Here is a 102,171-nt window from a genome sequence, read left to right as displayed (position 1 = left end):
TTTCAAGGCCACAAGTTACAAAGGAAACTGATCTTCTGTGGCCATGTCATTGACCTGATGTTCTCTACTGCAATCTGGAAGTATCACATCATCATAATGTTTTAAAAGCTTTGGGTTTTATTTTGCAAAAAGCTTGTACGCATTTTACGTGGTTAAAAAGAAAAATGGTTTTGTATCTTGTCTGAAAAAATTATCATAAAAGTGCCAGTAGAGTCTAACCAGAAAAAGACAAATGTAAATTACAGGATGTGTAACACCACCATTACATTTTGGTCTCATAGGAAGGCGGTAAAACACAAGAGGATATTTAAAAACTATCAAGATGAAGAAAAAGTCAACAACTATAGTTGTCTTACACCCTGCATCCAAATCAGTCAACAAAGCTTGTAACATCTCGGGTCTTTTTCTTTCCTGTCAGTCCCACCCCTAGTGCCTTCGACCAGGCTTTCATTTTTCTCACCTAGTTTATGCAACTGTATCTTAATTTATGCACCCGCAACCAATATTTTCCCTTCGATCCAGCCTCCACTCCATTTCTATACATATCATAAAACATAAATCTAATCCTATCACCTTCCTGCTTAAATATTCCACCTTCTCATTTTGTTGCATCTTCTCCCACTCACAACTGTGCAACCACCACACCATCACCTTTCTTCAGACCAAATATCAACTCCTAAGCTGACCATGGTAGGTTCTCCAAGATCTGATTCAAGCCTAACTTTCTACCTTTCTGTCCTCATCTCTTGCCTTCTCTTGCATGCACACACATACACACACACACAAACAGACAAACCCTCATCACACACCAGCCTTTCTACATAACTTATCATTTACAGAATAGATACTATTATCTCTACCTTCCCATAATACCAGCTCCTCAACCTGACTGCCTATCTCTTACTTGATTACACATTGATAAGATTGCTTCCAAATATATTGCCCATTTTGCAACCAAAAACACTTCATAGATACCATGTAAAGCAAGTCAAAGGCAGACTGAAGTGCAATTCAAAATTGTAAAATATAGGGACTTCCCTGGTGATACAGTGGGTGGGAATTCAACTGCCAGTGGGGGAAAGGGGATGCAATCCCTGGTCCAGGGGGATCCCACAAGTCGTGGAGCACCTATGCCCAAGTGCCACAACTACTGAGCAAGGCTTTAGAGCTGGCAAGCCTCAACTACTGAGCCCACAGTCCACAACTATTGAGCCTGTGTGCTGCAACTACTGAAGCCTGTATGCCTATAGCCTGTGCTCTACAAGGGAAACCACAGCAATGAGAAGCCCACGTGCTGAAACCGAGACCTAGCAGAGCCAAAAATAAACAAATAAATACATGTTCTCTAAAAGGAATTTTTTTTTCAATGTAAAATATAAAATAAAATTACAGTGTCATTACTGAAAAGGGTTGATTACAGATTATTTACAAATGATATTGTTGTTTTGAATTTTAGAACTGAGATATCCTATAGAAACTACTTTAACAATCCTTTTTGCAGATAGAGAATAAAACTTCAGGTTTCTAAGAATTAGTGATTTTAACAGGCAAATAATAGAAATATAATTCACCAAATTATCATTCTGAAAAAATCAATCTTTCAGTGCTGAGGCAATTCAGATACAATCTACAAATTTTAAACTTGACTAACTATAATAAATATCTTGATTAATTGTGCACTTAATTTTGGAGGAAAGATCTGGTACATTTAAAATAATTTTAAAGTGATTTATTTCTTATATCTGTTGTTTGTTTAAGGTTAGACTATAATACTTATCCTAACTGAAAAAAATCTCTATTTTAATTGATATTCAGTTACTGTATAAGTGACTTATGTGTCATCTAATCCTATCTCCTCCATAATTTACTGACCTAAACAAACTGTTTATAAACAAAACTGTTTATTTAGCTTCTATTTCCAGTATTTGGAAATTTGCACTTGTTCAACTAAGTGCTTCCAGGCTCATGCATGCATCTGTCTGTCCTTAGATGGGGTGACTTATTTCTGCTCCAGGTAGCTTGCTCAAATGCAGCTCAGGCAGTCTTCCAAGAGACAGAGCAGAAGCATGCAAGACATCTTGAGGCCCAGCACTTGATATCTTGGGACTAGCACTACAATTTCAATGAATTCTACTGACTAAAACAAAAAGTCACATATAAACCCAGAATCAAGGAGCTAGTAAAGAGTTCATACCTCCACCTTTTGTTGAGAGGAGCTGCGGACACACGGTCAAGTGCATAACTGTAAGACACAGTTAATTGTTGCTACAAGCTTTAGAATATATTAGGTACACCTATACAGTGTGTGACTAATGACAGTTACGTCTGTAAATATTTTGCATTTTAGATTAGAAAGTTAGGCCTTTATTTAGATGGCCAATGTTGACACTGATAATCAATAAATGATCTATAATAAGAATAGGAAAGAGTTTTATTACAACCAAACTAAGGATTATAGCTCAGTAGGCACAGATTCAAGAAGAACTTAAACAATGTTCTGATGGGCTACAAAATGGGGAAAGTCTATATAGGCAAAAACAGCAAAATTATATAAATTATTTGTCCAGAATTAGGATTGGAGCTGGCAGGAAGTATGGATGCTTAATAAACAAGGATTGGTTGGGGTCTGAAGTGGTTGCATAGTTACAAGGGGAGACTTGTGACCATAATGTTGCAGCTGGTAGGTGGTAGCAGATACTGTTTTGAAAACAACTGGTGGTGTCCTAGAGTTTGACAGAGCACAGAAAACTCAAATTCTTAAAGATGCAGGAATGTGTTTGAAACCACATCCACAACGGCCATTCAGCTCCATTTTGATTGTCTGAATCAGTTAATCCATTTCGATTTTTAAACACTCTCATTTAATGGTGAAAGCAGATGTACACTGCATGTTTGACATAACAGAGAAGTTCTAGTTAGCATAAAGACAAATCATATAAAAGCCGGAATGACGTCTGCATAACTTAATATTTGAAAATTTCTTCCATCACTAATGAGGAACCACTGAAGATTTTAGTTCAGGACAGTGACAGGTCCAGGGTTGAGCTATAACTTTTGTCTCCATTTAAAGATATTCCCAGTGGCCTTCCCAGGTGGAACAGTGGTAAAGAATCTGCCTGCCGAGGCAAGAGATGCAGGAGATGCTAGTTCAATCCCTGGGTTGGGAAAATCCCTGAAAAAGGGAATGACACCCCACTCCAGTATTCTTGCCTAAAGAATCCTATGGACAGAGGAACCTGATGGGCTACAGTCCATGGGGTCGCAGAGTTGGACAAAACTGAAGCAGCTAGGCACACCAATCAACTGCAGTGAACCGAACTGAACTGAATCTCATGGTCATTTTAGCTATACTATGGTTGTACAGGGCTTCCCAGGTGGCACAGTGGTAAAGAATTTGCCTGCCACTGCAGGAGACATGAGATGCAGGTTTCATCCCTGGGTTGGGAAGATCTCTTGGAGGAGGGCGTGGCAATACACGCCAATATTTTTGCCTGAGAATCACATGGACAGAGGAGCCTGGAGGGCTATAGTCCATGTGTTCACAAAGAGTCGGACACAACTGAGTGACTGAACACAAAGCAACAAAATTTTTCCCATGCCACATAGAATAACCAGGAGTGTTTTTTGACCTTATCTGGGCCCTATTTGCTTACCTGGAATGACATTCTGTACAGAACACACTGTAACCTAGTAAGATCCTGCTCGGGTGTCTACTGATGACCTCATTTTAGAAAATTTCCCCACTACCCACAGGAAATGTGCAGTTGGCCATAAATGCTATTGTGCTATTCCAAGCAACAGCATTGCCGCACAGTGGTTCTTCATATGAATGCTTCCAGGAACGAAAACGGTTTTCATCTTATTCCTTATCACAAGGTGAAGTACCTGGCACAAGTCAGTCAGTCAGTCAGTCAGTTCAGTCGCTCAGTCGAATCCGACTCTTTGTGACCCCATGAACCACAGCACACCAGGCCTCCCTGTCCATCACCAACTCCTGGAGTCGACCCATGTCCATTGTGTCAGTGATGCCATCCAGCCATCTCATCCTCTGTCGTCCCCTTCTCCTCCCGCCCTCAATCTTTCCCAGCATCAGGGTCTTTTCCAATGAGTCAACTCTTTGCATGAGGTGGCCAAAGTACTGGAGTTTCAGCTTCAGCATCAGTCCTTCCAATGAACACCCAGGACTGAACTCCTTTAGGATGGACTGGTTGGATCTCCTTGCAGTCCAAGGGACTCTCAAGAGTCTTCTCCAACACCACAGTTCAAAAGCATCAATTTTTTGGTGATCGGATTTCTTCACAGTCCATACCTGACCACTGGAAAAACCATAGCCTTGACTAGACGGACCTTTGCTGACAAAGTAATGTCTCTGCTTTTTAATACGCTATCTAGGTTGGTCATAACTTTCCTTCCAAGGAGCAAGTGTCTTTTAATTTCATGGCTGCAGTCACCATCTGCAGTGATTTTGGAGACCCCAAAAATAAAGTCTGACACTGTTTCCATTGTCTCCCCATCTATTTCCCATGAAGTGATGGGACCAGATGCCATGATCTTAGTTTTCTGAATGTTGAGTTTTAAGTCAACTTTTTCACTCTCCTCTTTCACTTTCATCAAGAGGCTTTTTAGTTCCTCTTCATTTTCGGCCATAAGGGTGGTGTCATCTGCATATCTGAGGTTATTGATATTTCTCCCGGCAATCTTGATTCCAGCTTGTGCTTCATCCAGCCCAGCGTTTCTCATGATGTACTCTGCATATAAGTTAAATAAGCAAGGTGACAATATACAGCCCTGACGTACTCCTTTTCCTATTGGGAACCAGTCTGTCGGTCCAAGTCCAGTTCTAACTGTTGCTTCCTGACCTGCATATAGGTTTCTCAAGAGGTGGGTCAGGTGGTCTGGTATTCCCATCTCTTTCAGAATTTTCCACAGTTTATTGTGATCCACACAGTCAAAGGCTTTGGCATAGTCAATAAAGCAGAAATAGATGTTTTTCTGGAACTCTCTTGCTTTTTTGATGATCCAGTGGATGTGGGCAATTTGATCTCTGGTTCCTCTGCCTTTTCTAAAACCAGCTTGAACATCTGGAAGTTCACAGTTCACGTATTGCTGAAGCCTGGCTTGGAGAATTTTGAGCATTACTCTACTAGCATGGCAGATGAGTGCAATTACGCGGTAGTTTGAGCATTCTTTGGGATTGCCTTTCTTTGGGTTTGGAATGAAAACTGACCTTTTCCAGTCCTGTGGCCACTACTGAGTTTTCCAAATTTGCTGGCATATTGAGTGCAGCACTTTCACAGCATCATCTTTCAGGATTTGAAATAGCTCAACTGGAATTCCATCACCTCCACTAGCTTTGTTCCTAGTGATGATTTCTAAGGCCCACCTGACTTCACATTCCAGGCTGTCTGGCTCTAGGTGAGTGATCAAACCATCATGATTACCTGTGTTGTGAAGATCTTTTTTGTACAGTTCTTCTGTGTATTCTTGCAACCTCTTCTTAATATCTTCTTCTGTTAGGTCCATACCATTTCTGTCCTTTATCGAACCCATCTTTGCATAAAATGTTCCCTTGGTACCTCTAATTTTCTTGAAGAGATCTCTAGTCTTTCCCATTCTGTTGTTTTCCTCTATTTCTTTGCATGGATCGCTGAGGAAGGCTTTCTTATCTCTGCTTGCTATTCTTTGGAATTCTGCATTCAAACGGGAGTATCTTTCCTTTTCTCCTTTGCTTTTCGCTTCTCTCCTTTTCACAGCTATTTGTAAGGCCTCCTCAGACAACCATTTTGCCTTTTTGCATTTCTTTTCCATGGGGATGATCTTGATCCCTGTCTCCTGTACAATGTCATGAATCTCAGTCCATAGTTGATCTGGCACTCTGTCTATAAGATCTAGTCCCTTAAATCTATTTCTCACTTCCACTGTAGAGTTATAAGGGATTTTATTTAGTTCATACCTGAATGGTCTAGTGGTTTTCCCTACTTTCTTCAATTTCAGTCTGAATTTGGCAATAAGGAATTCATGATTTGAGCCACAGTTAGTTCCTGGTCTTGTTTTTGCTGACTGTATAGAGCTTCTCCATCTTTGGCTGCAAAGAATATAATCAATGTGATTTCGATGTTGACCATCTGGTGATGTCCATGTGTAGAGTCTTCTCTTGTGTTGTTGGAAAAGGGTATTTGCTATGACCAGTGCGTTCTCTTGACAAAACTCTATTAGCACAAGTAAGGAATCCCACAAATGTCTGTGGAATCAACAGGAGAGCCAATTGCCCCCGGGGAACAACTTATAGATATGGAAGCCTATACTTTGGCCAAAGAACTGACTCATTGGAAAAGACCTTGACGCTGGGAAAGATTGAAGGCAGGAGGAGAAGGGGACGACAGAGGATGAGATGGTTGGATGTCATCACCGACTGGATGGACATGAGTTTGGGTAAACTCCGGGAGTTGGTGATGGACAGCGAGGCCTGGCATGCTGCAGTCCATGGGATCCCTAAGAGTCGGACACGACTGAGGGACTGAAATGACTGAACTGAACTGAAAGCCTATACATCTGTAAGAACAAGATGCTGTGAAATCGCCTTCAGTCAGCCACTATGGAAAACAGTGTGGAGATTCCTTAAAAAACTGGAAATAGAACTGCCATATGACCCAGCAATCCCACTTTTGGGCATACACACTGAGGAAACCAGATCTGAAAGAGACACGTGCACCCCAATGTTCATTGCAGCACTGTTTATAATAGCCAGGACATGGAAGCAACCTAGATGCCCATCAGCAGATGAATGGATAAGGAAGCTGTGGTACATATACACCATGGAATATTACTCAGCTGTCAAAAAGAATTCATTTGAATCAGTCCTAATGAGATGGATGAAACTGGAGCCCATTATACAGAGTGAAGTAAGCCAGAAAGATAAAGAACATTACAGCATACTAACACATATATATGGAATTTAGAAAGATGGTAATGATAACCCTATATGCAAAACAGAAAAAGAGACACAGAAATACAGAACAGACTTTTGAACTCTGTGGGAGAATGTGAGGGTGGGATGTTTGAAAAGAACAGCATGTATACTATCTATGGTGAAACAGATCACCAGCCCAGGTGGGATGCATGAGACAAGTGCTCGGGCCTGGTGCACTGGGAAGACCCAGAGGAGTCGGGTGAAGAGGGAGGTGGGAGGGGGGATCGGGATGGGGAATAAGTGTAAATCTATGGCTGATTCATATCAATGTATGACAAAACCCACTGAAATGTTGTGAAGTAATTAGCCTCCAACTAATAAAAAAATTAAAAAAAAAAAAAAAAAGGAAGTCAATCGCCCACAGTGCAAAAACCATACAGAAAAGCCACACGGAAAAGACCTATTCTTTCCCCAGACACCTAACGGCCCGCGAGATGTCTCGCTTTACGGCAAGTCCCAAGCGTTCGCCATAGATGTCGTAAAAGGGAAGGACGCCCTCTAGCGAGAATCTCCGGCTTCCGGCTTCACGACGCCGTCCGGGCGGGAAAGGGCTCTCCGTCGGTTGGAGAGGGGGGTTTCGCTCCGCCCCTTCGGGCCGGGCTTCCGCCAACCCGGGAGGCGTGTTCCGGGCTCTCGGCCCTGCGCTGGGCGCCGGTAACGACCCCGCTCCCCTTCGCCGGTGCCATGGAGGTGCCGGGGGAGGCGGAAGTCGAGAATGAGGACGGCGACAGCACCTGCGGGGATTTGTGCTTCATGGACAAAGGCCTGCGGAGGTAAAGGGCGCTCCCGCCGCCGGGAGCGGCCCGCGCAGCCCCGGGCGGGGGTCGTGGGCCTCGGGCGGCCTCGGGGGAGAGCGGAGGTGCGGAGGGGCTTCTCCGAGGCCGCGCCCGAAGGCGTCTGGCTTCTCCCGCCGCTCCGCGCCACAGCCGCTCTGCTGAGGGGCCAGGCTCGTGTCCAGCGGGCCGCCCGCCCTCCGCTCCCGGGACTGCCCGCGTCCCTGCCAGCCTTTGCGGGTCCTTTCTTCACCGCTGCTGTTCGTTTGCTCGCTCTGTCTTTCTGGTCCTCTCGGGTTCTCTCCTCTCTGCCCCTTCCCTGTGACAGAAAGTGGCAGCGGAGTGTCTCTGGCAGCTGTGAAGTAAGACTTGGCTGCTCTTCATTGGTTTTGCCTCGGTTCTCTTTGCCCCCATTCTGATTTGTCCTTTGCAGAGCGCTGTGATACGTGTATTGTTCACGCTTTTTGAAAATGCTAACCCTATTTAGTTTACCGTTTCCTTGTTTCATGCAGCCCAGACGTGTGCACGATGGTAGGCTCTTGGTTTGCGTTGCTAATTGGCCCCTGTGCTTTTTTTCATTCTCACCCCTCTCCCCTTCTCCATTTGACACCCTGTAATTAGCCTCACTAAAGCCCCAGGCAGGCAGTTCTGTGCCACTGTGGGTTGTCTTTGCCTTTCCCAAACGTGGTTTCTTTGTTGCCTGCGCTCTGTGCGCACCCTGCTGATAATTAAAATAGCTTGTTCTGGATCTCGATCTAAAATTTGCCAGAAAATTTCACGAAGGTGTTTTTTCCAAAGGACTATTTATATTTAATAATAGCTGCCACGTTGAATGCCATCTATGTGTGTGACTGTATTATCATCAATCCTCAGAATTGTGCAAGGTAGTAATGTTACAGGGGACATACCTGAGACTCAGAAGATCTTTATAACTTTCCCAACTTCATGCAGCTGGTGGACTAAGTTTGAATTCAAAATCATTTCTGTCTAATTTCACGGTCTGCTTTTAAGACAGATAACTATACTAAGATATCTGCACAAATTATCTTCCAGAAACAATGTTTCAGAAAATAAATGGCTGTCATTAATAGCATGTGTTACTAGCATCCGGTCTGGTACTAAATAATAGCTCATCCTGAATCTCCTGCATTGCAGGCAGATTCTTTACCGTCTGAACTACCAGGGAATACTCAGTAAATGACAGAAGCTAGATAATTGGAAAATATTAGAAATAGCCACATTCAGAGAGTGCTATATGAAATTTAGAAACACATAATCTTTTTCTGCCAGGGGTTCTTACGAGCTTCAGTATGAAGAGTAAAGCATAAACTGATCTTACAATGTATTCAAACTTTATGTGTTTCAATTTTAAATTTGAGATTCTTAATACTAATTTGGAAGCAAACCTGAATTCCTTGTTTTCCGTTTTTACTCTTTGACTGCTAACTCATTTTCCCGCTGTGAGATTTCCTCCAGCTTTACTGTGGCTTCTACAAAACATGGAAGAGATGCCCCTGATTTTGTGTGTCCCAGTTCCAGCATCTCTGAATTATGTGCACTGTAGCTTATATTCCTGGAACTCCTATCTTCAGAAGAGACTCTAGTTAAAAATGGCAGCAATTCAGAGAATGAAAAGATGAGTTCTGTCTAGAGGAGATGCGGTCCAAATTTCAGCAAGGGAGGACAGGGACTTTTTCACTACGAATGGCTATAGCTAGTGATTTATTTTGAAATCAGCTACATTCTGGGTTAAACAGACATTGCAGACAGTGATGAGAGTAAGATTGTAAACTCAAGTGTCAGATCCATATTTATTCTGGCTCAATTAGGTAATTTGCACAAGAACTTGGACAAGTTACCTACTTTCTATAAATTGTATCCTTAAATACCTACTGCTTGGAGTTGTGAGGATTAAATGAGCAGGGGGAAACAGGTTTAGAGAGACTAATTCATTTACTCAAATAACATAGCAAAAAAAGTGCAGATTTGAACTTTTATAAATATTGCTTTTGCTTTATACTGATGACTGCATATAAAACCTAGAAATGCCCAGCATCCCTTTCCTTTCTTGATAGAGTTACTTATCTATATAAATAGTACCAAATACTGGCTGGTTGTAGGAAACATTGCACCTTATGAGACATTTCAAAGCTACCATAAGTAGGAAAAATTTTATTATAGAATGAATAGAGTACCTGCATATTATCTACATGCTCTTTGGTTAATTTTAGTTTTTTAGTCATGAGTTTTAAGTCCATTTTTTACTTGTTTTTAATATTATATATTTTCATTTGTAGCATATCAGAGTTATCTTTAGATTCAGCTCTTCATGCCATCAATCTGCATTGCAATAACATCTCAAAGATCACATCCATTGATCACATTTGGAATTTACAACATCTAGATCTGTCATCTAATCAAATAAGTCAAATTGAAGGACTAAACACTCTGACAAAACTATGCACTTTAAATTTGTCCTGTAATTTGATCACAAGAATAGAAGGTTTGTAAGTGCTTTTCATGTATTACTTTGTGTAAGGAAGATGATAAATATTCATAAATTTTTAAGTCATTATATAAAAAGTTTTTTCTAAAAACGTTACCAATTTTTTAAAAAATTATTTTGCAAAGTACCAGTAAAACTGATTTCATTGTTATCAGACTGTAGATTTGCTTCAAAGCAATCTGAAATAGTATTGTAATATTATATAATCCTAATTAGTTGATTATTTGAATCTTATAATGACTTTATTTTAGGTCTTGAAGCACTGAGTAATCTGACTAGACTGAATTTATCTTACAACCACATAAATGATCTTAGTGGTAAGTAGATGAGTTTCTGTTTTCTATAAGGCTGAACAATGACCACATGTAATGAGTGATATAGCTCTGCATGTTGTAGAACTGAATAATAAAATAATTTTTGACTTAAAATCTCATCTAGAGAGTGTTTCTCAGTCATATTTTTTTTGCTGGAGCTGAAGCTATAGATGAATAAAAAACCAGGAATAAAAACTAGAGTAATGAGTTACAGAAAAAAATCTGGTTTAAAAGGACATACTTTGGGAGGGATGTACTTTTAATCTTAAAGAATTGATGAGTTATCTGTTACCAGTATATAGAGAGGAACAGTTCCAATAGAACTTTTCACAGTGATGAGAACGCTCTGTGTGTGTGCTGTCAGGTATGGCAGCTAATAGACAGGTGTGCCTTTGAGTTCCCAAAATGTGGCTAGTACACTGAGGAACTGAATTTGTAATTTTAGTTAATTTTAATTAAATTTTTATTTCAATTTAAAAAGCCACATGTGGCTAGCACTACCATGCTCAATGTAACATAGGTGCGTAGCATTCCAAAGGCTATAGCAAATTGACTGTCAAACAAAGGGGTTTTTCTTTTTGACATTTCCATGTCTTAAGAACACTAAAAACTGTTAATCTTTTTTAAATGACTTACAGTGATACACTAACAGAGTGAGCACAGTTTTATGATGATTCTTAAAATAATCTGTCAGAACCAGGGAAATTCTGTAATTATCTTCATGCTGCTGCTTGTCTGTTGGTCAATCAGTCTCATCCAGCTCTTTGCAAACCCAGTCCACGCCAGCCTCCTCTGTAGGTGGGACTCTCCAGGCAAGAACACTGGAGTGGGTTGCCATTCCCTCCTCCAGGGGATCTTCCTGACCCAGGGATCAAACCTCCGTTTCTTGCATCTCAAGTATTGGCAGGTGGATTCTTTACCACAGAGCTATCTGGGAAGCCCCTAATTGTCTTCATAATCCTTATCAATACTGTATTTGAAGCAGTCTTATTTCATTTGTTTGCTTTTCTCCCCTGCTAGGAAAATACTATCCTATGCCAAGAATTTAGTACACAAAAAATAAAATACAGTGACCTAGTCCCTACCCTTAAGCAAAGCAGCAAAAATATTTTAATTTGTAAAAACATTTTTTCCCCCAAAATGTGAAAGTATTAGAATTGAGTATTAACCATAGCTCTGTCTCTGCTGTGTGATATTGGGCAAAGTACATTGTTCTTTGGATGCAGCTTCCTTAACTTAAAAATGTGAATCTTGGATAAGATAGTTTTACTCAACAAATATTTATTTAAGTTTCTTGTCATAGGGCTTACATTATAGTGGGGAAATAAATAAATGAGATCATGTCAGCCCCCTAAAAAAAATAAGCAAAAGATTTAAACAGACTCTTCTCCAGAGGATATCAAAATGACAAGCACCAAAAAAATAGTTTTGCATCCTTAGTAATTAAGGAAATACAAATTAAAATCACAGTGAGATCCATTTTATACCTCTAGACTAGATATAGTTTAAAAAACTTAACAATACAAAATGTCGGTGAGATAGATTAAAGCTTGCATGCATTACTAGTAGAATTCAAAATGGTAAAACTAGTTCAGAAAATAGTTTGAAGGTAAGCATATAATCATGCGTTTCTACTCCTAGGTGTTTACTCAGCAGAAATGAAAACATGTCTAATCAAAGACTTGTATATGAATGGTAAAATGATTATATTTCTATTTTAAATTATCATGTTTATATGGTTATTCATAATCTCCAAAACTAGAAAACACCGACATGTCTATCACCTGGTAAATGGGTAAACAAATTGTGTTACATCCACAGGATGGATTATTACTTGGCAATAAAAAGGAATGAACTATTGGGTCTTCCCTGGCAGTCCAGTGGTTAAGACTCCATGTTTCCAGTGCAGGGGGTGTGGGTTGGAGCCCTGATGAGGGATCTAAAATCCCACATGTATAGCCCCCCCCCAAAAAAAAAAGAGTGAACTATTGATATATGCAGCAACATAGGTAAATCTAGAAATACTAAGTAAGTTATGCTAAGTGAGGACTTCCTGGTAGCTCAGTTGGTAAAGAATCCGCCTGCAATGCAGGAGACCCCGGTTCAATTCCTGGGTCGGGAAGATCTCCTGGAGACAGGGTACGCTACCCACTCTAGTGTTCTTGGGCTTCCGTGGTGACTCAGCTGGAGAAGAATCCACCTGCGGTGAGGGAGACTTGGATTGGCTTAAAACTCAACATTCAAAAAATGAAGATCATGGCATCTGGTCCCATCATTTCATGGCAAATAGATGGGGAAACAGTGATGGACTTTATTTTCTTGGGCTCCAGAATCACTGCAGCCATGAAATTAAAAGATGCTCTTTGGAAGAAAAGCTATGATCAACCTAGACAGCATATTAGAAAGCAGAGATGTTACTTTGCCAACAAAGTTCCATCCAGTCAAAGCTGTGGTTTTTCTAGTAGTCATGTGTGGATGTGAGAGTTAGACCATAAAGAAAGCTGAGTGCCAAAGAATTGATGCCTTTGATCTGTGCTGTTGGAGAAGACTCTTGAGAATCCCTTGGACAGCATGGATATCAAACCAGTCAATCTTAAGTCAGTCCTGAATACTCATTGGAAGGATTGATGCTGAAGCTGAAACTCCAATACTTTGGCCACCTGATGCAAAGAACAGACTCATTGGAAAAGACCCTGATGCTGGGAAAGATTGAAGACAGGAGAAGGGGATGACAGAGGATGAGATGGTTGGATGGCATCACCAACTCGATGAGTTTGAGTAAGCTCCTGGAGTTGGTGATGAACAGGAAAGCTGCAGTCCATGGGGTTGCAAAGAGTTGGACACAATGAGGGACTGAAATGAACTCAAGCTAATTGAAGGGAGCAAATCACAGAAGATTATATTGTATGATCCTATGTGTGTGATATCGGGAGAAGGCGATGGCACCCCACTCCAGTACTCTTGCCTGGAAAATCCCATGGACGGAGGAACCTGGTGGGCTGTAGTCCATGGGGTGGTGAAGAGTCAGACACGACTGAGCGACTTCACTTTCACTTTCACTTTTCACTTTCATGCATTGGTGAAGGAAATGGCAACCCACACGAGTGTTCTTACCTGGAGAATCCCAGGGACCTCGGAGCCTGGTGGACTGCCATCTATGGTATTGCACAGAATCAGACACGACCGAAGCGACTTAGCAGCAGCATGTGTATGATATTCTGACAGAGGCAGAAATGAGATAGTTACCAGGTATTGAAGACAAGAAAAGATTGATTTACATAGGGACACAGTGATTTGAGTGATGAAAATGTTCATCTCCATTGTAAGGTAACATAACCATATATGTTTGTTAAAGCACATCAAATTCTATGTATATATTTTCTATGCAGAAAATATATAATTTTGTTGTTGTTCAGTCGCTCAGTTGTATCCAACTCTTTGTGACCCTATGGACTGCAGCACACCAGGCTTCCCCGTCCTTCATCATCTCCCAGAGCTTGCTCAAACTCATGTCCATCGAGTCAGTGATGCCATCCAACCATCTCATTCTCTGTCATCCCCTTCTCCTCCTGCCCTCAATCTTTCTCAGCATCAGGGTCTTTACTATTGAGTTGGCTCTTCACATCAGGTGGCCATAGTATTGGAGCTTCAGCTTCAACATCGTTTCATCCAATGAATGTTAAAGGCTGGTTTCCTATAGGATTGACTAATTTTATCTGTCTGCAGTCCAAAGGAAAGTATAATATGCAGAACTATAAGTTCTGATAGATAATTCTTCGAATGATATGTTTAAAAGCACTTCAGTAGGTAATGACAGTTTATATTATTAAGCACATGCAGAGACACCAAGGTGTGATCAAGCTTGACAGGATAAGGAACAGGAAAAAGGCTGCTGCAGTGTAGCGTAGCAAATGGTGGATTAATGTACTAAGAAAAGAGTTGGGAAAGAGGCGAAATCATATCACATGCAGCTTCATAAGCCGGGTGAGAAATTGACATGTTATTCTCAGAACAATAGGAAGCCATTGAAAGGCTTTAAATCAGTAAGTGCTTAATCCATCTGCTTAAAGAATCACTCTGGCTACTGAGTGGGTGAAGAAGAATGAACTTTAGTAGGACAGGAGTGAAAGGCCAGTGACCAGTTAGAAAGCTCTTTGAGTGGTCTGGGTGTGAGATGACGGGACCTTGGACTAGTATGGAAATAGTATAGAGAAGTAAATAATAGGTTTTGCATGTGAAGTTCATAGAATTTGTTGATAGATTAAGATGAGGAAGTGAAGGGAAAAGGAATCAAAAGGTATTTTAAGAGTTTTCTTTGTAATGATGAGTGGAAGATGGTGCTATTTCCTGACATGGCAAAGATTGGAGCAGGGATAAGAATTGTGGATTCTCAAATTTGAGACGCTCATGAGGTATATATATGTGTGTATGTGTGTGTGTGCACACAAACATGTGTGCAGGGGTAAGAGTTAAGGATTCTGTCTTAAATTTGAGAACCTCATCGGGGGTGTGTGTGTGTGTGTGATCTGCGGTTTGGGGGTAAGGCATCACGGTGGGTGTTGTAGATTCGGCACTTCAGTGGTCTTCGTTGTCATGACTCTGGGAGATACTGAGAGTCTGTGGCTAGAGAAGGAGGACCAGAAATGAGCCCCTAGGGGCACTTTAAAATTGAAACATAAACAGGATGTGAAGTTGCAACTTAAGAGAAAGAATAGGTAACAGGGAACTGGAACTCGGAAATGTGATGGTAAATTAAGAAGAAATGTTGAGTACACATGAGAATACATGACAGGAAATCTGATCTTGTAGTGAGTGGTCAAAGAAGACTTCTGAGGGTGTGACAGATGAACAGAAGTTAGTGATAAAGCCTATGAAGAAAATAAAAGAGGCAGCTCTGTAAAAAAGATAAGTAGAAGTTAGCAAGAAACAAAGATCATTGAGGAGAAAAGAGTATTCCAGTCAGGTTGAAGAAATGGAAGAAAAGAAAGGTGAGTCCTCTTACATTATTATCAATAGTGTTAGTATACTACTGTAATGGGCTTCCAGAATCCCCTGCAATGCAGGAGATCTGGGTTCGATCCCTGGGCCGGGACGATCCCCTGGAGGAGGGCATGGCAGCCCACTCCAGGATTCTTGCCTGGAGAATCCCATGGACAGAGGGGCCTGGCGGGCTACAGTCCCTGGAGTCACAAAGAGTTGGACATGACTGAGCAGTTAAGCACAGTACTATATTGTGTACTTATCCTTTTATTATCATGTTAGGGCAGTTTTTATATTAATTTTTATATTTTTTCTTCCTATTTGTGTTAATGTTTTCAAACAACTAGAAGTTTGTGTCATTATGAATGGAGAGTACTAAGCCAGGCAAAATTTGAACACTAAGACCTTCAGTGGAGCAGAGTAGAGAGGTCTTTTTGAAAGAATGGCCCTTCCAAAAGAAGGGAAGCTAGGGCCTGCCGCCGCAGGTGATTCTCCTCTCGTTGAGGGGTGCTCCTGGAGGTGTTTCACTGCCTCACACTTCCGGGTTAAGCCGTGCTCAGCGCACTCCGTTTTGAGTAGAACTCTGACCCCTGTGTGCTGCAGCTGCGGCTGAAGTCAGGCTGGCCAGGGGCTGTGCCGGCACCAGGAGCCTCTACTGCGAACCTGGTTTATGACGTCACCTTGCTCTAGATGAGCTTATGTGAGAACTAAATCAAAGGGATGCTGTTGGTGTTTGTTTTATACTCAACCCAATAAAATTGGAGTATTAGCTTATGTCTGATCATTTAAAAAGATGTGTTGGTTGAGAACTTGGAAGCCATTGCCTTATTCTTATTCTCATAAAAGTGCATGGGCCTGGGGAGGCCCATTTTTTGGTTGGAAGAGAACCAGAGCCTAGGTACCCCAGGCTCTGGCCTCAAGAGATGCCAAACCCTCGTTTCTTCAAAACAACAGCTCACTTTGCTGATAGCCTGTTCACTAGATAGCTCTTTGCAGCAGAGTCTTATTAATGCAGCTCCTTTGCCTCTTGAAACAGAACGAATATGAAAGTTATTTTTAATGAGTTGTTAGAAAAATGACTGCTGTGACATCACAAGAGCATTGTTCATATTGCAGGTTTGATGCCTCTTCATGGAATTAAACATAAACTTAGATATATTGACCTGCATAGTAACTGTATCGATAGCATCCATCACCTACTTCAGTGTACAGTAGGATTACACTTCTTGACCAATCTTATTTTGGAAAAAAATGGAGAGGATAATCCTGTCTGTCATTTACCAGGTATGAATGATTCACTTAATACTTTTTATAACAATGATATTAAAAGGTTCTTTATTTTCTGCAACTGCTGTTTATGACCTCCTTTAATTTGTCTTAAACTTTGCAGCTTAATATTTTTGGAAGAATATAATTACAAATAAATTATTTTAAGACTAAATTACTGTTAAAAGAGGGATACAGACTGAACAGATAAGTAATTGTATTTAGACAGTTTTATATTTAATAAATGATGCTTCAAAATTAAATTGTGTTTATGATATATTCATATAATACTAAGCAACCATACAAAAAAAGAATATAGAATTTCTATAGCTATTGATAAGTAGTTATCTCCAAGATATACCACTGTTAAGAGAAAGAAAAGCAAGCAGGTTGCAAAGCAGTGTGTATAATAGGCTACTATTTGTGTGCAAAGGATAACTGTGTGTTTGCTGAGTATACATATAAAATAGCTAGAAGGATTCACAAAAAAACTGATAATAATAATTAGCTTCAGTATTTGGTGGGTAGGGATCAGGAAATGTGAAAAGGGCAGCTGAAAATCAGGAAATGTTAGAAAAACTTTTTGCTGTCTTCTGAATTTTACAACATGTGAATGTCTTAAATTATTAATAAGTAAATGATTTTTTAAAGAAGAAAGCTTAAACTTAATATGATGTATAGAAGATGCTACTGAAATGCCATTTGATCTTATTCAAAATCATTGAGATCTGTGAAGATAAAGTGGACCAGACTGCCATTTCTAGAACTCATTTTATCTCAAATTGCTTAACCTAACAATAGGATTCAAATGTAGAATATGAACATACATTCTTAAGATCTTTTTGGATAGAAGTTGGCTGAAGAGGCTCTAGTCTCATTAATATGCAGTTATAAGAAGGCTTTTCCCAGAATGGAAACCTGCTTTCATAGTTTTACTTTCAGAAGAATATGTTAGGTTTGAGATCACCTGTTTTCCTAAGCCCACAGAATAATAGAATCTCCCTGAAAATCAGAACAGATTTCTGTTTGGGAGGGAAACCCTTTTCTTAGAAGAAAACCTTATCCCTAAGACAATTTATTTTCCTTTACTAACCCACAAGCTGGATTTATTTTTTCTAATAATCTCATCTCAAAAGCCTCTAGTTCCAATAGTTTGAACCCTTGTTTTTCACTTTCTTTCCTAGACGAGGTATTTCTCTGAACACAGTTGCTCACTCCCCAGAGTTATTTATTACTGAAATTACTTTTCTTTCCTTAAAATTTCTAATGTTAATTTGCTAGACTTCTTTCTTTTGGAGTTTTATCCAACCACTTTACTTGCAGTTGAGCAAAATTAATTAAAGCATTTTTGTTAGCCTAAAAACCAAATTTATGTTCATTTGCCAGATTTCTCCTATTTAGTTGTACTTAAGGAAGATGATCATATTTTTAAATACTCAGTAGATTGCCTGTTTTAATCCTAGTTATATGTAGTGTAAGAGAAGAAAGCAGAAATGTTTAAGCTGGTTAATACTTATAGCCTCACTAGCAAAATTTTGATCTCTGATTGTTATTCTTATCATCCTGATTTACATCTGTACTAGTTGTATTACGGATAGGCAAGGGGTATGTTTGGCCTCCTGTCTAGAGTACATTGCTACTGGTTTCATGCATATTTATACCTTTAAGGCAGTTTTATGAACAATGCAGAAATGATACTAACTTTCTGATTTCATCAGGAGGATTGTTTGGGAGGGATTTGGGCATAGAGTTTTGTTTGTTCTGTATTTAATGATTGCACACTGGAGAAGAATTGAGTAGTTTTTTGTTAGTTTATTAGTTGCATTCCAGGACTTATTTTATCATTCAGGTGATATATGTGGTAGCTGATAAGTTTACTTTATTCTAGGCGTAATTAACCTTTTTTTTATGCTTGAGTTTTCATTTGAATGATTTGTTTCCAAGGATACAGAGCAGTTATGCTCCAGACTTTGCCGCAGCTCAGAATCCTAGATTGTAAGAACATATTTGGTGAGCCAATAAACATGGCAGAAATAAACTCATCACACCTACAGTGCTTTGAAGGTCTTTTGGATAATTTAGTTTCTTCTGATTCTCCCCTAAACATAAGTGAAGATGAGGTATAGTACTGTTATGTTTTTCTAATGTAAAAGATGTTTTCAGATTCTAATAAATGTAAGTGTAAAGGGTTCTGGTTTGTCTCGTGTCCCAGATCACTGATGGGATGCCAGTGGCGCCCCCCATCGATGAGGCAGCGCCTTTGGATCAGTTTGCAAGCACACCAACAGATACCGGTTTGACATCGCTCATGTCTGTGTGTCCCTCTTCCGAGCCAGAGAAAGTCAATCATGAAAATGATCTTCAGAATGAGATGAAACTGCAGAAATTAGATGACCAAATTTTACAGCTTCTCAGTGAAGTAAGTAGTTTTCCTGCTTTTCTAAGCAGTGTGTTTGTTGAAGAAAAAAATTAAGAAAATGGGCAATAAAATTGCATACAAGCTGACCAACCAGAAACAATCTGTATTTATTGCATTGGTGTGTATGTTTATTTTTTTTTCTTTAAAATAGGATTCTGTTGTAGTAGTGGTGGTAACACAGTTTTTTCACTCATTTTCCTCAATGATCTTCTTCAAATCGTATGTAATTTCATTGGGTGTTCTGCTGTACTTCACATTAGTTCCACCCACCTACCTTTGGATTCAGTGCTTACTAACACAGAGATGTATGAGCAACTTTTGGCCTCTACTTTCTCTTCAGTTGTTTTTATAGTCAAAACCACTTCTAGAACTTACACCTAAGTGGCAAGTTAAAATTCCTGCTTCAGTTCCTGGGAGCGGGTAATAGAAAATGCTTATGGAATGATTATAGTTCACTGGTTTGTAATAGTTCTGAACTATTATCTTTAACACTAGCAATGCTTAATAAACATGAGACCTACCTTAAGTGAGTATGTGCATAAGACTGTAAGGATCCCATGTGCCAGAAATCCCTGGAGGTTTCAGCCTGGGCCACAGAGGTAGGTCAGAGGAGAGCCAGGACGGGAGTGCTGGCAGGTGCGTTCTTTGGCGTCACTGATAACACCCCACTGAGCTGGTAGGGCCTTCGTCTCCTCAGAGCTCGTCCTCCATCCTTTCTAATGGCCGCCTCTTCTGCCCGTGTCAGAGCTTAGATTTAAGCTTAATATCCTCATTCGAAGTGAACTTTCAGCTTCTCTTAGGCCATCCTCATTTCATTCTCATGACAATTCAGTCAAGGAGATAAGGATTAATATGTTGTTATTGTAAAATAGAATAGAAACTCAGTTTATTTGAGTCCTTTATTTTAGCGAGGCAGAGTTGAACTTCAAACTCAAATGTCCTAAAACCCACTCTGGTATCCTTCCCACAGTCATGCGTCTCAGTGGTCATTCTTCCTACTTTATGAGTGAGAATAGGAGTCTAGCCTGTGGGGGACGGTGGGGCAGCGGGGGAGAGGATGATTTGCTGCTACACATGTAAAAATGTTTGAGAGAAGGGCCTCTTGTGCAGTGCTGTGCTGTGCTAAGTTGGCTAATAACGTCCGGCTCTTTGTGACCCCATGGACTGTCGCCTGCCACGCTCCTCTGTCCATGGGGATTCTCTAGGCAGTAATTCTGGAGTGGGTTCCCATGCCCTCCAGGGGATCTTCTCAACCCAGGGATTGCGCCCAGGTCTCCTGCCTTGCAGGTGGATTCTTGACTATCTGAGCCACCAGGGAAGCCGAAAAATACTAGAGTGGGTAGCCTACCCCTTCTTCAGGGCAACTTCCCGATCCAGGAATCAAACCCAGATCTCCTGCATTGCATGTGGATTCTTTACCAGCTAAGCTGCCAGGGGAGCCCTTCTTTTTCACTACCTTAGTATAAAGGGTAAACATGCAATTTGAATTTCAGTTGATATATACACTTAAATTATAAGTAAAGTCATAAAGTTACTGAAAATGTGCTATAATACAGTTATTCTTTCTAATTATTGTACTTTAATCATTATACTAATTGTGAGAATTCTTTCTGTGAAAGACTTGTCTTTAGGTTTTCATTTTTCAACACCATTTTATTATGAATGTTTTAAAACTTAGAGCAATATAAGAGACTTTCTTAGTGAATACCAGTATATCCACCAATTAGATTCCACTATCAACATTTTACTGTATTTATTTCATCATATGTCTATCCATTTATCAAACTATTATTCTATGACACATTTCAAAGTGAATTGCACATGTCAGTATTCTTCCCTCTATTTAAGCTTCTGTATCTTTATAGAGTTCAGTGTTTTTTTTTAAAGTATTTACATTTACTTTTTTTTTTTTTACTTCTGATGTAAAATAGAGACATTTGTATTCTCTGAATTGGCCCTACAATTCTCTGAATTGCCTGTTAATGCAAAGAGTATAATCAGTCTGATTTTGGTGTTGATCGTTGGTGATTCCTTATGTAGCGGCATCTCTTGTGTTGTTGGAAAAGGGTGTGTGTTCCGACCGGTGTGTTCTCCTGACGGAACTCCTATTAGCCTCGCCCTGCTTCGTTCTGTACTCCAGGGGCAAACTGTGTGTCACTCCAGGGATCTCTTGGCTTCTTGCTTTTCATTCCAATCCCCTGTGATGACAAGGACATCTTTTCTTGGTATTAGTTCTTGAAGGTCTTGTAGGTCTTCATAGAACAGATTAACTTCAGCTTCTTCAGCATTAGTGGTTGGGGCATAGACCTGGATTATTATAATGTTGAATGTTTTGCCCTGGAAGTGAACCGAGATCATTCTCTTGTTTTTGAGATTGCACCCAAGTACAGCATTTTGGACTCTTGTTGACTATGAGGACTACTCCATTTCTTCTAAGGAATTCTTGCCCATTCCCTTCCATTTTAGTCCCTAATTCCTAAGATGTCGAGGTTCACTCTTGCCGTCTCTTGTTGACTACGTCCAACTTAGCTTAGACCTAACATGGACCTAACATTCCAGGTTCCTACGAAGATACCGTTCTTTACAGCATCAGACTTTACTTTCACCCCCAGACACATCCATGACTGAGTGTCATTTCCCCTTGGCCCAGCCGCCTCATTCTTTCTGGAGCTGTTAGTAATTGCCCTCCACTCTTGCCTGTAGCATATTGGACACCTTCCGCCTTGGAGGGGCTCATCATCCAGTGTCATGTCTTTTTGCCTTTTCACAGTGCTTCATGGGATTCTTGTGTCAAGAAAACTGGAGTGGTTTGCCCTTCCCTCCTCCAGTGGAGCACACTTGTCAGAACTCTTCCCAGTGGCTCGTTCAGCTTGGGTGGCCCTGCGTGGCCCAGGGCTTCCTTGAGTTACACCACGCTCTTTGCCATGACAGGGATGTGGTCCAGGAAGGGAACTGAACAGCAGCAGTGACAACGCGTGTTTCCCAGACGTACGTGGAGATAAACATCACTGTCTTAGAATGTCCTCTCACGCTGCTTCTCACAGGCAGTCCTCTCTTGCATTCCACCCCCATCCCCACCGCACAATCACTTTTCTCCTCTTTTTTACCATAGGTTATCTAATACTTCTTCCAGAACCTAATGTAAATGTAATTATACAGTATATAACACTTTTGTGTAAGGCCTCTTTCACTCAGCATAACCTTGAAATCAGTCTGTTATTACGTGTATCAGTGGTTTTTATTGCTATATAGTATTCCGTTGTATGAGTATTCTAAAGTTTATTTTTCCATTATCTCTATTGATATGCCACTGGACTCCTTCAGGGTTTGTGAATAAAACTGAACAATACAGTGCAAGTCGTGTTGTGAACTTGTGTCTCCATTTCTCTTCAGTAAATAGCCTAGAACCAGACTTTAGATTACAGGGTAGGTGTTTATTTAGGTAAATAAGAAGCAGCACGTGCTTTCCCACGGTGACTGTTCCATCCTACACCCACCAGCAGTGTATGATTGACCGTTCAGTGGTTCCACATACTCAGCAGGCTTCCCGTCAGCTCTGATCTTATTTTATCCATTCTGCTGAGTGTACACTGGTATTAGTTGTAATTTTAACTGGCATTTCACTGATGAATGGTGATGTTAAACACTTTTTCATGTGCTTACTGAATTTTTTGTGAAGTGTTCAAAAATCTTGCCCATATTTTTATTGAGTTGTTAGTCTATTACTGGGTTATAAGAATCTATTTTGCATCTTGAATACTAATGTTTTGTCAGATACATTTTATCCCAATCTGTGAATTGTATGTTCATTTCCTTAATGGTCTTTTGATAAGCAGCAATTTTAATTTTACTGATTTTTTTGGGGTCTATTTGTGCATTCATCTGTTTCCTGGCATTCTCTCAACATTTGCTTTTTTATATTTTAAAGCTCTGTTACTAAGCACATACACATTTATGGCTACTTTTTCTTCCTAATGAACTGACCCCTTTTATCATTCTGAAATGTACATTTATGTCTTTCCTCAGTTTTGGAATTTTTGGACATCATTGCTTCAAATATTTTCCTGTCCCATTCTCTTCCTCTTCTTTCAAATTTCATTTAGGCCTTTTGATGTATCCCACAGTCCCCTGTGGCTCTGTACATTTTATTAATATTTTCCTCTGTGTTCTTCATATTGAATAATTTCACTGAACTATCTTCAAGTTTACATATTCTTTTATCATCTCATTCTCTGTAGTGTGGCCAGTCAGTTTTTACTTCAGACATTGTATTTTTTTAGTTGTAAAATTTCCACTTTTTAAATAATTTTTACTTTTCTGCTGAATTTTCTTTTCATTCATGATAAGCATTTTTTATATCATTGAACATAGTTATGATCAATATTGTAAAGTTCTTCTCTGCTTATTTTAACATTTAGGTCTCTGTTGATTGCCATTTCTCCTGAGAATAGGTCATATTTTCCTGGTTCTTCCTATTGTGAGTAGTTTTGGATTTTGTCCTGGACAGAGTGAATGTCATTTTGTGGAGACTTAAGATGCTGCTGTAGGCCTCCAAAGAGTGTTAATAATTTTGTTATAGCAAGCATTTAATTTGCTTTGATTTAACTGCTGCTCTTTTGAATCCTTTACTGAACTTCCTACAGTCTACTCCATACTCTCTAATTCTTCAGACTGTAAAGTTTGTGGTTTTTCCACTTGAATTGTAAGACTCCCTACATAGTGCCAATTGTGATATATTCTTAGGCTAAAAACCATAAGGCAGAAACAATTAATTCTGGTCATTTTTTCAAGAGTCAGCTCTTCTTTAGAATAAGCCTGCTCTTGTTCACTTTCCAGGATCTCTAAGTAGTTTTTGTTTCATTTGTATTTCTGCCCTGGTTTGTAACTGTGATCTTGAGAGAATCAAATTTCATAGGATCATACTTGTCCATACTAGAAGCTGAATCTCTTGTCTTTAATTGCAAACATACCTAGTTTATAAACCCTTAAACTTATAAAAAGTTTTAAAGTTTTAGAAAACGTCAAATTATATTCTTTTATACCAAAATGAACTTTTAAAACACTTTGTTGTTTTTTTTTTTTATTCTAGACTTCTAATTCTATAATAGATAATATTCCTGAGAAAGATCCCAGACCAAAAAGAGACACAGATGTAACTTCTGAAAGTGACTATGGAAACAGAAAAGAATGTAGTAAGAAAACTTCTCGAAGATCAAAAATCCCCTATTATTCCAAAACTATTCAGACTATTAAACACCACAGTAAAAACAACAGTACTTTTATAAGGTACTTCTTTTAGTTCTAGAAATTCAGATAAGACACACAGACGTTTATACTCCCGATTCCTTCCTTAAAGCTGCCTCGTGGTCTTATTTCTTTTTACTTTCCTAATGTCAAACATTTGACTTTTCAGTCTTGCCAGCTCAGGTTTGGTCAGTATATTCATATAAATGTATATAAAAGGATCTCTTTATGCTAGATTGTCATTACCTAAGTTGTAAAAACTGTAAGTGTCATACATTTCTTTGGGTTATTAACTGTGTTTTTTATTCGCAGTTGTAATCGTAAAATGAAACCACCTTTCCTTAAAGAATTATATATAAGTTCATCTTTGCCAAACAATAGTACATTAGAAGACTCAGAAAACCAGAAGACTGAAATAATGAAAGTAAACAACGATGGCTCAGAAGGTGCCACTTACCGGGTATGATTCAAGAGATGAAGAGAAATTGAATATGAATAATCTTAGTTTTAAATACAAGTTAGTCCCACAAAAACAATGCGTGTGTTTTTGAGCACAAAATATTTTATTGAGGGGATGAAGTTGGTTATTTTCCCCGTCCTGATTTCCAGATTTTGCATAATGTCACTATTTTTATAATTTTTAAAGGAATGGAAATTACACATTTTAGATCAGATTTTAATGAGATCATTTTGTCATATGCTTCAGAAGGAGAAAATAGGTCTAAATTTTCAAATTCTTCCTAAAACAGTGATTCCTAACTTAGGAGTCTTAGAGTCTTTTAAGTATCTAAGGAAATCTATAAGTCTTCTCAGAGACACTTTCTTAGAGAAACTCATAAAGTATTTTGAGTAATATTTTGAAAATAATTTCAGGGTTTTCATGGACTCTTTTGAAACCCAATTTTGGACCCATGGTTTCCAGATTGAGAGTCATTTAGGAATTTTTAGTACACATTGATTTATTTTATAATTTTTACTTTCCCTTATTTTACTTGTGAACAGCTGGTTATACTTTCGTTGTAAAGTACACTTTACTTCCAATATTATGCTATTGGTTTTTTCCTCTTGTTCTCGGTTATAAAGGCCTTAGTATTTAGAAAACAGTAATAGTCATTATGACAGTAATAATAGCAGTTAACGTTTATTGAAGGCTTCCCAGGTGGTGCTAGTGGGAAAGAACCTGCCTGCAAGTACAGATGTAACATACGCTGGTTCCATCCCTAGGTTGGGAAGATCCCCTGGAGGAGGGCATGGCAACCCACTCCAGTATTTCTTGCCTGGAGAATCCCAAGGACAGAGGAGCCTGGCAGGTTATTGTCCATAGGGTCACAAAGAGTCAGACACGACTGAAGTAACTTAGCACACATTCACACATTTTTTGAGTGGTTATTTTATGCCAGGCACTATTCTGCATGCTTTACTTCCATCTTTTGTTTAATTCTCATGATAGCCCTTTGAGTTAGATACTTTTACTCCCATATTATAAATGAGAAAATTGAGGCAGTGAGAGGCTACGTAACTTTTCTGAGTTCACATAACAAATATATTGGTGTATTTTTTAGGCACTTGTTGAGGAACTAGATGAAGAGAGAGAGAAGAGATGGAAAGCTGAACAAACTGAAAAGAAGCTTATGGATTATATTGATGAACTGCATAAACATGCAGATGAAAAAAAAGATATTCATAGCCAGGCTCTTCTTGCTACAGACAGGTAAGGGAAAAGTCTGTACACCTAAGGTTATCTCGTAGGACAAAAAAGTGTTGAACTTGAAACTGGAAATGCCTTCAACTAGCTGCAGTATGATCGAAAACTGCATGTGGTTTTAGTTTGAATTGAGCTAGTTTTGTTTAAAGACTTCGGGCTTTATGAGCTTTTTATATAAACAAAGGATTCAGGATATTAATTTGAGCCCTCAAGGTGGGAGATGTCAGATAGATAAAGTATTACAAGTGAAAAACAGGAAAAGCATAGAGCAGGGATTGGCAGACTTGTTCTGTAAGTGACAGGTCTTGGCATACTTTTTCTGTAGATTTTCTGGGTCATGATCAGTCTCTGTCTGCTATTCTCCACAGTGGACTTTGGTTTCAGATAACCCACGTTTCTTAATTCTAATGTTTTTATTCAGTCTTATTTCATTTCCCATTTTATCCTTCTTTTTCTATATTGTATTAGGTAATACAGGAATGTCTTATTCTAATATGTGAGAATACCACACAGTTTTTCTGAAATGACAATAACTTTTTTCTTCGGTTTCCTGTAGGCAATTATTTCTAAAGTTATGCTTTTTCTCAAAAGGTTAAAGATTTTGTCCATGGAGTTCCTTTTGATTTTTATCTCTTCTTACCCTTGAACAAGCACCGGATTTCTAGACTTGGTATTTGCCAACAAATAGACATTAGGAAGTTGCTCTTGGTTCCATTTCCTACCTACGGATACAGTAGATAATTCCTTTTCTACAGTCTTCATTGATTAGTAAGTTTGTGTACATGGGCCCCAGCCCAATTCCCAGATTCTGTTTATACATATAACTAGTAAAGTTTTGTGGTCCTGATGTGGTATTTTCTAGCAGATTCTCTCATTCTTTGTACCTGTGGAATATAAGGAAAATTTCAATACGCACCATGTGTTCTATGAAAACCTCTGTAATTAGGCAAACTATGATTCTTTATGCTATTACTAGACAATCCACCACTTACCCATCAATTTCTTACCTTATATGTTTTGGAAGTTGCTATTCCTGATAGAATAAGATGCTGGACAAATGTAACAACAGAATGGGTGAGTAACAGTCCTATAACCACTTAGAAGAAACAGCACTTTTATTTGCAGGAGGTGCATAGGTAGCCAGCAGTTTAATGATAGATATATACAGACTGTGTGACTTGATGAGTCACAATCAGACAATGAAAGAGAGGGATTTATCTTCCTTTTTCATTTAGTTTCCTTTGCTTAGTACTGAAATTCCTCCCAGATTTTGGCATTGTGTTTCTCTTGTTTAGAGTCATTTGTAGGTGCAGCTTTGTTTTACTCCGCTTTGTAAGTATTATCTGGTGGAATATTAAAGGAAGCTGTGTCTGGGATTTCGAGCCAGGTCCTATTTTAATTGGAAAGTTTTGGACATGCCTCATCTTTATCCTCCTTCAACCTCTCTGTTGTTGTGTCATGTTTCCGATGTTACATATTCATCGTTTTCTTGCAAACTTAGCTTCAGTTTGTACTGATTCATCTATCCCCCAAAATGGGTTTTGGAGATTAGACCCTCACCAGTCTTCCTATTCCCTTATGTGACTTGGTAGGGACTCTGTATTCCTCATACCTATACAGGGTCTGACATCTAGGTACCAATCTATGAGTACAATATTATCTCAAAAGCTGAATCTTCTCTATTGTTTTGAGTCCCTAAGTTTTATCTGACTCTTTGTGACCCCATGGACTATAGCCCATCAGGCTTCTATATCCATGAGATTTCCCATGCAAGCATACTGGAGTGGGTTGCGATTTCCTTCTCCAGGGAATCTTCCCAACCCAAGGATCAAATTCACGTCTCCTGCATTGGCAGGAGGGTTCTTCACCACTGAGCCACCTGAGAAGCCAAATCTTTGATCTCTACTGTGCTTTTAATGGCAAGCCACTTCAGTATTCTTGCCTTGAGAACCCCATGAACAGTAGGAAAAGGCAAAAAGATAGCACACTGAAAGATGAACTCCCCAGGTCGGTAGGTGCCCAATATGCTGCTGGAGATCAGTGGAGAAATAACTCCAGAAAGAATGAAGGGATGGAGCCAAAGTGAAAACAGTGCCCAGTTGTGGATGTGACTGGTGATAGAACTTAAGTCCAGTGCTGTAAAGAGCAATATTGCATAGGAACCTGGAATGTTAGGTCCATGAATCAGGGCAAATTGGAAGTGGTCAAACAGGAGATGGCAAGAGTGAACATTGACATTTTAAGAATCAGTGAACTAAAATGGACTGGAATGGGCAAATTTATTCAAATGACCCTTATGTCTACTACTGTGGGCAAGAATCCCTTAGAAGAAATGTAGTAGCCCTCATAGTCAACAAAAGACTCTGAGATGCAGTATTAGGTGCAATCTCAAGAATGACAGAATGATCTCTGTTCATTTCCAAGGCAAACCATTCAATATCACAGTAACCCAAGTCTGCCCCAACCAGTAATACTAAAGAAGCTAAAGCTGAACGGTTTTATGAAGACCTATAAAACCTAGAACTAACATGCGAAGAAGATGTCCTTTTCATCGTAGGGGACTGGAATGCAAAAGTAGTAAGGCAAGAAACACCTGGAATAACATGCAAATTTGGCCTTGGAGTACAAAATGAAGCAGGGCAAAGGCTAACAAAGTTTTGCCAAGAGAACTCACTGGTCACAGCAAATACCCACGTCCAACAATGCAAGAGAAGACTCTACACGTAGACATCACCAGATGGTCAACACTGAAATCAGATTGATTATATTATTTGAAGCCAAAGATGGAGAAGCTCTATACAGTCAGCAAAATCAAGGCAGGGAGCTGACTGTGGCTCAGATCATGAACTCCTTATTGTCAAAATCAGGCTTAAATTGAAGAAAGTAGGGAAAATCACTAGACCATTTAGGTATGACCTAAATCAAATCTCTTATGATTTTACAGTGAAAGTGGCAAATAGATTCAAGGGATTAGATCTGATAGAGTGCCTGATGAACTATGGATGGAGGTTCATGACATTGTACAGGAGGCAGTGATCAAGTCCATCCCCAAGAAAAAGTAATGCAAAAAAGGAAAATGGTCATCTGAGAAGGTCTTACAAATAGCTGAAAAAGAAGAGAAGCTAAAAGAAAAGGAGGAAAGGAAAGAAATACCCATTTGAATGCAGAGTTCCAAAGAATAGCAAGGAGAGACAAGAAAGCCTTTCTCAGTTATCAATGCAAAAAAATATAGAGGAAAGCAATAGAATGGGAAAGATTAGAGATCTCTTCAAGAAAATTAAAGATACCAAGGGAACATTTCATGCAAAGATGGGGTCAGTAAAGGACAGAAATGGTATGGACCTAACTGAAGCAGAAGATATTAAGAAGACGTGGCAATAATACACAGAATAATTATACAAAAAAGATCTTCATGACCCAGATAACCACGATGGTGTGATCACTCACCTAGTGAGGTCAAGTGGGCCTTAGGAAGCATCACTATGAACACAGCTGGTGGAGGTGATGGAATTCCAGCTGAGCTATTTCAAATCCTAAAAGATGATGCTGTGAAAGTGCTGCACTTAATATCCCAGCGAATTTGGAAAACTCAGCAGTGGCCACAGGACTGGAAAAGGTCAGTTTTCATTTCAGTCCCTAAGAAAGGCAATGCCAAAGAATGCTCAAACTACCACACAGTTGCACGCATCTCACACGTTAGCAAAGTAATGCTCAAAATTTTCTAAGCCATGCTTCAACAGTATGTGACCCGCAAACTTCCAGATGTTCAAGCTGGATTTAGAAAAGGCAGAGGAACCACAGATCAAATTGCCAACCTCCATTGGATCATAGAAAAAGCAAGAGAATTCCAGAACACCATCTGCTTCTGTGTTACTGTATACACCAAAGCCTTTGACTTTGACTACAAAGCCTGTGACTGTGTAGATCACAACAAACTGTGGAAAATTCTTAAAGAGATCGGAATACCAGACCACCTGACCTGCCTCCTGAGAAATCTATATGCAGGTCAAGAAGCAACAGTTAGAACCAGACATGGAACAACAGATTAGTTCCAAATCAGGCAAGGAGTACGTCAAGGCCATATATTGTCACCCTGCTTATTTAACTTATATGCAGAGTACATCATGCATAATGCCGGGCTGGATAAAGCACAAGCCAGAATTAAGATTGCCAAGAGAAATATCAGTAATGTCCGATATGCAGATGACACCACCCTTATGGCAGAAATTGAAGAGGAACTAAAGAGCCTCTTGATGAAAGTGAAAGAGGAGAGTGAAGAAGTTGGCTTAAAACTCAACATTCAGAAAACTAAGATTATGGCATCTGGTCCCATCACTTCATGGCAGATAGGTGGGAAAACAATGGAAACAGTGAGAGACTTTATTTTATTGGGCTCCAAAATCACTGGAGATGGTGACTGCAGCCATGAAATTAAAAGACGCTTGCTTCTTGGAAGAAAAGCTATGACCAACCTAGACAGCGTATTAAAAAGCAGAGGCATTACTTTGCCAACAAAGGTCTGTCTAGTCAAATCTTTGGTTTTTCCGGTAGTCAAGTATGGATGTGAGAGTTGGACCATAAAGAAAGCTGCTGCTGCTGCTAAGTCGCTTCAGTCATGTCCGACTCTGTGCAACCCCAGAGATGGCAGCCCACCAGGCTCCCCTGTCCCTGGGATTGATTCTCCAGGCAAGAACACTGGAGTGGGTTGCCATTTCCTTCTCCAATGCATGAAGGTGAAAAGTGAAAGTGAAGTCGCTCAGTTGTGTCTGACTCTTCGCGACCCCATGGACTGCAGCCTACCAGGCTCCTCCATCCATGGGATTTTCCAGGCAAGAGCACTGGAGTGGTGTGCCACTGCCTTCTCCGAAAGAAAGCTGAGCGCAGAAGAATTGATGCTTTTGAACTGTGGTGTTGGAGAAGACTCTTGTGAGTCCTTTGGATTGCAAGATCCAGCCAATCAATCCTTAAGAAATTTAGGATTTCCAATGAATATTCATTGGAAGGACTGATGCTGCAGCTGAAACTCCATTACTTTGGCCACCTGATGTGAAGAACTGACTCATCTGAAATGGCCCTGATGCTGGGAAAGATTGAAGACAGAAGGAGAAGGGGACGACAGAGGATGATATGGTTGGATGGCATCACCAACTCGATGGACATGAGTTTGAGTAATGATGGTGATGGACAGGGAGGCCTAGCGTGCTACAGTCCATGGGTCGCAAAGAACTGGACATGACTGAGCAACTGAACTGACCTGATGCCTTTTAATACCTAATCTATAAACTCCCAAATCTCTTATCTATTATCCAGGCCTCCTTGATTAACAGATTGTACATCTAATCATCTACTAAAAATTCCTTGTCTACTTTGCTTTAAGTTCCTAAGATCAACATATCGTTAGGTCAACTTTTCCTGCTCCCTTATTTTATATTCCTTGTTCTAATAAATGACGTTATATATCATCAGCCACCAAAGCTAGGAATTTCAGAATCACTTTTTTTGCTTCCTTCCTTTCTCAGACTTCATTACCAGTAGGAATTGATACCCTCTTCATTCTACTTAAAAGGTGTTGAACCATCTTCTCTCTATCCCCAAACTGTTGCATTAGTTTAGGCCCTTATCTCCTGCTCAGAGGACTACTATAATTCTTTCGATTTGTAGCTTCTCTGCCCCTCCCACCATATATTTCACAGACTAAAGTCTGATATTCTGTCATATAACATACCAAACTGAAGTTGAAAGACCAGTTTGGAGACCACTCTCAAAAGCAAGAGGAGAGATATTAAGAAGGAAAATTGGAGCAGTGACTCTTGTGTAGGAGTTGATAGGTACAGGGATTTTTCTCAATTATGACTTGGAAATTACACATTGGAGTGGCTGCCTGGCTCAGAAACTCCTTCATGAGGCTCTGTCTTTGCTATTCATTGTCCCCTCCTCAGACACTCCTGTTCTGTCATGAACTGCCTCTCTACCTATAATATTGGTCAAGAGAGGAACCCCTGACCACAATGGGTAAAGGTAAACCTTCGCCATGGCCACAGTGACTGGTGCATGAAGCGGGCATATGAACCAAATTGGACTAACCGGGGCTTTCCCCAGAACTCAGTTCAAAGCTGAGCTAGAGAAAGGTAATCTCTTCTGTTTGGTTCTCACTGCTGTCAGAACATGAGTCTAGAGATGTTTGTAGCCTTCCCTGTCTCCCCTGAGTGCATTATAAAAAACCTACCATGGGAAGAATTCAGACCAGCCTGTAGGGACTCAGAGAGACCTTATGGTATTCATATCCTTGGTTTCAGTGGTCCCTCAGAATAGTGCCATCCCTGCCTGATGGCACTAAATTTGTTAGTTATATGTTTCACTAAATTCTCCTTTCTTCCTAAAACTGAGAATTTTCAGTCAAAAGACTCTGAGTAACACAGAGCCAGTATAGTACTAGGATGTGGTACTTAATGTCTGGGGAAGATGCAGGAAAGTCAGAGTTGACTTGCAGGCTTCTGTTCAGAATTGCTTCTCTTCTGTAGCTTTATAAATGAATGTGTGTCCTCTGCCAGATGTTAAGCTCCTTGCAGGCCAGGCTGTATCTCTATTATCTTACTTGCTTTTAAGCCCACATCTAGCACAATGCCTGAAACAAATAAGGTGTTTTTAAGTTTTGCTGTCAAGTAGAGTAAAGTTCACAAAAGATAAAGATTCATTAATTTATGTAAAATGTTTTCCCTTTGACACAATGCTAGTTTCAGGGATCAGGGGGATGGCATACTGTTTTTCAGCCATTTTCTAATCTAATGAGAATTTGGAAGATACTTCAAATCTTCCTCTCTGCTGTGTTCCTACTTACAAATCTTCCTCTTTACTTCCTCTCTTAGCTTAGTGTTTAGTACAATTTTCTTCTTTTTTATATGTATAGTATACTTAAAATGTGATTTATGCTTTAGGCTAAAAGAAATTATTTTTAAAGAGAGAAATTCCAAGCTGCAGCTGGAAATTATGGTTCACAGACTTCAAAATGAAATTAAAAAACTAACTATTGAATTAATTAAAGCAAGAGATCAACAGGATGACCACATTAGACACCTGAGAACGCTGGAGAAGGCGCTGGAGAAAATGGAGAGACAGAAAGGGCAGCAGCAAGCCGCACAGGTACGCTCTGCCATCTGCGCGCCCGTGGGCCCCACGCTCACGGCACCTCTCCCGAGACGCGCTCCATCCCCATGCACAGACAGAGATGTCAGGCTGGATGCAGAAAGTACACGTGCCAGTCGTTTAACCTGCGGAAGTATTTCTTGAATTGAGGCCGCCAGCATTCACAAAGCAGTTACAAGAGGAGTTGGTGGATATACTGCTAGTTGTCAGGCTTGTGTTTTATTAGAGCCAGTTTTTAAATGACTTCTTAGGGGTGCTTGAAGGCTTTCAATTTTTGTGTTTTCTGAATAGAATTTTTAAGGTTCATGGTGCAAGTAAGATTTCATGCTAATACGTTTGATGCGTCTGCATGCGTGCTGAGTTGCTTCAGTTGTGATCAGCTCTTTGTGATCCTATGGAGTGTAGTCCACCAGGCTCCACTGTCCATAGGATTCTGCAGGCAAGAATACTGGAGTGGGCGGCCTTGCCCTCCGCTACGGGATCTTCCTGAACCGGGGATCAAACCCACCTCTCTTACGTCTCCTGCATTAGCAGGTGGGTTCCTTACCACTAGCACCGTCTGGGAAACCCTTGATGCTTCTAAGACTTAACTTTATGTAACCACACCGTTATTTAGTTCATTTTGGAAATCAGCTTAGTCACTAGGTCCTGTTACTTAGAAGACACTTTTCTTTGGGGAACTGACATTAACAATAGAAGCAGAGGAGATTATCTAAATACTGTAATTGTGTGTATTTTACTCAGATGCGACTTATCCAAGAGGTGGAACTCAAAGCTGCCGCTGCTGATAGAGAAATAAACTTACTTAGGAGTTCTCTTCATCAGGAGAAGGAACAGGTGCAACAGCTTCATGAACTGCTTGCATTGAAAGAACAAGAACACAGGTCAGTGAAATACGCGTATATCAGGAAAATACGGACATTTAACAACAGGAAAAGTCACTTGGTTCTCTCTGCCCCTCCCCCCAGAACTAGACAGTGATTCAGCAATGGTGAAGTCGGACAGAATTAGCTGGTGAAAATGACGTGTTTATGTATACTTTAGAGTCAGTCTTATTGTAAGAACTTGTAACTTAGAAACAAATCAGTGACTTTGTTAAGGTTGAAGTATGAATTTACAGCAGTGAAGCTCATTTTGCGTTTCTCTAAGCCCAACCAAAAGTTGATCATTATAATATAGAGAAAACTGTTTTAATTGACTTCCAAGTAACTACTTGTTAAGTTATCAGTATGCTTTACTCCTTTAAAGCAGGATTCAGCAGACTTTTTCCTGTGGAGGTCCAGATAGAAAATATTTCAGGCTTTTCAGGTCATGCCTAACTATCTGTCGCCCAAAAGTAACCATAGACAGTGTGTAAACAAATGGACGTGCTGTGTTCCAATAAGTTTGTTTCCCCACAAGAAGGGCACCAGGCCAGATTTGGTCCAAGGGCTGGAGTTTTGCCCAGTAGACTGTATTTACTGTATATTAAAGACTCAAGCAACGTAGAAGATGCAGTGAAGCAGAACCTGACTCCTGTGAATGCACCCAAAGGATATTAGAAACCATAAAATGACTGTGAACTCTCTCAGTGAAGTTAAGACTTGCATATCCCTGTCACCACTGAATGAACAGTCAAATAAAACTCATATTCTTTCTGCATCTACCATCCTGTCCCCAGTTTTGTGTTTGAAAGTAAGGAGCTGATCTTTAACAATAGGGAATATAGAATATTTAGTACTTAAAGGCCTTTAAAGTTTTTCTTTCCATGTAAATAGCATCCTGTGATTTTTTGTTTTTCATTCCAGGAAAGACATTGAAACAAGGGAGTTTTTTAGTGAAGCTGAGTTCCAGGAAGCCTTAGCTAAAGAAATTGCTAAAGAAGAGAGAAAGCATGAGCAAGTTATAAAAGAATATCAAGACAAAATCGATGCATTAAATCAACAGTATATGGATTTAGAAAATGAATTCCGCATTGCTTTAACTGTTGAAGCCAGAAGATTTAAAGATGTAAGAACTGGCATCTAGCTTTTTATTGAAAACAATCAGCAAGTTATGATTTGATAAGAGGACTATGTTTTAGAATTCTAGCTGTATTTGCATGCTGTCTATAGGATCTAAAGCAGATTACTTAGGTTCTTAGAGCCTTATTTCTTCACATAAATAATAGCTAATCTTCAGTGCTCTTGCCAAAGCTAAGTGACATTATAAATGGTCAAGTAAAGAGAGCACTCGAATAGGAATGGGGAAACCTGCGTTCTCTGTTAATAATCTAGTGCTATAGAGCAGGGATTGGCAAACTAAAGTCTCTGGGCTATTTTTGGCCCGCTACCTGTTTCTGTAAGGTTTTATGAGAACAGAGCCATGCTCACTTGTTTACACAGTGTCTGGCTGCTTTTGTGTCAAAATAGCAGGGTCCAGACCTTAAAACATAAACATATATGGCCTGGCTGACCTGCGAAGCCAGTTATCTGTGCATTTCATTCTATTGCTAAAACTCAGATACTAAAAATGAAAAAAGTAAGCTGTTTCCAAAATCTGGTATTTTCTATATATTCGGAGAACTGCTATTTATAATGCAATTTTAAAATATAGGTTAAAGATGGTTTTGAAAATGTTGCAACTGAATTAGCAAAGAGCAAGCATGCTCTTGTTTGGGCTCAACGAAAAGAAAATGAGTCTTCCTCTTTAATTAAAGACCTAACCAGTATGGTGAAGGAACAAAAAACAAAACTTGCAGAAGTTTCTAAATTGAAACAGGAAACAGCAGCAAATTTACAGGTAAGACACTGTACTGTTATATTTCCTTTTTAACTTTTATGTCATTTTTTCAAGTGTATTTTGTGATAATTTTAGGAAGTATACAATTGTGAACTAGATAACACTAAGTATATTTTTATGTGTGTGAAGACTAATATAATTAGGAGATAAACCATGGCTGCTCAGGTTGTACTACTTATACTAAAATCGTATTTAAATAAGTGAATTAATTTTAAGAAGCATACTAAGTAAATAGATACCAGTTTTGCAGTGATACAGATGGTTGAAGTTTGGAAAATATCAAAGGAATTATTGATATTAATTTTGTGTTAGTAGACTTCTTTACATATTAATATACCTAACTATAATAATTTTTAATTACTTTATTTCTGTTGCCTCAGTTTTAAATATTAGTGATATTTTGCTCAAAAGGACTCACTTTATATAAGTGACCTTTAGACTGTTGATGTAAATCCTTGGTGAGAAATTTTGAGTAATAAATGTGTAGTTGTTCTTTTAAAATATTAAATAAAATTCAGAGTTTTTACAGGAATAGCCTCTTAAAATTTGACTTTTTATTTAATGACCTACATTTATTTTTAGTTAATAAAATTAAAACATTTTCTATGTAAAATTTAGGAACATTACTTTGTATTTGCTTACATAAGATTTTTTCTCACTATAAAATACAGAAAGAAAATTTAAAAGTACTTAAATATAATAATTACTTTGCATTCTTTTCAATGTTTTTTGGTGGTATACAGAATCAAATCAACACACTTGAAATTTTAATTGAAGATGACAAGCAGAAGAGTATTCAAATAGAACTTCTCAAGCAGGAAAAAATGCAGCTTATTTCCGAGCTAGCTGCCAAGGAATCGCTAATTTATGGTTTAAGAACAGAAAGAAAAGTATGGGGACATGAGTTGGCACTACAGGGTAAAATTCTCAAATTTTCAAAGGGAGAAAATAGCCCATTCTGCTCATCCTCCAAACCGGTGTATTAGAAAAGGGAGGGTTAACTCTTCCTAGACATCCCAGGAAAGAAGGTGATGCTTTATATGGAAGGGTAACTGGTCATTGGTCAGTCAGATAGTAATGAAATTATACTAAGGAATTGAGAAGGAGTTTATTACACCCATTTTATAGTGATAGCTCAGATGTTTTGCTGTCTCTGGTTTTCTTCCCAGTATAATTTGGTTATGTTTCTGAACAGGTATACCTTTATGATGCTACAGCTGAATAAGTTATTGAAAACAGTTCTTTCTTATCTAGTGATTTTAAATTGTTTGTACATAGGCAGCATTCATTTTTTTGCTAACAAGATAAATGTTGCTAACATTTATCTTGTTACATATGGAGAAATGTGAAATCAGTCATGAATAAAAACCATTTTAGGTTCAGGTAAACTTACCCTTAGTCTCATTCCCTTTCCAGTCACCATAAAGCAAGAGATATACACTGTTTTAAGGCATAAACAGTTGTAAAACAGAGACTTTACAAATTATGAATAGTAGATGTTGGCCTAAATGGAACATTGCTTATTTGACCATTCCATGTAGGAATCTGTAATATGATTACAAATTAATTTTGTTTGTATGGACAGCATAACATGACCCATTAAATATTTTGTGTCTCAGTTACTTGTTCACAAAAGTAACTGCTTACATGGTTACTGTGGTTTTAGGTTCTCAAATACCCACAGTTTTTAAAAGGCCTGTTTCTTCTCTTTCCACTTCATATTATGCTGTTACATATTTTGTTTCTTTATTCAGCTTCTTTCATTTATTATATCATACACTGTAAAATTAGATGCTTGTTAAAAATAAATCTCTAAGGTCTTCTTAAGTTTTTTACTGTGATGTCTGTTTCTTAGGATCTTGTCTAGTCCAAAATCATGGGAGAGTAGAGGCTCAGCTTGAAAGTTTGTGTAGGGAGAATGAATGTCTGCGAAAAGCAAGTGAGCGTGACAGTGACACAATCAGAATCAAATGTAAAATCATAGACGACCAAACTGAAACCATTGGAAAATTAAAAGAAGTAAGTTTGACATTTTATTTTAGGAAGAGCTCATAGGCGAAGTTTGAAAATCTGTGGATCAAAGTACCTAATAAATATTTGTCTCTGTGAATCCCTACTGTTGTGGAGTTTAAGCCATACTATCGTGTTTTTTTAATAATGTTTGCCACTTTGCTTTTAAAAGTTATATATAACATTTATTAACTTGAAATTACTTTTACCTCAAAATTTTATGGAGGGTGTTACGATGGCCCTTCAGAGTAATTGAAACTAGCGTCCATAATGGGTGGTCGTTGCTCTTCAGTTGCTGAGTCACGTCCAGCTCTTGGCGACCCCGTGTTCCGCTGCACACCAGGCTTCCCTGGCCTCGGTGGCCGGTAGAGTTCTGCACACTCAGCCAGGACCAGCAGTGGGACGTCAGGGCGCCAGGCGTGCTGTCTGGCCACGGGGGGCGGGCGGCTGCAGGGCCTGACACGGCAAACCACCTCAGTGTGCTTGCCTTCAGAGCCCCATGAAGGGTTAGGAATGAAAAAAGGCCGCATTTTTATTTAACCTTTGTGTTGTTTAGTATCTTCCAGTATTGCTAAATCAGTTCTCAGAATTCTCTGTGACAAAAGCTTGTTGTTCAGTCACCCAGTCGTGTCCCGCTCTTTGCAACCCCATGGACTTCATGCCATGAATAGAATGTAAAAGATCCCTGCTTATTTCCAAGAGACACTGTTTTTACCCTCTTCTTTAATATGGCCTGTTTTAGAGAAAACTAACAGGATCTCTTGTTTCAAAGTATATTAGTGAAAATTCCCAGAGAAATATTCTGACAGTTAGCGTGAACTCCAAAATTTGAATGAAATTTGAACTCCAAAATTTTCTTCTGAAGATTATCTTCAAGGTGTAAAAAAAATAGCCCAAGAAAAGAGATTTTAAGAAACTTCTAAATGGGATTATCACCCACAAAGTTAGGAACTCATTGTCTCTCTTATTTTTTTTTTTTTTAAGGAACTCATTCTTTAATTATAACTACCTAAGATTTGATTTTTTTTTCCCCTTAGTCATTTTTAAGAAACAGAACTTCATCAAGTACAGAAAAGAAAGAAACATTACCACCATGTTGTTATATCCATAATTAGACTATGAATGCTTGAACTGTGATTTTTGAACTGTGTTTAGGTAATATAATTACCCTAAACAGTTATATTGTTTTTTTGCTTTTGGATGAAACCAAAACTTACATTATATCTGTCACACATGCCAAGCTACACTGAAAATTATTCAAAATTGTTAAGCAATAAGCATTTTTTCTATACTCAGTATAACGCTGTGTTTGACATAACTACTTCTGCAGTAAGACTGCTGCTTATCAGTCTCTGAACAGAGTTTTGGGAGAAAATGACTAGTAATGAATAACACAGTGGTGCCAAAAAGGAAATGACTTTTAGTTTCTAGACTTTTGGTTTAAAAAAAAAAAAGTTTTCAGGTTTTCAACTCATCATTTTTCTTTTTTTTCCACAATTTAGTACATTTACTTTAAAGAGCATTGTGTCAACCTCAAAGATAGGAGCATTAATGATGCATCCCAGCTCATCACAGAACATACAGAGATAACTAGGTATAATTTCTTATAGCAATAAATTCACCATGTGCTCAGTTGCTCAGTCATGTCTGACTTTTTGCAACCCCATGCACTGTAGCCCACTAGGCTCCTCTGTCCATGGGATTCTCTAGGCAAGAATACTGGAGTGGGTTGCCATTTCCTCTTCCAGGGATCTTCCCAACCCAGGGATCAAACCTGTGTCTTCTGCATTGGCAGGAGGATTCTTTACCACTGAGCCACCAGGGAAGCCCAAATATTACACCATAGCTAATAACTTAAAGGGATAATGACCTAATCTGTAGAATTTGGAGTTTGATATTTTCAATTAAGTAGATTTTAAAACAGGATTTTTGAGGTTTGGTTTCCTCATATGTATTATTTTGATACTTTTAAGTATGGGTCACAAGATTCTCTGATGCTACAATGTTACTTTTATTAACAGGGTTATTTCATAAGAATCTTTGGTAGCTTTTATGAATTCCTAATAATATATTAAGACTGCTGTCCCCTAAGTACTTAAGTATGAGAGTTGTGGGGAGAAAATAAATTATGGAAATGTTGGTCAAGACTACCTGATATCGTTGCTTAGAATTTTTAGATGTATAACACACTGAGGAATTGAACCACATTTTCTGAAATACTGATGAATTCATTCCTAAATTAGCCTCATTCAGTATTTGTTTGTTTGCCTCCATCATCTTCCCAAAAGGAAAAAAAGGCAAGGTGGAGCAGGGGAAACAGGATGAAAGCAGGAACTGCTAATTTCATTTTTTCTCACTTGTGGAGACTGTTACCGCTAGTTGATGTTACAGGGTTCCATCCATCCAGCCATGCCCCTCTAAAGCAGATACGGTCGTTGGCATAAATAAGTCAGATGAGGCCCAATGCCTGCAAACATTTAACAGCGCCAAAGGTAGTTTTGATCTTTCATTAATCCTGGTTTGTCATATGCAGATAGAGGATACAGTCGGCCTCACAGGACAGAGATACAATGAAAGGAGGTTTGGGGGAAGGTAGAGCCTATTTTCATGTGACATTTCAATAGTGATGAAGTCATACTTTAAAGTATTTGTTCACTCTAATGCAGAAGACACTTGTTTAGCAGAGTACAAATAGTATTTTATGTCATACATGCATCATGAATATCAATCTTTGCTATATTCCGCGTTAAATAAAATTGCCATTGTACTCTTTTTCTTCCCCTGTACTCCCTTTGTGTGGTTGGCTGTAACCTAATGAAATAAAAAGTGTGGATAGTGTATCATTCTTAATGGCATTTAAAACAAAGTGGTGGCACTATTCCATATTGATATCTGTAGTTTTTATAATAATTTTAAACCATGTTGAATTTGGAAATAAGACATTTAAGATTAAGAAAAATATTTTTTTAATGATGATTTATTTTCTGTAAAAATGAAGTATTTACAGGAAAGAGAGGAACAAATCAAAATATTACATGAAAAAATCACTGAAATACAAAAATGTACTCAAGAACAACTTGAAGAAAAATCTTCACAACTGGATGAAATAGTTGAGAAACTAGAAAGACACAATGAAAGAAAAGAAAAACTAAAACAGCAGTTGAAAGTAAAGGAATTAGAACTTGATGAAATCAGAAAAGCTTACAGGTATTATATAGTATTTCCTATTGAGAAATAACATGTGGCTTAATAATTTCATGTAACCATTTTTTAAAATTATTTCTTTTCATATTAGTACACTTAATCAGAAGTGGCATGATAAAGGAGAACTTCTATGTCATCTTGAAATGCAAGTAAAAGAAGTGAAAGAAAACTTTGAAAACAAAGAAAGAAAACTTAAAGCGGAAAGAGACAAAAGTATCGAACTACAAAAGTAAGCATTGAGTCCTTAAGTATGTGGGATATCTTTAAAGAAAACTGAATTGGGATGGGTAGGTGTGAGGAGGGTAAAAACATTTTGGACATAGTTATTTGCCAAGTACTTAGTTTCCATTCCATCTATAAAATGAAGACTATAATAGTTCCTCCCTTAATATTTGATGAAAGTTTAAACTTTGTATATATGAGTATTTATGCATGAATATGATTTGTATGGGCTATTTAGCATTTAAATAGTGCCTGATGCATAGTAATTGCTATATAAATATTTAGTTTTTATTACTAGAATTATTGTTTTCAAATTCTGTTTGAATGGAAACAGCTAATATTTTTGGCTGTTGTATGTGGAGTTGTGTGTGGAGTTTTGGCTTCCCTGGTGGTTCAGCACTAAAGAATATGAGTTCAGTCCCTGGGTTGGGAAGATCCCCTGGAGAAGGAAATAACAACCCACTCCAATAGTCTTGGCTGGAGAATCGCATGGACAGAGGAGCCTGGCAGTCCATGTGGTTGCAAAGAGTTGGACACAACTTAGCAACTAAACAACAACATGTGAAGTTTAGAGGAAAACAATCACTGACTACCAGGGACAGAGAGCTCCTGAAGAATCTAAAACAGATGTTGGTAGCAGTTAGCCTGCACCAGCTGAGGATGAGAGCTGATTTTAAGTAAGGGGAAGAAAATCTATACGCATATGCCATTGTTGTATGGATTTTATAAAATACTGTAGAGGAAATGAGGGTTTTAGCTTATAAACGATATGACTAGACTTGCTAAAATAATTTAAAGTTAACTCACCTAGAAAATAGGTAGCATGGTTTAGTGACCAGTTCTCATGTCAAAATATAGAATGGTGTAGATAATGTGGCATGTAGGTAGCCCCAAAATTTCATATAGAGGAAGGTTCCCCATTATATCAAATCTAATAGAACCTCGAAATTTGATTTTTCATATTTTAACCCAATGTAACTGAAAAGGTGAAAGGTGTTATTATACACCCCAGAAGTTTTCATTGATAATACAGTCAGTTGTCTGCTAATGGCCCCTGTTATACTTTGCTTTACAACCAAACATGAATGCGACGAAGCATCGACTTAGAGCCTGTTTTCTTTCCTGCTGGCCACAGCTTTGCAGCGTGAAGTCCTTTTGATCCTAAAAGACACAATCACTTCATATAACTAGAAGTTCCTAAACTTAATAAAAACCATAAAGCCTGACAAGTTTTAGAATCTCTTATATTGTTTATTGTGGTTTTAAGAGCAAAACAATAAAAAGGCCTGGTTTTTACCTTAATGCTATTATGACTAAAATTGATAGGTATGATTTTTAATTTAATGGAATTTTAATAAAATAAGTAAATCATGGTTCATAAGAAAGATTGTATTTGCATAGCTTTTTATAATATATAAATTGATTTTTTTCTTATATCTTACTTTGAACCCAGCAGTAATGCTGTGAGGTTAGCCAAACAGGCAGGATTATTGTGTTATAGTTGACAGACTTTAAATCCAGAGGTTGTGAACTTGCCCTTGGTCACATAGCTACCAAATGTTGCAACAGGAATAAAAGAAAGGCTTTTGATTCATGATCCTAATAATGCTGAAAGTTCAGTCTCCCTGCACCTGTGCCCAACGAAGTGTCAGAGTTTTGGGTGACGTAGAAAAGGATCGCGTTGTTGCTTTGCCCGGCAAAGGGGGACGCAGCAGGCTTGTGCCTCAAAACCTGTGTCCCAGTGCGGGAGGATTTGCTGAGTTTTATAGCAGTGGTTCCAGAGAAGGCAATGGCACCCCACTGCAGTACCCTTGCCTGGAAAAGCCCATGGACGGAGGAGCCTGGTGGGGCTGCAGTCCATGGGGTCGCTAAGAGTTGGACACGACTGAGCGACTTCACTCTCACTTTTCACTTTCATGCATTGGAGAAGGAAATGGCAACCCACTCCAGTGTTCTTGCCTGGAGAATCCCAAGGATGGCAGAGCCTGGTGGGCTGCCGTCCCTGGGGTCGCACAGAGTCGGACACGACTGATGCGACTTAGCAGCAGCAGCAGCATAGCAGAGGTTCAGGGGTGGAGTTGCTGTTAAAGAGTAGGGTCTGTGCAGGGCCTGTACTCCTTTGATCAGGCCTAAGGTGGTCTTCTCCCTAATCTTTGCATCCCCTCCCTTCCCTGATAAGCGACTGTTCATATCTACCCGTTGAAACTCAGGGAAAGTCTTGGAGGCTGAAGTCTATTCCCTGCAAACAGGAAATGGGGGACACAGAAAGGCTTCCGCACCCAGGAGCACAGTTTCGGTCCTAATGTTCAGTCCACTATTGCAGTGGGCTATGCCAAAATCAGGAAGCTTGTTCATTATGAGCTTAACATTTTTAATAAAATTATTCATACTTAATATTAAGAAATGGGTATTTTGCCTGTAAGAAACATTTAGCAGTGAAATTTTGTAAATACTGTTTATAATATGTTTATTAACATAGGGTTTTATCTGATAAGCATAAACATAGGAAAATCAGACATATGATTATAAACTTGAACCTGCATTGTAAATTATTATCATACTGCTAATACATGGAGAAAAAAAAATTGATAGTAGCATCTGTGAAGATGCTTATAAAGCATATCCTTAGACTCACAATAAGTGAGAACCATGTATCCTAACTTTCAGAGGATAATGTAACAAACTTCCACTTAGGTTACCCTACTCTAAACTGGTACTAACAGATTCTGTTGGATGATGAACTACTTATAACTTTAGTTACCCAAGGTAGTCTTTTGCTATTCAATGGAGTTATGCTTCCATTAAAATATGAATGAGTGCTTCCATGTAAAAAACAAAAAATCCTAATTTTTATACATCCAGGTAGATATGTGGTTTTGTTTTGTTTTTAAGGGATGCAATGGAAAAGCTTCATAGTATGGATGATGCCTTTAAGAAACAAGTTGATGCAATTGTTGAAGCTCATCAAAATGAAATAATACAACTGGCAAATGAAAAACAGAAATGTATTGATTCTGCAAATTTAAAGGTACCGTAAGTAAAATTCACTTTGATAATCAGTATTAAATTGTTATAGCTAAGTAAATTGTATCTTCAACAGTGATAAGAAGAAAAGGCAGCATGATTGAATGACCAGAATAGTATGAAGAATGTTACTAATACAATCATGAAGCCAGACCAACATGTTGGTAATACTTAGATTAGTTGTAAAATAGAATTTTAATGAAACCAAGATTATAAATTTGATCCTGATACACACCTGCTCCATGAGCTCTGGATAAAAATTCATATATCCCTCACCAATTTCAGCTGGAAGCCCTTTTGGTTACACATAGGCAAGGTGAGAAAGTGAATGTATTACAATCCGTTACTGCCTTGGACAAGTTCTCAAGGATTGTTTTATTATGAATTAGGGTTCAACCTGTCAAGTTTCTTGTTGACAAATGAATGGGTTTAGGATGATACTAAATGACAGGGAAAGATCAGAATTAACTTATGAGGCTTTTTAATAATACTTATGTATGAGCTTTCCCCTCAGACTTTGATTCACCAAGACTAGGTTCAAACCTAGATATTTTTAAAACTCAGCAGGTGATTCTCGTGTGACTCCACTGTTAAGGTCCACTAAATGAGACAGTTATGAACTTTCATTTTCCCCTGATTTTGAAGTGTTAATAAGAAACACATATCCTTAAGACTGGAAATTCAGAAATCAGCAACTAGGAAAGGAAAAGAGTTAATAGAAAAGGAAAGGAATACTTCATATTTTATAATCAAGGTTGTGTAGTTAAATGACATTAAAGGAGTCTGTATAACCAGAAAGCGGGAATTACGTCTTTGAAAATAATCACAATTAATAAAGAAATACAGTTTGTTCACAATTTAGTTCTTTATTTCAGTTCAGTGGTTGTTTCACATATTTAAAATCTACTGAATGTTGAACAAGAGTACACTAGGTATTATTAAATAAGGTATGATATTAGGCCTTTAGCTCAAAGCAAAATACTGTGCTTGATTTTGGACATCTTACAGTATGATGTAATATCATAGGGAGGTGTTTGTTAGGGAATTAGAAAAATGGCACCAAAGTTTAAATGTGGTAATCATGAAGAAAGGCATCACATACAAGTGATCATTTAAGTTAGGAGAAATGTTTTTAGAAGAAAAAAAATTAGGAAGTCTATGTTAGAGATTAGGAAGAGGGAAGTAGACAGATAAGGATGACTATATTGCTAGTACACTCAGGAATGTTGTATAATAGGAGAGAATGTTTCAAGAGAAATTAATAGTATCAAATACATAGAATCCTAGGAGAATAAATATGGGTTAACAGTAACTCATAAAATTGTCTCTCAAAAAGATGATAATGTTTAACCACCACCAGCAGTTTTAGAAATGCAGCGTTTAAAGAGTTTCTTTGGGAAGGGAGGTGATTTCAGTTTTGAAAGTTTGTAAGGATAAGTCAAGAGTCATGATTTGACATTCATAACTGCTTATGAATGAAAAAGCAGTTAAGTCAGAAGATTAAGTCAGAAGACTAGGTTTCATCCAAATATGCTACTGAGAAGCACCACAACCTTGAACAAGTTTTCTGAACTACAAAATAGTTAGATTTCCATGTGTTCATTACAAGAGCCTATGAGAAATAAATGGATGGTACACGTGTGAATATTTTGTATACAGTATGACATTGTTTTCCATTTTAGTATTTGAATAGGTTAACATTTTATTAACCTCTTGCCTTAAATGAATATCACATCACAAACTATAAAATGTATACAAATAAATTTACTTTCTCCGTTTTTTAAAATACATTTTCACTGAGAAATTTAAATGTTATAAAATGTACATATTGATGTAGGTTCATCGAGTTGAAGAAGAAATGCGTGGACTTCTGGAAGAAACATGCAAGAACAAAAAAGCAATGGAAACAAAAATTAAGCAACTTGCTTTTGCTCTAAGTCAAATTCAGCAAGAAATTTGATGGTTCTGAGAACAAATTTAATTGAAATGGATCGGCAGGCCTATTGTAAAAATGATTAAATATTGTAATAGTAGTAACTGCGGTGACTTTGAAATGTCTCTTTCTACACATTTCATTCTGATTATATTTTAAAAGACTTTTGATCAAGTATTAATTGTATATGTAGGTTTTTTTATAATAAATTGTTGACAATTATGTGTATTAGAAAAACCTATCAAAATAACTAGACTTAAAACACTTTTTCTTGTTTCTGTGCTATATACATTGTCTGGTCATTACACATTTGCCTATAAGTATGTTAATGAAAATTTAGTCTTTTGACTACATGAGGGAAAGTATTTTAATACTGTTAACCATACTGTGTTGATGAACTAATTATACTTACTGGTTGTCCTTTAGTTGAGGTAGCTCCATTCTTTTAAAATGCTCATAAGTGTAGCCAAAAAATATTTTAAATCTGTATAAGAGATGTGGTATTTTTAAGAATGCATATGTATGTTTCCACATCACTCATAATGACTCCTTTTTAGTTTATGAGGAGACTTCTTATTTTACAACTTAAAACACTTATATTCCATTTCATATCAGTTCATTTACTCCTATTTCAATTTTGTCATCTCTTACGTTCCTGTGTATACAGAGCAAAGATCTGAATACTATTCTCCTTACTATTTCTGAAAGAAAGAGAACATAATACCAAACTCTTAATAGCCAGTGAACTATGATTTTTAAAATTAAATACAATCAGAAAAAAATGTAAAGAGAGGGCCCCATTTATTATAGGCAAGGTTTATACTGAAATCTGTGGGACATCAAGCATATCAGCACATGTAATAGGAGCCTCTGGGGGGATGGGAGGACAAGAAACATTGGGGAAAATAATAGCTGGAACCTTCCTTAATTTGATGAAAAAGATGAACCTACATGTTCAAGAACTTCAGTAAAACCCAGGATAAGGAAACACAAAGAGAACCACACCTAGACACTTCACAGTCAAACTGTTGGGAGAAATCTTGAAAGTAGCAAGAAAATATGATTTAATGTAAAGGAATAATTAACAGTTGAGAAATTTCTCATGAGAAATAATGGAGACTAGAAGGCAGTGAAGGACATATTTTAGGTACAGGAAATAACAGTAAGCTGAGAATTCTATATCCAACAAAATTATCCTTCAAAATAAAATGCAAAACACATTAGATGCAGTGGGCTGACAGAGTTTTCAACAACAAAAAAATCAGCTAAGAATTCTATATCCAGCAAAACTGTCTTTGAAATGAAGCCAAAATAAAGTCATTCTCAGGTAACAGCTGGAAAGTATGTTCCTACCAGACCCACCTTAACAAAAAAGGCTGAAGGAAGTTCTTACTTCAGATCCTTTCAGAATGTGACCCTAGAGAGTAATTTGAATAAACATGAGAAGAAGAAAGAAACACTCATAAAGCAAAATATATAATTATAAAAAAATATAAATTCATATTTTCCCTTCATCCCTTAACTGATTAAAGAATCAAAATACATAAAGTAATGCATATAATTGTATTATTGGGAGTAAAACAAAATGTTAACATTTCTCCATATCCGCACAAAGGTGGATGGAAGCAAAGCTGTATTGGGAAGTAAGGAAATAGGAGATGGTATAACTTGAAACCCATAGGAACAAGGGACAATAATGAGTTGTAAATATGAAAATTAATTTAACTATGAATATATGTCTGCTGTCCTACTTAGACTTTATATACAACAACCAAACAGTTTCATAACAAAAAGAGGAAGAAAGTAGAACTAAATAGAAATATTTCTACATTTCACTGAAATTGGGTTAGTATAAATCTGTTGTATATATAAACTGGTGAAGTCATTAAGGATGTAACTCAAAATATATAACCAAAAAATAGTCAAAGCAAATTAAAATGTTATACTAGAAAATATTTGTGTAATACAAAAGTAGGAAAAAGCAATAAAGTATTAAGCAATTTTTAAATGCAGTAAAGACAAGATGGAAAACAGTAAAATGGCCACGGGTAAATTTTTTAATTTGCATAATTTAACTACATCAATAATTACATTAAGTGTGACTGGATTAAGTGATCCAATCAAAAGAATAGATAAGAAAACAAGATCCAACTATATAACACTTTCAAATATGCAAACAGATTGGAAATATCAGTAAAAGGATAAAAAAATCAACCATAAGACAGTAGACAGCGACCATAAGAAAGAGTAAAAAACACAAAAAAGTAGCTATACTAATATCAGACAAAATAGACTAAAAAATTGTACTAGAAGAAAAAAAGATGAAACAGTGTCAATTCATCAAGAAGAGTAAGTATATACATGGATACACCTAACAACATATTCCCAAAACTCATGAAGAAAAACTGACAAAGACTTGAAGGCAGCGGGTGGGGTGAGGGACAAGATTATTCAACAGGAACACAGAAGCTCCCTGGTGGTCCAGTGGCAAAGAATTGACCTGCCAATGCAGGGAACGCAGGTTTGATCCCTGGACCAAGAAGATCCCATGTGCCATAGGTCACCTACGCCCACGCGCCACAGTTACCGAGCCTGTGCTCTGGAGTTGGTGAACACGGCTACTTCAGCCCAAGTGCTGCCACCGCTAAGCCTGTGCACTTTGAACCCATCATGGTCTGAAACAAGAGAAGCCCATGCACTGCGACTGGAGAGCAGACCCCTCTCCCTGCAACTTAAACCCCACGCACGGCAACAAAGGCCCAGGGCAGTCAAAGAAACAGTAAGAATACTCCACTTTCAACAACGGACAGAACAATGAGGCAGAAGATCGGCTAGAAAATGGAAGACAACAACACAACCTACGAGGCCTCACAGACAACTGTAGAACACTTTAAGAATAGAATCTTCACGTCCTTCCAAAGTGCACCTGGAACCTTCTGCAGTATAGATGAGATACAAGATCAAAAAGCAAGCCTCAGTGGATTTGGAATTATTGAAATAACACAAAGTATGCTCTCTGAACACAGTGGACTGAAATTAGAAAAGTAGCAAGTTTGGGGAATTTACAGTGTGGAAATGAACAACTACTGGATCAAAGAATATATCATGAAATTAGAAAAATCCTTTGAGGCGAATGGAAATAGAAAATACGAGATGTAGCTAAAGTAATTAGAAGGAAATTTTTATCTGCAAGCAACTATATTAAAAAAGAAGAAATATTTGAGATCAACATCCTAACCTTCCACCTATAATGTTAGTCACTCAGTTGTGACCAACTCTGCAATCCCATGTACAACAGCCCAGCAGGCTCCTCTGTCCATGGAATTCCCCAGGCAAGAATACTGGAGTGGGTAACCTTTCCCTTCTCCAAGGGAATCTTCTCGACCCTGGGATGGAACCCGGGTCTCCTGCATTGCAGGTGGATTCTTACCATCTGAGCCACCAGGGAAGCCCCTCTACCTATGAGATACAGGGGGAAAAGGAGCAAACTAAAGCCAAAACAAAAAAAAATGAAAGAAAAATTAGAGCAAAAATTAATGAAAGAATTGAAAAAAAATGCACCTAAATTTTTGACTTTGAAAAATAGACAAATCTTGAGCTAGATTAATGAAGGGAAAAAAGGCTTAAATGACTAGAATCAAGAATGAATACAAGGAAATAACAGTAAGAGTGGGAGGAAACTTTGGAAGCTGACGAATATGTTTCCTTATGATGGTCATAATTTCATGTGTATACTTATTCCCACTCATCAAATTGTGTAGATTAAATATGTACAGCTTTTACATGTCAATCATGCCTTAATAAAGTGGTTAAATTTTTTTAAAAACAATTCCACTGATAATAAAGTTTAAACATAAAATTCTTAGGTTTATATTTAACAAAAGTTCAAATCTCATACTCTGAAAACTACAAAACATTATTGAAAAGAGACAATATTCATGGGTTAGAAGACTTAATGTTGACAAAATGGTAATTCTCCCCAAAATTCATCTACAGATTAAATGCAGTCCCCACCAAAATCTCAGCTAGCTGACTTATTTGCACAAGTTGACAACATGTCTCTAAAATTCATATAGAAATTCAAGGAATCTGGGCCAAAATAATCTTCAAAAAGGAAAAGCTAGAAAACTCACACTTCCTCATTTAAAAACTTAACTAGAAAACTACAGGAGAAAAGCAGTCAAGATGGTAGAGTTGAGGGAACCTAAGCTCACCTCCTCTCAGGAGCACCCCAGAATCACAACAATCTGCAGAATAACCATCACTTAAAAAGACCGAACCCTACCAGAAAATCTCTACAGCTAAAGACATAAGGAAGGAACCAAATGAGACTGGCAAGAGAGGCGGACCCATGATATAATCAAATCTCATACCCACAAGGTGGGCCACCCACAAACTAGAGAATAATTGTATTACAGAGGTTCTCCCACAGGAATGAGAGCTCTGAGCCCCTCATCAGGGCCCCCAGACTGGGAGTGCAGCACCAAGAAGAGAAAACCCCAGAGCATTCAGCTTTGCAGACCACTGAGGCTTGACTGCAGAAGCTTCACAGGGTTGGGGAGAAATAGAGACTTCATTCTTAAAGGGTACACACAAAATCTCATGTGTACCAGGACCAACAGAGAAAGCAGCAATTTGATAGGTGCCAAGGCCAGATACCACCCTTACAGCAGAAAGTGAAGAGGAACTAAAAAGCCTCTTGATGAAAGTGAAAGAGGAGAGTGAAAAAGTTGGCTTAAAGCTCAGCATTCAAAAAACTAAGATCATGGCATCCAGTCCCATCACTTCATGGGAAATAGATGGGGAAACAGTGGAAACAGTGTCAGACTTTATTTTGGGGGGCTCCAAAATCACTGCAGATGGTTATTGCAGCCATGAAATTAGAAGACGCTTACTCCTTGGAAGGAAAGTTATGACCAACCTAGGTAACATAAAGCAGAGACATTACTTTGCCAACAAAGGTCCGTCTAGTCAAGGCTATGGTTTTTCCAGTGGTCATGTATGGATGTGAGAGTTGGACTGTGAAGAAAGCTGAGTGCCTAAGAATTGATGCTTTTGAACTGTGGTGTTGGAGAAGACTCTTGAGAGTCCCTTGGACTGCAAGGAGATCCAACCAGTCCATCCTAAAGGAGATCAGTCCTGGGTGTTCATTGGAAGGACTGATGCTGAAGCTGAAACTCCAGTACTTTGGCCACCTCATGTGAAGAGCTGACTCATTGGAAAAGACCCTGATGCTGGGAGGGATTGGGGGCAGGAGGAGAAGGGGATGACAGAGGATGAGATGGCTGGATGGCATCACCGACTTGATAGACATGAGTTTGAGTAAACTCCAGGAGTTGGTGATGGACAGGGAGGCCTGGCGTGCCGCGGTTCATGGCGTCACAAAGAGTCAGACACGACTGAACAACTGAACTGAACTGAAGACCAGACCTACCTGCTGGTCTTGGAGGGTTTCTTAGGGAGGCAAGGGGCAGCTCTGCCCCGCCCTGGGGACATACATAGTGATGGCAGAGATACAGGGCAGTGTTCATCTACGTGAATTCACTGGAGGCAGACATCTTGCTTGGATCAGTAGACCTGGCCCCACCCAACAGCCTGTAGACTCTAGTGATTGAATGCCTCAGGCCAAACAACACAGCCCCACCTGTCAGCAGACAGACTTCCTGAGCCTACAGACCCCTCTAGACATGCCCCTAGTCATGGTCCTGCCCACCATGGAACCAAGACCCAGCTCCACCCTCGAGGGGTAGGTACCAGCCTCTTCTGCCTAGAAGCCTGCACAAGCCTCTCAGTCAGTCAGTTCAGTCATTCAGTCATGCCGGACTTGTTGGGACTCCATAGACTGAAGCATGCCAGGCCTCCCTGTCCATCACCAACTCCCAGAGTTTACTCAAATTCATGTCCATTGAGTCGGTGATGCCATCCAACCATCTCATTCTCTGTCGTCCCCTTCTCCTGCCTTCAATCGTTTCCAGCATCAGGGTCTTTTCAAATGAGTCAGTTCTCTGTATCAAGTGGCCAAAGTATTGGAGTTTCAGCTTCCGCATCAGTCCTTCCAATGAACGCCCAGGACTGATCTCCTTCAGGATGGACTGGTTGGATCTCCTTGCAGTCCAAGGGACTCTCAGGAGTCTTCTCCAACACCACAGTTCAAAAGCATCGATTCTTCAGTGCTCAGCTTTCTTTATAGTCCAACTCTCACATCCATACGTGACTACTGGAAAAAACATAGCCTTGACTAGACGGACCTTTGTTGACAAAGTAATGTCTCTGTTTTTTAATATGCTGTCTAGGTTAGTCATAACTTCAAAGGAGCAAGCGTCTTTTAATTTCACGGCTGCAGTCACCATCTGCAGTGATTAAAGTCTGACAGTGTTTCCACTGTTTCCCCATCTATTTGCCATGAAGTGGTGGGACCAGATGCCATGATCTTAGTTTTCTGAATGTTGAGTTTTAAGCCAACTTTTTCACTCTCCTCTTTCACTTTCATCAAGAGGCTCTTTAGTTCTTCTTCACTTTCTGCCATAAGGGTGGTGTCATCTGCATATCCGAGGTTATTGATATTTCTCCTGGCAGTCTTGATTCCAGCTTGTGCTTCCTCCAGCCCAGCGTTTCTCATGATGTACTCTGCATACAAGTTAAATAAGCACAAGCCTCTAGACCAGCCTTAACTACCGGGACACAGATACCAGAAGTAAGAAAACTAAAGTCCCAAAGCCTGCAGGCTGAGTCCGCGCATGCAGGCCAGACACTTTCCTGGGACCAGCTGGCCCCTAGCCTTTGGGTGATGAGAGGACACTGGGGACACCCAGGAGGGCCAGCAGAGACAGTCACATCTCCAAGGTAGAGAAACATAAAAATGACTCCACTGTTAGAGGGTGTGCACAAACTCTCATACACTCTGGGGACCCAGTGCAGAAGCAGGGGTTTGAAAGGAGCCTGGGTCAGACCTACATGGGGATCTTGGGAGAGTTCCCTGGAGAGGGAGGAGGCAACTGGAACTTGCCCTAGGGACCTAGGCACTGGCAGAAGCCATTCTAGGGAGTTCATTTCTACCCCATGGACACTGCTGCTGGCCAAGTGCCCACTTGGAATCTTCCCTCTAGCTCATAAGCCTCAGGACCCAGCCCTGCCCCTACCCACCAGCCCTCAGTCACCAATACCAATGAGCAGGCACCTGGCCCTGCCCACCAGTGAGCCTGCCTTGGAACCAAGCCTCAGAGGCCAGAGGGCTAATCCTAACCCCAGGACAACTGAACCCCCACAGTCGATGAGCCCAGCCCACCCACCAACAGTCCAGCACGAGCCCTGGGACTGGGGGGCCTTGGCCTCACCCACCAGCAGGCCCACACCAGCTACAGAACACATTAGAGGGGCGTCAGGAACCAGCGCTATCCAATAACAGCTCTGGGACTCCACGGGCCCTGCAAGTGGACCTCGGGATGTGGTTATGCCTACGAAAAGGTTAGCATTAGCCCCAAGACATGGCCTCACCCACCAGTGGGCAGTAACCAACCCTAGGGTCTCCGGGAACCTGACCCAGCCCACTGCGCTGGTGAGTGAGTATTAGTCCTCTGAGCTTCTGCAGCCAGCTTACCTCATGACCTGGTCTCAACAACCAATGGTCAGCAGCCTCTACACAATGCAGGGCTCGGCCACCAGCTGGACCAGGGACTAACCAAGCCTAGCAGACTGCCCACAGTAGTCAGCCTGCCACAACAGAAGGACCCTAGCAGCCCACATCGAGGTACCACCAGAGCATTCACCTCTTGTGACAAGAGGGGAGAAGACTGCTGGGACTCAAAGCTGTGTCTCCTACAAGAAGCTACTGCTGGGAGTGTAAGCAACCTACCAGACGCACAGAAATAAAACGTCAAGTCAGGCAAAATAAAGTGACAGAGGAACATGCTCAAATGGAGGAACAAGATAAAACACCAGAAAAGGAAGTGGAGATAGGCAATCGACCTGGAAAGAACTCAGGGTGAATGATTTTAAAGATGATCAAAGAACTTGGTAAAGAATGGAATTCTTTGGCGCAGAACTAGAAGTATTTAACAGCAGAGCTAGAAAATACAGATAACAACCAAAGATGAAGAATATAAAAACTGAAATGAAAAATACCTAGAAGAAATCAACAGCAGACTAAATAATACAGAGGAATGGATCAGCAACCTGGAAGACAGGGTATTGGAAATCACTGATGTTAAACAGAAAGTTGGACTATAAAGAAAGCTGAGTGCCAAAGAACTGATGCTTTTGAACTGTGGTGTTGGAGAAGACTCTTGAGAGTCCCTTGGACTGCAAGGAGATCCAACCAGTCCATCCTAAAGGAAATCAGTCCTGAATAGTCATTGGAAGGACTGATCCTGAAGCTGGAACTCCAATACTTTGGCCACCTGATGCGAAGAACTGACCCATTGTTAAAGACCCTGATGCTGGGAAAGATTGAAGATGGGAGGAGAAGGGGACGACAGAGGATGAGATGATTGGATGGCATCACCGACTCAGTGGACATGAGTTTGAGTAAGCTCTGGGAGATGGTGATGGACAGGGAGGCCTGGCGTGCTGCAGTCCATGGGGTCACAAAGAGTCGGACACAACTGAGCAACTGAACTAAACTGAACTGAAGCCCCTTTTCCCAGTCTTGAGATCCGCCTCCCGCCCCGCCCTGTCGCCCCGCCCCGTCGCCCCGCCCTGTCGCCCCGCCCCGTCGCCCCGCCCTATCCCCCCGCCCCGCCCCACCCCCGCCCTATCCCCCCGCCCTATCGCCCCGCCCCTCACACCCCGCCCTATCGCCCCGCCCATCCCTCTCGTCCCGCCCACCCCTCTCGCCCCGCCCTCCCCTCCCCGCCCCTCCCACCATCGCCTCGCCCCGCCCCACCCTCCCCTCGAGCCTTCGGAGAAGCGCGTTTCCCAGCGCCGGCGGGCCGCTCGTCACTTCCGGCCATTTAAAGGCGGGCCCCGCCCCCGGCGCGCCGGCTCGCGCTCTCACCCCGCCCCCGGTCGCGGCCCCCTAGTAGCTGCCGAGGGCTCGGGGAGGGGAGGGGAGGGGCGGAGGCCCCAGGCGGGTGGGCGCTGCGCACCTGTAGCTGCCGGGAGCCCGCGAACCCTCGTCCCGCCCTCGGCGGGCGGCGACGGCCTCGGCCGCCGCGGGTCCGGCCCGGCAGGTGGCGGAGCGCGGGGACGCGATGGCGGCGGCAGAGCCCGCGAGCTGCGCGCCGCCCGGGCCCGGCAGCAGCCGGCACGAGAAGAGCCTGGGGCTGCTCACCGCCAAGTTCGTGTCGCTGCTGCAGGAGGCCAAGGATGGCGTGCTGGACCTCAAGGCGGTGAGCGCGGGCCGCGGTCTCAGGAGGAGGAAGGGCGGGCCGGGGGGGTGAGGGGCGCGGGGCATGAGCAGGGGCCGCGCCGCGCCGCCGACAAAGAGCCGCGGCGCCCGCGTGGCGTTCACCTCAGCGCGCCGGGCCTGGGCCGGGGCGCCCGGGGGGTCTCCGCCGGTGCGGACTGGAGGCTTTCGTGGGCGATTCCTGTGAGGGCGTCTGTCGGTTGTTGAAAACGCGCAAGCAGGCACATCCCGAGTTTGCCACCTCTTCTGGATGAAACAAACAAAACGTGAACTCTTCAGTCCTCCTCTTAAAATAATAATAGTAAATAAAAACACCTCTCCCTCTTCTTGTCACAATCCTGGTGACTAAGAGGGATGTTTGATTTGTGAGTTAATTTGGTATCTGAAGCGAGCAAGCAAAACCAGTGTTTGCCACCTCTTCTGGATGAAACAAACAAAAAAGTCAACGCTCAGTCCTCCTCTTAGTAAATAAAAACACCTCTTTTACACTTTTCACAATCCTGATGACTAAGAAGGATGCTTGATTTGTGAGTTAATTTGGTATCTGAAGCAAGCAAACAAAACCCGAGTTTGCCACCTCTCCTGGATGAAACAAAAACAAAGTGAACTCTTCAGTTCTCCTCTTAAAATAATAATAGTAAATAAAAACACCTCTCGCTCTTACACTTCTTTTCATAACCCTGATGACTAAAAGGGATGTTTAATTTGCGACTTAATTTGGTATCTGATACACACTTATAAAAGTGAGACTTGCCATCACACGACGAGGGGATGTTTAATAACTTCCACCAAAAGAGATGGAAGCGCCTTGTAAACTCTCCGGTTTCCTGAGACCGTGTGCTTGGTCTGTTACTACAGTTTCAGAATTTTCAAACAACAACATGCATCAAAAGCTGTTCCGTTGAACAAAGTGACTTAACCGTTCCAGGCCGGATTTGGAAGGATTCCACAGCGCTGAGGAGCAAGAGAATGTGATCATTTGAATTAAAATTCAGCCAGCACACCCAGTTTAAGTAGAACTAAAGCTTTAAGAACAAACGAATATTTCTTTTCTTTTTTTAATTTTATTTTATTCTATTTTATTTTTTTCCCATGATATTTATTTATTTATTTTTTGTTACACAAAGGTATTTGTCAAAATGCTTTTTTTTTTTTTTCAGTGGGTTTTGTCATACATTGATATGAATCAGCCATAGATTTACACGTATTCCCCATCCCGATCCCCCCTCCCACCTCCCTCTCCACCCAATTCCTCTGGGTCTTCCCAGTGCACCAGGCCCAAGCACTTGTCTCATGCATCCCACCTGGGCTGGTGATGTGTTTCACCATAGATAGTATACATGCTGTTCTTTCACAACATCCCACCCTCACCTTCTCCCACAGAGTTCAAAAGTCTGTTCTGTATTTCTGTGTCTCTTTTTCTGTTTTGCATATAGGGTTATCGTTACCATCTTTCTAAATTCCATATATATGTGTTAGTATGCTGTAATGTTCTTTATCTTTCTGGCTTACTTCACTCTGTATAATGGGCTCCAGTTTCATCCATCTCATTAGGACTGATTCAAATGAATTCTTTTTAACGGCTGAGTAATATTCCATGGTGTATATGTACCACAGCTTTCTTATCCATTCATCTGCTGATGGGCATCTAGGTTGCTTCCATGTCCTGGCTATTATAAACACTGCTGCGATGAACATTGGGGTGCACGTGTCTCTTTCAGATCTGGTTTCCTCAGTGTGTATGCCCAGAAGTGGGATTGCTGGGTCATATGGCAGTTCTATTTCCAGTTTTTTAAGAAATCTCCACACTGTTCTCCATAGCGGCTGTACTAGTTTGCATTCCCACCAACAGTGTAAGAGGGTTCCCTTTTCTCCACACCCTCTCCAGCATTTATTGCTTGTAGACTTTTGGATAGCAGCCATCCTGACTGGCGTGTAATGGTACCTCATTGTGGTTTTGATTTGCATTTCTCTAATAATGAGTGATGTTGAGCATCTTTTCATGTGTTTGAAGAACAAACGAACATTTCTAATGAGTCAGTAAGCATCGCAGGCTTTTCCTAGGCATTACTCCTGAATCTGGTCTGACACGGGGCGATTGGTCCTAGCCCCTAAGGGAGTGCTGAACAACCTCACCTCCCTTGAAGGCTGCAGTTATCAAGGCTGTGCTGAAAGTAGGCTGCAGCGTCTGAGCAGAGAGGGTCTTCTCGTTCTCCCTGACCTGAAACTCAAAAAAAGAGGCCAACTTGATGGCCCCTGCTAGGAGCCCTCCTCTCAGGTTACCCCAGGAGGTGAGGTGTGTCTTGGAATGTCCTCTCCATCTCCTGGGTGTAGTAGGTGTTCAGTAAGTGATTGTTGAGTTATCTGAATTGTTCTACTTTACACAAACAAGGCATGATGCACAAATTTTGCATTTTTGGAGGTGATTTATAGTCAGTCTTTTCTTTTGGAAGTGTTATTCCTAGAATTTTCCCACACCTTTGGAAATTCTGGTCCTTATTCTTCCCCGCTGTCCCCCCATGCCCAGCTCTTTCCTCCATAGCTCTGTCCCTCCCTCAAAGTGGTTTATGGCATATATAATAGTATTTAAATTGTTATGAACTAAATTGGATTCTGTTTAAAGAATTTCACAGGAAATCATGAGGTCTTCGGTGAAAGCCAGGGATGTTACACAACACAGCTTGCAAACTGCTATTCAGAATCTAGAAATTCAGTTGTAGCCTGTGCCTTCAGTACGGAATCAGGAAAATTTGGGGTTTTCCAGATGAAACTGAGCTCTGAGGGCTGACTGTGAGGGCTTCTACAACTTCCTTGGAATAGGATGGAACTTTGCCCTTGCTTTTCCCTCAAGTCTTTGTGGTCTTCGTGTTTCATCGGTGGTCAGATTTTGCTGTCCAGAAGTCAAAAAGGTAGTGAGTGGGAAGTGGAGTTTTAATATTTCATAACAACTTTGTTTCATTCATCCTGAAACTTTCCGAAAAGTTCAAAGGTTTCTGCAGTAACAGTAGGTCTCATTATATTAATGACTTTTTACTTGTAGAAAGCAATTTGAAAAAAATGCTATTCTTTTTTACATATATATGAATATGTTTGTAAACTTCATTTATTTACATTTGCTTATATATGTGTAAAATCTTATATTATAAAAATCTTATATTGAAATCTTTCCAATGATGTTTCTTACTGTGCACCATTGTAAAAGATCATAACGACTTTTGATGATACATGTTGAAGATGGATTAACTTTGATAAGTTTCTCTAATTTGAAATTAGTTATAAAATCATTATCTCTTATATTCTTACTTGGGAGTAGTGTATTTCTTACATTCTTACTTGGGGGAGGTCTATTTCAACCTTATATACTTGATATTTTTTAAGAGCAATTAATGAAAGATTTCTGTGAATATCATGACTATAAAAAATAATATTAACCATCACATCCAAGTGTCTTAGATATCCATAAAATATCCACACCACGTAGATGCTGTTTCTTTCCTAACTTAGGACATATACTACTGAAGAATAAGAACATAATGCTGTATCTTAGTGGTGCCTTTCTTCTTAGTAATTTAACTAATTGAGGACATAGCTTAACAAAGCAAACACATCCTAATAAGGCTATTCTAGTATAATTTAACCATAAGGAGGGAATGGAAACACCTTCGAAGTAGTTTAAGATATGTTTATTCAATGTCTTCCTCCTATACCCCCACCATATAGCCTCCTTTACAACAGTGGGAGTGGGGTAGTTACTCTCTCTTAATTCCAGTGAGATGACAAGTTATGTCATGGTCCTCTCCATTTATGTGGTTTGTCAATTTATGCTGTTAGTAGTTGGCATTTATTGCAAGCTTAGTATGTGCCAGGCATTTTACATATATTAACTAATGCTATCCTCCTAACTTTAGAAATTTGGGCTTATCATCCCCAATTCACAGATGAGAAAACTGGTAGGTTATGTAACTTGCCTAATGTCACACAGTAGAAAGGGACAGCTGTGACTTGAAACTAGATCATTTTTTCTTATTTTCTGTGCTATACTGCCTTTCAGTACTCCTAAAAAAGTTAATTTCTTATTAAGTTTTAAATCTGTATAAGGGCATGGAATCTTTCTTGAAAGAAAAATGCATGATTATTTTTATTATACCTCTACTCATGATAGAACAGAAAGTATTAATCTCCTGCATTGAAAATGAAGATATTGATGGCAAATTCCATAATATTTCATAAATTAAACTAGTTCTGTTTTTCTAGAACTAAGAATTTAAGTAAGTTAGGATAATTATGACTGTCTATATGTTTTTTTGAAAATTCCTGTTATAAGTAGGTTTTTATATTTGCCATTTTGATGCCATAATCAACTTTTTAAAGTATGTTCGATTCCTTATCTTTTATTATAATTGTTCAAGTTATCAGTTGCCTGAATGATGCCTGGATTCATATGATAAAATATTTATGGTGTTTCTTATCTCACAGGTCCTTGACTCATACTCATTTATGATTAGCTGATTAATACACATCCTGCAAGAAATACATGATTTACTCTAAGGCCTTAGTTTGTGATATTGAGCAAAGATGTGATGTTACAGAATAAAGCAAGGATTATCCTAAGGAGAGGGATTTAGGTGGAACAGCCATTACTTTAGTACGTGCTTAAATCTCCACAGGACAATTTCACTTGTGAGTATATACCCCAAATAATTGAACACAGGGTCTTGAACAGATACCTGTATACCTATGTTCATAGCAGCATAATTCACAATCGCCGAAACGTGGATACAACCCAAGGGTCCATCCACAAATGAATTAGATGAGCAAAATGTGATATACATGTATAATGAAGGTTATGCGACCTTAGAAAGGAAGGAATTCCTGACACATGCATAGGTGAACCTTTAATACCTTAGCTAGTCACACAAAGACGAATGCTGTATGATTCCACTTACATAAAGTAACCGACGTAGTCAAGTTCATAGAGACAGAAAGCAGAGGAATTGTTGCTGGGGGAGGGGAGAATGGGAAGTTGTTGCTTTGTGGGTGTTGTGGGGCTCAGTTGTGCTCCCTCAAAATCCCTATGTAAAAGTCTTCACCCCAGGTACATTAGAATGTGATTGTATTTGGGGACAAGGCCTTCAAAGAGATGATTCAGTTAAAACGAGGCCATTAGAGTGAGCGAAGGCAATCTGACTGGTGTCCGTGTGAGAAGAGGCAGGCTGGATCCGCGGGCACCGGGGATGCCCGTGCAGACGGCAGTGCGGGTGAGGACAGGCGAGGGCCACGGTCTGCAAGCCGAGGAGAGGGACGTCAGAAGAGATCAAGCTCGCCCACACCTTGATCTTGGACTTCAAGCCTCGAGGACTGAGACAAAATAAATTTCTCCTGTTTGAACCACCCAGTCTGTAGTATTTTCATTATGCAGCCCTAGCAAACTAGTACTGTGGGTGTAGAGTTTCAGTTGTGCAACCTGAGAAGAATTCTGGAGAATTGGTTGCACAGCAGTGTGAAGGTACTTAAAACTACTGAACTGTACACTTAAAAAAGGGTTAAGATGCCAATTTTATATTATGTGTATTTTACTGCAGTTAAAAAAAGGCAAAACAATAATGCAGTACCACTGTGTACCTAATAGAATGGCAGAAATCCAAAACACTAACACCACCAAATGCTGGGAAGAACGTGCGGCAGTAGGAACTTTCATTTGGTGTCAGAGGGAATGCAAAATGTTACAGAAATTTCTTACCAAACTGAACATACTTCTACCATACAATCCAGCTATCACACTACTTGGTATTTATGCAAAGGAGTGGAAAACTTATGTTCACAAAGAAATCTGCACATGGATGTTTATAGCAGCTTCATTCATAATTGCCAAAACTGGGAAGCAGTCAAGATGTCCTTGCGTAGGTGAACTAATGAATAAACTGGTACATCCAGACAATGGAATAGTATTCAGTGCTGGAAAACAATGCGTTATGACCATGAAAAAACATGGAGGAACCTTAAATGCATATTACGAAGTGAGAGTAGCCAATCTGAAAAGGCTGCCCTATAAGACTCCTACCATATAAAGATATGGAAAAGCCAAAACTGTGGAGACAGGAAAAGACCTGGGGTTCAGGGAGCAAGATGAACAGGTGGAACACAGGACTTTTAGGGCAGTGAGACTGGTGTCCTGTACCCACAGAAGGCACCACGCCAACAGGGACCCTGATGTGAGCTATGGATGTGGGTCATTGTGATGGATCAGAGTAGGCTCATCGGTTGGGATGCACCACTCGGGAGGATGTGGATCAAGGAGGTTCTGCATGTGTGGGGGCAGGAAGCATACGGGAGATCTCTATGTTTTACACAGTTCTGCCATGAGCCTCAAGCTACTTTAAAAAATATATTAAAATGCATATAGGAAGCTTCTCTGGATACATCTATTCGAGGGTCTAATTATTAAACATCTGTTGAATACAAGATGCATGACCAAATGGGAAAAGGGAGTCCTTAGGAGACTAAAGCTCTGCAGCACTAATACACACGATTACTAATAGCTAATGCTAAGTGAGTGGCACTAGGCCAGCTGCTTTACTTTTAACAGCACATTTCATCCTTGTAACAAAACTATAAATGAGTTACTATACCTTCATTTTGCTCATTAGGAGATTGAGGTTTAATGAGGTTAATTGGCTACAGCCAGTATCTGCAGAAAAGGAGGTAAGAAGCCAAATAATCTGATGTCAGAACTGATGCCATGTTAAGTAAAGTACCTGCCTACCTCCAAAGTTTTGGTATAACGTGAAGAATGACTTTTCTAGAAAACAAGAAAATAAAAAAGAAACCGACCATCTCATTTTCCAGTTCTGGACAGGCTTAGAGCTAAAAGAGTACTAATGAGTTCTTGGTCTTGATTCTGCCACTTGTCAGCAGTGTGTCTTGGCTATGTCCCATATCCTTTCTGTTTTATCATTAAGGTGGAAGGAGGAAGAAGGGATGAGCCATCCTCAGTGGTGGCAGTAGTTGTGAACTGAGACGCACCAGGCAGATTTTATTTTTGTGCAAAACTACAGTCCCTCCTCCCCAGTGCTTCAATAAAGCTGGTGGCCTTGAAAGGGATTATACTGACTTTCCCGGTGTGTAGACCAAAGGTCAAATGCATCAGCCTCTCCTGAATTTTTAAAGATAATAGATTCTAAATCAGACCTGGGAAATCAGGTTCTATAGCGCTAGAGAAGGAGCCTAGGAATTGGCATTTTTACATAGATACCCCCAGGTAGTTTTGATATATTCTGACATCTGAGAACTATGGAATGAACTCTCGTTCCTCTTCTTTTCTGCCTTATTCATGAATCAAAAAGCACTGTTCTGGTAGTAGAAGGAGTTAATGTTGGAACAGAATTGACCCTTTAGGAGCTCACTAAGACTGATGAGAGCTACGCTTGGGGAAATGTTGGAGGCTATGGATGGAAGAAATTCCTCTTTTATATGCTCTGGAATAGTCTCTGCTTATGTCTGAATAGCGGTATATTATGGCCAGGTTTGATCCCTGGGTCAGGAAGATCCCCTAGAGGAGGGCATAGCAACCCCCTCCAGTATTCTTGCCTGAAGAATCCCGTGGATGGAGGAGCCTGGAGGGCTGTAGTCCAAACGGTCGCAAAGTCGACTGAAGCGACTGATCATGCACACATATATGGCATTTAAATCTTAATTAAGGGACCTAATTTCTAGTGGAAATTAGTAAGCTTTGAGAGTCATTTCTTTAAAGGAATAAATTAAAATGTACTTTTACAGTAAAATTCTATTTTATTTTACTTACTGGGGAATAGGAAAATTATAAGATTTAAAATTTTATATTGTTAAAAAGAACAAGATTGGCATAATTGGAGCTAATCATCGTTTGTGGTCCAGGGGATTGAGCAGTGAATGAAAGGATGCTCAAGATGATGCAAGGGTCTCCACTGCTGGGAGAGCCTTCCCTTGACTGGGAAGTGTGTAGGCACAACTGGAGACATGTTAGGTATATTCTCATCTAGGGGAAGAGCAAGGAGGATTTAGTTGAGACCCTCAGTTAACAGAGATTTCATTAGCAGAGTGCCCAAGTATTGAGCTTTTGTTAATTTGATGCATCATTTTGCTTATCTTGTTAAATTTTTAAAGGCAGCGTTGCTGTTGTTCAGTCACTAAGTTGTGTCCAACTCTTTTGTGGCCCCATAGACTAGTCTGCCAGACTCCTCTGTCCATGGGATTTTCCAGGCAAGAATACTGGAGTGGGTTGCCGTTTCCTTCTTCAAAAGGTAACTTAATAGACTAGAGACACACTAGCTAGAGAATTACTAGCTCACTTACAGGGGAAAAAATAACAGAAAGCTTAACAAATGTGAAAAGGATCAAAAGATAAAATGCATGAAAGCATAATACACAGAAAACATCAAATGAGTAATAATTGAAACCTACTAGTTTCTCCAGTATGTGAATGTATCCAATTCCTTTCTTCTTAGTGAGGTGGTTTAGATGGAAAAAAATTCAGGCATCTGTTGTCTACAAGAAAAGCACCAACATAGGAAAGGAATCAAAAATTTTAATTGTAGTATACCAGGCAAAGAGAAATCAGGAGTAAAAGTACTAATTTCCAGAGAAAGTCTTACCTTAATATCAGGTGCACTCAATGGTATAAACTGATAGAGATCATAATCCAAAGGTGAATCGTAAAAGTCATTGTTTAAATAGTGCATAGCAACATGGATCACACGTGCATTTGTCTGGACATGTGTTCTACATTATTCTTTAGTATGGTAAATTTGGGTGTGATAAATATTTCTTATAAGTACATTTCTTTTAGATTTTGCCATTTTAAGACTGAATTTCCCCAATTATTAGTTCATGGATCTCCCTTTCTGTCTTAAACTTAATATGTTTGTACAAGGGAGGTTTACCTTTTTTAAGTTAAAGTGTATCTAAAGGCAAAATGACAGGATACTGAAAGAGAAACTCCCCAGGTCAGTAGGTGCCCAATATGCTACTGAAGATCAGTGGAGAAATAACTCCACAAAGAATGAAGGGATGGAGCCAAAGCAAAAACAATACCCACTTGTGGGTGTGACTGGTGATAGAAGCAATGTCCGATGCTGTAAAGAGCAGTATTGCATGGGAACCTGGATTGTTAGGTCCATGAATCAAGGCAAATTAGAAGTAGTCAAACAGATGGCAAGAGTGAATGTCGACATTCTAGGAATCAGCGAACTAAAATGGACTGGAATGGGTGAATTAACTCAGATGACCATTATGTCTACTACTGTGGGCAGGAATCTCTTAGAAGAAATGGAGTAGCCATCACGGTCAACAGAAGAGTCTGAAATGCAGTACTTGGATGCAGTCTCAAAAACGACAGAATGATCTCTGTTCGTTTCCAAGGCAAACCATTCAGTATCACAGTAATCCAAGCCTATGCCCCAACCAATAACGCTGAAGAAGCTGAAGTTGAACAGTTCTATGAAGACCTACAAGCTAGAACTAACACCCAAAAAAGATGTCCTTTTCATTATAGGGGATTGGAATGCAAAAGTTGGAAGGCAAGAAACACCTGGAGTAACAGGCAAATTTGGCCTTGGAGTATGGAATGAAGCAGGGCAAAGGCTAATAGAATTTTGCCAAGAGAACGCACTGGTCATAGCAAACACCCTCTTCCAACAACACAAGAGAAGACTCTACACATGGACACCACCAGAGGGTCAACACCGAAATCAGATTGATTATTTTCTTTGCAGCCAAAGATGGAGAACCTCTATAGAGTCAGCAAAAACAAGACCAGGAGCTGACTGTGGCTCAGATCATGAACTCCTTATTGCCAAATTCAGACTTAAATTGAAGAAAGTAGGGAAAACCACTAGACCATTTAGGTATGACCTAAATCAGATCTCTTACGACTATACAGTGGAAGTGAGAAATAGATTTAAGGGAGTAGATCTGATAGAGTGCCTGATGAACTATGGATGGAGGTTCGTGACATTGTACAGGAGACAGGGATCAAGACCATAGCCAAGGAAAAGAAATGCAAAAAGGCAAAATGGTTGTCTGAGGAGGCCTTACAAATACCTGAGAAAAGAAGAGAAGCGAAAAGCAGAGGAGTAAAGGAAAGATATTCCCATTTGAATGCAGATTTCCAAAGAATAGCAAGGAGAGATAAGAAAGCCTTCCTCGGTGATCAATGCAAAGAAACAGGAAAACAACAGAATGGGGAAGACTAGAGATCTCTTCAAGAAAATTAGAGATACCAAGGGAACATTTCATGCAAAGATGGGTTTGATAAAGGACAGAAATGGTATGGACCTAACAGAAGAAGAAGATATTAAGAAGAGGTGGCAAGAATACACAGAAGAAGTGTACAAAAAAGATCTTCATGACCCAGATAATCATGATGGTGTGATCACTCACCTAGAGCCAGACATCCTGGAATGTGAAGTCAAGTGGGCCTTAGGAAGCATCACTACGAATAAAGCTAGTGGAGGTGATGGAATTCCAGTTGAGCTATTTCAAATCCTGAAAGATGATGCTGTGAAAGTGCTGCACTCAATATGCCAGCAAATTTGGAAAACTCAGTAGTGGCCACAGGACTAGAAAAGGTCAGTTTTCATTCCAATTCCAAAGAAATGCAATGCCAAAGAATGCTCAAACTACCGCACAGTTGCACTCATCTCATGTGCTAATAAAGTAATGCTCAAAATTCTCCAAGCCAGGCTTCAGCAATACATGAACCGTGAACTTCCAGATGTTCAAGCTGGATTTAGAAAAGGCAGAGGAATCAGAGATCAAATTGCCAACATCCTCTGGATCATCGAAAAAGCAAGAGAGTTCCAGAAAAACATCTATTTCTGCTTTATTGACTATGCCAAAGCCTTTGTGTGGATCACAATATACTGTGGAAAATTCTGAAAGAGATAGAAATACCAGACCACCTGACCTGCCTCTTGAGAAACCTGTCAGGAAGCAATAGTTAGAACTGGACATGGAACAACAGACTGGTTTCAGATAGGGAAAGGAGTACGTCAAGCCTGTATATTGTCACCCAGCGTATTTAACTTGTATACAGAGTACATCATGAGAGATGCTGGGCTGGAAGAAGCACAAGCTGGAATCAGGATTGCCGGGAGAAATATCAGTAACCTCAGATAGGCAGATGACACCACCCTTATGGCCAAAAGTGAAAAGGAATTAAAAAGCCTCTTGATGAAAGACGAGAGTGAAAAAGTTGGCTTAAAGCTCAACATTCAGAAAACTAAGATCATGGCATCCGGTCCCATCACTTCATGGGAAATAGATGGGGAAACAGTGGCAGACTTTATTTTTTTGGGCTCCAACATCACTGCAGATGGTGATTGCAGCCATGAAATTAATAGATGCTTACTCCTTGGAAGGAAAGTTATGACCAACCCAGATAGCACATTAAAAAGCAGAGACATTACTTTGCCAACAAAGGTCCGTCTAGTCAAGGCTGTGGTTTTTCCAGTGGTCATGTATGGATATGAGAGTTGGACTGTGAAGAAAGCTGAGTGCTGAAGAATTGATGCTTTTGAACTGTGGTGTTGGAGAAGACTCTTGAGAGTCCCTTGGACTGCAAGGAGATCCAACCAGTCCATCCTAAAGGAAATCTGTCCGGGTTGTTCATTGGAAGGAGTGATGCTGAAACTGAAACTCCCAATACTTTGGCCACCTCATGTGAAGAGCTGACTCATTGGAAAAGACCCTGATGCTGGGAGGGATTGGGGGCAGGAGGAGAAGGGGACGACAGAGGATGAGATGGCTGGATGGCATCACCGACTTGATGGACATGAGTTTGAGTAAACTCCAGGAGTTGGTGATGGACAGGGAGACCTGGTGTGCTGCGGTTCATGGGGTATCAAAGAGTCGGACACGACTGAGTGACTGAACTGACTGACTGATATCTTGAAATAGCATACAAATAGTAGAAAACTTGGGAAAAAATGAATATAGTCCGGAATAAAAACTACCCAGTACACCACTACCGTGCGAGCGACTATTTTCAATTTTCAGTATTTCCCCTATTTGTTAACCTTTTTACAGCTGAGGTGATAACTTTTATTTTCTCAAATTGTAAACATAAATTTTGAGAGCCCCAGTTTAGAGCTATCCTCAAAAACTCACCATTCTTACAGGTAGGTGTATGTAAGTTGATTCTAGGTTTTTCCATTTCATTCAGTAAACACGAGTTAACCAGTGTGCACCCTGGCCCCTTCCTTAGTAGCTTGGAGCTTACAGCTGAGGGGCAGAGGGAGGGAGACGGGAGCTGGACCCTTCTCAGGGTTCAGAGGGGTGTGGACCCGCTGAGCCCGGGGGCTGCGACGGGAGAGCCGCTTTACTCCAGGGGGCAGTGAGGGGCGAGCCGGCTCCACGGGCCTCAGAGACTCCGGTGCTGTTCTCACGTATGAACGGGGAGCATTTAAGGTCAGGTAGTTCTCTTCTTAGAGCAGCACCCAGCGCCTCCAGGACCCCGGCCCCTTGGGGCGTCCTCCCCCGCCTCTTCAGCGCCCGGCCCTCCAGCCACAGTCCTTCTGGGGCCTCCCTCGCCCTCTGCTCCTGCCCTAGGGCGGTGGGCGCAGGCTTTCCCTTCTGCCTGGAGCAAATGTTTGCACACACACAGACTGCCCCCCCCTTTCCTTTTGCCTGGAGCGCATTCACACACACACACACCCGTTCCCTTCTGCCTGGAGCACATTTTCACAGACACACACACACTGCCCCCACCACCCCCCACCCCCACTGTCCGATTCTCTAAACCCTGTGGTCTCAGTTTAAATGTTTTCTTAGATGCTGTGATAGATAGAACATGACTCCTGAAAGACACCCATGGCCTAATGCCCGGGACCTGTGACTGTGCGCTCAGCCGCTTCAGTCGTGTCTGACTCTGCGACCCCGTGGACTGGAGCTGCCAGGCTCCTCTGTCCATGGGACTTCCCAGGCGAGAAGACTGGAGTGGGGTGCCATTTCCTTCTCCACAGGATCTTCCCAACCCAGGGGTCAAACCCACATCTCTTATGTCTCTTGCATTGGCAGACGGATTCTTTACCGCTGAGCCACCAGGGAAGCCCCATGAATATGTTCACTTAAGGGAAATTAAAGTTGCTGATCAGCTGGTATTATTAAGATGAGGAAATTTTCCTGAATTGTGCAGTTGAGCCCCCTGTTAATTACAGGGGTCTTTAAAAGTGGAAGAGGGAGCCAGAGAGATGGCAGCATGGAGACAACTTGCCCGACCATTGCTGCAGGACAGAGGGAAGTGAAGTCACTCAGTCGTCTCTGACTCTTGCGACCCCACGGACTGTAGCCCGCCAGGCTCCTCTGTCCATGGGATTCTCCAGGCAAGAATACTGGAGCCGGTTGCCATCTCCAGGGGATCTTCCTGACCCAGGGATTGAACCCTAGTCTCCCGCACTGCAGGCAGATGCTTTACCATCTGAGCCCCCAGGGAAGCCATGGAGGAGAGAAGCCACTGGCCAAGGAGTGCCTCAGACTCTGGAAGCCGAGACGGGGTCTGCGCTCGAGCACCCCAAAGGAGCACAGCCTCACCGTATCTCGGGCTCAGGGAGGCATGTTTGGGCTCTGATTTACAGACCTGTACGATAATACATCTGCGTTGGGTGAAGTCCCTAAATTTGTGGTGATTTGGACAGCAGCAATAGGAGACTGGCTCAGATGCACTTTCTAACTCTTCTCCCTTAATGTCAAGTGCCTGAATTGGGTTCCCGTTTATTCTCTTTCTCAGTTACCTGCTCTTTTTCTTAATACCCTGTATCACAAATGGGGTTGATTCTTCCTTTATTTGCCTGTGGTTCCCCTCTAGACCAAGTGCTCTGTGAGGCGCGGGGCTGTGTACACACAATACCAGTACACACAGTACGTGGACTGATCCAGCCAGTCTGTCATCAGCTTCCAACAAACAGAATGGATGTGATCAAGTTTGAGTTAGATGGCAAGGCATTCCCAGCAAGGCAGCAAGTGCCAGAGGCCAGAGAAAGAGATGGTACATTTCAGAAGCTATAAATCAGATGACTGTTGCATTTAGAGAATATGGTTGTCATTTAGGCATGATTATAGGCCTGAACTAAGGTACAGGCAGTGGAAATATAAAGAAACGGAGAAATGTTTCATCGTAGAAGGGACAGAACTTGGATGCTGAGCCTAGGCAAAGGATTGCCGAGTAATGCCATGGTCAGCTGAGTGGATGGTGGTGATTTTCACTTAGACTATACAAAAAGAGAAAAGGAATTTGGAGGAAAGGAAAGTTCAGTTCTAGACATGTGTGAGATGCCTGCAGGCCATCCTTGAGTGGATATTTGGCGACCTGTGGGATTTATGAATCTGGAGCCCAGGAGGAGACCAGGGTTACCAGTTTGATTTGGAAATGATTGGTTTATGAGGTTTAGAGTGGACAGAGGACTAAGCAGAATTGTGGCAAACACTCACAGCCCAGGAGCAGCAGAGAAAAGGAGACTTGAGAGGAAACAGCCCAAGACCAAGGAGGAAAAAACCTGTGGACTGGTGGCAGCAAGGCCAGGGACAGTGTGTGAGGAGGGAGGGAACCAGTCAAGTGCTTCGGGGGTACAAGACTTTGTAGTATCCCTTGGATTTAGCAACAGACGTGCAGGAAACATTTTTGGCATTTAGACATTTTGAATGATCTCTGCTTCTGATAATCTAAACAATGACTAGATCAAAGGATATTAAAAATGCAAAAAACTTGGATGGCTGTTGCCAAAGTGCTTTACAAAAAAGTGATCCTTATACTCCACTCGAAGCGTATAGTCATGACTAGGAACCCTCACCACATCAGGAACAGCCCAGTGGCTGAAAGGTCTGCCTGCCTGCTTAGGCGCTCAATCGTGTCCCGACTCTGTGCAACCCCCTGGGCTGCAGCCCGCCAGGCTCCTCTGTCCATGGGATTCTCCAGGCACGAATACTGGAGTGGGTTGCCATGCCTTCCTTCAGGGGATCTCCAACCCAGGGATCAAACCCAGGTCTCCTGCACTGCAGGTGGATTCTTTACCATCTGAGCCGCCAGGGAAGCCTACATCCTGCCTTTATTTACCATGTTCAGTGGCCTTGCGCAAGTTACTTTCTGAGTTTACTTTCTGCTTTTACAAAAATGGTAACAATGGTTGTTATTATAGGAATGGCTAAAGGGAGTTCCTACTTTTAAAACACTGAAAGTGCCCGGCACATTGTAAGTGCTGTTTCCAAGTAGATAACTGGGTATTCTGATGTTTTCATATTCTGGAGATTTGAAAGGTGATGAATAATAATATCTCTGCTTTTTTTTTGGTCAGCTTTATAAAGGTATGATTTCCACCCATTCAGTTTGGTTCAGTCGCTCCGTCGTCTCCGCCTCTTTGCTCCCATTCTAAGTGTAGGATACAATGAGTCTGACAGATGCTTGTACCTATGACCACCACCACAACCAGGTGTAGAGCATGTCCATCACCCCAAACAGCTCCCTTTTGCCTTCCCCCAGCCACACCCCGACCTCCGCACCCCACTAATGACCATCGCTCCGTCTTCTTTTCCATGGACTAAAACTCAGAGCTTTCCGGGAGTGCGCTCACACAGAATGCGCCCCGGCTTGAGCTGCTTTCCCTCATCAGGACGTTTTGGAGACTCACGCCTGCTGTTACCTGTATCCGTAGTTCATTTCTTTCTGTCCCTGATTGGTATTCCGTTTTGTGCCTATACTTTACTTTGCTTACCCATTCACCTGCTGCCCCCAATTTTGGGCTTTCATTCAGGTTCAAGTCTTTGTGTAGAGGTGTATTTTCATTGTTTCAATTTGCATTTCTTTATTCTTTTGTTGACTCTTTAAAAGTTTGAAAACTTTTTTAAGGCTATTAATTTTGGGGTGTGAAATGTGTCTTTTGTCTGTTTTAATTTGTGGTTTTAATGCTTTCTTATATGTTAGTTTTAATTATTGAAATACTCAAATCTTTATCTTTTCATTTTAATTTCTTCTGTAGATTTGACATTTAGAAGTTTTCGGTGAAGGATATTTTTGACATTTTGGTGTGTGTGTGTGTGTGTGGTTTGAGACAGATCCCCAGTTACTTGGGGGTGGGGGATAATCTGTCTTCAGAATAGGCTGCCGGTCACAGTTGTGAAGGAAACTGACATGAAAATGGAGTGTAACTCAGCCACTGGTCACATGCACTGTAATCCCTTTGAGATTTTTAGGTTCATTTTAAAATCCAACTAGTGTATCCTTGAATGTGACAAGTCCAGGTATTCTGAAACCATTGTTTATCCTTTAGATAATAAGACTTTTGTCCATAGCAGGAGTTTTCTGATTAGCTAAGGGTTTATGTCTATTAATGACATTTCTTATAGAAGAACATTTAACCATTTTGGTTTGAAAAATTTCCAAAATCCATTACATGTCTGTTTAAAGCTAAAAAGACTGCACTTAGTTTTAGTCTAACTCAGATTAGTCATGATGAATATTATTTTTTGTATCCCTTAGAGGTGATAACCCCAAAGCTTTTCTAAGTATGGTGGATTATTGCTGTGTCCAATGGCTTTAGCTTTGTCTGTGAGTTTTTTATCCTTTCTATAATTTCTGCCACATCTCTTGATTGTTGTTGCGATTCCTCACCAGTGTCCTGGATGGTACTTCAAGTTCTCCTATGCACATTGAAATTAAATAGCCCCACTGTTAGGAATCATAGAAGAGGAATACATAGGATCCAAATGACTGAACTATTTTTGAGTAGTAAAACATAGCTTTTTGCATCTATTTTTGCTTCTACAGAAGTCCTTTCTCCTACTTCATTGTGCTTGACTGTTCTGAAGTGTTAAAGTTGCAGGTAAATAAAGATGGTCTTTACGTTCCATGATACATTTTTCAAAGGTCAGTGTTTTCTTACTATAAGTGAGAAACTGGATCAATAACAGTCATAATGGCTAACACGATGTAATACTTGTGCAAGGCAGTCATCCTAAGTGTTTTGGATATACTCATTTACTCTCCACAACATCTTAATTGCTATCTCACAGCCTAGCCCATGTCCTTGACTTCTTCACCACTTCTCTGGTTCCTAACTTCTAACCATTAGTTCAGTCACTCAGTAGTGTCTGACTCCTTGTGACCCCATGGACTGCAGCACACCAGGCCTCCCTTTCCATCACCAACTCCCAGAGTTTACTCAAACTCATGTCCATCGAGTCGGTGATGCCACCCAACCATCTCATCCTCTTATCATCCCCTTCTCCTCCCACCTTCAATCTTTTCCAGCATCAGGGTCTTTTCAAATGAGTCAGCTCTTTGCATGAGGTGGCCAAAGTATTGGAGTTTCAGCTTCAGCATCAGTCCTTCCAATGAATATTCAGGACTGATTTCCTTTAGGATGGGCTGGTTGGATCTCCTTGCAGTTCAAGGGACTCTCAAGAGTCTTCTCCAACACCACAGTTCAAAAGCATCAATTCTTCAGCACTCAGCTTTCTTTATAGTCCAGTTGTCACATCCATACATGACTAACCATCAGGGCTATAAAAAATGTACAGATGCAGAGCCCAGTGGTAGAATAGCAGATGCTGCTTAGTTTGGTTCCTGGTTTAACAACGTAACGTACATGAGAATTTCAAAGCATGCAGCTGGGGACTCCAGCGAACAATCTCTAGAACTGAGTCTTAGTAGGCTTTTCCTACTTAAATAGGTATTTTATCAACTGTCTTGTTTTTCCTTTTGAGAACTCTTTTGTGACTTTCGTAAGACAGTACAATTAAGCTTCTTTTTAAAGGCTTATGCAGAGTCTGTTAAAACATTTTAAGAATTAGAACAAAGTTAAAGCCTTATGCACTTGAAATATCATATACAGTAGCAGTTAGTTTGGGGTAGTTGAAAGCACCGCAGACTTTTAAGGAGAGACTCCTTCAGGAAAAGGTTGAAACACTTGCCTAATGCTTAGTGCTGCTTCTGGAGGGAGTGGTTTGTATCCTGAAAGTAAGAATGTTATTTTGTGGTGTTTAATTTCCTTATTGATTTAACATCTGCAGATGCATTGAAAGCACAAAAGCAGCCTCCTCCAGGAGCTGTCCTTCCTGCCCCCACCTTCAGTAATCTCTGTTCAATCTCCTGTAACACTTCACTTTCCAGAACTGTTTCAGTTTTTCAGCCTCATTCTGGAAGGTGGTAGCCATGGTCTCGAAGCCTTGAATGTGTTTATAATGTTTTTACTGGTCATCATTTTTAAGTAAGTAAATGCGTACATGGACATGACGGCCTCTGCTTTCTCAGACCGTTTTTGCCCTCAGTGGGGCCACCAGCGGCACCTGAGCTGCGCTTCGGTGCGTCTGCATACTTGGGAGTTTCTGACTGTCCGCCACTGTGCTTAGAGTCTTTTAGAATGATAGCCCATGTGGAAATATTTTGCCACAAATTTGTTTCATAAATGTATAATTAATGCCAAATTCCATCTGACTATTCATTAGCCTTCTGAATCTGTTTCCTAAAAAACAGGGAGAATGATACCTACTTTACAAAGCAGTTGTGAGCATTAAATTAGATAATATCTGTGCAAGATCCTATTACAGAATTATCCCATTACTGGCTTATAAATGGTTCTTCTTAACTGTGGGTTGAAATCAAACATTTTACATCTCAATTATCTTTAGCAATGTTTGAAACGAGTAATCTTATCATGAGATAAAGCAAAATAACATTATCGAGCACAGTTGAAAATGAATTTACTCAGGTTTTTAAAAAATTCTCATTAAAATATTTTATAAGCCATCTTGATGCATCACTTGAGGTCCTCCTACCTTATTTTCAGGATCCCATCACTTGTGCATGTTTGGGTGCATGTGTGTATAATTAATTGATGTTTTGTAATTTGATGATTCTGTTGCACAGTTTTGATTTTTGGATCTGGACCTCCTCGCTGTAATGTTAGTCTCTGAAGCACAGTGCACGTGTGTCAACAGTTGTGGTCCTTGAAGAGAGTGAAGTTTCTGCTTTGCAGATGGAGAACCTGAAAGACAGTATGTTTCCATCCTTACTGTGTTTATGTCAGCCCCTTTGAACGCAGCTTCAGGCTCCATGGGGATAACATCCTTGAGCAAATGAGCTGCAGCTAATCCTAACCCAAATAAAGTTAGCAGCCATCTCTCATTAGCACCCCCATCTCTCGTTAGCACCCCCGAGTTAGCACCGGGTCTTACTGGAGTCATCTGCCAAAGTAAAGGGGCGGGGCCAGAACTTTCCTGAAGCCCTGTTTGCACTTACGCGTGATCTCTGTCAGCTCTCCGGGTTCTGTTTGACTTAAAAGCATCTCACGCTCTTGTTTTGTTCCAACTGTGGATATCGCTTTGTTCACTGGTGGTGGCATTTTTACAAAAAGATGTAATATTTGGAGGGGAGATCTGTGTCTTTCAAAGGCTTCTGTTTGTCTGTTTGTCCTGAAAAGTCAAGCATCTAGTAGATGCTTCCTTTATGGCTTATGCTCCCCTTATGGTCAGGTGTTATAATAGTAAATGTAAACGTTTAAAGTAAATTTGCTGCATTTGACACATGTGCGTTTATTCAGTGCTACAGTGCAGCGTGGGATGAGGCCGCCCCGATTTTGTTCTCTGCCTGCCCCTCGGCAACACCCGGTGTTCTGCAGGGCCTCAGGGAAATGCCCAGTAATGCCAGTGGCTCCCACTTTAAATTCAGGACCACTGAGTCCAACGGGGCCTTAGTGGGGCCCAGCATTGCTGCTCCACGGCTTACCTTGGCTCTGCTAGACAAGGATCACACTTTCTCCTCTCGCAGCCGCCTCTCTCCCCTCTCCGCTGATGAGGAAAAACACCCAGAAGGAGGTGCCTGACCCCTCACCGTATCTACTGCCGTATAACCTCTCACCTATCTACCGCCACGCACGCGCGCGCTCGGGCCGGGCTCCGGTTGGTAACGTGCCCTCTTACCTAAGGCCGACCACCTCCGCTCACCTCCGCTCGTCTGGTTACGTCCCCCGCCACCCACCTTGCGGTTCTCTTTGGAGGTTTTCCGTTCTCTCTCCTGCATCACGAATTATCCCCCTCCCCCCTTGACCAGGTCTTGCCTCTCAGCATCCTCACGTGTGGAAATCGTTCCATCTTTAAAAGGAAAGAGATGAAGGAAAGAAGAAACTTCTGGGGAGGCCCCATAGTTTCCTGCAGCCTCTGCCTCACTTCTCTCTTCCTCTTCCCAGTAAATAACCTCAGAACAGCTGTCCACTCCAACTTTCCTTTACTCTGTCTCAATCTCTCCAAGAAGGCTTTCGGCTTTTTATCAAAACTGGCTGCAAGGTTGGCATGATGTCTCCATAGTCAAATCCAGGGATGCAGTCTCGCAGAACTGGGTCCCCCTGCCAGCAGCACTTAACACACTCACTGTTTCTTGACCTGGCTTTCAAGACCCCGCTCTACCCACTTATCTTACTTCAGTGGCAGCCTGCTTCTCATTCCCTGGATCTTAAACACTGCCAAACCCAAGGGTTGGCCCTTAGACGTCTTCCGCGTCTATGCTCACCTCCTAGGCGAATCCAGCGGGTGCCAGGCTGTGTCCTAAAGTGTCTTATTTACTGATGCCTCCTGATACTGTACCTCCACTGGGACTTCTCCCTTAACCCACACACTTCTCATGTCCAGTGGTGGTCTGGATTTCTCCCCTGCGGTATCAAAACGGCCAGAGCAGAGTTCCTGATTTCCAGCACCCCGAGCCTGCTCCTCCTGTGGCCTTCCCGTCTCCAGCTGCCCGCGTCAAAAAGGGAAGGGTCGCTGTCGAGTCCTTTCTCAGTATCGCCTGCTGCCCGTACCTTCCAAACAGATCCGGGGTGTTAGCATTTCTCAGCCCCCACCGCCATCTCTTGAACCGATTGTCACCGCTACCTTCTCACTGGTTTCCTTGCTTCACCCAGAGCAGCCCCAGAGAACCTTTTCAAACGTGGAGCCAAGCTGCCGTGCGCTCAGAGCATTCCAGTAGCTTTCTGTTTCAGCGGGGGTAACAGCGGACGTCTTCACAGTGGCCGCACGAAGACCCCTGGCCCCTGCCGCCGCCTCTTCTTTGTCGTCTTCGTCTCCCCCTCCCTCCTCTCTCCCTGCCCCGCCTCCCGTCCCGCACTATTCCCTTTCCTCCTCCGCACCTCTTCCAGGCGTTCCGGGGTCACTGTCTTCAGTTCAGACTCACTCTATCAGGGAGCCCTTCTCTGAACAGTCCGGCAAACACAGTAGCGCCCTGCATGCCTTCCTCCTAAGGTAGTACTTCTGTTAATGCGCTGTTCGCCGCCGCCTCCTTCTGAGGGCAGGGGCACTGTTCTGTCACCGCTGTGTCCTCAAGACCCAGAGCAAGCCTGGCACCCCGTGGGAGCTGAAGACATGAATGAAGGGGGTGATGACTCATGGTATGGGTTTATGAATACAAAGGTCTTAAATTACTTAATAAAATTAAGAATTTAATGCAGCTTTTTAAATCACTACATAAAAAATATTATAGGTCTGTATCCACGCAAACTCTTACCCTTGATCCCTTGTCTCAGCCTCTGTTTGATGATGAGGCTGTTAACAACATTTAAGTAGAAATTACCTAGAGGACACTGTGCTAAGATTATCCTGCATAGCCCCCACAATTCAGCCTATGTTATTATCCCATTTTATGAAAAGGAAATGAGGTTTAAAGAGCCTGAAGCCAGCTGAAGACAGGAAGTGGCAGGACTGGATTGCATCTGGAACTGGTGTGCCCAGCTCCAGAACCAGACTTCAGCTGATGCAGCTGCTAAAATAAAAGCCTCTTGGAGATCCTGTTTAATTTTGGTCATTTCTAGGTTCATATGCTTTAATAGATTTTTTAGAAATGGTATTTCATTTTGGGAACCAGGGATTTCAATTTTGTAATTGTTCAGTTCAGTCGCTCAGTCATGTCTGACTCCTTGCGAACCCATGGACTGCAGCACGCCAGGCTTCCTTGTCCGTTACCAACTCCCGGAGTTGTAATTGTTAAGCAGTGATAAATGGAGAAGGGAATGGCAGCCCGCTCCAGTCTTCTTGCCTGGAGAATCCCACGGATGGAGGAGCCGGGAGGGCTCAGAGTTGGACACGACTTAGTGCCTGAACAATAACAACAAATCAACTGTAAATGAGATCCTTTTGACAAATTTTGAACTAAACTTGAGATCTCATGGCTCTTTGCCTAGTGACCTAGAATAGCTCTGTGACCTGGTTCATACCTGGTGAGCTGTTGCTAAGGTTGTAACGGCTCTGGTGTGTGAGTCCCTAGCTACGGATGACGCAGAGCTTGGAGTGCTCTGGCTACTTCTCAAGAGGGAAATGAGACATGAATTCACAACTTAAGATTTTTACACTTAGCTTTGCAGCAGACGATTACTCTTGAGAAAGACAGCCTCCCACTCAGAACAGAAACTCTGCTGGTAGATGAGACAGGGAGGGAACTGCCGAGTACAGTGAGGAGGGTGTGGGTGAAAGAAACCGTGGCCAGAAGAGATGAACCAAACTCTAGTCAGAGCTGGGGATTCAAACAGCCTCACACCCTGCTTCCTTCTTTCTCTCTGCCACATCCAGTTGCCCTCTGGTCCGCTCTCCAAGGCTTGAATCCCCTGCTGAAGGCCTCAGAGGTTGGCAGCAGGCACTTGGCGTTTCTGGTAATGCAACCACCAGATCTCTTACAGGTTCCAGATGCCTGCAGAGTGAGCCGTTGTTGGTCACACTTGCTCCCCATGGAAGGAAACACGATGCTGCCCTGATTCTGTTGGAGGAACTCTTTTTACATATAGAATGAAGCAGTTAGTGAAGCCCTGGGGTAGCCAGTAACTAATCATCTGAGACTAAATTCTGTAGATAATGTACTGGATATTGTCAGTAAGGACGTACATGTGTTTTTTTGTTACTACCATGAATCTTAAAATGTGACTCCACATTCAAAATAGTCTATTGACTAATCTACTCTGAAAAAAGAGCTTTCAGGTAACCTCTTCTCTGAGGTTCTGTTTATACTGGTGGGAAGAAAATGTAAGAAATGTGTGTGAGAACTAATTAGAGGAACTATAAGAGCATTCCTTGATTCATTCATGACATGCATGGTAGCATGAAATATTTTTGTTGGTCTTACCTAACGTAAGTGAAACTACCAAGCTTCTGTATTTGCTAGTACCACAACCTTGTCAATTCTATGCTTTGTTTTGGGATGGCATGATTCATTCCTTTATTATCATTGAATTTAGAAAATGCAGATTGTGTATTTCAAAGTATTGTACAATGTGTGTATAATTTAGAATTTTCTCCCAAGTATCTTGACTTCACTATTTAAAAATCACTGAGATATAATTTTTCAACATTTCAAAAAAAAAAGTAAGGCTGTCTTTAAACAAGACTGTTCATGAACAGAGAAATAAGATAGGAAGTGACAAGGACAGACAATTAGCAGCGCCTCCTAAGGATTAGCCCATAAGGTGATACGAAGTATTCTCATTGTGTTCTTTTATTTTTATGGGCTTTGTGTCATGACCTTTTCATTTTTTTTCCATTCCAACATCTGCTGGCTTTTAAATAGAATCATTGCTTTGGTATTTTCAGTATCTGAGGGTTGCTTTGCACATACCCTGCTATTGTTCCCAAGCAACTGCCTGGGTCAGATTTAAGACTGGGCGCTCATGCTGTGACCTTAATAACCAAAGCCTTTTTGGCCTTAAAATATGAATTGTAATTTATTTCTTTGTTCACCTACCCCCCCCCCCCCTTTTAAAACAGGCTGCAGATACTTTGGCTGTGAGGCAAAAAAGAAGAATTTATGATATCACCAATGTCTTGGAAGGAATTGACTTAATTGAAAAAAAGTCAAAAAATAGTATACAATGGAAGTAAGTTTCAAACCGCTCTAGTCTACCTTTTCCTTCCCAATGCTCTGTACACACTGACCTTTCTGCCACGTATGTCTCCCGAGTCCTCTGTCCCAGCCGTCTACGCTGGTTACACGGCCCCTCGCGTGTCCCTGGGCACACCTCTGGGCTTCTGTCCCTCCTGTGTGACACGGGGTGGCCCCTGCCTCACTCCGCTGTTTAATTTACACTCTCACAGTTCAGCTCTTCTCCCTGCAGCTGCTTACTTGGCACACACTGCATCCTGCTTTCTATCATTAATCCTTCTTTGCCTGGGTGTTTTGGGTACTCACCTAATATAAACTCCTTGAAAACAGGAACTAAGTCTCATACATACAAGAATATGTACTTTATAAATAATGATTAGTGGGAATGCATGTTGTCATTTGTTAACTTGTATGTTTGTGACAAACACGTTCTTTTCCACAAACTTGCCCCCCTTATCCTTAGCTTTTCAGTTTATTTTAGCCAAAAATCCCGACAAAACACTAAAAGACTGTAATCTGTCTCACCCGCGTCTCAGTCCACGTAGAGACGACCAGTGTGGCCATTTGACTCTGGCATCCTTTGGTGCCTCAGCCACCAGTCGGCCTTCTGGATGGCAAAGGGCACAATAGAACAGATGCAGAACTTTGTAATTCGGGTGTTTGTTTAGACGGTGGTGTGGTGTTTATGTTTTCTAAAGATTTTAATGGTTAAAGATTTTAGAAGCCTGTAAAGATTTTTGTCTTGACTATATTCAGTGAGCTTTACAATTTTTACTATAAAAATTAAGTGATGTTAACCTGGGTTTGATACTGGGGATATTAATTTTCATATGTTTTTAAGAGGTGTAGGCGCTGGCTGTAACACTAAAGAAGTCATAGATAGATTAAGATATCTCAAAGCCGAAATTGAGGACCTAGAACTGAAGGAAAGAGAACTTGATCAGCAGAAGTTGTGGCTACAGCAAAGCATCAAAAATGTGATGGACGACTCCATTAATAATAGATATCCTTTTAAATGAACTATACATAGATGTAATATGTATTTATCTGTTCTTTCAGTCTGAACATCAGTTACTTTAGTGTTTTTAGAGACTTCAGTTTTGCAAGTGATTATAACATTTTAATTTTATAACACTTCTAATGATTTATATGAATATTTTAAATTTTTTACTTTTTTAAGTCACATAGTACATCTGTTATCAAATAGATGCGTCTGTTGCAAATTCCCCTGTACTTGGTCTGCCCGTTGACAGGATACATCAGCTAAAGTGTGCCTAGAAGGAGTCTGCGAATTGGAAGTCATCGTTAAATCACTGTCCTGAACCTAAGTCATTCAGTCTTTCAAAGTGGTAAAAGTTCAGCAGCTCTTTTAAAAAAACTAATTTTGGTTTGAAAATGAAATATCACAAGCCTGCAATCAGTCCAGGATACATTCTGCCTAATAGTAACCCAAAGACAGAACTTTAGCAGAGGGTAGGGTTCTAAGGCTGGTATATCTACCATGTTTGGGGAAAAACATTAGTGATATACTCCATGTGTTTCTTATGACCACTGTGTCCTTTCAGACATGTGACTGTTGATTTGTAACTTACCCGTACTCATGGAACATTTTAACTACATTTATCTTGTACCACCTCTCATGAACTTTTGACTGTGTATATAATTTATTTTTCATGTTGTCTTGTCTTTGGTGAATGAGTCCATGATGTCATTTGTTATTTCCTTTCTAGAATCAGAACTCCTTAACAGTTTGATAATAATGGGGGTCTTCAGCTGTGCCTTGTGGAGCCCTGAGATTCCAAAAAGCATTGAACTAGTTGATCACGCACTTTGCTGCACCACTTGCCAAGATCGCGGCACTCCCAGTTCCCCAAACCATGACCCAGGAAGTCTCGATGCAGCGACTTCGGTAGCTGGCTCTTCAGTCCCTCCGACAGCATCCTCCCCGATCAGGGTCCTTCCCCCAGAAGCTCCCGTCTCCATGGAATGTGTTTCCTTCCCTCCCCCAGGAGTCCTCAAATGACACAAACCCAAAGTGGCTTCTTCTTAGAGCAAAGGATGGATACTTCTCTTACGGATCTTTATTTGATTGCCTTTTCAGACAAAAGACTTGTGTTCTTTTTTATCTGACCATGTATGACAGTCCCTTCATGCATTTGGTCACTTTGGTCTTCAGAATTATCTTAATTTATATATCCAGGCCTTGATATAAATGTTATTCCTTAACTCTATGACAGTACATTTTCCTATGTAACTCATGAAGACATCTGTAATTGTTTTAATGGTAAGTACTGTTGTATATTTTTTCTTGTTCTTCTTTTGATCAACGTTATTTAGTGTAATGTGATTTAAAATTCCCCATGCAGTCACCTCAAGTCATTATTTTTTCTGGATTTGTGGACATTTTTTGGTCTCCCTCTATAGTGCTAGGCTGCTTTCATTTCTGTTCTCATGACAATAACTGCTTTTCCCAGCTTTCACGTCATTTCCTGCCTTGGTAGGTATAAACTCTGTGTGGGAGAGGCAGCTAAGTCAGAGAGGGATTAAATAACAGCCTCAGAGTCACAGAATCACAGTCAATGACTAAACTTGAACTAGAACATGGTTCTCATTGGTACTGTTTATGAAAATGTATGTAGCAGATGTGCTGGTGAAAAATGCACCAAAAAAACTCAAAAGAAGCATGAGGACACAGCCAGGTTCATCCATTTATAATCTGGAAAATTATTCCTCACCTTACTCCCTCCCCAGCTTCCATGTGTTCCCCTTAAGATGATGTGCTCAGTTGCTCAGTCATGTCCGACTCTTTGCAGCCCCGTGGGCTGTAGCCCGCCAGGCTCCTCTGTCCATGGAATTTTTCAGGCAAGAATACTGGAGTGGGTTGCCACTTCTTACTCCAGGGGATCTTCCTGACCCAGGCATCGAACCTGCATCTCTTGCATCTCCTGCACCGGCAGGCAGGATCTTTGCACTATGAATAACTAAAATGATAGTGGGGGCTGAATTCCCATAATATATATAACACAAAATAGGCATAGGCTATTAAAAGGACAGTCTTGTAACATGCACATACAAAAAAAAAAAAAAAAATCTGCCAAACGCTTTGCCAAGTGGAACCTGACTCAGGCTGCGCTGGTTTCATACGCGGCCTCACTGCTCTCCTTTGTCACCGTATTTCCCAAGCTTTCAAAGAAAGTTTGGGGAAATATTCTTAATGTTCAGCCCAGCAGATACTGCTGTAGAATCTGGCTTCAAAAGTTCATGTAAGCTTAAGATTTCACTGTATCATACCAATTTAAGTAATATAAATACTTAACTAAACAGTGTTATTTAACTAAGGCTAAAAGTTTGAGAGTCTCAGACATGACATGAGCCTGGGTGAAAGCAAAATTAACTTGAGCAGAATTCGTTAATGAGAATAGAGTGAATACATTTACCCTGTTGTAAGATCTACTAACACATACGTGTGTTTAGTTGCTCAGTTGTGTCTGACTCTTTGTGACCCCATGGACTGTAGCCCACCAGGCTCCTCTGTGCGTGGAATTCTCCAGGCAAGAATACTGGACTGGGTTGCCATTCCCGTCTTTAAGGGGTCTTCTTGACCGAGGAGTGAAAACCAGGTCTCCTGCATTGCAGGCAGATTCTTGACCATCTAAGCCACCAGGAAAGCCCTTGAGGATTAAATGGCGTTATATATATTTATCTGTATCTCTCTATATAAAACTGACAAGATATATTACCTCATTTAACCCTCAAAAACCCTGTGCAGTAAGTTATGTCACCCCTATTTTACAGAATAAGAACCAGAACCCCACGTCACCAAATCCAAGCATTCTGACTTCACAGCCCACTCTCTTGGCCATTGTATTGAAAGATCAATAGTGTTTTCTAAAATGTAAAAATCTATTTCTTAACTTTTTCTTGACCAGGTGATACACTTTTGGCCATTCAAGCACCTTCTGGTACACAGCTGGAGGTACCTATTCCAGAAATGGTACGTATGTAGGATAGCTTTTGTTAAAATGGATCTGCTGCTTCACGAGGGACAAATATTTTCTGGAGCTGAACATGAGCTAATTGTAAACACTTTCAAGTAACTGCTTTTAAGTTGTAAGTATTCATATCTGAAGTTAGATGTCTTCAGTACTTTTGCAAAATTATGGATGTGACTGATCATTTAACATATTACTTTTTAAAAAATCTTATTTGAGCTAGAAGACATCAAGGAATGAGTGATGATACAGTCAATAACCTTAAAAAATCAGTTTGACCAATCTATAGCCAATGTAACAATCCTAAAGAAAAGGTTCACTTTAATATCAACAATAATATACTGCTTTAAATTAGGTCTTTTAAAATAAAACATTTTCTGGCTTATTGAGTCAAAGATATCTATTGACTCTATGCTAATATAAATTTCATTATTTTCATTTTCAAATTTCCTAAAACAGATTTGAAAACAATTTAAAACCGTAGAAAAAAATTACTGTTCTCTCCTATTACCTCCTTCGCTTCTCCCAGCTATTCTGTAAGTTTGTATTTAGGCATTTATAGTTTCTGAAGCCTCAGGATACAAATTACCTTTTTGAAATGGAGGGGATTTACATTTATATCTCTGTAGGAAAAATCAGTTGTCTTTGTGCTTTGCTGAATGGAAAAAAATTTTGCCTTGCGAAACTTGCTATTTAAGACCACATGTTGAGATGACCACCACACGCATGGCAGTCGGCGCCAAAGGAGATGGCTGCCGCAGCTGAGGGGGATGCTCTGAGCACCACTGAGCACGGAGTGTATAATTAGAGCAAAAATAGACAGCTTCCAGCATTCTACAACTGAGAGTTTTTGATGACCACTATTTGAGAAAAGCTTACTTTTTGGGTCAAGTGCTTTGTAGTCCTCAATATCCCATTCTTCTGGTCTCCACACTATTTTGACTTACTGACTTTTGTTGTATTTAGTCAGTCCCTGTAGCTTTGCCTGTCCTTCTTTTTTTAAATGAAATATGATAACACATTCATAGTAGACTTGGAAAATACAGAACAAGGTTACATAGAGTTCCATTGTGTATGGATGTTCCATTAGTTATTTTTTTAAGTAGATAAAGACTTTAAGTTGGAGTTTCAACACGAAACTCTCTAGAATGAATACACAGAAAAATAGAAGGATACAGTAGTTGCCTGTCTTATTTTTAATGTTTCATGTTGGTTAGAAATGTTGACCTTTGTTCATTTGTTTATGCCCAATAACTTCAAAGGGTCAGAATGGACAAAAGAAATACCAGATCAATCTGAAGAGTCATTCAGGACCTATCCATGTGCTGCTTATAAATAAAGAGTCCAGCTCAGCTAAGCCCGTGGTTTTCCCCGTACCCCCACCGGACGACCTCACGCAGCCTCCCTCTCAGCCCCCCACCCCAGTGCCTCCGCACAAGCCCAGCACGGCCGTTCAGAGCCCGCCTGAGCCACCCGTCTCCGAACGAAGCCAGACTCTTCAGCACACGCCAGCCACAGACTTGTCTTCAGGTGAGTTCAGAGCCATTGTTTTCAAAAGCAGACGGGAAAATATGAAGACTGCATTGGACAAGTTAGCATTTCTGAATCTCTCAGTTGTGATGTTATTCCCTTATCTAGTATAGGAGGCAAAATAGTAAACCTAATCAACAAGTATTAATTTTGTGTCTCCTACGTGCCCAGCACTGGAATACGTATTAGAAGGAAAATTTAAAAACAGGTCCTGTCTTTAATTACATTGTGTTGTTTAGTCACTCAGTCATGTCCGACTCTTTGCGACCCCACTGACTATAGCCTCCAGGCTCCTCTGTCCATGGGATTTTCCAGGCAGTACCAGAGTGGGTTGCCAATTCCCTCTCCATTTAATTGTTTACTACTACTACTAGTTTCATAGGCTGTGTAAATATGTATGTATAAACAGTTTTCCGTAGGATTCCATTTTGGAATTAGACCATTATTTGTTCTTTTTGCTGTTAAAATATATAAAAAGAAATGTAAAAAAGCTTTATCACATTTCTGTTTCCAGCGGGATCTATTAGTGGAGATATCATTGATGAGTTAATGTCTTCTGATGGTAAGTAGTTAAAAAATTTAATAACTAACCTTATATATTAATAATGCTTTTCTAGAATTTATGAGTGGCATTATGCTTTAAAAGACATGAAGAACCTGTATTTTTTTTACCACTTAATGTACTATCATGGTTCATGAAATTTATAGTTAAGTTACAGGCATCATGAAGAATTTCTTTGCCTGCATTTTTATGAAAAATAATTCATAAGGGGATACTTAATCACATTTACAGAATAAACTTCTATACTGTTGGCATACTAGCCGTTTTCACACCTGAACAATCTGGCCAAGAAGAGTAGAACAATGTATCTGAGTCAACAAGAAATCTGAAAACTTAGTTTTGTAAATATGCCCATCATGGCCAACTTCAGTGATAGCTAAATCATCGTCTAACCTGAAATAATTCCTAAAAATCAACTGATTATAAAACTGTAGTTACTTTAACAGTTACTGTCTGGGCCTCCCCCTCCTGTAAGTTCTTGAATTCCTAACACACGTACAACACACACGGCAACTGTTAAATTAGCAAGTGTTCTAGTAACCACTGAAGAGACTTAGCAAACGTTTCTGTAAAAGCGGAGAATTTCAGCATATTGATTAATTTATGTCTGATTCCTGTCTCTGTTTTCAAAATGGTAGCTTAGTTAGCAGATCAGAGAAAATACTGACTAGTGTTTCTGAATCATTTTAGTGATAAATTCAACCAATAAAAATTTTAACTTCTATTTCCCAAACTAAACCTATAATCAATGCATAAAATGTCTTTAAATAAGAATCTTTGAAGATACACACAAAATACAAATGACTAATTTGATCATTACATTTCCTATTGTATTTTTTTTTAATTTCCTATGTAACACAGGAAGCATAATTTGGCTTAATGTTTTTGATAGTATTTTATCTTAGACATCATTACCTGTATGCAGAAACCATCTTTAACACTGCATTTGTGTTTTCGCTTGCAGTGTTTCCACTCTTGCGGCTTTCTCCGACCCCAGCAGATGACTACAACTTTAATTTAGATGATAATGAAGGCGTTTGTGATCTGTTTGATGTCCAGATACTAAATTATTAGATTCCATGGAAACTTGGGACTGTTATCTACCTCTAACTGTGTAACATTTTAGACTTCTTAATAACCTAAGTATTTAAAATAATGAATGTAACACCTTTTTAGTTCACTGATTCTGAAATGTTCTTCCCTAATAACTTTCTTTTTGCTTCACAAAACTTCAACTATAAAAACAAAGGATTCTGACTGTTTAAGGAGAAAAAATGATTTCACATCCACCAACCCTCCACCCTCAAGTAATTACTTTCTGAAATTTCAACTTTTCTTCCCATTCTGAACCCTTGTTTTGTTTTTCTTATATGAGAAGAAAGTTAAAGCAGACTTCAGGTCGTGAAAAACAAGAACGTTGGCCAAGGGCTCATCACTTGTTTTGTCTTCCATTTTTACTGCCGCGAGACTGTCCGTGTCTATGTCCTCCAATCCAGACATTCACTGCCACTCATGAAGTGAAGGGTGTGAACTCGGATATGTTAACTGCTTCAGTGAACAGAGTTTGTGAAGTGCCTTCTGGTTTAGCACTTTAAGTTGATCACCTTTTGTTGAGTTCTGACATTCCACTTTCCTAGGTTATAGGAAAGATCTGTTTATGTAGTTTGTTTTTAAAATGTGCCAATGCCTGTACATTAACAAGATTTTTTAAATAAAATTGTATAAAAGATTAAATTTATTGGTCTTTTTGGGGAATTTGATGCATCATTGGTGTATTACAACTGAGCCATTAATCTTGTAGCCTCATCAACATTAACTGGTACATTTTCATGACACTGCTGAGATATCTAGAAAGAAGAAATTACATTTAAAAATTTACAGAACTACAAACAAAAATGACACAGTCTACTGACATATAATCTATTATCCAATATAATTTCTTCCAGTCATACTTTTGGAAGTAGAACAGTAAATTCCCATATTTAGACTCAGTGTTTTAAAGTCTGAATGTGCTACACATACTACAGAGCCAAGTACTAAAAATTACAATCAACATGGGCTTTGAAAATTTGGAATTTATTAGCCAGAACAAAAGCAAGTGATTTCTACTCACCAGTTGTTTCTGCAGAGGTTCAAGGGAAAGGCCTTTTGAGAAGTTTGCCAGTTCCTTCTGTATATCTATAAAAGCTTTATTCACTCTGTTAACTTTTTCTTCATTCACAATGTTTATCTTTGAAAACAAGAAAAAAGAGCAGTAATTCATGATCTTAAAACCATTACAGATAAAATACAGGTAACCTTAATCTTATTAAACCCCCAAATCTATAAACTCTTATCCATCCTACCAATTTGTGCAGATAATTCACACTAAAATTCTTATAGTCTTATTGAGACACTTTCGACAAAAGGTTCTGCTTTAAAAAAAGAATTATGTAGCTATACCTTCTACCTTGACTTTCCTGGTATAAGCAGGCCAAACCATGTGCCTACAATCTTTGCAGGCCATGATGCTACCGTCTCTTATCTGTGAAACGAGGACCCTGGGTAGAACCCTGCCAGGGTCCCAGCAGGGCCCCTCCGGACCCTCCCTGACGGAAGCGCCTGGCGGTCTCCTGAGAGCGTGGCCGGTACAGCCCTCCGTGCTTGAGTACGAGGTGGGGCGGTGTTCTGGTCTTCACTGCTCCCGAGCATTCCTCCTTCAAATTCTCAGCTCCTCTGCACCTTAGTCGCCAGGACATTCTGACCCCCTCTCCTCACTGCTGCCCCCTGCCAACACCAGGATTACTGACTCTGTGAACAATCTCAAACCTTGGCTCACTGACCCGCCTCGTGCCTGGCAGCACTGCTCAGTGGCTTCGACAAGAACCTATCCAGGGCCGCTTCATCTTCTCAGGTCCTCGTCTCCAGGGATCTATCCATGACTTACCTTGCCACCACTGCACCTTAGGCTGCACCACCCCCTGTCCCTCTAGTTCACTTAGTTTATTAGTAATTCTTAAATCCCACTGAAACCTTTTCTAAGTTGCCTACTGTTCACATTTTCCATCTCCACTTCTTGCGTTAGCCTACTCAGATCCCATGACCACTCGTCAGTCACTCCTTACACCCTCTTAACTCTCCTCCTCTCCCTTGATCAGACTTGCGTGGCAACTTGGTTAAACTCAACTATCAGCCTTTTCTGAGCCTGACACGGAAGCTGTAGGAAATCACAACTGGCTGCCTGGCTTCATGTCCGTTCAACTTACCTTTTATGTGCTGCCTGGCAATCTTACCCTAATAAGTTAAGCTACTTTCTGAGAAAATTGATACTTTGTCCAACCAGGCTACCTACCCACAGGTCTTTTCCAGTAGCATCCACAAAGTTTCTAGGACTTCCTGTCTAAACAGAGTAATCTTTCTCAAATACACCAAGCTCTTCCCCAGCTGGAGGCCTTTGTACCTGCTATTCTTCCTGCCCAGAGCATGCTGCTGCTCCAACACTGCACCGCTCTTGGCGTCACGAGCTCCTGTCACTCGGGTCTTGGCTTCAGCATCAACCCTGAAGACAATCCTATCTATACTTGTCACCCCCAAACTCCAGTCATATCATTCAGCTTTATTTCCCTTTTAGCATTTCCAAAGACATGAAACTGCTCCACCAAAAAGTTTAATTCAGCTAGTTCATGAAGATGGAAAGATAAAATGTTACATTTCTATGGACCATTATGATAATTAGTAAGTCCTGGAGAGCTGACTCCATCTAGTACTTAAGCTTGAAAACATTTCCTTGAATCATCTTCTTAAGGCGTCTACTTAATCTTGAAGAAATTTCTCATTCCCCAAATATTTTGAAAAAATAAAGCAACTCTTTTCTTTTCATTTTGTATTTTAAACAAAATATTTTATCTCCTATTTTCAGGTTTTTATTTGAGTTCTAGGTATCTCCACAGAGAAATAAGAATTACTGAGGATAAAAAGAATGGGTGCTGACTGACATTCCATGTCCTGGCTCTGTTGAGAGCTTCTTGAATATATATGACTATCTCTCTCTTAGAGAGAATTTTTCCATAATGTGTTTGTTTGTTTTGTTTGTTTGTTTGTTTTTTTCTGATTTCCAGTCTCTGAGAATTAACTGTTACTTGGAGCCTCATACATTTGCAGTTAAAATGTTTTCCTTTCACACATTTGGACTCAAGAAAGGGATGTTATTTTTCTTCATCATTTTTCTTTTTTAAAACAAATACTTAAAATCATCTGGCTTTTGTAGGCAGCAAAGGCAGAGTGCTTCATTGACACTCACCTTCTTAAGATTAGTAGTAACTGGTTTTGCTTTATTTTTAACCTTCAAGCTTCTCTGGTTGGCTATGTGGAATACATTCCTGGACTTTTGCCCTCTGAGTTTGTTCTTGGCCATTGTCTAGGAAAAAAAGAAAGAGCTCAATTAAGTTGCCCACATTTATGAACTGTAAATCAATTAAAAGATTATTTTTAAAACTTCTACTTGTATCAAATTCCATGTCTTTTGGTCCTACAGATTCTCCTGTTTGAGTGCAGAGAGTATCTAATTCTTTTCTGCGTCTCCAGCACCTGGACCGTAAGAGGCTCCACATTAATTTCTGCCAGTTAGAGTCATTAACTAATATTACCAACCCAACAACTGTTTTGTTTTGTTTTTTTCAACTTTCTGACAATGCTAACCGTCACCACCCATCCTTCCGCTAGTTTACATGGTGGTATTCCACTGGGGTTCCTTTCATACTCTAAGACTGACTCCTTTCTTCTTCCTTCTTTCATTCCTTTTTACTTGCCCCATTTTCACTCCTGTGTGCACCTCCTCAAAGTTAGTCGCTCAGTCATGTCTTTGCAACCCCATGGACTACAGCCCTGCAGACTCCTCTGTCCATGGGATTCTCCAGGCAAGAATACTGGAGTGGGTTGCAATTTCCTCCTGAAGGAGATCTTCCCAACCCAGAAATTGAACTCTGGTCTCCTGGATTGCAGGAAGATTATTTACCTCTGAGTTACCAGGGAAGCCCAGCTCCTCAAAATCAGTACTTAATCTTGCATATCCAAATCCCAGCCTTATTTTCATGACTTCCATATCACTTCTGTGTGAATGGCTCCTGCCTAAAAATTTTACATATTATTTTTGTTCCACAGCTAAACACACTAAGCCTATAAATTCTATTTCAGAAACATCTCTCAAACCTGTCTTTAACAATGCATGTGAGGAACAATTTCAAAAATATTAATTGTTAAAGATTTATTAAGCTTTGACTACATGTACAAGCACTATGCTAACATTTTATGTGCTTTTTAACTAACTTACTTCTTACAAAAACACTTTGGGAGGTACTATTTCATCCTCATTTTGTGGATAAAAAAACTGATGCAAAGAGAAGTTAATCTGCCCATTGTCACACTGTTAGTAGTCAGGGCATGCCACAGTTCAAAGCCAGGAAGACTAGATCCTGAGCTCTCATGTGATATGGCCTCACAAATACATAAAGAGCAACACAAAACCACAATTTAGTACTGCCTAGTTCAGGACTGGGTTATTGCTTTAGTTCCTAGGACTATTTGGTTAGACTCTGGGTTGGACAAACTTTACCCACAGACCAAATCAGGTCAGGCACCTGTCTTTGTAAATGACTGTTAGAATGCAGCTCTGTCCACTTAATTATGTATGTATTGTCTGTGGTTGCTTTTCTGCCACAACTGTGGCTCGAAAAGCCAAAAATTCTTATTATTTGGCCCTTTAAAGAAAGACTGTGAAACCCTGGCTTAAGCCGTATGCATTCAAGTCTATCCTGCAGAGTGGTACAAAATGAACCGTCCCAATGTTAAAATCCTTCAATGGCTCCTCCAACCCACAAGAAGCAATATTCTTTGTCATGACATGTTACAGGAAAGCTGATTCTAGCATAAATGTGTCAAAGGTATCTTCTGCTACATCTCTGTAGCCACCTTAGAATACTAATTAATCTCTGAAGACACTTTGCACATTCTTCCTTTCTTCCCTTTGCTCACACTGTATCTCTCCTCCTTAAATGTCCAACTTAAGGAAACAACAGAGACGGCAAAACTTCCCGGACCCGAATAGTACTCCTTCTAATTAAAAAAAAAAAAGGAACACAGTAGAAAATACCTGAGTATTATACAAGCAGAAAATACACATAAAAAGCCACCCCAAATTAATCTAAAATCCTTCCAATAAGTAACCAGAATCCGATCATTCATTAACGAATTACTACGCGCCAAGTTCGGTACAGAACTCATATGCATCATATGAAACATATACAAACACAAAACGCATAGACAGGGGCTGAGTCTGGTAACATAAAGCGTTGTGAGCAGACGGAAAGATCCAACGGGTCTGGGGACTCGGGCAAGGTTCGTGCAGAAGGTGACAGCTCAGCGGGGGGCAGGGCGGGTACAGGGGTTCTCCGTGACGACCCCGTGGAGACGAATGACAAAACAACGACTGTACTCTGGTCCCTCGCCCCGGACTGAGGGCCCAGCACCGGGCCTTCCGGCCTGAGCCCGCGGGCCGGCGGCCGAGGACAGCCGCCCAACGCAGCGGGCGGCCGAGCCGACCTCTGGACGGCAGCGGCCCACCAGGCCCGCCCCAGCCCCGCGAAGCTTCGCGCCAGCGCCCGGGAAGTGTCCTTCACTAACCTCTCACCAGGCCTCCGACACCCTCGTGTAGCCTCTCAGGTTCCAGGCGACGCTATGTACACACGCGACACCCGGAAGTTCCGGGATGAGAAGGCCTATCATAGGGCCTCCCTCGGGCCGCGGTTCCGCCCCCGGGCGAAGCCCCGCCCACAGAGCGCGGTCCAGTCCAGGGTCTCGGTCAGTAAAGGGAGATAGGCCCCGCCCACTGATCGTGTTCCACCCACGGGCAGGTTCCCACCCACCCGACGTAGGACCGCCCTCAGGGCCGAGGCCCCGCGGAGCTTCAGCCCCTGAAGGCCGCGCAGCCCCGCCCACAGGACGAAGTCCCGCCCTCAGAGCGAAGTCCCGTCCCAGAGCTCTGTGGGTAGACAGAGTAAGCCCCGCCCAGAGAGCGTGGTCCCGTCCCGGAGCTCGGTGGGTAGACAGGATAAGCCCCGCCCACAGAGAGTAGTCCTGTCCCAGAGCTCGAGCTGTAGACGTATATAAGCCCCGCCCACAGGGCGTGGTTCCGCCTCACGCTGGTTCCCACCCACCGAACGTAGGACCGCCCACAGGGCCGAGGCGCGCGGAGCTCCCGCCCCTGAAGGCCGCGCAGCCCCGCCCACAGGGCGAAGTCCCGCCCGCCTAGTGAAGTCCCGCCGGTTAGCGTCTCTGGCCAAATGCTTCCTTGAGGATCTCTACTCGGCGGAGACGCGGAAGACGCGGCGCGCCTCGAGCTCCTCGCGCGGACTCGCGTACAGAAACCAGCCGGCGCCTCTTGGTCACCGGAGCCGCGAGGGCGGTCTCACAGAAGTCGGCCTTCGGCCGCGTCCTGCGAGCTGGCGGGGCCGCGCTCCCGGGACGCGGGACGCGCGCCGCTGGGGGCGCCCCAGGCTCGCAGGGCGGCACCGAGCGCCTAGGGTCTGAGCGGATCCGGGGCTAGCACTGGGACTTCTAGGCGAAGACTGTAGTGAGCCGGAGCTGCAGTGCTTTCCTCAGGCAGATGAGAATTTCTGACGTAACAGCAGACGCGCAAGAAAGTGTAAACAAGCCGTGCAGCAAGAATGAAGTGAAAGCCCCCAGTCGTGTCCATGGGATTCTCCAGACCGGAACACTGGAGTGGGTATTTCCCTCTCCAGAGTACTGAAAGCTACCTACCCTTCAAGGAAAAATGCATTTTTTGTGAGGAGCCAATTATCATGAAAAGTTTCATGATTGATTATAGGAATGCAGAGTCTTTTATTTCTTTGACCCCTCAGTGACAGAAGAATTTATTTTCAGACTAGGAATAAGCATTTATAACATATTCTATATAATAAAGTAGAGCAGAGCAGACAGGACCTTCCATCTTTTTGTCTAGGTCAGATTCCTGGAAATATCTGTATTAGCACTCTGCAGTGAAGGAAAAACGACACTTCCTTAGGGTATTCTGAAGCTGTAGGAGGTGAATCACAGGCTTTGTATTTTTATTATTTATTTTCTATAATTTAAATCAAATATCATATTACTGGTATGTACATTTGTCTCTCAACTAGTACATGCCCTCTTCAGGGGCCAGGTTCACTACTCATTCACCTTTATATTGCCGTGCAGGATTCCGTATTTCCAGTGCATGGAAGGTGTGGCATAAACATTTGCTGAATGAAATAAAATTTCCTTAAGTATAAGAAGCAGAGAAGAGATTGTAGCCAATACACTAAAAATGACTTTAAAGCTCTGTCTTTAGCACGACTGAAAAATACCTAGAAGACTTCTTTTTAGCTTTTTGTAGCTTTTGGAAGTGATAGGTGTTTGACAAATATGTTTTTAATTTAATTAAGCAGATTTTATTCAGAGTAATCTCCTGGCAAAATGCCTAGAAATCCTGAACCTGAGCTAATTACAGTTACAAAGGATGGCTTGCGTATGAAATATCTGAAGGTGAGGAACAGTGAAATCCCTATAACAAAGGCAATAAAGATATTCAAAGAGTACATGAAGTCCTTTCACATTTTTTGTGATGCTAGGTTAAAATGCAAGCAATGGTTAAAAGTTATAGGAATTGGGGAATATTTTGCAAATGCATTTTTAAAACAGAAAATTGGTAGCTGCAAAGGAGGCAGTGAGCTATTAAATTATCATTTGGCACTCCAAATTTCAACAGTGTTTAAAGCAAAATTAAAGGCTGCTGTGATTTGTAATTACCATGTTTAGTTGATAATGTAAACACTCAAGTTGTCTATAAAGTTCAGCAATGATTTTGAGATTTTTTTCCGTTGATATTGTTCTGTTCAGAGTCTATATGAGGCAGGAGGCAGATGGGCCCCCCAGGGTAAAGCAATCAGAGATTCATTCTCTACTGACCAAAACTCTAAGACAAGAATAGCAGGGCAATCAAAGGGAGGAGATTGGGCTCTGCACAGACCACATATTTCTTGTCCCAAAGTCAGGAGACCCTCCCTGGCCGCACATGCACAGAAAAGGCTCTGTTGCTGTTCTACCCAGATGCCTTTTTGGTTAAGATGCGTGCACACACGTGGGAAGATCCTGAGATATACCGAATATGGACTGTGAACCCAGGCAGATCAAGATGAGCGGCCAGAGGAGATCTGGGAGAAATGCCCCGCAGAAGTGATGTAAACTGCCACAAGGGCGAGACTCAGGGGCTCTCTCTCCGAGTCTGCCCATGTGTCTATCCATATGTACTGTACTTGTTCCTCCTAAGAAATACTTTACTTGCTTCACCACTTTCCGTCTTTGTGGAAGTTCTTTTCTGCAATGCCAAAGGGTCGGGGCCCTTGTCACTAACTGCTGGTCTAGTCGCTGGGATCTGGTGCTTTCGCTGCCATGACCCAGCCTCCATCTCTGGTTGGGAACCCCAGCCCTGCCCCAAGGCATTCAGGCCCAGGCCACCCAAGATCATATCTAGATTAAAGTCGACAGTTTCCGACTCTCTTTGTGTATTGTTTGTTCAGAACTCTGTTGTTCTGAAATCCTACTAAGAATTACATAATCATCTATATTTTGTTAAATAAGACAGAAATTGCTGAGGGCTATAAGGATTTCATGATTTTTTTCCTTTTGGATTAGAAAAGTCATGAAGAGTACTTGAGGAAATTCGAAAAATTCAGAAAAGTATAAAGAAGGAAGTGAACAGCCAGCAGTTACTGCATTCTGCCTTAACTCACCAGTCTTTCTCTCATTTGGATTACTGTAATAGCTTCCTAACTGGTTCCCCTGCTTTAATCTCTACCTACCCCAGAAGGAATCCTGCTAAGATGTTAATCAGATCATGTCATTCCTTAGCTCAGAAGTTCCAGTACTTCCCACATCACTCGGGATAAAGGCCAAAGTACTTACAATGGCCTGTGAAGCCCTGTTTGACAACCTTCCTCTCCCCACCTTCACCGCACCCCACCCCACCCCTGACTGTTTTCTTACTTCTCTGCCCAGATTGCTCGCCCACTAGATATCTGCAAAGCTCCTCCCCCTCTTTCAGTGTGTGCTCACTCAGTCATGTCTAACCCTTTGTAACCCCATGGACTGTAGCCCACCAAGCTCCTCTGTCCATGGGATTTTCCAGGCAATACTGGAGTGGCTTCCTATTTCCTCCTCCAAGGGATCTTCCCAACCCAGAGATCCAACCCCGCTCCCCACCCCCCACCCCCCCACCACCCGCAACTCCTGCCCAACTCCTGCGTCTCCTGGATTGGCAGGCAGATTCTTCACCTCTGTGCCACCTGGGACCCTCTTTCCAGTCTTCTCTCATATGCCCTGGTTTCCAGTGAGGGCTTCACGACTACGCCTGTAAAATACCAAGTCCTCCCACATCCCTGCCCTCCTCCTCCGCCGTTATCACCACGTAGCATCCCATGCTATTTACTTGGCCTATTTATTACCTGTCTCCTCCTGCTAGAATGTGAGCTCCATAAAGGCAGAGCATTTTATCTGGTTTTGTGTGCTACTGTATTAGTTCTCTAATGCATAATGAATCACTCCAAAACTGAGTTTCTCCAAATAAGAGTCTTCATTTATTTTCTCATGATTTCAGTGGGCATGGAATTTGTGAGAGGCTTGGCTTGATGGTTCTGGCTCAGGGTCTTTCACGAGATTCAGCTGGATGTTGACCGAGGCTGCAGGCATCTGAGGGCTTGGCTGAGACTAGAGGGTTTCCTTGCAAAGCAACTCACATGGCTGCAAGCTGGTGCTGGCTGTTGTCAGGTTTCCCCAAATCCTCTCCTGAACTTCCCTGCTGGGCTACTTGAGGGTCCTCTGCTGTGGAAGCAGGCTAGTCCCAGACTGAATGATCCAAGAAAGCAAGGGAGAAACTGCAATATCTCTTATGCCCTAGACTCAGAAGTTGTACACCTTTGCTTCCACTGAATTTTTACAATTATACATACTGGCCCTCTTCAGTGGAGGAGACTACAGAAGGAGCTGAACACTAGGTGAGGATCGTTGAAGACTATCTTGGAAGCTGGTCAGTGCAGCAGCTGTATCCCCTGTGCCTATAACAGTGCCTGGCACGTAAGGGAGCCCAACAGATGTTCTTGAACAATGAATAAATTCCACCACTTAACTTTCTAAAGGTATATTTCTTTGCAGCCTTTTTTCCTAAACAGATAAACTATGTTGTTTCTTAAAAATTGGAATTTTTCTTTAGATAATTTATAATTTGTAAATGTAAACATACATACTAAGAATATTTTAAAATATACTTAGTATCTTTCTAAAGTTACATCTTGTTGATGTTTGATATTATTTAAATATTCTTATCATTAGCATTTCCATTGTTTCTAGATTTCTTCTGTTATGAATACGTTGTGATGAGCACCCTTCTACATAAACCTTTGAGCAATCTCCTAACATTTTCTTGGAGAGCATGACGAGGAATAAGATCTAAGATTATAAATACTTAAAATACTTGATTTAAGTTATCAAATTGTTTCCAGAAATAGAAACATGTATTTTATGTTTCTATAAACAGTGTATGAACATGCGTGTTTCACAGCATCATTATGAATATGAAATGTTGATGCCTTTTAAGAAACTGAAGTTTTGGTTAGGAAGAAAGAGCATAAAGACCTTTATAGAATTATACGTCTTTTGAACTTCGTTATATGTTTAAAGGGCAGTTTTCAAAAAAATGAAAAATAAAGGGCAGTTTTCTTTCTTTTCTGTTTTTGTCATATCCACAGGTTGTTTAGGAGTCAAAATTGACAAAATTTAGAGGTGAGGGGAGAAAGAGACAAGCTGGAAATATAAGTAGCAAGTTTCTGACTTGCGCAGCTGAGTGTGTGGTAGTGCCATTTAATGAGAGAGCAAAATCTGTGAGAAGGAGAATGGGGCGGAGGAGGGGGTAAGTCCTTCCTTTCTGGACACATGAACTTGCAGCAGTTGAGTACAGTCCAGGGGACTAGAACTGTGCTGCCCAGGACAGTAGCTGCCCAATATATAAGTGACCCCATACGGCCAGCGGTCACTTATAATGAGGTGGGGTGAACAGAGACAGTCCATCAGAGTAAAATACAAAACAGATTTGGAAGACTTCCTAAGAAAAAAGAATGTCAAAGCTATGTTATTTCACTTAAGATCCAACCAGGGGACAGAAATCACACAATCGCTTGAACAGGAAATGTTTACTGTAAAGAATTATTAACTCTAAAATGGAGTTAAAGATGTCAGAGAACACTCAGGAACACCCTACAGCTAAGGGAGAGTTTCCAAGGAAGGACAAGCTTGGCGGCTGGCCTCCTTTCTGAAGTCAGAACTCAGATCAATGGAGAAGCATGGTTGCAACCCATTGGACGGAAGGGAAGTTTCAAGGGTGGCCCGGAACCAAGCTGGTCCACTGTTGCCAGGCAAGCAGAAACACCCCTCCAGGGTACAGAGGAATATGTCTGTCGTGCAGGTGGCAAAAGGGACTCAGAGCCGGGAAATCAGCTCTGGCAGGGCGACACACAGCCTGGAGTGTGCGGAACAGCTCTTGGTAAGAGCGCCGTGGCGGACGCTGTCCGTGGTGTAGACTGCCCAAGGCTGGTGAGCAGCTGGGCACAGCGAGTGGGGGCATCTCTGTGCCAACAGGGTGGCCTGGCAGCTGGGCCACGTGGGGTCCGTCCTAGGAGGGGCAGAGAGACAGTCGCTGGGCTGGGGCTGAGGCTGTGGGCTTGCCGAGAGAGTTCATGCTCTTGGTGTGAGGCTGGGGCAAGGTGCCCCTGCAAGCTCACTCACACATGTCCCTGCCAGGCGCCCAAGAGGAGCAAGAAGAAAACAGAAAAAAACGCAGCATGCCAGAACCAGGAAGCCAGTCTCCCCCCTTACAGTGTCCCTCCATGGAGAAAACATCCTTGTGCTTGCTGCAAAGAGATTTTTTAAAGCTCTGTTTTCACAGAGCAGGTAGTTCAATGCTGAATTTCATAGTGATATTTAATCTAATATTAATCAATCATAATAAATTGATAATTGGCACACATTAATTTTGTATTAATTCATGTTAAAACAATAAGGTTCTGATATATCAGGTTAAATAAGACACATCACTTAAACAAATGTCACTTTTATTTTCACTTTTCTAAAAAAGTGCAAGCAGCTGAGAATGTAAAATGTGGATCATGCTGGAAGAGCATTATCTGTTATTAGTGTATATCTAGCAAAAGTGGATATCTGATCTCTGGAGATGATATCCTCAAAACTGATAGAGGGACCTGGGAAGAGAGTGCAGAGAGAGGAGAGATCCCCAGATTTAAAGGTTTGTGTGATGGTTAGTTTCTTCTGTCAACCTGACTGGCTCACAGGGTGCCAGGATGTTTGGGCAAACACTGTCCTGGGTGTTTCTGTGAGGATGTTTTTGAATGAAGTTGTCACTGAAATCAGTAGATTGCCTGAAGCAAATTGTCCTGCTTAATTTGCGTGGCTCTCATCCTTCAACTGAAAGCCTGAATAAAACAAAAAGACTGAGCCTTTCGCAAGGAAGACAGACTTCCTCCTGCCTGACCGCCTACGAACCGCGGCATAAGCTTGTCACCTCCCTCGGCCAGGCACCGAAACCCTGGCTCTTCCGGGTCACACGCCCGCCAGCCTCAGACTGCGTCTGCACCGTTGACTCTTCAGGGTCCTCAGCTGGCTGGCTCATCCTGCAGATCTGGGGATTTGTCAGCTCCAGTGTTCTTGCCTGGAGAATCCCATGGACGGCGGAGCCTGGTGGGCTGCTGTCTATGGGGTCGCGAAGAGTCGGACACGACTGAAGCGACTTAGCAGCAGCAGCAATAGCAGCTTCCATAATTGTGTGAACCAATTCCTTATCATAAATGTCCTTACGACACAGACATACCTGCACTGTGTGGTCCTGTATCTCTGGATAAAACTTACTAGTATAGTTGAATATAGAGAGAAAAGGGCTTCCCAGGTGGTGCCGCGGTAAAGAATATGCAGGAGATGCAAGAGACGCAGGTTCAATCCCTGGATCAGGAAGATCCCTTGGAGAAGGAAATGTCAACCCACTCCAGTGTTCTTGACTGGAAAATTCCAAGGACGGAGGAACCTGGTGGGCTACAGTTCATGGGGTTGCAAAGAGTCAGACACGACTGAGTGACTGAACACACATAGAGAGAAAAACCCAAGAAATACCAGACGATGGATGGGTAGCCAATGGGAGCTGTATGTGTGTGCTGGGAGAAACTTCCCCGTAAGAGAGAAAATTCTAGAACTCATTCTTAGTATGCTGATGGCAACGATGACGGCGTGGGGTTGGTGACGTCGGTTATAAAGGATACAATGGTGTGTGGAGTGGGAGGTTTTGTTAGGTGTGCAAGGGCAGTGCACCAGACCTTCAGTAGTGGAATGGTGGGATCCAGGCGTGGCTGTGTCAAGCCTCGCTTGGTACTGGGATGGAGTTATGGGTACCATTCTTGATAGAATAGACTGCCCTTTCCTAGAGGACAGAACAGGATAAATAAGCTTTAGAAGAGCTGATGACAGAATGTCTGTTAGCACCCGAATTTATCTGTCATTATGTTTCAGAATGTTGGCAGGAATAGAGTGACATTGACTTATTCAAAGTCAAGGAATAATTAACTAAACTCTTTGGCACTTAAATTATTTTGGCGTCAATTATCTGGACTTTTAAACACCTTTCTGATGTTTATGCGACTTCCTTTTCTTTTAAGTAATCTTGGCTCTCCTTTGTCACACTTTATCTGCTTTTATACTATGTTCAAATAAGACACAAAATACTATAAAATAGGGTATGGATACATTTCTACTACTTTACAAAACAATGTGAGATTAAACAAAAGACCCAAAATGTAGAAGGCAGGGTTTTAGCAATGTGCTCTTCTCTGATCCTAAGGGACAAACTGTTTAGCTTCTGAAAGTTGTAATCTGGGAAGTGATTTAAGAGCTGACTCTTTATAGACACCTTTCCAGTTCTGATCTGAGAGTTCTCATCCAGGTGTGAAGTCTCAATCCCTTGAACAAGACCTTTAGCCCCTTTGGGCCTCAGTGTAATCTCCTGGAGAGCCTGCCTTTCGCAATTCTAACCTGAGGATAACCTTAGGAATGGAAAATTAAAGACATCGAAACCGACGTACCATATCAGCTCCATAAAATCAACACTTTCTGCAAGACATCAAACAAAGCAAATGATAAGACAGTCTCTTGGTTAATCAGTCTCAGGGGTGCAAATCCCAGGACTGGTGACTGAAGGAAACGGGTGCAAAGTGAGAGCACCTTGGACGTGGTCCTCTGCAGATGGAGGCTGGGTTCCTGCCTGTGAGGCCTGCCTCTCCAGGAAACCGAGGAGTTAGGAACCTTGCTCAGGTCAGTTTCCTGGTGGGTAAGGAGACCTGGGTTCGATCCCTGGGTCGGGAAGATCCCCTGGAGGAAGGCATGGCAACCCACTCCAGTATTCTTGTCTGCAGAATCCCATGGACAGAGGAACCTGGCAGACTACAGCCCATGGGGTCGCAAGAGTCAGACATGACTTATCGACTAAACCACCACCAAAAGTCAGATGAAGATAGCCACTTCAGTTGACATTTAGACTTTCTAAAAAGAACCCCTGGAGAAGAATGTGTATCTCAGAGGAAGGGTCTGTGTATGTACCCTAACAAAAGAATTTTAATTCATACTTTGATATTTCTTTAATATGCTATGTTTAATTAAATACTTGGATGGCTAGGGTGGTAACTTACGTAGGAGTGCCTCACGTATGTATAGTATCTGATTCAATGAGGAGAGGTGATTTAAGCGTGCTTTTCTGCAAAGGAAGCTTGTATTGGATTAACTCATTCAAGGGTGAAGTGGAGGGCATGACCATGTCCTTGGTCGGGATTTCTGGGTTCTCTGGCTAGTGCTAACCTCACTTTACTTGATCTCAGAGACAGAGGCTTCTTGTTAATGAAAGTCCACACAGAGTTATAAATTACTTAGCAAGTTAACAGGTTCATTGCTTTGAGCAAGTAGGTTTTTGTCCCCACAGATTCTTTTGGAAAGCTAAAACCCACAGAAAAATTGCAAGAATGGCATCATTAGCATCCAAACATCCCTCAGCTAATGTCAGTTATTGACTGAGAGTCAGTTGCCGGCATCAGGTAGTTCAGCCTTAGAGCTTTAACATTCATTTCCTAAAGTGTTCCCAGTACCACCATCACATCTATGAAAATTAACGTCATTTCAATAGTATTACACAGCATCTGTGCTTATATTTCTCTAGCTGTCCCCAAAGCATCTGTTACAGCTTTCCCCCTCCAATCTACAATGTAACTGAGGTCACACACTATGG

At 41.1% G+C, this 102,171-nt stretch overlaps 4 protein-coding genes across 7 annotated transcripts; 3 read left to right on the top strand and 1 right to left on the bottom strand.

The window, feature by feature from the left end:
• The first annotated feature begins 7,558 nt into the window (after nt 1-7,558).
• On the top strand, nt 7,559-46,739 carry LRRCC1 (leucine rich repeat and coiled-coil centrosomal protein 1). 4 transcript variants are annotated; one of them, XM_043879525.1, is made up of 19 exons: nt 7,559-7,743; nt 10,041-10,246; nt 10,501-10,566; nt 16,660-16,827; nt 18,754-18,929; nt 19,022-19,228; nt 24,318-24,514; nt 24,785-24,932; nt 26,035-26,183; nt 33,113-33,317; nt 34,065-34,204; nt 35,108-35,309; nt 35,895-36,080; nt 36,824-36,998; nt 37,936-38,099; nt 41,089-41,297; nt 41,386-41,523; nt 44,409-44,544; nt 46,378-46,739. In XM_043879525.1, exons 1-19 carry the CDS (start codon nt 7,655-7,657, stop codon nt 46,498-46,500), a joined length of 3,084 nt encoding a protein of 1,027 aa, XP_043735460.1. In that variant the 5' UTR covers nt 7,559-7,654; the 3' UTR covers nt 46,501-46,739. The 4 variants fall into 4 exon arrangements, with proteins under 4 accessions (XP_043735460.1, XP_043735461.1, XP_043735462.1 ...); XM_043879526.1 differs by lacking the exon at nt 10,041-10,246 and having other exon boundaries at nt 7,563-7,743; XM_043879527.1 differs by lacking the exons at nt 7,559-7,743; nt 10,041-10,246; nt 10,501-10,566; ... (1 more) ...; nt 18,754-18,929; nt 24,318-24,514 and having other exon boundaries at nt 19,064-19,228.
• A 5,349-nt stretch (nt 46,740-52,088) lies between these two features.
• On the top strand, nt 52,089-55,425 carry LOC122679129 (sulfated surface glycoprotein 185-like). Its single transcript, XM_043879353.1, has 2 exons — nt 52,089-52,219; nt 55,116-55,425. Exons 1-2 carry the CDS (start codon nt 52,089-52,091, stop codon nt 55,423-55,425), a joined length of 441 nt encoding a protein of 146 aa, XP_043735288.1.
• A 29-nt stretch (nt 55,426-55,454) lies between these two features.
• E2F5 (E2F transcription factor 5) lies at nt 55,455-87,509 on the top strand. The gene is made up of 8 exons (XM_043879962.1): nt 55,455-55,799; nt 79,577-79,686; nt 80,533-80,694; nt 81,932-81,975; nt 83,621-83,685; nt 84,946-85,213; nt 85,728-85,775; nt 86,740-87,509. The coding sequence occupies exons 1-8, from the start codon at nt 55,662-55,664 to the stop codon at nt 86,847-86,849; spliced, it is 945 nt and encodes a 314-aa protein (XP_043735897.1). The 5' UTR covers nt 55,455-55,661; the 3' UTR covers nt 86,850-87,509.
• RBIS (ribosomal biogenesis factor) lies at nt 87,488-92,599 on the bottom strand. Its single transcript, XM_043879964.1, has 4 exons — nt 92,433-92,599; nt 90,055-90,171; nt 87,889-88,005; nt 87,488-87,622 (listed from the first exon to the last, which is right to left on the bottom strand). The coding sequence occupies exons 2-4, from the start codon at nt 90,166-90,168 to the stop codon at nt 87,551-87,553; spliced, it is 303 nt and encodes a 100-aa protein (XP_043735899.1). The 5' UTR covers nt 90,169-90,171; nt 92,433-92,599; the 3' UTR covers nt 87,488-87,550.
• Nucleotides 92,600-102,171: the final 9,572 nt, after the last annotated feature.

Source organism: Cervus elaphus, chromosome 21 (genome assembly GCF_910594005.1).
Source record: "Cervus elaphus chromosome 21, mCerEla1.1, whole genome shotgun sequence".
In the NCBI taxonomy this organism is placed as follows: Eukaryota; Metazoa; Chordata; class Mammalia; order Artiodactyla; family Cervidae; genus Cervus; species Cervus elaphus.
This window is presented reverse-complemented; position numbering and strand designations above follow the sequence as displayed.

Bases quoted from the DNA above. Each gene is read 5' to 3' on its own strand.
- LRRCC1 (XM_043879525.1), top strand. From the start codon at position 7,655: ATGGAGGTGCCGGGGGAGGCGGAAGTCGAGAATGAGGACGGCGACAGC. The intron at 35,310-35,894 runs GTAAGAACTGGC...TTTAAAATATAG, and splicing joins AAGCCAGAAGATTTAAAGAT to GTTAAAGATGGTTTTGAAAA. The intron at 44,545-46,377 runs GTACCGTAAGTA...ATATTGATGTAG, and splicing joins TTGATTCTGCAAATTTAAAG to GTTCATCGAGTTGAAGAAGA.
- LOC122679129 (XM_043879353.1), top strand. From the start codon at position 52,089: ATGCCTCAGGCCAAACAACACAGCCCCACCTGTCAGCAGACAGACTTC. The intron at 52,220-55,115 runs GTAGGTACCAGC...CCCTTTTCCCAG, and splicing joins CCCAGCTCCACCCTCGAGGG to TCTTGAGATCCGCCTCCCGC.
- E2F5 (XM_043879962.1), top strand. From the start codon at position 55,662: ATGGCGGCGGCAGAGCCCGCGAGCTGCGCGCCGCCCGGGCCCGGCAGC. The intron at 79,687-80,532 runs GTAAGTTTCAAA...TATGTTTTTAAG, and splicing joins AAAAATAGTATACAATGGAA to AGGTGTAGGCGCTGGCTGTA. The intron at 85,214-85,727 runs GTGAGTTCAGAG...TTCTGTTTCCAG, and splicing joins AGCCACAGACTTGTCTTCAG to CGGGATCTATTAGTGGAGAT.
- RBIS (XM_043879964.1), bottom strand. From the start codon at position 90,168: ATGGCCAAGAACAAACTCAGAGGGCAAAAGTCCAGGAATGTATTCCAC. The intron at 88,006-90,054 runs GTGAGTGTCAAT...TTGTTTTCAAAG, and splicing joins TTACTACTAATCTTAAGAAG to ATAAACATTGTGAATGAAGA. The intron at 87,623-87,888 runs GTGAGTAGAAAT...TCTTCTTTCTAG, and splicing joins AACCTCTGCAGAAACAACTG to ATATCTCAGCAGTGTCATGA.